At 39.2% G+C, this 144,179-nt stretch overlaps 2 protein-coding genes across 2 annotated transcripts; one reads left to right on the top strand and one right to left on the bottom strand.

Annotated features, from left to right (window-relative positions):
- Nucleotides 1-31,301: 31,301 nt before the first annotated feature.
- TRRAP (transformation/transcription domain associated protein) lies at nucleotides 31,302-114,136 on the bottom strand. Its single transcript, XM_088529448.1, has 70 exons — nucleotides 114,037-114,136; nucleotides 113,659-113,708; nucleotides 111,262-111,372; nucleotides 110,600-110,704; nucleotides 109,667-109,750; nucleotides 108,961-109,017; nucleotides 108,158-108,283; nucleotides 107,797-107,874; nucleotides 107,459-107,547; nucleotides 106,704-106,800; nucleotides 106,199-106,337; nucleotides 105,283-105,361; nucleotides 104,303-104,537; nucleotides 102,614-102,944; nucleotides 102,400-102,497; nucleotides 101,637-101,831; nucleotides 101,123-101,314; nucleotides 99,522-99,687; nucleotides 98,244-98,500; nucleotides 97,297-97,497; nucleotides 95,068-95,219; nucleotides 93,698-93,897; nucleotides 92,742-92,959; nucleotides 92,424-92,621; nucleotides 91,924-92,184; nucleotides 90,753-90,914; nucleotides 90,173-90,269; nucleotides 89,630-89,751; nucleotides 88,208-88,378; nucleotides 87,034-87,102; nucleotides 83,341-83,460; nucleotides 82,901-83,020; nucleotides 82,378-82,542; nucleotides 81,862-82,043; nucleotides 81,380-81,578; nucleotides 80,832-80,960; nucleotides 80,035-80,301; nucleotides 79,283-79,489; nucleotides 77,589-77,747; nucleotides 77,372-77,506; nucleotides 77,069-77,179; nucleotides 76,611-76,757; nucleotides 75,428-75,641; nucleotides 74,560-74,685; nucleotides 72,889-73,035; nucleotides 72,102-72,304; nucleotides 71,266-71,387; nucleotides 70,149-70,362; nucleotides 69,607-69,786; nucleotides 69,068-69,214; nucleotides 68,237-68,356; nucleotides 67,649-67,936; nucleotides 66,696-66,833; nucleotides 66,205-66,317; nucleotides 65,421-65,556; nucleotides 59,998-60,189; nucleotides 57,151-57,346; nucleotides 56,621-56,886; nucleotides 55,804-55,904; nucleotides 52,622-52,823; nucleotides 51,619-51,783; nucleotides 49,024-49,114; nucleotides 47,164-47,363; nucleotides 46,179-46,440; nucleotides 39,541-39,766; nucleotides 38,759-38,976; nucleotides 37,921-38,105; nucleotides 35,857-36,060; nucleotides 34,570-34,764; nucleotides 31,302-32,556 (listed from the first exon to the last, which is right to left on the bottom strand). Exons 1-70 carry the CDS (start codon nucleotides 114,134-114,136, stop codon nucleotides 32,272-32,274), a joined length of 11,517 nt encoding a protein of 3,838 aa, XP_088385574.1. The 3' UTR covers nucleotides 31,302-32,271.
- A 551-nt stretch (nucleotides 114,137-114,687) lies between these two features.
- On the top strand, nucleotides 114,688-122,755 carry TMEM130 (transmembrane protein 130). The gene is made up of 8 exons (XM_088529443.1): nucleotides 114,688-114,776; nucleotides 116,249-116,539; nucleotides 117,857-118,025; nucleotides 118,224-118,393; nucleotides 118,926-119,010; nucleotides 121,135-121,337; nucleotides 121,669-121,781; nucleotides 122,536-122,755. Exons 1-8 carry the CDS (start codon nucleotides 114,710-114,712, stop codon nucleotides 122,710-122,712), a joined length of 1,275 nt encoding a protein of 424 aa, XP_088385569.1. The 5' UTR covers nucleotides 114,688-114,709; the 3' UTR covers nucleotides 122,713-122,755.
- Nucleotides 122,756-144,179: the final 21,424 nt, after the last annotated feature.

Genomic DNA, 144,179 nt, shown 5'->3' with positions numbered 1-144,179 from the left:
ACTGAGTTTTCAAGACTTTATAATGAAGGCAAAATTTTTCTTGCTCAGGTTAAAAAAAGAAAGGAGGGAGGCAAGGAGAGAAAGGGAGGAAGAAAACGACGAAAAGAAGAAATTAGCTTTTCAAATTTGATACAAAACTACCCAAGGACTATTTATACCAGAGAGTAAAGCTGCAGATAGGAAAGGTAGGCTTGGAGCCATACAGCCTCACAGAAAAACCCTTATTCACCTTGCAGACTTCAGATAGCACAGATAAAAATTCAACCTCGGCAATATATAAGAGCTTGCCTTTGCCACTAAAAAAACTTTATTGACCAATTTTGGTCAGTGTACATATATAAGGAAAACTTGCAAAATTGGCTATCTTATATTGTATATAAACCTACTTCCATTTGCTCAAAATCAAGAAGAAAAACAAGCAGAGACAGGCAGCAATTTACAGAAAAGACAGACAGGAATATGCCAGCACTGCCTTGTCCCAGTTCTAGCCCTCCTGACTTAGGCCTAAGCCACACACCTAGGCAGTGCAGAACAGGTCTAGCATTTGAGATTTATGAAGGTCTAAGAGGAACGTGAAACAAAAGGAAAGCACTGGAAACTCCTCTACAACCTTAAAAGATCCTGCATGAATCTTACAGCAAACCATAAGCCTTCAACTCAAGGAAAAAGCAAACAAGATTATGCTGCTGTGACCTCCACACCCTCACGCCGTACAGGCACATTTGTGAGGCTGAGTCAGTACATTAAACGGTGGCCAGTAGCATCCTTCCTATCCTCTTGAGACTAGGCTGTACTAGAATGGCTTGGCCTCAGAGCACTGCCAGGAACTGAGCTGCTTTGAACAGAGGTCAGTGTGTTTGGGTGATCCAGGAAGGGCCTAACATTTTTGTGTCCACCTCCTTCTTCAAAGCCACATTAAGTTGGTTTTCTGTGCTGTGCTTTGCGCTTTCAGAGTCTAGAAAACTGTGCACTCCATATGAACTCTCACAACTTCAAACCATCACCAATGCCATCTGAAGGCACAAAGCACCATGCCTGCTCACACAAGCAGACCCTCGCTTCCAAACTCTCACTTTCCCAGCTTGCCTTAAGGGACTAGCAGGGAGATGCTCGTGAGAAGAGGCTAAGGTCCAAGCCTTAGATCATGCACAGCCCCAGCCGAGACAGCTTTTAATTTCTCAAGTGTTACAAAGGTAAAAAGAAACATCGCTTTCATGCAGACAAGAAGCAGAAGGTTATAAACTGCTCTGTTACACAACTACAATCAACACACATCAGATGTGTGAAGCAGAGTGGCACTTCTCAAAACAATTAGCCCAATGGTGATCGCAAATATTGCAATTGCCAGGAACAGGAACAATAGTGAGTCAGAGCTTCTGCTGCTGTGCGCTGGCAGCTGGTACTCCCAGTGCAAACTGACAGGCACAGCAATATGCTCTCACACTCAGTTGTGTGCAGCACTCACCCCTACCTATTCTAAGGTTTTTACCTACTCGGGGCCATGTGCTTGCTGGCTTCTCAGATCCACACACCACCAAGCTAAATCTGCTGACAGACAGAAGCATACACAAGGCATGGGATGCTACCTGGACCTCGCACAGAGCAAGGCAGAATCCCCCCTGAGGGAATTAGAAGAGCATAAGGACAGTTTACAAACGGAAAACAACATCCACAGGAAAAACGCTATGAATGTTCATGGTGCCAGTGCTAACCACATGCTCCACTAGGAATTAAGCTTTAAAAATCAGCTCGTTTTACCCATCTCCCAGGTCTCTGCCTGCTAAGAAGGAGATCTGCTGTGAGAAGAGAAAGAAATGATCCTCTCCAGTCTTGCATGAGCACCTATGGGACAAGCAGCAAGGCTGAGACTCAAGTCAGCACATCTTTAGTCTGTTATTCCACCACACTTGGAAAGTCCCTCTTGACGCAATGTTCCTTTCCAGCTCTCTAAATTGATGGATTGCTCTATACCAAGGCCAGATTTTTGAAAGCAGTCCACAAGAAGTATCCATAACTTGGGCCAGATACCAAAATCAACTGTTGATTTCTGTATCTAACCCAAGACTTTGCAGCCCATCACTGGGTTTTATTACCAGCTATGTCTTTAGCATTCAGTTTCAGTTGAATCAACAATGCTACCTCCCAGACAAATTCCTCTTCTTCCTCTTACCTCCTCCATGTGAAAAGTTACCGAAAGGAGCTTTGAACACCAAGACTTCACACTAAGTCCTGAATCTGAATCTGCAAGTGAACCCAGAAATATTTGGACCCAGATACTTTGCTGTGTGTTATGGAAGTGGTCATCCAGAAACAGATGATGTTACAAAGAGAGTGCCAGCCCATTTACTACTTTTCTTTCTTTCTGGCTCAACATGAGACACCGTATTTCTAAAAGCATAGTTCAAGACCAGATGGGCATTGAGTGCAAACCACTGATTTCAAAGAAGCCAGCATGATCAGAGTTGGATACAACATGTTTTACACCCTTTGAACACCTAGCCCACAAGAGAGTGTTCAGCACTGAATATCTGATTCACTAAGGCACTATCCCCAATCTGAGAGAGAAAAACAACACCAATCTTGTGAGAAGATTTTGTTTCTTTATCCTCTGTTTAGGAGCTTTCCACAAAGGGAAAAGCTTTGGATTCTGAGACAGTACAGGGCTAATGACTGTTTCTGCCTTGCATTATTCAATAGGAAGTACACAATTAGATTCTTATGTTCAATTCAGTGTTCGCATTAGCATCAGGTTATCATAAAATATAATTATGTGAAGCTGTAAATGCTCATCTTTTATTTGCTGAAAACCAAGGGCATCACTATCATTTCAGAAGAGTGGGCAGAGCTCTAACTCTGAAGACACAGAGTCAAACTGCTAAAGAAAGTTTCCAAGGTATGTTCCCCTTTAGGAGAAGCAAAACAAACAAACAAACAAAAAAAAACACTTCTAACACCAGATATAAGAGAATTGCTAAAGGCCACCACAGAGCAGTGAGAGTACCTGTGCCACACATGTCAGATAATGCAGTAGGTCTTTTCAGGCCCTCAGTCCCAGGGAACAGGCCCTAAGCAGTCATCTAGTGCCAGATCGCCCAGCTCCACTCGATCATCCTTGTCCGGCCACACCACACTTCCGTAACTCAGGTTGTCTGCCTGTGAAATGGGTAGCACAGATCGTGTCTGAAAATACTGCGAGCCCGACTTGCACAGGTCTGGGGTTTTATGGCTTTGCCAAGGCTACCTCCCTGGCCTCGTGTATCACTCCGAGAGCATCTCCTTTGGTGCATATGATCTTCCCTGATAATAAAGCAGCATCTACCACCCCCTTGTGGTCCTCTGAAATGAGCATCCCCACAGCACAGGTTATCAGGACAATCTTTTGGACTCTTTCTAGCCTTACTCGCTGCCAAAGGCCACCTAATCATATCAGCCATAAAGTGATGAGGCTCTGAAGAACTGCCCTTGCAAGAGCACAGCTCTCTTTAGCCCACTATCTTACTGCCGTGTTACCATGTCGTCCTGCTGATGCTCCCTGTACTATAAAAAGGCAGGAAAAGCCATACCACACCACCAGGCAAGTGGCCTTTAACATAGCACAGTCCTGTGCTAATGGCTTCCTATAGGTCTAGTTCATTTCAAGAAATTGGCATGTGACATTTTTATTAGAAATCTCTCATCCCAGGACAAAGAAAGAAGACTGGAGACTAAAAGAGCGGAACTTCAGTGAACAATCTCCTCCATGGGGAAATCACACCTGACATGCAACAAGGGGTCCTACTGATTTTCTGAGCACACTCAGGCACTGACCATAGAACCAGTGATGTGAACAGGCTGAATTGCTCATTATTCTAGCTCTCAGATCAGAACACCCTGCAAAGCCTGCAGGAAGCTGTTGATTGCTATGAAACCATTGGGACTTTTGTCAAATTGCAGCAAAGCTTTCAGTTTATTGAGTGCAAAAACAAGACAGGGCAGAGAAGGGATAAAGGGGAAGACTGGAGACATGTGATGCCCTTCAACTCCATTGCTAGGAAACAGCTCTATCCAGAAATCTTTAAAGGGACCACTACAGGGCTGAGAAAACTCATTTTCCAAAGGTGCCTTGGTCCAAGTGACCTTTCTCCCCAGACCTCCTTCATAAATTATTCCGTTTGTCTAGCTGTTGAAAAGCAACACAGGTCTCTCCTTCCTCTGCTAATGGTGGTGTTCACGTTCTCTTAGAGAATGCAATCACACCGACCGAAAAAGGAACAACGCAGGGGAAGGCTGCAGGGCACAGGAAGGCTTCCATCAGTATTCTGGTGTTGGCCTCACTGAATTAAAACTGAAGGGCAACTCCCCCAACCACCAGCACCAACTAGTCTTTTTAAAGGAAGCCCCACAAAAGCAGACAGATAATATAGAAGTGTATTTTTGTTTCTGCACTGCCTGGAGCAACATGTTTAATAAAATATAGGGCCTTTTTGAAGGATTGTAAAGAATCCTGTCACTTGTTTTTTACCTTCCTTTTCAGAAGGCTCTGTAGCCTGTATCTCACCCTGCTCTGCTGGCACTTCACTTCTCCAGAATATAAGCTTGTTTCAAGGAAGCTTAGATAAGGCTGCATGACTGTAACAGCATTATCCTAAGACACAGACAGTTAGAAATGACCTCTATGCATTCCTGTACTGGAAACTATTTATAAAGAGATCCTGAAATTAAATCCGTCTAAGAAACGCTCAAAAAAAAAAAAAAAAAGCTTAGTAAAAGAAGTCAGCAGTCGAATAATATATTTTATTTTTTCAGTGCAAACAGATAACACACCATCCCATATAAGAACCACACTATACCTGTGCTCTCTCTTTCATTTACAGCACCGGATATTCTTGTAATAGGAAAGCACAGACATTCCTAGAAACACAGTTTTCATCCACATGATGTGCCTCAAAACAAACAAAAAAACACTTCCCCAAATACACCAAAAATAAATCTATGAGGAACCTAAAATATACTATAAATGCATTTCCTTTTGGTTACACAACAGCTATGGCCTCTAAGAATAAACTTGCATTTCTTCTACTGGGTATTAGCGTTTTTTTTGTTGTTTTTTTTGTTGGTTTTTTTTTTTTTTTTTTTTTTTTTTAAATAAGGAAGAACCTGCCTTCATGTCTGAACAAAAGCATTTCCATTTTGCATTGAAAAATGCATTCAGCCTTTAACCAGGATGGAAATTAAGCATAGGAATAATTACTGCTATACACAATTATTTTCACAATTACTACCTTGTAGGTATAGGAACAAACCCACAGTGAATTAAAGCCAAAGCAAAGACTCTCATTCATTTTAGTGGAATCAGAACGAGCTTGCGTGCAACAGCCGGACAGCAAATTCCAAAATGATGGGCAAGAGCAAAACTGCTACTTAGATCTGTCAGCCCTCAGCTTGTCTCTAACACTTGTCTATGGACAGCAAATCGAAACAGCTACTATGTCAAGCTTAAGTCCAGTTTCACAGGAAGTTGCAATCACTGGTTTTCAAAAGTACAAGGAAACATGTCACCAACCACTCTGAGACCAAGTAAAGCTCAGCTCGGGGATGTAACAAACCGTAGGGTAATTCTTGCTACATACAACCAATTTGTCCAACTTCACATCACACGCCAAGAATACCAAAAAAACAAAACTAAGTAGAGACACTGCCCTTTGAGATTTTTTTCTAATGGCTGGGAACATGCCTACCCTCCTCCATGATCCTGAGCTGCAGCTCAATGAGCATGGTTACTGACGGGATAGAGGCGAAGAAGCTCCCCTTCAAAATACATCACTTGCACAGCATGTTCCCACCAATGCTCCACGCTGCAGACTCTTAAGGGTCACAGGTTGTAGCATCTCCTCTGGAAATATCTCCTTCTCCTAATAACAATTGACAGAGCTTCTGAAGGCTGTTTCCCATCACCACTCCAGCCACCAAATTCATGATTACAGCATTTAAGTGCTTTCCACTAGCAACAGCAGAGACCCTAGATGCATCTCCTGCATCTCTTTCTTTGGAGGATAAAACCATTCTGTACAAATTTTGCAGGAATTAAGTCCTAGCAAAACCTAGCGTAAATCCAGCTTCTAATGAAGCAATGGGAGCTTTGCCATCAGTTTGTACTGAAGATCTGCCGCGATCTCACTTGCAGCGCCTGACTCCAAGTACAGTAGGAGTACCCCTGCTTATTTCAGTGGGCACAGCCTGATGTTCCTAACGATTTGCTTCGTATTAATTGTCCTATAGAGGCATGTTTGAGCTCACCTCTGAACAGCATGTGAAAAGTTGTAGAAGCCCTGCTCTTCTAGCATATTTCACCAAGGCTGTTTTAAAAAGCTCCGCGAAAAGGGCATAATAAACATTACATTTAAAATTCACACTCCTCTTCCACTATCAGAAAAACTGAAAGAGAATGAGAATTCTCTAGTATCTTTAGTTAAGATAAATAAGACTATTTTTTAATCAATATAATTAAAGTATATTCAATTGACTTTATTTGTTGGGACATGTTCCAGGAGTTTTTTTTTTTTTTTTTTAAATTGTTCAATAGTTTTCATAAGTAACAGTATTGTTTTCTTACTTAGCTCCTTATAAGCTGGAGTCTTCCTGTGCATAAGGAGAAAAGATGCTCTGAAAACACTACAGCCAATTTCCATCCTTTACTCACAATGTTGGTTTCTGAATAAAAATTGTAAAAAAGAAGAGATGACAGTTTGGCAAAGGCTTATTGACCACCTGTAACATCTCCTATAGACCATATTAAGAGGAAGAAACTCTGACAGTATTTAAATTTTATTTTAATCAATTATATGATTAAATATGCAAAGCAGACATTTTCATCAATTCGGTAATGAATGGCAAAGTGGATGATAAGAGAGTATAGACACTAGCCTATTTTTCTATTACTACAGCTCTCCTTTTTGGAGCAGATAGGACAGACCAACTGATTAAACTCCCTTTAATTTCCTCTTCTTTTAATGTCAATTAAACTTCTATAACATGAAGGGAACATAGGGAAAGGCACAAAGCAACAATGCAATACTAATTACCTAGCATGGGAACAAGATGATAATGATTAACCATGAAATTTTTTATCTAGAATAAAAGGATTTTGAATGAAGCAGTATTCTCATTGGTCTCTGTGTGTGGCTTGCTGACACAGACTGAAGAAGTCTTGCCCCAGCCAACTGGGGTGCAGAGATACTGTCCTAGCACTGTTGGGTTTTTGTTTTTTCACAGAATAGAATCACTATTTTCTGGTTGCTTGTGCATTTGATCTGCATAATCACCCCACAGTTATGCAGAGCTCCACGCTCTGAGCAGCTAACAGCAACATTTAATCCAAGGTCAGTGATTTCCTTTAATTATTGCAATCTTATTTATTTATTTTCCATCAGCTGCACATTCTGCATGGTTCCCCGCTCTTCCTTGCTGGAACATGTCCTTTATTTTGACTGCATCCTCTATCCTGCAGAAAACAGTATCAGTAGATATACCTCCTCAATTTCTCAAAAGCAAAATCTAAAAAAATCTCTGACAACCCTCAGCAAATACCCTTCAGCAAATACCCCACACTGTCCGAAAGACACACAAGAGAAGAAAATGGGCACAGATGGGAGGAAACCTCAGCTGACTGCATCTTTCAGGGTCATATCCCTGCCTAGTCTACCAGCTTTGCTCATACAGAGGCCTTAGGCAGTTACCCCAAAGGGCTGAGAGCCGCTCTGCCGGCTGCCACAGAAGTTACCAAAGCGAAGAGGAGCCCTCTAAGGTTTCCCCCTCATTCTTTTCTCTAAAACAGCCCTTAACAGAGAACAGCACTTAACTGGCTATTTTAGGAGCTCTGCTTCTCTTAAACTCATTATAGAGATCTCCCTTCAGAGAGTGCTTCTCCCCTGGCAGTCAGGAGCCTTCCTGCAGCTGATGAATAACATCTCAGGAGACCTCCCCATTGCCACGGTACTGTCCCCCCTTCGGTGCTTGCAGGGCTTCTGCCTGAGAAGCGAGAGCAGATGGGAGCTAGAGGGAGGTAAACGCATCTCCCAGCTCTATTACCTCCCATGCGGGTTCCCATTTGGAGACTCTGACACAGCCAGAAATGGGTGCTGTGGGAGGCAGCTTCTCCCTCATAATCTACGCAGAAATTGTCAGCGTTTCCATGGAGGGACACCACACTGGGACAGGCAGAAAGAGAGAGTTTTCACTCTTGGAGTTTATTCAACCCAGGATATACTTATTATTTCCTCAACAGGAAACCCCTTCCAGTTATCATTATAATAATGCATGTCTCCATGGATACATAGTCTTCTTTATAATAATTCACCATGAAAACGCAAGAAAAACAGCCAGTAGTGAAAGCATTGAGCTCTCTTATTTTTGTTTCAATTTCAGTAAAGAGGAATTCACCTCATGTTTTAGGAGTCATTAGGAGCCTAAAGAGTGCAGCAGCTTTCAAGAATTGTCTGCTTAGATCCGAGTTGCAGTGACGTTCCTGGTGAGACTAAGCGAAGGCAGCCTTGCAGAAGGAGGAGCAAGGCCCTTCGCGATTCAAGTACACAGCAAGCACAGAAAGGAACAAACCAAACGGGACCAACTTGCACTCCTGGCTCTGGGGGCAATGCACTCGGCCTGGACAAGTCTTCCCACATTTCTCTACCTGGCAGGGATCCTAGTGCTGGTAGCAAATGCTGTTTTGCTAGGCTCCCTGCAAGGGCAGCATGGCAGTCAGAGACAATAAACCTGCTGGGGAAGCATAAACAATACTCCAGGAGAACTCATGTTTCCAGATGGAGAACTGAAGTTCTCCAACTGCAGCTCTTCTAACCACATTCCACAGCACAGGCAGTAGGAACCCTGAGAAAAACTGAAGGAGTAGGGTTATAATTGTATACTTTATGCAAGACAGCACATTCACATACCCTTTTACACTGGCACAAGCCAGGACATCCACCAGAAGATGCAGTCCTACCCTCCCCTCAGGTTCCAGTTGTTCATTCCCAGTTCCACTCCCTCATCTGTGCTGACAAGTATCTGTGTGGCCATGTGGGGAAGTGGATCAGGGAACTTATCTGTATTAAAACAATACGGGCTTGCCGAAGGGGGCAATTCTGGCATGGGAAACAGCAGCCAGGGGCACAAGGAGGGTTGAACTGCTTCTCTTGGCAGTAATATCTGCTTATGCTGGCTCAAAGTGCATGTGAAACTACACTTAATATCATTTAGACAATTAATGGCACTGTTACAGAAATGTCAGCTCTTGGGCAAAACCCTCTGTCCTGACTGCTCTCCCACAGAGTTAGAGTGACACAGTTACTCACTGAAAGCTATTTTGAAACACAGGTTCTTGAATGGTGCAAGTTCTTGCTGACTTATTTCAGGTGCAGGAAATAATGGCAAGGAGGAAAGCACTTCATAGTTGAGATAATTCTTATATTAGTGGCAGTATAAGGCTCTTAGCTGAGAGAGAGAGAGAGAGAGAGAGATGAGCTCGATTCCTGCATGTTCATGGAGAGCTGGGTGCAACAGATGCAGTTGGGTGGGCTGCAAAGTTCCCCCTGTGACACAAAAGACTGAATTAATGGGGTGGTTACAGCCTCTTTGCCCAGCCTGTTTGCAAATTCATGTGAACTAGCAACACACTTCAGCAGTGGTAGAGCAGAGGTCTGTGCAAATGAAAGATCAGCTTGCAACAAAAGCCTGAGCAGAGTTAATGAGGGCTTTGATCCTACAATTGGATCCATGCAAAAACGCGCTCTCCAAGCCCAGAAGTCTGTTTTGCACAAAAGCAACTGAACTTTCACCACAGGCAACAACTACAAGAGCTTGGGCTCCATCCAAATGGCCATCAGAAACCTCGGTGGCTATGCATCACAGAAAGCGTGGTTCTCCTCTTAATTGATACTCTGGGGTTATTTTCTCTGGGTGGACAGACCAGAGAGGAATCAAAATGCTGAGTCACTGTCAGGAAGGGAATTTGCACTTCTTGAACAGAGCCTGCACAGAACTAGATCAAGGAGAATCATTCTATCTGTGAGCATGAGTATTAGCCTAAAAGGAAAAAAAAAAAAAAAAAAAAAGCCTCACAGACTATATGTCAGTCAAACATAAGGCATCATGCTGAAATGGATGGGGGCTAATGCATAGCGGAGAGGAAAATGACTTAAGTGGCATGTATAAATTTCATGAGCATCAACAGTATGTTGTCCATAAATGACTGTCTCATCTCCTCCCATCTTAGCAGGATTTACTTCAACACTACTTTTGACCTGTCTACAGGGCATTCTGAATGACCTAAAGCAGCTTCAGTTATAACAGAAATTTCACAGAAATAAGAATAGACTCAAGTGTGCCGCAATCAATGGAAATGCTTCCAAGAATTTGCAAGGGCTTTGAGTCGGGCTCATATTTCATAGAATAGAGACCTTCACTTTCCCAAAGATCCCCAAATAGGAGTTCTAAGTTAAAAAACATTACTCTAGCACAACCAAATACTCTGCAGTCCCCTTTGTAATATATCTTTATAGATTACCACACAGAAGGAAATTGAAGCCTTCTAGCCCTTCCTCACAAGGAACACAAAATGAGCCCAACTCATGTTTCCATGAGAGGATGTTCCATAGTCAGCACCATGGTTACAATTTTGGGCTGCATCTTTTGCATTTCATAATTACACAGAAAATCTACTCCCGCTGGAATTAAATGGCCCATTATCAAGCACTCCAAAAGACTACAGAGCAGAATGTCTTATTAGTATGCAGACATGTCCAAGGCCTTTAACAAAAAGATTACCCCCATAAACTGAATTATAGACACCTGAAACACACACAGGAAATGCTTTAGCCATCAACATCCCTGTACTTATTTAAGAACACCAGTTCCTTTGTAACAAGTTCAGAAACAAGTTCAAAGCCTCTCTGCTCACTGACCCGATTTTTTCCTCATTAATACAATCAGCATAATATTCTACATGTAAGAACTATGTAGGAAGGGGAGAAATTGATCCCAGTATGAGTGCAACACTTGGGCCTCAGTCCTGCGTGTTGAGAAAGCAAGTCCACAGCTTATGGGAGAGAAGCTGAGTACAATTGCATTCGTCACCTTACTATTCAAAAACTATTGCAATGTTTTCTGGTACATTTTTTATGTATGTATATGTAAAACAGGTAGAATGTTTCCTTTGACAAAAGTGCAAAGAAAGCTATTGAAAACTCTTCTATCTGCAGAATGTCTTTCCATAGCTTCAGTGCCAACTCTAACACTGGATTTTATGAATGTCTTCTTACCTTCCCCTTGTTATTTGCATTACAGAACAAATTGGCTGGACTATGAAAATATTATTTTGATAGCATTAACTGATATTGAAATACCAGTCCGATACTACATACTGGGTGAGAAGAACAGGACAGCTCTGGGCTGACACATTATCTTCCAGTGCTTTTGTATCACTTAGAAGAGCACTCAGTAGCCACTAATTGAAATGTATTTAAAAAGAAATCCAAATCATTGATTACATTATTTGTAGCCTTTTCTCTAAAATGTCCTCATTCTCTACTTGGCTTAGAGCATAAACAATGCAGGGCAGGACTCCATACAGAACGCATCCATAATACTTAAGTCATTAGACGCAATAATCACCAAGACACAATAATCATCTTGTGCAATGTTAAACTGCACGAGACTGCTAAATTTGAATTAAAAAGGGCCACTTACAAGATACAAGTTTTGGCAAGTGTTTTCTTACTGCCTGGGCTGATGGCATCTGGAGACCTCTTTAGTTTGTACATACTACTTGTTCTTTTTTGAAAGAAAAAAAAAAAAAGCAGCCTCCAGTATTTTTAGGAGCAGATAACCTTTGTGCATCAGACCAAGACACCTTGGTGTCTTCTAGAATCCAAAAGCATGATGGAGAACAACATCTATAGAGAAACAGCAGGCAGGTGGAGAGCTAGGGAACTGTAGCCTTCCTGAACTTTAGCGACGTGCTGTGACGCACGTCTCTTGCTAGTTACCTGCTGCTCTGGGTGGATCCCTATTCCTCCAGGAATGGCACCCTGGTGCACTGGAGGCTTTTTTAATGCTAGAAGAACTTTGCTGGTGCAGCACCATGGCATGCAAGCTATCCTGACGACACCCTGCAGCAGATGAGACTTGCCAACTTTGCAGCCACACGAGCAGCAGACAGGTGGCTTGTCCATACATGTTCTCATCTCCTCTCACAACAATTCCCCCAGTGCAGACTAAGGGTCATGTTCAACATTCATTCACATCAGTGAAACTCCATTGATTTTGGGCAAGCAGAAAAAATTCTCCATCTAACAACTTTACACCCAAGATCAAGGTAACTATAAATAGGCTTCCTGGGTATCTGATTAATGGTAGGCACAATCTGATCTTAATTAAGAATCAATCTGTTAACTCTACATATTGAGAGGCTTACCTCCTCCTTTTGGTTTGACATGTGCACCATATGGTACATTTTCCAACTGGGAAACCACTCTATAAACCGATAGCAATTCTCCCAGGTGAAATATTGTGTTTACAACTCTATGACATAACATAGTTAAATTACTTACAATCAAACCCTGAATATTGAAAAAGCCTTCCATCTATTTTCAGGTATGCACAGCCCATTTTACCAATTTCATTTTATCTTTTTGCAACTATAAAAATACCGGCAAGCATTTAAATCTGTTAACCCATTTACCAGCGGTCATGGACAGATAGAATAGCAAGTTTCCGAATTCTCTTCCTTTCCAAATGCTAAATACGGGTAATTTGAAAGTCATTGTATTACAATGTTCTCATTTCTGGTTAGATGGAAACAAAAGGCTGACAAAATTTCCCCATTGTTTTTCTTTATGATACAGAGCACCATACTCACACTGTCACATTTCAGGCACCCAAATTGAGCTGCCCTGTACCTGAACAGGAGACGGACTGCCTCTACGATAAGACAGCCTCAAACATCCAACTTTTATCACTTATAACTATCCACTGGTATTCTGTACTAAATTTACTTGGCTATAGTAAGATTGATATCTGCTTTTCTTCTGTCCCAACACATTCTATTGCTATTTAATGACTGAACTTATTTGAAGCAACAAATGCTATTCATAGAGATGGAAAATGTTGAAGAAGTTTTCTAGTAATCTAAAATGGCAATGCCACCCCAAATGTAAATCTGGCACTGCCTGCTGACTTTTGCTGCTCAGTGTTTGAAATTCAAAATGCTAATACAATTTCTGAACTTAGAACTTCACAAAAATCACAAAAAATTCTCTTGCCCCCATCCATTAGAGTACGTGTGTCACATATGTATGTGTGTGAATATACAGAGAGACACATGAAAGAATGCACTTGTTAACAGTTTCACATGTGAACCCTACACACTCAGATTAAAAAATGGAAACATTCTCCTCAGAGTAACATACAAATATATCCTATCTCAGCCAGGGAAGACAATAAAACATAATTCAAGCTAATGATTTCTTGTCAAGTGTACAATAGTTTTGGATATTTACGCAAGTATTACTACCCAGTGTGAGGAAGGGCAAGGGGATCTCTCCCCAAAACATCCACTCACTCTTTCACCTACACTGAAGTGTTTGACCTGAGGTAGACTTAAACTGTGTAGGAGGGATTAGAAGTGGTGCTCCTGACTACTATATGGTTATTTAGGATTCTTAAGGACCTTCTGTCTGAGGTGCCAGGGAGAAATAAAAAGTACACACCGTTTAGCAAGGAGGCAGAGGGACTGCAGCCAGCATTTGCCAGATGAAGTGTGTTACTCTGCATTACCAACGGGCTTTGTGTTCAAATGATAAACTGTGCTCAGTGACATTTGCTATCATGGTCTTATACACTAAACCGAGCTCTGAAGAAATCAGCTCTGATGTAGCATTTGGAAGAAGGATAACTTGCACAGACAGGACACAAATGAGAGCTGAAAAGCTTTTATCTGTAAATACCAGGCTATACCTGCAAAACTGCAAAAAAAGTTAACCAAGTGCAGCATGAACTCTTCCACTGGCTGTTTCAAGAGAGGGCACACCAGCAGGTTGTAGCCATAAGCCACGGTGTTATCGGGATGCACGTAAGCGAGCATTGAGAGGAAAAAAAAAAAAAAAAACTTTGTCTTTTACACAAGCTTCCTACACAACCTGAGATTTGTTTCATCACACGTTTTTACAACCATCTTTCAGTGATATTCCTTAATTACACAATGCAGTAATTAAATACCCTCAAAATCAGTTAAAATTCTGTGAAGCAAATAGACTGTTTACAGCACACGGGGAGAAGGGAATCAGTTCAGCTCACGAAGTAAAAAACACACATTTCCAAGAGCTCTACCACTGTCAGGCTGCAGCACGGCAAGGATTTCAAGTTAAATCATTGCATAATATGATGGTAATGAGTTTCTCAGCAATCATTATGTTTCTGTCACAAGGTAATAAAATGGAGTATTTGTCTCTGTTCTTGGTTCGCACAGAGAATATGCAGATATGCCAGTCCTCATTATATCTTGATAGAAACAAAATCCATTAGCACAGGTGCTGTATGTTTTAATGAGAAAGACATGTAGCAACTAATCCAGGTCAATTATAATGAAATGGTTACACTTTAGTGAAACTGATAAAAATCTAATTATGTCCATATCAACGGACTGTTTCTTAGATGCATAGTGTTGATCTGCTCACTGCAGAAGCATATAATGGGTTTTCACCTAAATGAGGTAAGGTAGGTATCCGCTAGGTATAGAAAGATGCTTGTATGGTAAATGCTGCTCTTCTAGTGTGTATCCATATGTAATGAAAGACTATTCCTTCGGAGAAAAAAAAATACAAGAAATGCTTACAAGAACATGACATATCTTATTCTGTTTACACTATAAAATGAAAAAAGCTTGCAGATCTATAATGTCCTTGATACTTAAGAATTTAACTACAGTGTTCAGCACCAGATCAGGAAAAAAAAAAAACAGGAAAAAAATCAGGAAAAATCAGGAAAAAAACTAGAGCTTCCCAGACATCAATGTATTCTGTCTTTTAAATCATACTACAAATAATTCAGCAAGTGACCAAGTTTGGCCCATTGTCTCAAATTGCTTACCCAGCAATCTGCTTACGCAGAGCTTTTCCATATCAAGCATATTTGGGACTGAGTGAAAGATGGTCAGCTATTAAAAACAAATAAGGGGAAACGTGCTCCTCCAAGCAGCCTAGATGTAAGTAACCAATTTTCCAAACTGGTGTGAAATTAACAGTGTAAACTAATACTCAACCTGTAGTCAGGAATCCCAAGTTCAAACTTCAGAGAAAAACTTCAGCCTGTCCTCAGTAAATGCTGCTCTCATTAGCATGACATTTGCCTGACTATTTTCATAGCTTTGCCTTTGCAGGCCCTGCAATCACCTGAAGGCTGCCATGTTTAAGACTAGAAGGGTGATAGGATAAATGTCTCTAGGCTGAGCAGAAGTCTGCTTGATGTTGGCCTCCACAAGCAGTGAACAGAATACACGTTAAGAATTATTAATTAAGAAGCGATGCAGTGCAGAGGGGAGAAGAGGGCATAGCTGCCTAATTTCTTTTCTGATTTACATCTTGAGAGGAAATATAGGCTCTGCAATGAGAGTGCCCCAAATAAACTCCAGATGACATCTCTGACAGGCCCAAACTTCCAGTGACTGCAGTGGATGCTCTGAATCGGCACGAAGAGAGAGAACCTGGTAGAGCTCTAAGCTTGAAATATGTTCACATGTGGCTGCCCCATTTGATCCTAATCCACTGAAAGCAAAATAATTGCTTCCATGTTTAAAGTCGCACCTGTGCATAAGTACTTTTTCCCATATCACAGCCATAAAGCATTAGATAAAAATAGTTGCAGATCTTCATATCATTACAGTTGTCTGTACTAGATGATTCAGAGAATTACTTTCCTCCCATTAGCCATTTATGTACTTCCTTTACTTGCTTTAACCCTTATTCACTGCTTCTTTGCCTAAAGATAAGATGCTATAAATTTGTATTTTCAGCTCTTTTACCTGTTATGCTTCAGAGGGTTACGATGTCAAAAATATTTACTATTTCCATTTAGCCTGCAAACCTTGCCTGGTGCTGCCTGGCATCAGATTTATATTTGCCGTTTATATAGCATTTAAATACATCCAATTTCTTTCAGTGGCATAACTAGCAGTTTACTAAGAGGACCATCTGGTTTCTCCAGACTACGCACTATTTCCCTAAAGGACAGTGACAGGGAAAAGAACTGCAATCAAGTTCACATATTTATTTGGAAATGGGTTATTTAAAATTCAAATTCACATTAAATAATAATAATTGTTGAAGTAACTTTTGCATAAGGGTATTTGCTAAACAGGGATTTACTAGGTCATTTTTCAAAGTGTCTGTGAACAATAGTTTCAGGGAAGCATGTTTATTTGCTCACATATGGGAACTCCCACTTTCTCACACTGAAGTCTTAAGAGCATGCTTTTGGAAAACTTCCCTTCAACTCAGAAGATCTGTCTCCTTTTCACTCAGCAGGTTCATCTAGAGCTTAGTACAGGACCACCTCAAAACTCCCTGGAGTAGCCCTAAGCAGACTGCAGCCAAGCAGAATGCTGGGCCACAAATGCCATGTTCAGAATAGGAAGCAGGCTGGGCACATTGGATTTAGCCCTTCCATTATTACTTAGCATGTTCCTGCTGGTAAGCCAGTTTATTCAATCAGCACATCTTCCTGTACACACTCTAATTCATGGTCAAGGAGACACAACATTAGTGGAGAAGATATGGAAGTTTTAAGTGCCTTCATTTCACACTCTCCTGACACATTCCCAACAATTAGCACCTTCTCAGCTGCCGGAGCGGTTGCGGTGCATCAGGTGTAAGAACTGCAGAGAAGGTCAGCAGCCCTAGGAGGAACTCTACCCTGAACCTTCCCACATGAGACAGTAAAACACCATGAAAGGCAAAGCAGCATAACCACAGAGATGTGCCCGACATCACAGAGTGATTCAACAGTAGAGCCAGGTTTTGAACAGATCATCTGTTTGCAACTCTATGTTCTGGCACTCCTCAGACTATGAACAGTTCCAAACACATCTCTCATTGCAACCAACTATTTAACGAAGGACATACCACATCTCTGCCCCAAATTCTTCTTGTTTGCAAGTGTTAATTTAGGGGACATACTGCAGAAGGCACATGAGCATTAAGTTCCAGCTGTGCTGAACTTGGATATGTTGTAAACTGAATGTCCAACAAACATCCATCGTACGTCTACAGAAAAGTATGAAAAGCTTAACATACTTGAAACAAACTCCTCTCTCTCCTCTGAGATACCACCGATGTTCCTTTACTCAATAGTAGTCATGATCATAGCAAACCTTTTCCTAGTTTTCAGCCTCTTAAACCTGGGACATCGAGGGTAATTCTAACGTTTTGCATCAGCTGAAGAGGTAGCCAAATTCTTGACACTTCTAAATATGCAAAAGTGTCTAAGTAAAACTTTATGGCGTCTATAGCAAAGAGAGCCATAGATAAGACTTACCAAAGTGAAGCTAAGTGCTTCACTTTGCTGCTTATATATTTTCCTGAATTAACAAGAGATAATCCATGGCTAGTCTACTGCCTATTACATTGGTTTTCACTTTAAAATCAGATCTGGGACTTTGTGTGTCACTAGCTGAGATTATATTAAGTTATTCCATAATATCTTGCAGCTTTTGTAGAACTGGTCTGTACTGGAAACCTTAGCTTAACAATGATCAATAAATCAATTATAGATTTCAGCACTCAGTAAATAGTTCTACGGATTTATTCAATAACTTATTTTCTCCAGTATATTCAACTTCTATATGAATTATGAAAGGCTCTTGTCTTCCTTATTATTATTAATTTTAAAAAAGCTTCTTTAGAAGTTATCAAGAATCCATACAAATTTATTCACCAGTGTAATTGCCTGGAAACTTTTCAGCCTTTCTAGCGTGACATTTCTCACCTTGAAAGGGACATTTGCATCGCCAGTTGAAAACAATTTTAAAACTCAAGGCTGAGAACACCTAGGATTGCCATTACTCATCTTTACTAGACACTGACAGTTTTAAAACTCCTGAGTACTGAGATAGCTATGTAATTTCCTAAGGGAGTCAACTGTTGCGCGACACCATTGTTTTCATGTGATAGCACTTTCAAATCATTAGTCCACAGAATACCATACATATCTGTAAACAGGTATGATTTATAGCCTATAGAATGGAAAAATCAAACTTGAAAATATCACATTTTAGGAAAAAAAGAAAAAAAGTTCTAAAAAGGTCCCTCTAGATTTCTGAAAAAAAATTCATCATTTTCCTATGTATATCCATTCTGATTAAGTTCTCCTTCGCTTATAAACCTTCAGACCTACTCCCAGATTTTTCAAAGGCCCAATCCTGACCAGTACCTAGAGGAGGACAGTTCTGTCAGAGAAATTCTGGACAGTGTTACAATTGACAGGTTACAATAAGTATCAGATTAGCAAATATGCCCACTCTCTCATTTCATATTCATGTACCACACAGAAATAACTGCATACATTGTAAAAACATTACTAACTTAACAATATTTATTCAGTCTACTTAACAGCTTGTTTATGCACTCAGTACGTGTTAGGATCTCTTAGTTTACAGGTAGCTTTTCAGCCTGTCAATCTGTCCTTGCTAAATGCATCTAAGTCAGAAAATACTACATCTACAGCGAATTCATACTCCCAAAATAACTCCTTTACTATCTTTAATTTTAACATCACAGTGATTCTGTTCCTCTGTCACTGCAGTAGATTTAAGAAAATATGCTACATTTCACTGGAAAACCCCGAGGCAATGCAGCCCCAAAGCATCATGCTGCCCCATGACACATCATGATTGCTTGAGGTTGCTTAAATCATCACAGCTACAAATGTAAGCTATCATTAGAACCAGGGAAAGTGGGGAACTTTTCTATTTGCTTGATGTTTTGGAAAGTAAGACTATAGAGAAGAAATGTTTCTAAAATCAAAAACGCCCTAACTACACTCCACAAAATATTGCAATCAGATTGGCTTCTGCTTGAACTTTTCAAAAATTTCATTTAGATTATTAGTATTTTTAAACTTGAAAAATGAAAAAGTATTTTTGACTGGGGGGAAAAAAATGTCAATTTCATTAAAAAAATGGTTGTTGCTTAAAAATTTCTTAAGTTCTAAATGTTGATAACTGACTTCTTAGAAGAACACAGAGCTGTAATGATGTCATAGCTGGAATCTCATTATCTGCAGACAAGTGCTGAACTAGTAGGATCCTCACCTTAAAAATTACCAAGTAGACATCCAAGGACCCCTTCTAATGAGCAGAACTTCAGGCAATACATTATCCCATGTTAATAACTGGTAGAGTGCTTTTCATACTCAAGAGATCAGAGATAAGAACTTCAGCCATGGTATCTTCTGCTAAAAACATTGCCCAAAGATTCTATCTAAAGGACAGAAAAAGACTATATTTATAAAATTTATTCTATCAAACTGCATCAGTTCTTTTTTCCTGTTCACCCTGCATAAAGCAGCAGAAAAAAAAGGTATGTCCCTCTGTTGCTATAATCAAAGTAACTGTATTTTCCATCAAAATGTTTATTTACTACATAGATTAAAGGATTGAATCCTTTGGTGCTCAGGATAGGACTGCTTTATCCAACATACTGTGCTTCTGCTAGAATTCAGCTGCCCTTAATCTGCATATCATTGACACACTACATAGATAAGCTCATTTTCCCATTATGGCTTGTTTGTTTGTTTTGTGATGTACACAGAAGTAACAAAATTAAGATCCTCGGGGTTCTGTTTTTTTTTGTTTTTTTTCTCCCTTCCAAGGTTAATTCCTCAGCCTGCTTTATTAACATGCCATGTATCTTATGCTCAGGAATTCTTTGTTTCTTGCCAGGAGGATAATGGAAAGACTTTCACTCTTGAATGTATAAATTGCAGGATACTTAAAGAACATCATAAAAAAGGCAGGAGCAAGGGCTATGTGTGGTTCCAGCTACAAGAAAAATGAAATATAAAGCGGTTACCATTCTGAACAGCAGCTTGTGGTTAAATCAACTTCCTGTATGCTCTTCTTCTGCACTTCCAAGGCATCCAGTGACACTCGTAATGCCTAGAACGACACCTCCTCCCTAGGCTGCATTTACACAGTACTGGGAAGTGGTCCCTTTGCTAGAAATAGCATGTTAATGCACCACCCATCTCCAAGCAGTGACCCAGCTTAGCTCTGAGCCAAACTTAGCACTGTGGCCAACCTGGCCTTGCCCTTTGCCTTAGCTGATAGCCCTGCCCTTCAGCAGGCTTAACTAGTTGGGGCAGATCACCTAACTGACCATACGACATTGCTTCTGGGGCTGGGTAGTTCAGCCATCTCGTACGGTATTCTGGGTAAAACAGACATGCTTTATTTCATAGTCACCTAAGACAGTCCATATAGGTATGAATGACAGTTATAAAGAAACCCAGGGAGAAATAAGTCAACAGAAAGCTGCTGCTGAAAACGCAAAAAACTGCAGATAAACCCAAAATATGTCTTTACATAGGCCAGTAGCTATAGGCTAAGATATATTGCTACTAACCTCCTGCAAAATACTCCCTTTTCTGCTATGCCTGTTGACACACTAAATCTCTGAGCACCCACAGTTAAACATCTGTTCTGTTTTCCTTATTTGACCTCAGAGCAGAACAAGTTCTAGAATTACACCTAAAAAGACAAGAAGGAATAGAGACCCATCCACAAGCAAGTTCTGATTCTTCACTGACTACAAAATAAATTCTTTCAAGCTGTCCAGGAATCGAATTCTGAATGGAACTTGATCAAATTCAGTCTACACTGGGAGCCAGGGGACAAGGTACAGAGGGACTAATATCAAGATCAGCGAGACCAGTATGACAATTTCTCAGACAATTTCTAATGATACTTGTGCCAAACGGCCAGTTATTCCTATGCATCGGAACTCAGTGCAAGGACTTATTCTTTCTGCAGCCCATCCTTTATTATACATAAAGGACTGAAAATAAAATGGTAGCCAGACACATTGTATTCTCTGTTAGTGCAAATACGACTCCTTTGTTGAACAGAGTTTGTGTATAAGCAACATGGGCTTTAGAACAAATTCTTTAATATAAAAAAGCTCAATTGCCATTCAGAAAGTTACAAATAATTCTGATATTCCTGTATGTAATTTATTAGTTCAGATCTTTCTTGTGCTCTGTCTTCAAGTAACAGACCTAAAAAAAAATGCTAAGTAGATCTAAGGGTATCAGCTCCCAATTATCACTATGTTTGCTACCCCTAAATACACATCTGAGTATCTGTGTCCATGACAAACCCCATCTACAACCTGGACAATCTGTCCACAGATAACAGAAGTTTACTATGTGCCTCTTCCTCTTCCATAAACAGTGCCACAGTTCACGATACAGAAGTCTGAAATAAATAAAGCTTGACTTCTCTTAACAGAAAAGGACATATCCACATTTTTCCTTTTCCTACTCAGTTTCTACTTCTCTGCAGCTCTTGCTTCAGGAAATATTGACTTAGTATAAGCATATATGGCAAGTTAATTTATTATTCTTGACTAATGATCATGAATGGAGAAAGTAAACTCAAACGCCCCTATTTGTTTTAATCATTTTTTTATATATTTTATAAGGCATGCGTTGGTGTGTTGGTTGGTGTGTTGCTGTTGTCATTTAAAATTATGTGCTTATAGCTTTATTTTGTAACTTCAAGCTTCTGTTTTTTTGTGATTAAATCCACAAAATGGAATAATAATTATGTAATTTATGTTCACACACTTCCTCCCACTGGCATGCAGCTTCTTGACTGAAATTGTATTTGATTCATGAACAGCTACCTATTAAAGATGGCGGGGACAGATACTGCAAATCCCCAGGAGCAATCATGAAATAATATTTCAGCTACACCACTGATGTCAGGTCCATTTGCACATTTTTATCACTGATTCATGTTCTGTAATCTACTCCTTTAACTGTCAGCATTTATCCCTGCTATTTTTGAATAATATTTAAAGCACGTATAGAGGTGAATCACAGCACTCTAAATATACAGTTCCTACCCCTGATTCAGGCAAAACAGGTATATAATTGTTATCCAAATATACAGATACAGAGAGAAAAAATTTGTGATAAAGGCAATTAACTTTTGTTAAATCCAAGGAAAACCGTGCTACTTCACAAGCACTAAAATAACATGTATAAATTAAACAGTAAAAATAATATTCTGTTAAAGATACAAAGTGCAATGTTTTTCTTCTATATCTGTGCCTAGTTCCTGGCTGATGAAACTAAGTGAAAAGTAGTATATTATTCACATAACAAGGATGCCTAATGACTTGATCTTGACTTGACCTTCTTATTGTGTCAAGCATTGTTCAAGCTTTTTCCTTCATGGCAAAGGGGCACTGAAAAAAAAAAAGCAGTTGAGGAAGTGTGCAGGAACTAACTTCACTAAGATAATAAAGCATATCATCGACATAGTGAGAAATAGAAGCCAAATCCAGGAATTTTACAGCATATGTCCTAGCTCTTGGATGCCGGAATTTCTCCTCAGATGCAATTACTGTAAACTACACACCATTCAAGTGCATTCCTCTAAGGGTGACTTGCAATTGAAGAATAATATCTTATACAAGTCTTAACCTACACCCAATTCTGCATGAATAAAATGGAGACTTGAAAGCCAAGATCTGACAAATCTACTTCATTCTTCAACAAATTCATGACCTTCTTTGTTTAAACGACATTTGAAAGTGAAACAGCAGCAAATTGAAGGTAGTATTTCTCACTGCAGAGGAAACATACCAATTCTGTGTCTAATTGGAATCTACAATGAAGGGTTATGTCATCAAATCATGTGTATTGTTTTTACCTAAAAGACTGGAATCTGTGTTTCTCTTATTTTATATAGGGCAGGTCTGAAAATTGGTTTGAAGCTCCTTCTCCAACATTGCTTCACCATGTAGTGATAAATACAAAGAGCTACACAAACACACTCATCTGAATCAACCATCCAGCCTTATTCAGTAACACTCGGAGAACCTACAAATGGATTTTTTGAATAAAGCCTTCCCTCAAGAACTGGGTTCTCTTTTGTTTTTGACACTAAATGGATTTCCTTAAACCCCAACAAAAGGGCAAGTAGTACATCAGTCTATGAATGTGCTTCCACTAAGAAATACATCACTAGGGGTAAGAGTACCGTTATCAAAGCTGAGATCATGTTCTGGGTGGATTTTCAGGAGCATGACACGGTGAGCTGAGCCGCATGTAAACAGCAATTCAGCAAATCACTGTTTTAAAGACCTCATTCAGGTCACAGAAAAGAACTATGATGAATCACATAGCACATATAACCTCTAAGAAATAGGTCTGACTGAAGGCTAAACAGGAGCTACTGAGTCTTCCCTGGATGAATAATAGCTTGCTCTACGAGCTCAACAGAGAATTCGTATCCAGATTGAACCATCCCACAGCCTCTAAAGTAACGTATCTGCCACAGATAATGAAATAAGCACTTTTGCATAGTTTTCAACAGTTACCTCATCCACAACCTACCTGCTTGATAAAATAGGCAAAGCAGAAGCGAGTGAGGCATCATTTTACCCAAATTAAATTTTAGCTTCTTTCAAAGCAGTGAAAGGCTCAAGAGAACAGTTGAGGAATCATTTCTTAATCCAGAATCACCAGGATGGTCCGAAAGGGGATCCCCAGGATTGGACAGGCCCCTGTGGCTCTGTTTAATGAGCCTTCAGAGCACAAAAGATTACAGTTCATACTTTGACAGGCCTATTAAGATGTTTAGCTGGAAAAACTGAACAGTCAGAGCTGCGGAAGACTAGACCAGTTTGAATAGTAATTCTTGTGTTATGCTTTCATTCACAGATTAAGAATTAAATTATTGCCCCACTGCAGTCAATTAAGTACCTCTCATGAGCAGTACATGCTTCAAAGATCAACTAAAACTACTTCTTCCCTGTAGGGGGGAAGATACCCGTTGTCAAATTAGCTCCTCTAAAAGCACCACAGTTCAGGTAACTGCTGTGCAATTCTGAAGCAGGACAGTGAGATCTGTGCTCAGGTAAAACTCAGTGCCAAGGGTACTTAGAGTTAGCCAGCTTGAATTCAGAGTGCTTCTGCAAGAGGCAGATTTCCTTTAAAGGGGAAACATGACTTAAGTTCAAGTGAAGAAAGTGAGATGAAACTATTTGCACAGAACAAGTAAATCCTTTACCAAGGTATCATTCCTACATTTCTCTTTCATCTAGGCATACTCTTCTGCAGAGAACACCGTCAGTTACAAACTACCATCTGCAGCATCTGCAACTGTGAACTGCTTTCTAGCAGTCAGAACTCCATGCACCCACCTACCATTTCCACCAAGAGTTTAGATGGAATACTAAAAAAATTTAGTCTCCTCAGAAATATCCAAAAGGCAAGAGGATTTTATCTCGTAGCTACACATCTGGAAAGCAGATGCAGCCTGCAAAGCAACTTCATCTGTCCCACTTTGTTTTTAACAATATCTTTCCTACCTAGCCATGCACATGCATATATTTAGGCTCTGCTGACTGTTGCCGAGTACGCCTACGAAAAGAGAGAGAAACAGCAAGGGGCTGCGAGAAATCACACAATACCTCATACAGTACCACTAAAGAGTCTCAAAACTCATTTAAATACAGCAAAATTAAGGTTGCGCCATCCAGGCTGTAGTAGCTGAATCGAAAAGTATTTTAACCAGAAGAAAAGCCTTTTACCTATGGACTAGAATGTAAACATAATTAAAGAACACAGAGGATGTAAACTGTCTGATCATTTTTCTTCACTTACTTTGTGTCTGGAGACTGAGGAGCTACACAAGGAATCCAGAAGTTCAAACCGTCCTCTGAGGAACCTAACAGAGATGAAGAGGGGTTTCCCCACACTACAAGCTAAAAAAAATAAAAAATAAAATAAAAAATTTTTCACTGCATGGAAAGCTTAAAAAAAAAAAAAAAACAGCTTTAAGTTAATGCATGCATTAACTTACAGCCTTACAGTATCCTAATCTTTCTTTTTGCAATGATTTGCAAAGAGGAATGGGGACAGCTATTACACAATGAAACAAGATTTCAATGACACCACCAGACCTCAATTAAAAGTTCCATGCCATTTGTATTGCTTCCAGTGATGGTTAAGCAATGCTGACCCATTCTAAATTGGTTTATGAATTGCTACTGATGAAAATTGCTGAACAAGCAGAATAGATTCTTTAATGCCAATTTTTACAAACAGCTGGAAGGAGTAGAGGGAGACAATAATTAATGCATTAGTATCAAGAGAAACAAAGAGCACAAAAAGGTCCCTGTCCCTCCTCAGATAACAGACTGAAAAAACTTCTTTAATATAGCTGGCAAAGTAATGGCTCATGGAGGCTAGACCGAGGACAAGCAGTAGTTGATTGATTAAGGCACAATTCTGACAGCAGTGCAGAGGTTGGTTAAATATCCTTTTCTTAAAAAAAAAATATATATATATATATATATATATATAGCTAAGCAGCAGTCAGCAACGGAGACCTAGTCATTACAGTCTAGCGCACACCAAATTTTAAAAGCCAAATTTTAAAAGCAGTATCAAAAAACAGTGTATGCCTGTACCATATTTAGGAACACAAAGAGCCAGGTGGATTGGAAAAGGGCTTTTACTGGCACTTCGATACAGCAGTTGACTTCCCTGGACAGTTAAAAGCATTCCTGCGAGAAACCCAAGCATCGTCGATTAAACAGAACGTTATGTATTTGCACAAAGTGCTAAAGACATTGCCATTGTTGAACATGACAAGAATAAACAGCTTCTGCCCAAAGGACCTCATAAATCCAGAGCTACGCTGCTGGAATGCAGCACGGGCAAAAAACTCTATCTTGGCCAGTGCTTCTCACAGGGAGATGCAGCCACAGCAGAACATCACGAACCCACTGAGGCTTCATCTGACAGCAGGGTTAGCACCTCGTTTCTTACAGGAAGCATGATGCAAACCTTCAGCACCGTACATGGTTAGGACAAGCTATATCGCTTAAAAAAAAAAATAAAAATAAAAATAAAAAACGAAGTTTCCAAGAGCATTTTAACTACATGCAGTGCTTCAATAGAGTCAGAAGAAAAAAAAATTACCTCATGGAAAAAGCAGAATTGTCTTTCCTGAGCCTCTATGACAGCATCTTCAAAGCAGTGGCTCTACAGCATCCAGTCATCACAAGGTACAGTACCATGGCTAAAGACATTTGCCAGCGTGCTTGCTGTTGCAGGTAAAATAGTCTCAACTCAGGAAATTTCATTTAATTTATAGCCAACTTTTAAATACCAATTTGTGCGAGACGAGACGAGACGAGACAAGCCAGGGCTAACATGGCAGGAGTTCCTCACAGCCGCTCCTGGCCTCTTACCCTTTTCCTCCCTGACTCTCTAACCACCCTCCTGGCTATCCCACAAGCTGCACCTCGTTTTTAACTATGGACAACAGCCAACCCGGCTGTCCTGCCGTTACAGACCGGCTGGAACCAGTTGCAGCCGGTTCAGGGCAGTTCTCAGGAGCCTCCCAGCTGCAGCCCGTCAAGCTGAATGCACTTAGCTGTGCATGGCATAAAGTAAACGAAATAACTGTTAAACAGGCAGTATAAGAACCAGGAGGCAAGTTTAAACCAGAGAACACAGTGTGGTTAATGCAACAGTAGCATTTCCTCTGAAACCACCTTGAAATTTTCAGGAAAAAGCAATATTAGTTTACAGCGAATGAAAAAGCACAGTCAAGATAAAAATTTCTACTCCAGCAGGTCAACGGATTTCAAGATTTCACCACGCCACCCTGACTCCTCCTTTGAAAGGAACTGCACTAAGACACCTATCGCTGTGTTAGCGCTCCTTGGCAGTGTCACTGCACGTGTCCACACAGGACAGCAGCACATTGGGGGAATAACAACAAATCACACGTAATACACCGCTTTTTACACATGCTCTCGTGAACCTTTTGAACGCACAGTGCGCCCACACAGAGCTGATTAAAAGCTTCTCTGAATTCTCTGTGTGAATAGGGTTCTCCACCGCAAAAGAACATTTAATGCATCATGTTTGGCACAGATCAGAGCCCTGAAAGCAACTTAATTCCACTGCCACCCCAAAGCAGAGCTTTCCCTGTCTGCTGCTTTGAGTCATCTTCTCCCAGTACTAACTCACCTGTCCATCTGACAGCTCATGGACTGCCCAGTTACAGGAGAGTGAAGCAACATGCTGGTTTTGCAGGGTGAGCTCAAGCACCCAACCAGTGGTAAATAATTTTGGTCTCAACTATAGCTTACGTAAGCAAATTGATACTAATAATCTACTTGAGGGATGACAATAGCTAAATTGCAATGTTATTGCCTAATAAACAGAGCCAAGCACAGTTAAAAAAAATATGGAAGCTGGAAAAAATACAATAAAATTCAACAAACCTGACGGGGGTTGTGGACTGCGTAAATTCCCCAGGTCACATATTTGTTTGTGGTGTTTCATGACAAAAGGTCTGTTTAGTTCCTAGTATTTCCACCACGCGAGTGACCTGCTGTGAATCCCACCTCAGCAGCACACAGGTAATTCCGCCCTGCCCGAGTGCCTGGTGTGCTCCAGGGCTGGGGGCTGATAGCTCCCCTGGAGCTGTGCATCAGGAGGGCTGCAATCCTGTGAGCACAGGGGCAAGGATCTCCCACCTGCAATTCACAAAAATGAGCAGGTAACTGAGCTCTGTCTTTGGCAGGCTTGAATTTACACCCAGCAGTCTAGAGAGCAGCAGCAAAACAAACCAATTATTTGTATCTACCACAAAACTCCTTTTTTTAAGCACATACATGAGGCATTATTTGTTCAAAGTGTTAAGTACAGATTCACATATCTACCAACAGCTTTAGCTTCAGAACACTCCTGGGGGTGGCAAAGAAGAATTCATAATATCCTTAGCAATTCATGTATCTGACAACACTTGGACAGCCCATTTGCAAGAAAATAAAGCTTATATTCACTTCCATCCATTACAAATTGTTTAATATGAAAATGACTAAGTTACATTTGCATTCTTAGTGGCAAGTGTTTCCTCAGTGGTTGAAGCAAGATTTCTCACATATAGTACAGATGGCTCTGGTAATGAAACTCCCTGAATCCTTCCCTTGTCAGAATCTAATTAAAATTGCTTGGACTTTGCTATACTCCAAACTATTTGACCTAGCTTTTCTTCCACTAAGTGACTGCATGAAGCGGAGATTTTCTGGTACTGTTATTTTTGTTCTGTTTCTGTTAGGTGGCAGTTCAACAGAATACACACACACACACAGGCTAGCTAAAATGGGCTGTTTCAATTATGTTTTTTTTAAAAAGTCAAGACCTTGGGTTTGGAAAACATACATATCTCCTTATGTGTATCATACACACTTGAAATATGGTTGGCACAATTCCAGTGTGAAAACTTGTCATCAGTTACTGTCATGAAGACCAAAGCATACCTTGTCCAGCAATCTATAGGGGGGAAAAAAGAACACAGGACGAATTTAAAGACCACGTCATGCCCATGCACACAGTTTAAGAGACTATTTTATTTCTCATCTCTCTGAATTTTCAAATTTTTGATTTTTAAGAGTAGCAATTCTTTTCCAATGTAGATTTTTTTTAGAATGTGTAATCAGAGAAAAGAAACCTGGAAGGGAATATTTAGAGTGAGTTGACAATGGATTTCACTTCTAAGTATCTACTCAGCAAGATCTATGTTGCATATATAACTGAGATAAAGAGTCGAAAGGAATCCCTATTGAGGATCATGAAAAACTAAATGCAGATGTAACTTGTTCTTAAACATAGTCAGAAACTCCATTTACTCTGCAATGTCGAACAGGTTACCTGCTAGTAGACAATGGCTGATCATAGAAGATATGTCAGGTTTTCTCTAGATTCTGAAGAAAATTTATGTATAACTAAAAGCATTCATTATTTTTCTCTTTACCTAGTCCTATTCCCTTGCACCTCATGTTTTCTTTTAAAAATATAACGGGAGTAAACGGTCACACAAGGGAACAAATTTTGTTGCCCATATCATTTCTAGTCTCGCTTTTCCATCATGAAAAGCTGTCCAATTATCTGATGACTTCCTTTCAGGGCATGTTGTCTTCTTTTTTAGACATATCTAAGACATGCAAATGATTAAGAAAAATACTTCAACTCCTCTGATGTAGCATATGCTGTATTTCACAGCTACAATCATTACAATCCTGAGTAAGAAGCCAACAATTCCCTTCAAAACATAAAAGCACTAAGCTTAGTCGTGAATGACTGCATATAGATTATGTTGTGACACAGGCAGGAAGCCTTGTGTTTTATAAGAAGAAAGGTCAGATTCTTCTCACCAACATGATTTTGATGAGGAAGCAAGTCTTTGACAAAAAGGATATGTGTTTTCCAAATTCCTATACAGCCCTTATCGCTGTAGTGTTTGAGCTTGCACTTGTAAACAATGACATACAGGATGACTGAATCTATTGCTGCTGCCTCAGATACATAAGGATACATAGACCAAGTTGAGGAAGCAGCTTTCTTCAGCAAACAAGCCAACAGAATCATAATCTAGAATAAAAAGCATCTGATAAAACAGAATAGACTTTGTCCCAGCCAAAATCCATTCCATCTCCCCAGCTGGGACCTCAGTATATCTTTTTATCCACATGAGAACTAAGTTAAGAAAGACTCAAAGCTCTTCATATAAACATTTGCATCTCAAGTCCACAAACTGACCAGCCTGCTACCCATGGCTCAAGGTGAGTAAGCTGGCTACCGCTATTTTTAAACCTTCAAGAGCTGGATGCTGCTGGATCTTGTCTGCTGCTGCCTCTTCTGAATCTAGGAAACAAGCGAATAAAGAGCAGCAAAAGCCACAACTCACCCAGGAAGAGCCCCCTCACCCTTGCTAACGTCCTCGATGCTGCTAGCAGCCAGTTGCGACTCTGCTGGGAAAAGCTCTGGTCCATCTCTCACCTAGGAAAGAATTGAAAATACATTTGAATGAGAAATATCCCCAAGTGAAATAATTTTAGAGAAAATGTAGCACCTTACTACTGTTGCTGTTTAAGCCAGTGAACAATTATTTCCACTTATCTTTGGACTCCAAAACTTCAAGGAATAAATTAATACAGTTCTGCATACAATAAGCTAAATTTGTTGCCCTTCCTTAATATTGTGTTGCATTTTATGGAGAAAATGGAATATTCATGTATTTTTCAGAGTTTTTGCTATAAAAATAAGACTTTTTTTCCATAAATCCATTATTAAGGCTTTACTTGTCATTTTTGAGAGCTAAGGGTAAAGCCTTCCTTTTCATTTACAAGTCAGTAATATTTGAATTTCCATTTTCAAAAAGGCATTTTTCCTGCTATATTATAGTTATATCCTGAGGCAATGTGGCCTCATTTTCAATACTTTGTATACTTGTTACTATTCAAAAATAGTAAACTCATAAATAGTAAAAGCAGTAAATTCATAAATTAACCTGGCGAAAAACTATACATGTTCCTGAGTAGTTGATGCATATTGCAATATTTATGCATAAATAACATATAGCATATTATTTCCTAAGTATCAAAGGTTTCATTCCCAGTACAGCAAACTACTGTATACTACCTGTAATGCATATGTGTGTATATATATATAAATTCTATAGAGAGAGCGGTACAGTTTTATAAGATGAACAGAGAAATGCATGGCCTACACCATGCTGACCCTGAAGTCTGTATCACTTGGTTGGTTCCTCTAATGGCTGCAAAGGTGGAAGGAACGCATCTTCCTGGGATTCTGGTGGTAGGACACCCATGGAAAGTGCTCGTCACTTTGCTTTTAGCCACAACTCAACTACATTCACGCGTTCTGCGAGCCTTGATCTGCACGTCGTGCAGATTTGGAGACAGAGGGTTGACAGGTTAATTGACTGGCTAGCAAGAAAGATGTGCATTGTGTATGACAAGAATTCTTTCACCATAGATCCTATTTGTAACTCATCGTAGAAGCAAAAAGTTAGAGAGAAAATAGGCATGTCTCAATACAGTCATCACCTTCTAGTATTCTAGTATTTTCTTTATCGAAGAGTACAGCTGCTTGTGGATCTTCATTATTTTATTGCGATAGTATTACATAACGTTTTTCTAAATAAAATGGATACCACAGAGTTTTATAAAATATTTATTTTGAAAAAATCACTCTGTACAAATTTAACATTCTCAACACTGAAGTTTTATAAAAATGCTAACACAACAAAAAGACTCAAGTGAAACAATAAACTGATCTTTCCTTAAATTACAAAGATACAGATTCTTTCTGAAGAAGCTATTGAAATAACAGAAGTCTAAACATAAAAAAATTCAGAGATAACTTTATAAGCTTTTTGCTTTTATATCTGTTACTGTCAAATACATGTATCAATGGATGACTTTTCCTTTGTTTTTATAAACTCCCCACAACACTGTCCACAACTAAACCAAATACCCTAAATGGCTTACACTTTCACTGTACATAGTTTGTGCTCCAAGAAAAGCTAGCACAATTTGATCATCATTTTCTCAGTGCCTAACAAACAGTTACCTCTATACATTTGGTACAAAATTCTCTGTACAAGCCAACTTTGCTCATGTAAATTTCTGAGTAAGGAAGAGTATTTATTTGTGCCTTCAATTTGATATAAGGAAGGGACAGTGATTAAGTAAAATTTCACTCAGTAAAATTCAGTAACTGGGAATACTGCCTTTTTTAAATATAATTATCATAATCGTATAAAAACTTTATATACTGTAGATTATTAGGAATGGCGAATCCTAACTGTAGCAGTTAGTTTTATAGTTCCCATCATAAAATAAGATTTTTCTGTACATTATTTAATTCTCCTCCCTTCGTTTTAAGCTATTTGTGAAGCTGTTGTTGCATATTAAACAACCTTTTCTGAAACATGAGATAACCCCTCATGAGATTAATTTTTAAAAGTAGAACTGTTATATTCCTGTAAACACGATTAAAATGAAGAGTGACAAAATATAGTGTGACAGGTAAGCCATGGTTTGAAAAGATTTCTTCACATTTTCTCAACACAATACATGGCTCACAGCACAAACAGCAGCAAAAGAAGCCATTGAACATTTCAAGTTACAGCCAGGGGTGCCAGGCAGGATCCATACGACAGAGATTATCCAAGCTATTTGCAGCTGCCACAAGAGTATTGACTTTGCTTTCTCCTCCTTCAAACTGAGCAAGATTATGAAGTCGAGTCATGATAGCAGTAACAGCTTTCTGAACTAGTGAAACCAGCTGCTGGCTGTCCATATTTTCGGGTTGCCCAGCTGCTGAGAGTGGAGAGGAAGTATCCTCTTGTGTTTTTTTGTGCCAAGCAATTATTTCATCCCGCAGCACAGTTTTTAGGATGCCATCAACCTATATGAAAAAAATCAGACAATTATGTTTAATGCAAAGAACCATCAGGAATTATATATTTAACTAAACTGTAATCAGCAGCATTCTGACACTTTGGATCCTGCTTTGCAATCTCAGCCTTTTCAAGATAACTGTAGCTTCCAACTGTGGTATTTCCTTTCAAGGTTTGCCTATTCGTAAGTTCTCATTATGAAAACACAACACAATATCCCCCTACAGAAATGAAAAATCACATGAACTAAAAAGTATATTAAGATCATCATACACAAATACAATCATATATATATATATACACACACACACATATACACATGCAATTTTTAAATTATTCTCTTAAAATATAGGGCTCTCCCTCCCGCCTCTGTCTTCCCCGAGTGCACATGTACCCACACAAACACACAGTCACTGTGCAAAGATTTAAAGCACTTTACAAAGTTGGTTTTTACACGGTGATTATGCTCTCAGGGAATACTGTTTTCTGCTGAAGAGAGAAAGTAAGTTGGCTACGAAGTACCATACACCCATATATGCATATGGGCACGTTGTTCTATTATAGCAATTTGATCAATGATTTGTACATTGCTAGTTTGCAGTCATCGTGTTCAGTGAGCTCCTCCAATGACTTCTATGAAACTCCATACCCTTCCCCACCTAAATGACTGCAGCATATTTTAACGTAATGTAAACAGCAGAAATCTAACAAAAGTCAGTTTTTGGGGGAAGAGGAACAAGAGATGGCACAGTTAATTCTAGGACATTTTAGATAATGGATGTTCAAAAAGATATTTTTAAAGATTTCAGGCTGAAAGAAATCCCAAGGCTAGCTTTATCACTGGATAAACAAAAACTATGTCCACAAGATATAGTTTCTTATTTTTTCTCATCACTAAGTTGAGCTATTGACATTAATCTATCAACTCAAGACACAAAAGTCTTGAACATTTAGAATAAGCTTTTATGTGTCTAGTCTGAGTTAGATCACTGTTTTCCCATAAGGAAACATTTTATAGCATACCTAAAGATTAGGCAAATAGATGCATATGCAATTAAATATATTTTATAGGCATCTTAAAAAAAAAAAAAAAAAAAAAAAAAAAAAAAAGGCGGGGGGGAGGAAAAAGTTCAGTGCAAGTCCAGAAGCCAGAATAGTCTAAAGCAATAATGACTGCATGTCTGAACAGAGCACTGGGCACTCTTAATTCCAAAAAGAATAAATGGGACACCTGTGCTCTGATCTGCAACAAATCAATGTGGCAAATCTAATCGGCTATACATAATTCAGATCTTGAAATTACATGCTATATCTGAAAGCTTGTTTGCATGTATAGACAAGGCTTTGAAAGGTAAGCTGCTGAATTATGAAAAATATCAAACACATCTTTCTGTATTATGGATAAAGAAAAAATCACTTCAGGTATTTCTCCAGTTTTAAAAAAATAACTAGCTCACACTATAGCTACAATATGTTCTGCCCAATGTCTTTCTGGTGCAAATTGTCGCCTAACTGCAAGATGCCTCATTTCTGGAAAGCATTAGAATTTAAAAAGAAGTTAGACAATTTCTTTAGAAAACTACACCCTGCTAAGAGCTGGAATCCATCAAAGTAACAATATATCTTTAGCATTCTGCTCTTAACAAAGGGCCAGGACACATTTCTACTCACAGTGTATTATAAAGATTCTAAATGATCTTGCATTTGTCATTTTAGCATTTACTGCTGCCAGAATTTGTAATGATTTATAAGGCTCAAGCATTGAAACAATCAGCCTGAATTAACATGCTTGGACTAAAAATGAAATTAAGAATAGAATTATACCTATTTGCCTCCTATTCTTTCCCATAAAGAGGCAAATTACAAAGATTACCGCTGGCCTTTTTAATGGCCCTGGGGTAAGATTTAGAAACTTAAATATGGATTGTTCAGCTTCTAGCTTAACCAATAAGATGCTGTTTAGTTTTATGAACTGCTGAATACAATGTGCATGCAAACAACCTTTCAAAAATTATACAGACCTTGAAGTTCGGCTGTGCAAAGCAGCGAGCTACTGCAATCATTGATGCAGTCAGTGGACCAGATACCCCAATGGTGGTAAGAAATTCAGAAATGTTTGGTGTGAGCCGGAATGGAACTGGACGATTGGCATCCAAGTCACCAGTAGCATCATTAATGTCAAAACGGAAGTAAGCTACATTTAGCTTGCCAGTATCCTGGATTTAAAAGCAGGATGTACAAAAGAAGGAGCAGATTTTCATTAATGAAACCAAAAAAGAATGTATTTTTTGTTTACTGTTAAATAGCTAAAGCACAAATAGTTACAAGTGATTCTTTAAGAATTAATGCGGTCTATTATTTCTACTTTGCTTATATTGTCTTCAAAAATAAACAAATATAATAGCTACTCTAGAAAGGTGATTTGGTTTGCTAATTTACTGAAATAGCTTTCTACTCTTTTCCTTAAACAGTCTTTAAGAAAAAAAGAGCAAAATTAAATGCATGTAGAAGGGCAGGTATGTACTTCTCTCAAACCTTACTAAATGTAGGCCAGCATAATATCAAGCTTAAGGAAAAGATGATTTTGTAGTAATGGTCTCTAAGGAGTCATGAAAAATCACAAATTTTCATTCTGTATGCATCCCAACAAAGCACTGCATCGCTCGCTCTGCGTACGCAGCCAAAAGCGTGGCTGGAGAGCGGGATTAAAAAACCTTAATTGCTATACACAGTATAGCCCTGCCTGCACTAACATGGCAGCAAGACTTTAATATATACAATCCTTTATTAAGACAGCAAGTCTCATTTTAGATGTTCATTTACAACAGGGGAAAGAAAAAAAAAGCACACTACTAATCAGAGTCATAGCTTGACAGGATGTCAATACTCAGGACAAGGAAAAAGGGTAGCTGCAAATGAAAATTCCCCTTTTACAACATGAAACATGAAAATATTTTTTAAATGAAAATGTTTGACATTCAGATATATCCAAAGTAAAGTATTTGAAGAAAGGCTAATGAGAACTTTTTTCAGTTATTTACATGAACAATTTCACTTTCTAAAAATGACTTTACATACAAAGTTCTAAATTCTCATATTTTGATCAGAGAAGTTAGAGTTGACATCCACTGATGGCAGTTTAAATTACTATCTACACCATGTACAATCATATAATTAACTGAAAAAACTACTGCAATGCATTGTTAATTATATATGTCAAATTACTGCATATTTTGACTCATTTCAGAAGTCCAAATTTCCATTTGTTCAAAGAAGACAGCATGCATCTAGAACAAAATAAAACATACCTGGGCAATCTGCAACATTTCAGGGTTGAGTCTATTTAAATGAAAGATGAATTCTGCAAAGCCAATCAAGGCTAACTGAATAGTAAACATCTTTCTAAATGTCCAGTAATCTGTGGCATTTGGGAATGTATGCAAAGCCCACTCCTTAAGCATACTGCGTGGCACCATGTTACTCTGTACTTCCTTAAGTATATCTCGAAGAACCTACATCAGAAAAAAATATTTTAAAATAATCTTTTTAATAACACACTGATCAGCAATACACAACCACGCCAAAATCCAACTAGCAAACATTCTCTCTCGACCACTGTATCCTATTTTAGTCAAACATCATGATTCTGGATGTGGGCGTGTTCAATCCAACACTGTTTTCTGACCTATTTGCCCATATACACCCAAATAAGGATTCTTTGCATAGCTACAGAGTATTCGAAAAATTAGCTCAAGAGACTATTTTAATAAAATCGAGTAAGCCCTTTTCATAAGGGAATAAGAAATCTGCGAAAAAGCTTGACACAAAACCTGAGACTGAAAAGTTATATAACGACTGAATTATCAATAGCTTCAATGAAAGGTGGACATGCATTTCACGGCAATAAATTAAAATCCTTTATTTTAGTTCTTAAAAATCTATGCACGTTACTCATAAAACCTATTTCCATCAACCTCAACGTAGGTCACAACATCAATATCCTGAACTTTGTATATGAGCAACCCAATTCACATTTTTCCACTTTAAAGTACATAATGTCTCCTCACTAAAAAAATCTCCTTTACTTATTGCAGGATGTAAATATCATTCTTAAATCCAATGTTAAAAAGGTTGTTTGGGCACCAATTTAACTCCTACCTTTTTCAAAGAGCTTTGTATTAAGTTCTTCCTTAAGATGAAATCAAAAAAATTGCTCAGATTAACGGGTTAGTGAGAAGAAGGCAACATGGCAACTTTTGAAGTTAAACATGGGGCCTACACAGACAAGAACCTGAGAATGTACACGTTTGCTGTGGTTTCTTTGCATACGGGCTAGTTTATCAGAAGAAAGTAGAGGATATTTATTGTACAGGAGATAGGGAAACAGTCTGGGTAAAATAATTCATTGAATGTATTATTACAGCAAGATTACAAGATTACCTCAAAAAAAAAAAAAATAAAAGGAAAAAAGAAACACACACACAAAAACTGAGAGATACCTTAATCTTTCTCTGCAAAGTAATACTGTGCCATAGTTTTTCCCTGGGTTTAAACATCTGCTATCTATCCATAATATTTAATTACTGTAGCTTATACTAGCCTAATTAATTAGAAAAAGGAAGTAAGTTAGGTTCTGTTCTATTGTACCAGAAAGAATGATCATCACACTGACTTCAATTAAATGTCTGTTAAAGACAGTTTCATAACCTGAAGGAAAATTCTCAAAATAGAAACAGAAGTTACGTAATACTTCGTCTGATTTTGTAACAGTGAAAGTCTGAAAAGATCATTTCTGTAAATGATGCCTATGATATACATATACTGTGTATCTCTAATAGCTGTATTTTAAATAGGACTAGTATTTTGTATGAGAATTTGCCTTAACCTTAAGAAAAAAAAGCAAATTGATCAGAATTAGATACTTCATGAAGGTTACAGTGAGAAGGAGCTTTGCACTTTCCCAGGAGTATCATTTATTAGCATGAGATCAGTGGACTCTTTCTACTTGAGTGGGGTCAAATTATTGCACTGCCACTTTTCAGAGCTCCATTAGAGGAACATGGGAAGCCTCCCTTACGTACAGTAGAAATGCTGTTTCCAATGCTATCAACCCAGTATTTTCACAAACTATATAAACTAACTATACGGAAGGACCCAAAAGCTATCAAACCCTTGTCCTTTTTTTGATTGCAGATACAAATAAAAACCTACACCTTTCTGAGGTTTTCCAAGATTATCTAAAATATTCATGAAATAAAAAAGTTCCCCAATATGTTTGTCTTACGGAGGATGCAGAAGGTGGAGGGATAATAAATATAATAAGAGTTTTTAAGAAAAAAGGTTGAATAAAATTCATTATATATTTCTAATACCTGATGACTAGCTTGAGTTCCCCGTGCTTGGACCGTTGCCAGCCTGTCATAGTAACGAGAAATAGGGTTGTCATGCTCAATGCCCTTCTTGGCACAGCGTTGCTTATAGATCTCCACCAGGGAAAGAGAAGAGGGATTGTCTTCCACCAAACGCATCTGTGGAGAAACTGCTACAACACGAGGGACTAAGGGGAGTTGGAGAAGGGGAAAGGAGGACCAGGGTAGGGGTGGAGAAAGCAGAACAAAATAGTTAATCCATAAACCAAACACTAAGTGAAGAATCAGCATGCAAGTATCAGCCCTTAAAACACTCCTGTGATAATCAACTGAGGTGTGTTCAGTGAAGATTGTTGTTACTATATTCATAACAAATGCACAATCTCAGTTAAAAAGAAAATGAGAGCGAATTTTTAGTTTAACTAAATTGAAACATCTTAACCATCTCTGCAAAAAAATGAATATTCATTATTCCACAGAGGTTTCTAGCACGTGGTTACATAACACTGGTGGTGTTTCTAGTATTTCACTAGAAATGACTCTGAAGAATGAAAGTACTGAGGTTAGGACATGTAAAGTGATCCACAAAAACTGCAGGGAAATTTGATCCTATTTGAGGGGTAGATGATTAAATGACATTATTTAGAGTGCAGTCAGAGAAGCCTAGACATCTAGACATCCCCTAGACGTGTGAATTTACACTTCTGAATGAAAAAATTCAGTGTCAGTGGTAGCTCTCAAGCAAACATAGCAATTATAATATTTGAGTATAACACTGATTAATGAATACAACATATATAATATAATGTATAAAATAGTATGAAACCTCTCTTTGTAGTACCTGTAAAAAACAAGTGTCTTTTTGTAGTTTCCTTCCTTTTCTCTAAGCAGGGGTTCAGAAGGCGAAGGAGTTGTAATACCCGCTCCTCTCTCCGGGACTCTGTCAGGCAAGCGTCGTTCATTACCAGATACGGGTAAATCTTGCCATTATGGCCTCGGATATAGAGTCTTCTGGCTGCAGTGTTGTGCTTCTGAACTATCTCTACTCTGGGCATAAACCTATCAGGAGGAAAGAGGGATTAAAGCACCTAAGCCAATCCCCTGCGACATTAAATTAGCATGCAAAAAATATATATAAAAAAAAACAAAAACAAAAAAACCCCACAAATATATAAGGCAGTGTAAATGAATTACAATGTACAGCTCTACTATCCAAATAATTCAAGATTTCTATTTTGCAGTCAAAAAGATTTTCTTCTATGTGTTCTCTTTTTGAGAGCATAGTTCTTGATCAAAATTAATCATTAGATCAGATCTCGATCCCTATTCCAAAGAATAGTCTTTCTACTGGCTATATTAAAGGAAATACTCTCAATTTAAAACATAAAATAAATCCAACTATCACCTTCACGTAAGAAATAGCAGAGTCGCCTAGTGAGACAATGTAAAATTATCAAAAGAGCACTGTACCAAAATCTGCCAAGGAAATATAAGTTTAGATGTGCAATTTAAATACAATGAAATATTTAGTATATCTACTTTTGCAAAGAGCAGATGCAGGAAGCCTCAATTTTCTTCTCCATTTTCAGAATTACAGCCATCCTTTCCCCAGTCATAGCTTACCTTGCTATCTTGATGTAATAATGTGTTGGCTTTGGCATAAGGAATTCTCCAGGTATCTCTACTTCTGCAGTTTGAGCTGAAAAATTACTTAGAAAACGACACTTTTCCTCTATGAGGAAGAATTTTGGAAGCTGTTTAGTTTTTGCCTCCAGAATTTTGATCCATTTCTTCAGTTTAGAGATAAGATTGTGAAGTTTCATAGAACCTGGTACACTGAAGTCAAAGTCTAAAAGAGAAAAAAAATATATATATATATGAGGATATATATATATATCCTCAGCTTGTTAAATTCCATGTGGAATATTTAACTACCAGCTGTTTGAAGTCAGCATTTTAAAAGAGGTTCTTTCAGCCACTTGCCCTTAAGCAAAATACTTTCAGAAGCCTCACATACAGCACACATATCTATTATGTATTAAACATTTTTAAAAGTATCACACTGGTCTTGAACATTGTAAAGTGAAAAGCTGGCTATTACAATCATCAGCTTAGCAAAAAAATAAAACCCAAACTACCAAGCAAGTCCATTACAGAAACACATCTATCAAAGAATCCTGGACACAGGGAAAAGGTGGCTGGCTCAAGGAAACACAGAAGAGATGTAAGAATTATAAAGAACCAGGGCTTAATTGGTATAGGGTCATACATCAGCAGTAATGCTAGGACTGTAGATGCTGAAGAAGAAATCTTATAACACAAAAGTGCAAACAACAGATACACGAAGAGTTGTACTAGCTGTAAGTCAGATTGTTAGAAATTTCAATCTTATTATTAAAAAAAAAAAAAGTAGCATCCTCAAATTATATACAACTTAAACCTATTCGAACATACCACCTCTTTCTACGCACAGTCCTCAGATACCCTGTTAACTGGTAACTCATGGAATTTTCAGAGTTTCTACTCTACAGTCACATCAACATTGACAAAATGTACTGGGAAAATTCTGAATAGTATTATTGTATTTAACTGCCAGATACTGCAAACAGACAGACAGCATAGAAAGAATGCAGTAATAAACCAATGGATTAGATTAGATCAGATCATTTAGTGAAAGAGAAAAGTAAGCTTATTTTACAGTCTAGAACTATATTTTTGCCCGTTTCATTAAAAGTGATTTATTTATTTAAATCCAGTGGAGGGTTTTTACTTCTAAGAGATGAAAGAACCTCAACAGAGGATATAACGTGCAATCTGTGAGCAACTCCAGGACAAGCAGTAAAATTGCTGTTACTATTCTTCTTCTATTCGGAGCTGCAAGAATATTCTCTTTCTTCTTTCCCTGCTCAGATAACAATTGTCTGCCACCGCAGGGAGAACAGATATGACAGCCTGAGCAAAAATGACAACATTATGCAAACAGACTGCTCTTTCCTTGGCGACATAACAGCATTCCAGCGTGGCACTCTACCCCAGCACGTACGCCAGCGAGGTAAGAACTTTCTCAAGGTCGGTCTTCTATGCAGTTAAATCTGTAAAAATAATCCTTGGAACATCCACCATTTTCTGGGCAAACATCAATGCAATCTTCTCAACACTGCTCTCATTATAGTTTCAGAACACAGCAAATAAATAGATTAAATTTTCCACAGATCTTTCCCAAATGAGAAAGAATGAATAAGCCACATACACAAATGAGAAAACTACGGTTCAGCACTTCAATATCACAACAGCTAGAGATGAAATACAATCTGCAAAGATATAAAACAGTGTCTACAGGAACCTCATTAGTTACGGCATTCAAAATTGCACAAGGTAACTAACAGATTTGATTTCTTAAAATACATTTCTACAAAAGAGCCTAAACTGATGCGATTTTAAGTTCAACATGTTACAAGAAAAGCAAGGCAGAGAACACCAAGTCAGTACTTCCAAGTTTTACAGTTAAAGCAGAACAATCATTATCTTCATTATGTTTCAATACAATAGAAAATTAACTCTAAGAGGAACTTGAACCTTATGACAGAAGCTACTGTTCTGTATGTCACATACATACAGTACTTTTCTAAGCTGACGAAAGTAAAAATAAAACAATCCTGAGTGCTACTCAGAGGTGAAATGATTTCAGCCACACAAATATTCTATGACACTTACCTGCAAATGTGGTAGCAATTAACCAAGTATATGCACAGAGTAATTACTGGATATAAAAGAAATTTTCAGCTACAATTAAAACCACACAAAACTGATCATCCACAAGACTCACTTCTGCAAACACTTTTAACAATAAGAGTGTTTCTTTTAGCAATAAGAGTTCATACACCTCTTTGTTCATCCTCACTGTCTCTTAGATTTCTCCACTTTGCACATTTATGATGCTATTACTAAATAATATAGTGCAACATAGGATTCCTTTCATTTTGCTCTTCTGTAACTTAAAGTCTGAGAACACAGTCTATTTGGAGCAGAGCAGTACTCATATGTTCAAGGCTTTCAGCGAAAATCTTAAATCTATCAACCAAGAACTGATCAAAAAAGCCAATACATACAAAAATATTTCCACTTTTATATGGAAAAATATTTCATGAAAAACTCTTCCTTATTATGGATGTTATAAATAATTATCACTCAGCAGTGTTTTCATCTCTCTTTGCACAGGCAGTGCACCTACTGCAATATCACTGTAAAACATTTATTATAATCTCAAGCCTACCCTCTAGTGAACAGTGGGAGTAAATCACTTAATGAAAGTGCCAAAATTATTGAATCATTTATCTCCTGACTCCCTGAAATGTGTAAAAGTACTCCCAAATTGCAAGTAGTTTTTGTGCTAATATGTGAATTACCCAAGTAGTAAGAGTATGCATTAATATTATGTATTTCTTCAAAAAATGCTACTCAGTTCATCCTTGGAATACCTCCAGTTTGTTGGCATACCTGTTTTAGGATTTTTGTTGTTTTGTTTCCTAGTGGCAGATGGGAATAACAGAGTTCAATTAGTCTTTTTGTTCCTGTCACACAGAGTCCATGTGAGGAAAAACAAAAAAAATCAGCTATGAGAAAAGAAAATGCAATACCAGACATTCCCTGCTGTACTAAGATAGCCTGCTTTGCTAGCAGAAAACTAATGGCTTTGTTTCAAACAAATTCAGTTTTATAGTGCTTCCTACTGGAGAAGACCTTCACAAGATAATACATGTTAGTTAGAAAGCACTAAACAAACATGAAAAATAACTCAATGAGAGTTAAGAAAGCAGTTTGGAGAAATACAAGACTTCTGGTTTATCACTCAACTCCAGAAACCCAAGACTACAAAGACCAGACCAAGGTCAATCATCATGACAGTAATTCCAGCCCCTTGATCTGGATTTTCAGGATGACATCCTGTTATCTAATAATTACAGCAGAAGTACAGAAAGACCCATCCAAGTAATGCTGTGCTTTTTGCTTACGGGAAGAAAAGTTCCTTTGAGAAGCTGGAAATGAACAGCAGCTCTTTTTTGTGCCCTCTCCCCTCACTTCAGGGAAAGACAAAGACCTCAAGAAGATACTTAACTTCTTTCTGATTACAAAGCTGCTGTTCACAGAAGAGAAGCCATTGTACTGAGTGCCAAATTTTCAAGAGACCTACCTTGCCCTTTCAGAAGGATATTGTAGAAGGCTTCACCAGAATTCAATTTGGCAGAGAGAAGGTTAGAAAGAAGCACTGATTCAAACTCTAAACCCTATCATCTGCCCAAAAAAAAGAACATTTGGGGATGTTTTTATCCTCTTTTCACTGCTGAGTGAGTTCTCTAAAAGGGAGCATTTCTCAGTATTTGCCTGTTCTTTGATGTCAAAGGTGTAGCAGAAAAGGAGAGAAGGAACAAAGAACGAGGTACCAGAAGTTCCAGAAAAGAAGTCTTTTCAAAGTAAAATTTGTTTTTGAAATACATAATGTTAGTTTGGAAATAGATGACCGCACAAAGCTCTGGTGGTTCAGTGTGCTGCAGACAAAGAACTTAGCAACTAAGTACTGGTGTGCCAGTCCCTAATGGATCCCCGCTTCCCCACCTGTAATTTGCAGGAACCAAGATGCATCTCAGGTGTTGGTGGGAGAGGTTATGAAACTAAACAGAGCTGAAAGTGTCTATAAAACTTTGCTGTCACAACATTAATCTGGAAATATCTAAAGAAAACATTTTACTCAAACAGCTCTTAGCTTGGATGCTCTTGCAACACAAGGCAGCCACTGCAATTATATCTCTATCGTGTCGATGCAGCTGATAGCGAGATCAGAGCACCAGCAACTTTTCTAGTGTGAGAAAAGGGCAAAAGCAACATGATTTAAAAGTTGTTTCAGAGGATGTTAACACAGTCTTTATGTTCAGTGAGTTAATTGCAGTTCTTAGTTATGTACATTTTACTGTTATAAAATCAAAAACTTACGCTTTTTTCTGCATAATGAGTTATAAAACTGCATAATCAGCTTAATTTCATCTTTTCCCCTGCATCTCATTTATGAATTAAACACTGAGTTTAATAGATTAAAATAAAAATCTAATCTACTATTAAGTAAAATAATGATTTTAATCTGGTAGCCATTCATGTTTTGTTATAATTGAAAAATAAAATGAAAAATCTTCAGCAAAAGAAGCAGAGAATAATTATGTATTTTTATATTGAAATTTACTAGGAAATGCTTCACAGTCACCTTGCATTTTTTCTTTGTTATTTTCTATGCCAATTCATGCAATTTTTTTTTATAAATGCTGTGATAAGTTACAAAACCTGAAAACTTTAAATGCCATTTATAAAGGCATGGAGCAAAGTACACAGCAGCGTGTAGAAATTGATTTTTTTTTCACTAAAAAATATAATTGGGCTGTAATTAAGTTTTTAAAAGTGGTTCTCCAGAAATGTTTTGAAACCTTATTCTATATTTTGCAGACTTGAGCCTAGTGTTTGAGTTTCCCTTTACAACTCATGGAACCCCAGATCTCCCTAACACTCGTCTCTTGTAGGAAAAAAACAGAGAGGAACCATGAAAGACCAAAATAACTGAAAGCCAACCCCAAACCATGCACGTTAGCAACATTTATCGCAATGAAAAAGTGCCTAGACTGTTAATGCATTGTACAGAGTTACAAATCATTACTATAGATGAAAAACAAGGGCAGATGTGTGCCATTTCCCCATCATCTTCAGTCACGGGCACACAAAATGTTTCAACTACCACCTCCTTCCCTAGTAGTAACCTTCATCCATTAAATTTAATCATATGCTCCAGGACTTTCATTATCCACTGTCATGCAACTGTTGTGCCTCAAAAGGACATCATGCAAAACAGAATGTGCACAAGATATCTAGGTCATATATATGAGTTGCTTTCACAAGATTCCCATCAGTTCACTTTTTTCCACAACATTATCAGGAAAATGCTTGAAGAGGGGAAACAAATAAAATAAACAAAAAAACGACCACACACACCCACCCACACTGAAACTCTACTTGCCAAACTGCGAATTCTCAGTAGCTCTGCTGACCTCAAATATTTAAGGCTGCCTTAACTTAGAATTCTAAAGAGAGTAATTTGTCAAAGCAAGTTTCACTTTTGCAGAGGAATCGCCTTGATGTGGAAAGGGGATGTTTTTCCACCAGCTGTGAAAGTTGAGATGAGGGAGTTGAACACTTGCAGGATCATCCAAGTGACACTCCCAGGAGGGTAAGGAGAAAGGTGGATTCAAAAGATGATGAAAACGCAGGTCTTCACTGAAATTCTATGTTTCCAATTACGAACAAATAATTAGTTTGAATTCTTCCATTTAGGAAGATATAACTATTCCTTTTTATCTAATTTTATAGTCCTATTGAAGGAAAAACTGTAGATAGGACTACAGAACCCCACCGTCCTGGCAATCCACTGAATGCCAATATATGTCAGCTTCTATTATACATAGCTGATATGGTCTTAACACTTTTCAGCAAGACACCAAAAAACACATGGTATTGTAGAATGATTTTTCTTATATTAAATCAAGACCAGATATTCATAAAATATATAACTCCACTAATAAACAGAGCTGAATGAAGCAAACAAGCTACTTCCCTGAAGTGGCTCTTTAATCAGCTATAATAAAAGTTATTGATTCAATTTACCACCTAACAATTATCTCAATTTGTATAATGAGATCTTTATAATCTAGCTATCCAAAACACTAAAGTAATCTTACTCATCAGAAGTAGCCTATGTTAAAAGGCTTCATACAATACCGTTAGTTTGGAGTTCTGGGGTGAAAATTTCATTAAAGTCCTGTCATCTACCATATAGTAGAGACCATTATTTTGTTCATCTCTGGCAGGTAATTCTATGCAAAATGTAGGAATATTATAATGACCTACTCTAATTTTTCTTTAAACACATACATAATTTGATCATAGCTACAGTAATGAATATACAGCAATATACTAGTGAAGTTTAAACTCATGTAATGGTTACTCCATAGAGAAATTAACAGACAAAATATTCCAGGTTTTGTGAAATGGCAGAAAACTGCTCTTTTCTATACCCTCTCTCAAGGGGAAAAAAAATAGGAAGTAGTTTAAAAAAAAAAAAAAAAAAAAAGGATGCTTTCACAGATAAACTTTGAGGGTAGGAGAAAGGGGAAGACCTCTGGAGATTAAAAGAAAAAAAAAAATAAGAATATGTTCTAAAAATTTACCTGTTGTAAATTGTCCTTTTAATTTCTGAAACACAGGGTCTTGAGCTGTCGCCTGTGCTCTCCTGGCTAGTGATTCTGAGGCTGCACTCGAAAACATCGTGGACACGTTAGACACATTCTCAAGACCTACTCCAAAAGTGCTCACTAACTTCTTGACAAAATTCAGCGTATGAGGAGTGATTTTGGCATCCGAAACTGCTCCGCTTTTCTCAAAGGCAACTGAATAGCACTTCGCCAAGCCCTGCTGCAGTTGTCTAAGAACCTAAGAATTAAAAATACATACACATATATAAAAATAGATATCATTATATATAGCAAAGATATTCTCTCAGAAATATTTACTTAAAGTTGTATAATTATATGGGACCAAAGGGTCACACAGAATGACAGCACTGATTCTTATCAGCACCGCAAATTACCAAACTGAACAGAAAAAATACTGTATCATGAGGTGAGTCTTGCTCTTTTAACAGCAGCTAGGTTTTAGAGTTTGTGTTTTGTGATAGATTAGAAACCGTTGTGGTACAAGGAAACCTTCTTCAAACAGGTCCTATTAAATGTGTGCTAGGTGGACAAAACAGAACAGCCTACAACTATGAGAAACAAACAATAAAAATGGAGTAGGAGGTCCATCTACTCTTTGATATTGCTCAAACTTTGGACAATAATCACCACCTGTCAGACCACCAGATCAAGAGGAAAAACAGTATCCCCAAAACTTATCATAAGAATAAAAATTTCGGGTTAATACAAGCAATGGCTGAGGCATTTATCACACTAACAATGTGGGGAAGTGTCTTTGGGAAGAAACAATTAAACTCCTTGAAACTCCACCAAGAACTGTCAGTTACAGAAATACATCAGTTTACTGAACAAAACAAATATATATATATTTTAGTATTTAAACATAATTCTAGATAAATATGTCACAGCTAACTTTTCCTTACAAATTATATAAATATGAAGTCACATTGAAGCCAAATACCTCTTCGTGCCAATTTTCTCTGAACCAGACCATCTGATCTACAATGCCTTCCAGAGAAGACAGGAGCGTTGGATGCAGCTCCCGCTGCATGTGCATAATTCGGCTGCACCGCCACATTGGGGCCGTGGCTCGGATCGGCCCAGGGTCGGAGGCGGAATGGGACTGATTTCCCACAGAACTTGGCTGTTGTTGCCCAGAATCTGGAAAGCACAACAAAAAAATCAAAACAAAAGTAAAGAATAAAATAAATTTGATAAGTGTGATATATGAATGTATAAGATAAAATAAGTTGTTCCAAAATTTGTTTTATATTTACTCTATGTTGATGTTAGTGTAAATGTTAATCATATATTATCTAATGAGTCACAGAAAAATTAGATTTTATTGAAAGAAAACTCTACTCCAAATGGTGTTCAGTGGTACAGACTTCCTGAAGTTAGAGCAAAATAAGCACTCTTCAAAAACAAGAGGTATAGCTTTAGCTTTTTACACTATTGAACTGAGCTCTTGAAGTAATTGACATCTTTTCATATAGGATTCAATTACTTAAATTATACTCATTCTGACACTCCTTCCTTCTTTTGGTTAAGTTCTCACAAATAACTGAGGGAATAAACATGCTGATGCCAACAACATGCAAATTATCTTAAAGTGTATCTCACAACTATATCACACAGTGGTTACACACTGAGTTTTGGTTGACTGGATTATCACTCACTACTTCAAACAACATCAGATTTTAGAGACCTCATCTAGCCCTCCAATATATCAACAGTTTGTGGCACAATCAAGAGAAAAAAACTTTTGCTAGATGTCATGGTATCCGGCAGTCTGAAGAATTTAGCAAAGTACAGCTCTGTCGCTGGTTATTGAAGGAACCAAAAGAAAACGTTATTAATGAAAATATCTTCTATTAGTCTTACACGGGAGCACCTCTTCCTCTGCCAAATGAGCACTCAACAAAAATGAGGCATTCTTTAAGTAGTGCCATTTACATTTTTATGCAGAAATTTAATGGACTGCTTCACAAGTGAAACGGGCAATTAACTAAACAATGCACTTCCTAACAATGAACAGAAAGGAAAGTTCCTCCAGTTTCTTTCCTGAGATTTCTAAGAAATTATATGGGACAAAAGAACAGGAAGATTTGTAGAATTGCATCATATAGAGAATTGAAATAGGATCTTATCTCGAAAAAGTGGTGTGCAAATTCCTGAGTGTTCTCCTCACTTCCCATACACTTGCTCGGAACAGAAATTGCTTCCATTTTGTGTTAACTTCGATGCTCATTTTACTTGAGAGTTAGTCATAAGAAATAATTTTGCAAATCTTGAAGCATGGATTATTCACAAGAAGCAGTTTATCTCACTTGAGCTACATGAACTGGTCTTTGGTTAAATTATTTTAGATATTTGATTCATTCAAAAGGAAAGAGAATGCCACATGGTTCACATTTCTGATCAAAATTAGACAGGAACAGGTTAGAAAACAATGACTCTCTTCTGTCTATGAATTATTATAATCTATGAATTTTCTACCTCCACAGCTAGAATAAGCAACAAATGTGTTATTCTCCATAATTAGGATGACACAAGACTAAAGTAGATGGAACTCTTTTTGCTCAATATTTTTATTCAAAAAATTTCAAGACAGGTCAAGCCCTCTGTAGACTTAACCTCACAGAAACAATCAGAACCCAAACAAAGTTGATGAAGACTTTTTTCTCTACAAAACATATCAGCATATCAACTTAATCACACCTATTTTCCCAAGAAAATCAGGTAAAACACACAGGAGTGACTAAGCTGCAAAACGTGAACTCCAAAAAAGCCCGAACAATTTTCTTGTTATCAAGCTCACCGCTTTTGTAGCGCTCTCGTTGTTCTATCTTCAAGGTCAAATAAAGGGTCCTGATAGGGAAGTAGACAGCCTGGGGATATACTCTTCCCACCTATTTGAAGATATACATACATTTGCTATTTTCTCATGTTAATGTAAATAAACTATAGATCAGGTAGAGATTCTCCTTTTAAAATGAATGTGCATCAGTAATAATTATTTTCTTGTTTTAAGTAACATCTTATGGAAAACTAGGACATTAAAGACCATTTCAGTAACAGAAACCTAAAAAGGATTAAATGGTGACTCTCTACACACGCTGTTAAGGCACACCTAATTAGGGCTTTCATATCATATTGCCTAATAAATCTGAAAGCAACATAATGCTACAGAACCCATGCCAGCTCAAAGATCTTACTCACACACATAATAGAACAAAAACAGATATAATGACACCATCTCATCTTTAAATTAGACCACAATTCCCAGGGCCCAATACTACATGATAAGAAGGCCCATTAGAGAGCAACTATACTCCACCTAATTGCTGCACTTAATGTAAGGGGATACCAATTTAACAACAACAGAAAAGCTTCAAAAAAAAAAAAAAAAAGCTAAATCCTCTGCATCCTCTTTAAAATCTATAAATCTCTCTATCTGTTAAAGGAAAGACACAATGTAGTTAAGTACTGCTGATGGTAAGAACACATCTCAAGACACAACGAGACTTCTCTAGCCACAATTTTATTAAATTACGTATTGTTGTGGCATCCAAATGCATAAGGTAAGTGGCAATGGCAATTCACTGTTCAGTAACATGATACTGATGCCAGTAACATAACATACGTTTGGCTCACGCTGGCAGTCACATAAATAGAATTGTAAAATCATAGAATCATAGAATCACAGAATGCTCAAGGTTAGAAGGGACCTCTAGAGATCATTTAGTCCAACCCCCTGCACATGCAGGGTCACCTAGAGCACGTGGCTCCAAGCGGGTTTTGAAGGCCAGGTTCTACTACCTCTGCAAACTTCTGGTTTCAAAGCAGTAAAACACTTTCACATCAGTAAAACACAAAGCCTGTTTTTTTAATTGCACATTCCTTCTATGATCCCAAAGATTAAAGGTAAGATTATCAAAATGGGATGTTTATGAGTCTGAACTTTACCCACAGTAGGGCTTCTGGATAGGTGATAACTTCTGAAAATTTTACACAGAAGAGCTAAATAAAAACAGACATCTCTACAACTCACTGGAATAGGTTTTATCTGTCTGCCATCAGGAAGCACATGAGCACACTGGTGTTGCAAGACAATACCAAGCTATATCATATCTGATGTCTTGCTTTAGTTACTTTGCTTTCTCAAGCTGCTTGGGTGCATGACCTCTTCAAAATTTCACTTTGATTTTACAGAGAGAAGGGAAAATAGAAAAAAATATGCATATGCCTACATACACACACATCACATATGCATTACATGCACAAGCACATGGGACGTATTCTGTCTCTGTGAGAATACACATTCTCTTCTCACAGATCTGAAACTAAGGATGGTAAGGAAGTATGAAGGGAGCTGGACATCTCAAAAATCCAGGGTAGAGGAAAGGAAAGAAAAATACTAGGTAAGAAACTCAGAGCAACAGTTTTCCTTGGCAAGTTTTCAGGGAACTGTGAAGTGCGTGTTAATAGGAGAGCTTCATATGTTCACCTGCACGTTAATAGGGCTTCACAATAGATTTGGACTAACCTGAGTCAATGGACATATCGAAATGCTGCCAGAGTTTGGGTGTGCTAACACAGAGCTTAAGCTCATCAGTGAACAGGTAACATCTAAAAATAGCGTGTTGAATCCTGTTCACACTAAGCAACAACAAAACTATCTTGAAAAAATATGAAAAGTGTCACAGATTTTCCAGTAGTTCAGGTAAATCCCAAATAGCAACTTTATACTGAAATACAGGTACACTGTCTGTTTTACTAACTTTGCTTCAGAACAGGCAGAATACGACAGTAAAATCTTAAAACCCAAAGCAAGATTAATCAAAGCTCATCTGTCAGTCTGCAGGTACAAATTCAGGAAGGCAGATTCTTCAGCTAACTCCCTAAACTTTATCCTTATTCTTCTAATCACTTGATGGATTACACTCAGCATGAAAATATACGGAGTCTCTGCAAAGCTTCCTGATGGTGACAGCCAGAGCAGTCTTTTTTTTTAAAAAAAATCACATATAATAAAAAACAAAGCACTAATAAAAGCTTCTTCATTTAGACACTAAATTCTTTATCCCTACTCCTACATTACAACCATTTAACTATACATTTCCGAATGTACGTGCACCATAATGTTCACAACATATCATAAATAAATTTCAGCGGGAAAGCTATAATGTTTCTTGCACATATGGCATACAGTTGCACTGGATTTAATCTCACTAAGTAACACTCACTCTGGAAATAACAATATTCTACTTGCAGAGAGAAATGAACGCTCCCCAGCTCACTCCAGAGAAGGTACAAATAGTATCACTGTTAAAGCTTAGCATTCCCTTAATTTGCTTTTAGAAATATTTACATCTCAACTTGAAAGGAAAGAACTATGTTCTTTTGTACCTACCTGACTAATGAGGTTGAGCAGAAGTTTGCCCTCGGAGCCAACCAGGCACGTCAACAGCTGGGGAATCCAGGCCAGCCACTGGATCGGCGGGACACCGATGCAGTACTTGTCCACTGCATCTGCTAGGGTGTTCTTATCATCGTCAAAGCTCAGGAGCCACAGAACCTAAAAGGTAGTTTCAAGAGGACATCTCAGGGCTTAAACAATTTCAGAATGTGTCATTTGGATTATGCAGGAAAAAGTGACACTTTATTAACACGATACTGTCTTATCTGGAATACTTGCAAGTGCCAAAGCTTATGTAAAACTTGGGGATTGGACAGCACAGCATTAATAGTCAACAGGAGGACACAAATGTAGTAGTAACTAATGTACTAAAACCAAAAAAGAGTACAGAAAATTTCAGAAAAATAAGCATTCATTTTGTCAGAAGACTGCTTGACAAAATCAAGATTAAATTAAGCTGATACTGCAACTGTAGCAATCCATGGTTACTATCACTGAGGGAGAAAGAGCAGCTCTAAGTTGACCCCAAGTAAGGAGCTGGAAAAGGTGCCTATACAGAGCTGAAATGCAAAAGTAGAACAAGAAATTGATGTCAATTCTATTCTTGTGCCTGCCAAATATTTGACTAATTTAAAAATGATGATAAACAGATACTAATCCACAATAATTTTCAAAGCACCACATAATTGCATAATACAGTGGAAATGCTGAAATAATTAATTTCTCCCTTTCTCTTGCAGATAAAAAGGACCCACTTAAAAAAAAAAATCAAACAAGAAGATATCCTGATGAAGTAGGAAAAATCATGGGTTATGTAATGATCCTTTACAGTCCTTACAGTAAACTTGGAGTCTAAATCAAACCTGTCAGTCAGTAACTGAACCTCCACTAATGGGCATATCAACACGTACCCAGCCTCTTCTGAAGGGGTGGAGCTCCAGGTTGTTTTTTGTTTGTTTGTTTGTTTTGTTTTGTTTTTGTAATGTCGAGATCTTACCTTTGCTAAGTATTTTCTTGATTTGCTCTCATTCTGATGACGACATGCATGCAGGTAGCAAGTAATAGCAGATACACCCAGGTGGAGCTGACGCTCTTTCACAAAGATATTCTCCAAGTAATCTCCCCACATGGCCCAGGCTTTCACTAGCACATCATGCATCTGCACAGCTGCAGAAAAAGCTTTGTTTGCTTCTTCAGACCTGCATTGTGACAACAGTGAATATTCATTTGGATCAATACAAAGTTATTGCATTACCTAAGAGGCAGAAGAAATCTAATAGGGTAACTCAACCACTTTTTTAATACTGAATGACACCTTTCCACTAAGTTCTCTACCAAGCTGTTATGATTGCTTACTTTAACATTCAGAACCTATGAAACAAAATGTTTCATAATGGGAACAATTACATAAACATTTAAAATATCCAGATACTCTCTAACATACTAAAAAACTTCCATTGCTTAGAAACAAAAAACTATTTTTATCAAGTGCTCAGCTACTACCAATATACAAGGTACCCCAGCTTAGTAATGAGTCCTATCCTGCCACTTATCCTCTTATTCCTTGATCCCATGAGCATGTGGAATACTCCACACTAATGATATCCCACATGAATAGTCACTACACGAAAGAGTACAGATGGGATCAAGAGTATAAAAGAAACACTGCCTTTCCCTCTCTTTTACCCGAGAAATTCTTTAATAGCAGCTATATTACAGCTTACATCTGTTATCTGTACTCTTATAACTGACTCAACCTGAGCCTGTTTCCATTAAGTAGCTCAATGAGAAGTAACTACACTTGGGAAAAAAGGCAAATTTGGGAAGATGTCCTATTAGCTATTCTTCAGCAGAGTACACTTTACTTAACTGTTTACCCACACCAGCAATGAAAAAAATTACAATCAAAATTATCTAGAAAAAGTCAGATTCTAATTCCACAACTAAAATGTTTACTTTTCAACAGCAAAAACTGAAGGAATATGAAGGCTAGTCATACAGCTCTTGGATTCCGAAAAATGTGTTTTAGTGTATTAACCTGATAATTCTAAAGTTTTCTCTAGGTTTCCTCAAAAGCTCCTAGTTTAAAGTTTAGCATGATTCATCCCAAGGTAAATACAACCCTTGAATCCATGTAATCCTGTAGAATATGCATTAACATTTCAGGCACAAAAATAAGGATGAGGAAACTCATATATACATTTTTGAACTGAAGGAGCTTTTAAAGCATTCTGCAATCCTTTAATACAGAAGTGCTCCACTTTTCTCTAACAGATTAAGCATTTAGATAAACAGCACCTAAGTAAAGTACAGTTTGTTTGTGTCATTCTTAAAAATATAAAAATATTATTCACTTGGAGAATCATAGTGTGCAAGAATGAACAAAATAAAATGACTAACCTATGGGGTTAAAATGATAAAAAGGAAAATAACTTAATCTGTCAAAGTGCAGGTTAGTTTCTATGTTACACAAGGCTGTTTTCTTCACATGGCTTCCTGCACTATCCTTTGAGGTCCAGAAGCAGACTGCCCTGGGAGCAGCCTGATAAATGACTTGGTATCACTGCTTCCCTTTTACAACAACAGGATTTTCCACTAGATTTTCTTTTCTCCCTCTCTACTATCTATCATTCCTGACACCCGAGATGGCTTTTTTAATATGGTTTCTATCCCCTTGCTCAGAGAAGGGGCAGCTCAGGGACTTGCAACACCACAGGTGACCTTTAACTCAGAATTTTTGCTAGTGTCAGGGCAGCAGGAATCCCAGTCCCAAGGGCTGCACTTCAACCCCCGGCCATTCTTCCTAACTGTATGCGACTGCAGTGTTAACCTATGTCTGTGCTGATTTTTGGCAAGATTCGCAAACTGTAAATAAATCAGAACTGTGTTTTAAATAAAGCCCATTACTCACCCTTTTCTGAAGAAATGCACAATTATAGCTACTTGCTTTTTTTTTGCCTGCACTAAAATAAATAAATAAAAGGCAGGGAGGAGGAGAGAGAAAACTATCTTCTCTTTACACCTCAACTACAACTAAGCTCATCTGCTGCCATTAAAAAAAGCTCATTGCACTTTTCATCAAAGTAATTACATTCTGCCTATTTAAAATTCTCTCTTATATCCACAGAAAAAGATATTCATCATTTCCTGGCTTAAATTGCTATCTGGAGCTGACGTGTACAGCTTAAAAGCTGATGGATTTGATTCAGTGTCTGCTCTGTGCGTGGTAAAGGCATGATTCCACCTATATGTAGCATGTAGTAATACTGCTATTAAAAATCATGCATACTAAAAGCCACTGAAATCTGAAGTGATTTTAAGGTATCACCAGGCAAAATGTGACTGCTGAGATATTACTGGATTAAAGAGAGATCCTCCTCAAAGTAGTAATATATTTGACAGCATAAAGCAAGGATATTAGAAAGGTAATTTTCTGAAAGCAATGTTTGCACTTAGGTGTTTTTAATTGCTGTAATGCAAGATGTCTCCAACACATACCACATTAATCTTTCCAATTCAATTATCTGAAATGAGTTTGTGTCACATTTTCATATTGGATGATACAGCAGCTTTGTCTAAGCACTCTGAATTACGCCACAACATCTACTTATGTCTTGAATAGCTTACGAGAGCAACATATACAATGATACAGAAACAAAAAAGCAGTAGGCTAGTTTTTTTTAGATAGCTCTAAGCTTACAGACTGAACAGCATTTTTTATTTAGTTTTATATATGATGTTTACATTGAAAAGACAGTTTAAGCTCTTCCTTTTGTCAACTACACTAAAAATTACTTGAATTTTCATGAGTTTGACTAACAAAGTAGTCATGGCACAAGGGGAAAAAGGCATATTGAGCTATTAAGCTTCAGGTAGATCCTTTCTCCCTTCACCCTATTCCCTCCTCCCAAAACTGATTTTTTTTTTTTTTTTTTTTTTAAGATTGCGTTTTAAAATGTTTGCCTTAGCTAGTCTTCCTATAATACTTAGAAGTATTATTAGTCTTTACATCTTTAAACTGCACAGCAACCAAAAATCGCCTATACTTTAACAGCTGTGCCAAATTTTAGTCTGCATAAACATATGGAACAACTTTCTTGCTTTAACTATTGTGTTTAAGTTACTCAGCTGCATTTTTCTTAAATGTGTGCTAATGCCTCTTCCAACCAACACACTTACTTGTTAATCTGTGCCAAGAACATTCCCTTCAATGCATAGAACTCAGCAGTCATCTCCTTGGTGAAGTACTTCAGATTCGTTGATTCAATAACTTCAAGACCCTGTTAAAAAAGTCTTAATGAAAAAAAGTCTTCTAAAACAGAAGTTTCTATCAAAATGAAGTGCCATAAAAAATAGCCAAAATACCCTCTCAGCATTTAAGCAGAATGATGATTTTCTACAGTTTTCAACTTTTTTTTTTCTATTTCATTATCCTTTAAAAAAAACATGGACTGAAGCCAACTTTAATATCACATTAGCCTATGCAAAACTACTAGACATTACAGCCAAAGCTTACTTGATGATGGATTATCGTATTTCCACCTTATAGTTGGCTGACCTTATGCCAGGGCCTTTTTTTTTTTTTTTTTTGGCCTAGTCATATTTATCTTTTCCTATACATTTAACTTGCTCTGTTTCACTTCACTACTCATCACTCAGACAATGCAAGACACTCAAAAACGTCCACTTAGTCTTGTGATAGCGTTGGTTATCTTGCAAACCTTATTTTTGAAGTCTGTTACATTTATCTCTTAAAAGATTTTTAAAAATCTTTCACTTTTACTCTTCTTTGCCTATTTTTTAAAATAATCACAGTATTCAGTTCAGAAAGGACAGTGACTCTTTAATAGTGTTACTTAAGACTTTATTCATTTACTCACAACATGATCGACCAAATTCAGACCCTGAATATGGGTCACCTATTCAAATCACTGCAAATCACTGGGAATTCACCCAGCCCCTTGCTCGGTTACAACAATTTCAGGGACTAACGTACCTGCATACATTCATTTTTGCCCATGACTCCTGCCAGCTGAAGGTAACATTTGACTTGCTGGCGAATTTTCTGGAAGCAATCCACGATGGGCACAGTCGGGATGGTGTGAATGCGGCTCAGTATATCCAGGGCTACGTTGACCAGCCCCTGCTTTCGCGCTATCTTCCCGTACTGGATAATTGCTGATGCAGAGGCGTGAACCCCCAGCATGGCGTTATTGGAGCTGGGATCGTGCTGAGAACTATTCTCATAGGCAGTTACAATGGCTACAGGCAAAACAAGAAATATTTGTCATTAGAAATGAAACTGCGCACGCAGCAAAATCTGACTTAAGAAAAAAATACATGTGACGATGATTTAAGAAAATCGAATGGATAGATGGAAATTCAACAAAAACGATCAGTTGTTTTTGTTGAAAAATCCACAAAATTCCTGTACGTTTAAACAAAAAAAACACAAAGAAATTATTTCAAACAATGTGTTGTCTGGAAAATTACATGATGAATGCATGCTGGACCAGGCAGTTTTACCCTGGTAATGATGTTGTCTCCACATGAAAATGCTGCTCCAATGGGATAAGTCATCTGACACAATAGGTAACCTGTTCCTCCAGGTTTTTACGACAGTCTTCATATCATGGAGGCTGTTGTTCCTCCCTAGATTAGTTGGCTGTAATCCTGCATTTATTTGGGCTGCTTCCTGAAGTTCAATTATTTGTTGTGCTGCCTAGAAAACATTAAGCAATATAAATCATCATAAAGGACAGTCCAATCCACTGGCTGATTTCATTGCTAGATAAATATCTCAACTAATGATTTCACTTTTAATTCACCATTAACCATTTTAATCATCAAACAAGAACAGAAGGAAAAAAAAAAAAACCACAACACCCTGCATGAGATTGATTCATCACTTTAGTCATTGACTGAACTATACAATTCAGCCACTGAATCAACTGCATAGGATTTTTATCTATGCTGACCAGTTGTAAAAACATAAAAGTAAAGAAGTTAAATAAAAATTAATACAGAAGTAAAATATCGAGGCCATAAAGCACCTTCCCGTTCAAAGGCCACTGTAACTTCACGCATCTTCTCCAGAGAAGCAGAGAAAGTATCAAGCTGTAAGTCCATGTACATCCCTTTCTGAGCAAACTTAACACACTAACTTTATGCAGTTATAAGCAGACCTTCCTGATCTGCAGTTAGTCTTCTACCCATAATACCATAGGTTTGGCTGAAAGGTTTAATGAATGTCTTTCCTTGGAAGAGTGACGACAAAAGTTTCCTCTATTTGGAGCTGCACATGCTTTCATAAATTATTCCACAAATAGCCATGTCTCATAAGAATCATTTCCCCCCATACTCCCAGATAAATTTTTTTTTGAATTTGCATAACCTTCAACCCTCATCCTTTTCTCCCACATGTAAATAAAACCATCGAGAACCCCATGCACTTTGCGGGATATCACAATGCCACAGCCACAGAGAAGATCTCAAAGAATAGCATTGAATTGGTACTGGCTAAAATTATAAACATTTTGGTTAGTATTAAATCCTAGCCCACAGTCTGAATCTACTATATCAAAACCAACCATAGAAAAGCACAGGTGGGGACATACGCAATCCACTTCAGCAGCATGCTGAGGCAGAAATACCAATTTTCAATGTTCCTTTGATTAAAACAAAACTTTTAGTAGCCTAAATTCCTGGTCGTCCTCTACAAGACCCGAAGCACACTGAAATGTTCCTTGATGCCTTCCTGTAGCTATTGCCTCAAGCCATTCTGCAGCGGCCTTAGATTTGAGAACTTGCTTGGGCCAAGAATGGCTTTTCAGAGACATCCAATATTCCCAAGTTGCTGAAAGGAGCAAACAGGAGATGGCCGCGGTCTCCAGCTTCCTAACAGCAGCAGACATTTTGCTAAACTTCGACAACCTGAAAAGGCCCACGAATTTGCGGGGAATTTAATTACATGCAGTACAATAAAGCCAATGTAGTATTCTCCGAGCTACCTCTCAGTAGATAACAGCTGTATTCACCGTTAATCAATCCAATAAGATAAGTTATTAAAAAAAAAAATCCACTCCAAATTTACGGAGTCAAATCTCTTGAAACAAAATAAATTAAGGGAAAGTAATATTTTCCTACAATCACCTCAGTATCAGCTCTCGCAATAGCTTAAACTTCATCCTACACTCATTCATCACATAAATTTAATTTTCTCACAGGTATTTAATCACATGCTATCTGATATTAAAAAAAAAAAAAAAAGTAATTACTGCAGTGCAAATTCACTGCTGCATTTGTACCTCTGTCATTCACTGCCTATTTTATCATTGCTTCAAGGCAGATATATACATACAAGATTATTTTTTAAAATTGCCTTAATTGATATTTGAAAGCTTTTAAACACTTTATACAGCATGGCTAATCCTTTCACGCTGCAGATACTGCCAGTCTGCAGGGAGGAAAAAACTTAAAGTACTGATGAAAACTTAGCAGGAAGGAATTAACTCTGACACGAGACCGGCAGCTCGCAGGACGACCCAGCTCCATCTCACCGAGTTGATCTGAGCCCTTTCCTTGGCCGCGCTCCGTCCCCTCTCTCCCTCGCTCCGGCTGACGCTGCCGCCTCTTTGGAGGCCAGGGAAAGGCGCGGGATGCGGCACAAACCCTCACTACAGGCCCAGCCGTTCCGCGGAGCCATTCCGTGGATGCAGGTACCCATAGATCACACCGTGCACAATGCACAGGAAAACCTGTGACCTCGTACGGAAACCCTAGCTTGACTGGAGCGTGGAAAAAGCAGGATGTTCCACATAGCTGCATGAGGTTTCCAGACATTGATCCACCTAGCAAGACATCCTTGTTATGCAGTCCCAGGTTAGATATTCCTGAGTTTCCCCTTGGAGATGAACGGCTCGCAGCAGTGATGAGCTGGGCTCAGCCACATGCATCACAGCCAGCAAAGCTGGGGAAGAGGCAGCCCTCAAATGAAGACAAACCAGCAGCACATGTAGTCGAGGTCACCTACTGCGTGACAAGCTGAACCCAAGCCCCCTGTCACCCAAATCCCCACACCAGCCACACCACGCAGTGACGACCATGGGCACTTGGATGCCTCCAACAGGCTTCTGGAAGCACCTGGAGGCCAAGTCCCAGTTTCCAAACAAGAGTTTAGGCACCCAGCTCTGGTCAAGTACACACAGTGACCCTCAAAATTCCTGCCTTACCACTGCAAAATGCAATTTTTCCCAAGAAAATATCATTAGGAGAAACCAACAATATTGTAGAGTAAAACATACTTCATACTCATAAATTATTAAAAATCCTGAAACTGGAAAATAATCAATAATACCCAGCTTTTCTCCTTACCTGCAGGAGGGGAGTATGAACGTGCGACACGACGTGCGGAAGCCGTCGCCACTCCCGAATGGCCAGGCTGCTCGCCATCTCCACCAGGCGCTCAATGAAGTTCAGCTGCTGCTCCTCGGGATGGCAGATCGCTAAATATCCTCGGTACATGTTCACTTTCCAAGCCATCTCCTTCGGACAACTCAGCTCCACCTGGTAATCAAATGGAAAAGCTTCTAGCAAAGACTATTTATGCTTAAATTGCTTCAGTGCAGAAAATTTTGTAATTTAAAAAATAAAAATCACTCCTAAATAAATATTCAGCTCTGTATCTAAAAATATCAGGTTAAAATATTGAAATCTCTGACATTAGAGGAATTTCTGCTCTCTAGAAGTTTTTGGTTAGGATGGGCTAGCAAACAAATGGCAAATTCAGCATAAGAGTAAATGTGCCTGCACACAAAATGCTGGCAGGATATTTTCATACTGACAACTGTAGTGAAGTCCAGAGACAGCTGAACAAGCTCTCCTGCAAGGGGAGCATGAAGCTCACTGTAAACCAATTCACTCTATGCAGAGAAAAAAAGATGCTCCTCAGCAGATGAAGCATCACTACCTTGTGAAACGCTTCAGCACCCTGCGAACAGGGAATGTCAAATTCCTGCTCACAAGAATCTCCTCCGCACATGCAAACACCTTGTGCCAACATGACACCTCTTACCTGCCTGCTCCAGGATATTACAGAATTAATTGAGCTGTTAATTTTAAAATGATCTAAAACTATCCCAATTCAGGTCAAAATAATTTCTGGAAGACAGGTGCTCAATTAGGTGAAAGTCCTAAAAATGAATTTTAAAAAATAATTTAAACCCATTTTCTGAAAGAGAGCATTGCACAACACACTTGAACTGTGTAACCATATATATGCAATGTTGTAGAGTAAAAAAAAAAGTTAATAAATAAGATTTTTCAAAACAAGTTCATCCATTTAAATTACGCCCACTTAATCACCCCCTAGTTGATAGCGCAGGCTTGAAATCCCAAAGTCTTTGACCTCTTTTTCCCCTTCATAACAACCTCTTTTTGTCTTTATATGCAACACAGAAATCCTTCTGCATTGCCTTCTTCTTGATACACTGTATCTTAACCACTTCAAGCGTGTTTTTTGGATTTGTTTTGTGTTTTTTTTTTGTTTTTTTTTTTTTGCTTATCCTCAACTGACTTTTACATCTGCGCCAATGAGGAGAAACTGCCAGGTAGCAACCCTACACTTACACAGTGAAAATAATCTCTTTATTACATTATCTACTGGCTCATTAAACACAATGGCAATGTGAGCAAATGGAAATGAGTCTTGGGTCCTATCAAAGGCCACTTGGTATTTTAAAGGCTTAACTTTAACAGGTAGCTTATTAAAAATGCTTCACAAGGATTGAAGAGACTGATATATAGTTGCCATCTTTTCTGACCTCTCCTGTGGATAAAGCATAAACACTTTTAATATAAGCTTTTGAAAGGCAGGTTTTAAAAAAAACAGCATGAAAGAATATCAATAAAATTGGAGTAGCAGGTATAGCAGCATACAAGCAATTACTCTTTCCCATCCTACTATTTATGCAAACATGTGTCCTGACACTTAAACATGTGAGTAGAGCCACAGAAGTTCCATTCACGGCTTCAATATCTTCTCTCCTCAGTCCATTAGTAAATGTCTCATTACTGAAAATCTCATTTACTATAACTGCAGCTAAACTGTATCAGCACTTACTCCTGGTTGTCACTTCTACTCTACTTGCAAGCCACCAAAAACAGAACCTGTCAGACATGATAAACTTCATTCTGTTATAACTCTAGGCTTAAAATACAGCATACAAAGTACTTCTTATTTTGAGCTTTAAAAATGTTATTAGTCAATTATAACTAGTCAATAAAGATGCATGCTTAAGTAGTGAACACAATGGTGTTTGTTAAAATGCCATTAATTAAAACCTACGTATCACACGTTAGATAATTTCTGTAGCCCATACAGCTTACCACTTAAAAGATTTGCTTGCAATGACTGATATATAAAAAAGTCCATCTTTAGAGACAACTACTTCATTTGAATCATTAGTACTACAAACATGGAAAAATTCAATTGCAAATGTTGCAATGGTTGGACACCCTTAATTTAAGCTCTATCAAAAGACAATTCTGCCTTTAATCAATTGAACTACTTTCACTATTTTCATAGTGAAGTCCTTAAAGTGAAACATATCGATTGCACCTAGGTATTTTGCTTTCTGACAAAAGAAAATGTTCCAGAAGAATAAACACACCACATAAAAACATAATATGCAGCCTGATCTTGAAGAAATTGAGAGAGACATACAATTCAGCATATTTATCATGCAAGAATAAGTTGTCACACTGAAACACAGTGTTAGGGTAGTTTGTATGCAGGAACTTAATCCTGCAAGATACAGGAATTAAAGGATGCTCAGCATTTTTTATAATCATGTTTAGGTTTTGCAAATATTATGAAACCAGTCAGTCAGCTCTTAACCAGATATGTAATATTTTTCACTGAGGGACACTTGTTAACAACTCGATTCAAAACAGTAATGATAAAACAATAAAACCCAATTGCATGAGGGACTAATTCTTCTGGATAAATCCCTGCAACATATAAACAAACAGGCTCTGCTCAGAGCTTTATCAGGGAAATCATAAAGATGCAACTCATTCCCTTCTCAACTCTAGCCCCTTTAGCAGAATAATTCCAGCAATGCCAGAGCAAAGGAGCACTGCCCAAGCACTGCAAGGAGACCAGCAAGTTCATTTTCACTTGGTATTTAACACAATATTCTCACCTTTAAGGTGCCAGTTCTACATTTTCATTTTTACATTGACTAATAACAGATTAGAAATAAGGAAAAAAAAAAAACCTCAATTTACTATAGGAGGATATCTTTTCCTAAAGTAATATTAAAAAAAAAAAATCCACCACCCAATAAGAGTGATTTCACATGTCACTTACAAAATGAAGGAAAGAAACAACAGAAAGAGGAGGGGAAGAAAAAAAAAAAAAAAAAAACTATTCATTCTAGAATTTCTAGAAGAAGTTACCTAAATATGGCCAGTCTTTTGTGTACTACAAAACTCTTCAAAATTTGCTGAGGTAAAAGTGTTCACATATGTATTTTTCATTGTTTTTCTTTCCTCAAACTGAGTTTTCAGAGGAAACTCTCAGAAGAGTAACTTTAAGGATGTTTTTCTATCCATTTAAACTTTATTCATAAAACAAACAAACAGACCACAAAACCTTTCATGAGTACTGATGCCCCCTGCAACATTTCATTCAATGCCTCTTTCCTCTCTGCTAGTTTTACAAAATTCTTATCTTTCGGAGGAAACCACTTTATCCAACTTCTTGCTTCAGTCTTGTTGCTCAGTTACCCCTGCCACCCTTTATCCATTTGTTTTCCTCCAACCTCCTTCATCCTCACCTCATTTTCTCTCAGGTCTCAATTACATCTCCACACTCCAGTCTTAAACACACTTGCTCTAACCCTTGGTACTTCCAAGTTACTTAAAAATTATGCATAATGGATACACTATAAAATCAAATGAGCCTCATTTGGAATGGAACTAAAGTAGACCCAAAATGAGAATAAAATCAGAAATCCAGCAGTTACTTTACAGTAATAAAGCACTGAGTACTTAAACAGAAAGCCAAAGAAGATGGTTACAAGAAGTAATCCCTGGATGTAGTGTTCAGGGCATATCACAGAAGAATGTCAACTAAAACAGCGGCAAACCTTCCATTACACATCTGCTAGGCAGAGCTGTAAATTAGAAAAAGAAAAATGGCTTGGGCTATATATGTAATCCCAATACATTTTCCCCTCATATAAGAACATCCTTGAATTTGTCACTGTCTTCATTCAAATAATATCCACTGGCATGATCTGCAATGTAAACAAGCCTCTCCAACCAAACAGTGCTGAAACTCCAGAGATTTCATGTACTGCTTTCTCAGGGTTGGGGGTTGCTCTTTCAATTGCCTGGCAACATTTTGCCAGTCCTAAAGTCTGCACAAAAGCCATGCATTCAGAGCAGACTGTTTCCATTCAGGTAACCCTTGAACGTAAAGCTTCATTTAAAATATGACTGTGTTAAGTTTTAAACCAGTTTCAATTTTTTGTCTAATACCTGGATTTTTTTTTTCATCTGACACCTGAAAGCTGCCCTCAAGTTCTACAAATGATAAGTAGCTCAACAGGGTTGAGAAAGAAGGGGAAAAAATAAATCAAATCACACAACCCTACAGCATTTCACCAATGCCCTTGCCATAAAGCCACAGACTTAGAACTCCGTGACTGAGAAAGGCAAAACATTGCAGAGAGCAGCTGTTATCTGCCTTTTCAAAAGCTGGAAAACATTTTAGCTGATCATGATGCCGACTGTACCACAGAGAATAACAAAACCTAGCGCATGCATGTTCAGAAAGATATATTGGCACCCTTGCATCTCTGAAAATGAATTTGAGAGATGTTCAGGAAGGTACAACATGCTAACAAGAGTCAGGCAAGAGCCATCCATGAATAACCTGAAATCTCTTAGCAAAGAAGCCTGAAACACAGGTTTACCAGAGGGTTAACGTTGTGCAGATACAAAAAGGCAATTAACATAAGCCAAATTTAACTGACAATTCCCTGATTTTCACATTTTTATACATTTGTCCTATTCCTCCCCCAAGGAGGGTGGAGACAAACAGAATAAATTGTGTTTAAGCATTTTAACTTTGAACAGTAAAGGCTGGGACCACTTTGACTTTGCCTTCCAGGTGCTGAAACAAACACGAATACTCCAAGGGCATTGGGCTTTCCTGTTTTTGACCTGGGAGCAGAGTTACACTGTCCACAGGGACTGTAACAGGCATATCATCTTACTGCATTTCATAAAAAGAACTTCAGTTCTGGCAAAGGCTTAAAATACAAAAAAAAATCTTCTCCATCCTCCTCTAAACTGCATACCTGTAAGTTTAGAGTGCCTAATATCATATATCTGTAAGGATCCATCATCTGTTCCTCCGGGTATCACTGCTGGCACGCACTCTGGGACAAGCATTTGTTGCTTTATAATAACTCAATTCCATTCACCAAATCTTTTACCTGTCCTAACTCTGAAACTATCTACTTAAGAAATGTATATTCCTTACATAGCACAGCTTTGAAAAGGGGCGCAAAAGCAAACCAAGTTTGTCTGTTGAAATAACATGCTTTGGTTGCCAAAACACCCAGCTGCATGCTAGGACATCAAAGAAAATTTCCAAAGAGCAGTTTACTGTTTCTATGAAATGAACAGCAATGCTGACTTGCTAGAAATATAACCAGTAAAATCCACAAGGAAATTAAATATTAGCACAGCGCATTTTCAGAGTGGTAAAACCCCTCACTCACCTGCACCAGAGCTTCCTTCATAGCAGTCCAGTTAGATACTCTCCACGCACATTCCAGTACTAAGTAGGGATTTATATGTCCTTTTGATTGGCCGTACTCTGTCAAAGGTTCCCACTGGTTCAGTTCTTTTGAGCAACTAACAACCACCAAAAAAAAAAGTGTCATGTTGGTTACAAAATATATATATACACACACACATATATAAAAATATATAAACAGAAGTAACTACCAATGATTTGTATCAGGATAATATAGGCATCTGAGTTTGTATGTGAAGTGTTCTGCAGACACTGCAAAAATTTTATCCAGAAAGGAGGATTTAAAAAAAAAAAAAAAAAAAAAATCTATTACCAGCTCTAATCATAGAATCGTTAAGGTTGGAAGGGACCTTTGGAGATCATCTAGTCCAACCCCCCTGCACATGCAGGGTCACCTACAGCATAATACAGAAATCTAAAAAAAAGAAGAGCTGCATTTGGTGGCTCCTGGAGCATCCATTACAAATAGGAAAAAAAAATTCTAACCCAGTGTGTATTGACCAGTTTTGACTGAAAATTATATTTTCACCATGCTTCAGTTTCCGAGGATCGGCTAAAGGGAGTGGCAATAGAGCTTTTCTTTTTAATTCCCTCAAGTTTCCCCTTTATATTGTATCAAGTTTCCCCTTTATATTGTATGTCCTAAACTAGGTTTATTCCAGTAACTCTTATTATAAACCAGCAGGGTATTTTTCTTCTACTGCAATGTATCAAGTCTCGCTCTGCAACAGCTTTTAAGGCCTTACCGAATCCAATGGTCTTCCCAGAGCTGATACTCAGGAAAGATGGAAGGGGAAGCATTGTTCCGTTCATGTTCTTTTTTAGCCTTCTCCATTGCTTTTTCATAACTTTCTTGTGCCTAAAAAATATTAAAATAGTGTTATTTTTTCATCTTTTACATATAATGTGAACTCAACATTCTATTCTTCAGAAAAAAAAAGTGATTATAATTGTAAGTTAAAAAGAAATTCTGTTAAGAGACATTACCTGGCAGCTTTACAAATGTGGTAAAGAACTGAGAGACTCCCGAAACACAGTAGTGGTGCTCAAAAATCTTTCTTTATCTAGCTTTTACACAGCCTTAAACTATTATTTCCGTCAGAAGAGAAACCGTGATGTTTTCTACTTTACAAGACTGAAGTCAGTTACCAATATGTAGTACCAGGTCATTATTGTCCTGAATATTCAACTTGGTAGTAGAACTACTATTAGATGGTCTCTAATATGAAGCCAGTACCTGTTCAAAGAAGCCATGCTGTTCATAGGCAATAGCTGTCGCTGTCTCCGGGAATTTGCAGCGTTTCTGCCACAGTCCAGCCCACATGTCCTCCTCTTGTAACAAGGAGTAGAGCTCAGCAAGGGAATCCAGTATTTCCTAGAACAGAAACCACACATATTCCTCTGCAGTCAAAACGTCACTGAAATGCACAGTGGAGAGCAAAAACACATCTTCTGCACTGAGGCAAGTTCAGAAACACAGGAAAATAAACATGCATTCTATAAGCTCATTTAGAAGTTTCATCACTGAACTACACTAAAAAAAGAAATCAATTTTTTTTGTGTTGATTCTGGCTTGTCCTCCCTATTATATCAGATTAAATTATAGAACATTGAATTACTTAAAAACACAACTCAAATTCCAACGCAGAAAGAATCTGCAATGTTTGACTTCCTCAGCTGATCACAAAAATACACCAGGGTTGATCATAACTATCTCCTAGGCTACTAAACAGAACAGCACCTGCTGAACTCAGTTTTGCTTAGCCAACAATTCTTCAAGATCATATACCAACAAATCAGATTTGTTAGGAAAAGCATACTCCCTTTGAGACAAATGGAGACCACACAGACTTCCATTTGTGGTTTAAAATTAGAAGCAGAAGTGACTTGATTTGGTTTTACAGTGCTGTAGAGAACTCGTGTCGCAAACGGATTGAAAAGAAAGAAATATATGAAAGTATTAGTGACAGGTGAAGGAAAGATATGAGAAGTAGGTAAGATAGAAAGCAATGTTTTAAGTGTCTGTGTTCACAAACTTGCAAGGACAGGAACTTCTTCAGTGAATTCAAAACAGGCTCAACTTTAACTAAACAGCCCAACAAAAACAGTTGAGGAAGCAGTACTATTGTACTACACTGTACTACATTACTACTGTATTTTTCTCTCCTCATTTCACATACAGCATCATACCTGCTGAGGAGGAGTTATGCTTTCCTGCTCATAAAACTCTGTTGTCTGTTTAGGCTTGATTTGTAGGCTCAGTCCTTTTTCGAACGCTTGATGTTCGAGCATCAGTGTCGAACGGAACCAGAGATTGTGAGTTTTGCCCAAGTACTTCAGGACACAGGGTCTGATGGGAATGGGAGGAACACACTGAGACATCGCTTCCACAAAGCAGTTCAGGGCACTCGGCTGGCAGTCCCGCTGCACTTGATGACTGCCACTGCACAGGAAAGGACTGATTTCACCTGCTAGAGCCTGGAAGAGAAGCACAAAGATAGTAATCTGTTCACTCAGATTCTTCTATTACTGACTTTGGATTCAGAAATCTTGCTAATGCAATATATGTCACAGCACAATCATTTGATAAGGGTAATTCTCTTAATAAATTGAAGGGCACTACTTTCAAAAGATGCATGCATGGACATGTACAGCATTCAATGATCACAAAAGAGGGCAAACTTCTCAACGAGAACAAATTCATTGTCACATAGCTACAATTTACAAAAAAAACAATCATTAACAAAGATAAATTTACTATGAGAGAGAGATTCTCACATGTTGCTGTCTGTCAGACAAGATTTTCCATAATCGTGAAAAAAGCTGGATCCAAGTCTTCTCTGCTAACGGTGTAGAAATATGACATAATTGAACAAAGGCACTCAGCAATGCTCCAGTCTGGAAACAGAGAGAGAGATGCATATAAATGGGAACAGAATAATGTATACTATGGAAGAAGAGTTCATCAACTACACGGCTGTTTAAGCAGTAATGTTGACATCTTTTCCAACTAGCATGTCAAAAATACATTTCTTCTAGCAGTGAAAACTACTGTGAAATGAATTTAAATCTACTTCCATGTTGATCAAGATTGATTTACTATTCTATTAAAAAAGAAAGAGAGAAAGAGAGAGAGGGTATAGAGGCTCATGACCACTTGATAATAAGACTGAACAATCAAGATAATTTGATAGAGTTGTTATTTTTAAAATTATTTTCAAAAAAGCTTTCAGCTACATTATCTTCGTAGAGATTATATAAACACAAAATGCTGATATGTTATTGATTCTGTGCCCTGTCTTTGTCATCACTGTTTTCTTAACGTTTCTGTAAAGTTAAAATGCACTTAGATGCAATAGAAAATGTTTGTCAAAACTTATTGACCAAACAATAATGTCATCAATTCTTAAGCTCCATTGTCAACAAACACTGCAGAAAGTTTGGCAGGATATATTTCCCAATAAGCAATGGAGAGGTGGAAGACGAAAATGTAGGAGAGCTCCAGTGAAAAGAAAATTAAAAAAAAAAAAAAAAGGCAAAAACCAAAAGTGTCATTTTGAAGATTCACTGTTAAAATGAATTTCCAGGAAACCAACAATCTGCACCAACCTTCACTTCTCGAAGGGAATCGAGAAATTTGTCGTGTCGGTTGGTCAGCATGTGCAGCTGGTTGCCAATATCCTTCTCGGAGAGCTCCTTAGTTTTCGGGGTGCTTGTCTGGTCTCCTGGAGCCAGCTCAATGTCAATTTCAACATCCTAAAAAAACAGCAAACAGCCTCAAATACGCAGGTATTTTTCTTTCTTTTTTTTTTTTCTTTTTTATTTCCTTAGAAATAAATAATTTTAAAAAATTAAATGTATTTACTTCGGGTCTCACTATTTCTTTCTGATATTTCTTCAGGTTTAGAAATGGAATTTCTAGATCTCTACAGTGAATGCAAACAAATTCTGAGAGTCCAAACACATGGCTCAAATGTCACATTATTAACAGTGATACAAACTATTTTAATAAACTAACAAAAAGGATGCTGAACCTATGCACATCATCTTCAGGACATATCCTCCAAATTTATTTGATAAGAAAACAGGAAAGTTATTTTAATCTAAAAGCTTTCTTATTCTATTTTCTACTATTTTCTAGAAGTTACCTCTTCTTTGGATTCACTGTTCTCCCTTTCTCGAGGCTCCTGCTTGACATGGGTGACCATAGCAAACGCTGCTCTATCGTGACTGTCAGCAAGGTTGATAACGTTGGTGATAGAAGGCAGCATAGCACCCTGACAACTCGTCCCAATGGTGGTATTTCTCTCACACACTGCCAACAGGAGCTAGATATTAAAAAACAAAACAAGAAGAGTTCTTAAACATATGGGTTTTGTATTTTTGTAGTTATTGAGAAAAAAGAAAAAAAAGGGGTCACAATTTAAGTTTAGTAACGGAATTAAAAATATCATACTAACATGTGTAAAATAATCATTTTCCAAGCATCCGCTTCTCATGGTTTAGCTTTGTATTTATTTTTAAATGCCGTGGGAAGTGTCTGAGACAGCAGAGTATTTTTAGTTATGATACAGAAAATATACACTCCAAAATACACACTGCATAACACTTGCACACAGCCAAGAAGAATAGGGAATAAATCCCATTTCTAGAATTATAACTGCATTTCTGATAAGAGTAATTTACCTACCTCGATGCACTGTTTGATCCAAAAGTGATTTCCCATCGCTTCCCAGTTTTGAGAACAGGTCACATAAAGTAGGCGCTCATAAACTCGACGTTTCATAGAATTGTCAAAGACCTCAAAAAATTTGGCTCGTATGAGTGGCTGAGCACAACGCAGGCCCGAAAGAAACGCAGGCTCAAGTTTTGCAGTAAGTTCACTACCAGAAAGATTTTCATCCCTAAAGTAAAGAGAGAAATAATGACAAAGATATTAGACTTTATCTAGTTTATACAACTTACTTAAATTTATGTAGTTCAAACAACACTGAAATCAAGGGAGGTGATATTTTGATGGAGCTCTAATACACCCAGGTCCATCATTTTGAGAGAAACACCGAATAAAATATTACTGCTTGGTAGAAAATTGCCTTAGAGCTATCACAAATTTGTTAAATTAGGACAAAATTTCATCGCAATGTGAAAGGAAAAAAAAATAATAATAATCAATTTCAGCCACAACTGCATCCCTGTTTGAAATGTCAGGGTAACCTTCACTGATAAAAACCGCCGAGCGCCGTGTCCACTCCAGCACTCCAGGACCTTGCATAGTTAAGTAGGAAAGAGAACGGCAGCAGTAGCTGAAAATAATGTGGATCATTAGCACAAAAGAAAACACCTGATGCTTTTGATAAAGGAAGTATTTTCATTATATTACTATGTTACAAAATCTGCCTGCTGAGCTAGCAAAGTAACTCTCAAGTTATATTGTACAACTAACTTTCAAGAAAAAAAATCTTTTTTTCAACTCTTTGGATGAAAGGAGAGAGAGATTTTAGCTACCATCGCTGTATTTATAATATGATCAACTATTAAGATGCCCTGGTAGCATGGGAGAGTGGGACATTAGAGCAGAGGGATATTTACAAAGAACCAGAATGATAACCCTTTTTAAGGGATGCTTATTTTCACATAGTATCTTCAGATATAGGAAGTAAATACTGTGATTTCATGAAATTCTCGGATTGAGGGGAAAAAAATATTTAATTCAGAACTTAAAAAGATGGATGGGACATTATAAAGGTCATATATAGTACAAATTATGAAGCAATAAACTGCAATAAATGATTAATTGCTATAATTACCTATAGACATAGTTAACAAGGTCTAAGAACTGGGCATTTAATTCAAGGTCTTCTGGAAAACGCTTTTCAATGTAAGTCATCATTTTCACTAGTAAAATAGACTTCTCTCGTAAAGTAGGTGTCTGTGTTAAAAGAAGACATGATTAATTTTGTCAATTCATCTTAAAGCACACAGAAAACTGGTACATTCAAAGTATGTCTCAGCCATCCCTTATATCACTTTTTCACTCCTGAAGTATTGAAAAATAGCTTGGTGGAAGGTCACAGTCTTAAGAAGAAAAATAACTCAAGCATTTATACTTCTAATATACAGCTCCAGAAATTTAAAACAATGACTAATAACAAGTTTACATTGCTTAATGATTACAAAAAAATCTAATTAAAAAAATACCTCCTTTTATATAGCAATAGACTGTAAAGTACTCAACTATCATACAAAATACTGTAAATTAAGGGGCTGCACAATGTTACAGGAATGAAATGATTTCAACTAGCATTTAAACTAGTCAATCTCCATGTAAAGGAAATCTCTACGCAAGTTAACATATACTGTTAAATATAACTGTTATTTTAAAGCAAGTACCAGGCAAAACAGATGAAGCCAACATCATCAGATAAAACAAATACTATCAACCTATAAATTGCTAAACATTTTCAACTCCAGTTAGTTTCATAGGGGGACGCAGAATATTCAAAACCATTCAAATGGCATCTAAAAGTTATACACTAGATCTTTGCAAACCTCATTATCAAAAGCTGACAAAATATAACACTAGCATGGCTTGTATTTATTTAGTATTTGAATGCAATTATTTTAATTTATCCTCTCTATTTACCTGATTAGCTGCCATTGGGGAATTGTTTTTCACCCACTCCTCCACTATTTTTACTACTGCGCGAAGAATTTTGGCATCAGTAGATTTCTCAATGAGAGACGTTAGAATGGCTTGTATAAAATTTTTCCTCATTTCCATGCTCATCACAGCTAGGCGAGTTTTCACAAGATCCAAGCTCAGCATTACGAGTTCACTTGTACCTGCTACAGGTAGTAACAAATAAACAAACAAAAGGCTTTACAAACACCTATAAGAGAATAATTTTCAAGACAGACCAGTGAAATTTTAAGAGCAGCAGTAGGAAATAACTGACTTTTCAGTAACTCATGACCTAATTTACTCAATGAAAGATTTTTACTGACAAAAAAGAGTCTATTTTTTGGGGGTCCAAAAAGTTAATTTCACAAGCAATTTCTCTTTTATTATCACATAGAAAGGAGTAAAAAAGTGAAGGCATATGACAAAATCTTTAAAAAAAGTCAACCTTCTTCCCTCTGCACTACATTCCTGTATATGCTGTAGCTCAGCAAGTATTCACTAACTATCTCTTAAAATGCTTGGGTTAATACTCAAATTAATATATTAAGCAGGTATTAGGAACTAAAAGAGCATTTTTATCCTTCAACACTTTAGAATAATTCTCACTAATACTGAACTAATTTTCAATATTTAGTAATGTCCACAGACCTCTACAAAAATCATTTTAATCCCTTTGGAAAGGAGGGGATTTAACACACAATTACAAGACTTTTAATCATTACCATCATTATGCTGTGTAATGTAATACCTGTATTTGCTTCAGCTGTTCCTGCTGTAGCCTGGGGATTTAAGTGTTCCCTGACCATCTTCTGCAGGGACCGCATAAAAACAGAAATCAATCTGTCAATGTAGCTGGGGTTGTTACTGCACGCAGACTTGAGAATCATTAAAGTACCTGCAGATAAAAACAATATTTAACATAGCAAAACTTTTATTGAGCAGAATAAGACAAAGGATTTCCATGTAGATGTTCTTGTTCTGTGAGAGAACACAGGAAAATTCTAGCCATACAGAGGATTTTGTCCTGCCATGAAAACAGCACAAGACTACCCAAGTTAAAGACTTGAAATCTGGACAGATTTGAAGAAAAGCCTAAAAAGATAATATTGCATAGTGTTTTTCCTTATACATTAGTGAAAATGTTTTGAAATTCTGCATATAAATGTATGATTTGAAGAGGATAGAGGCAAAAAACAGATATGGATTGAGAGCAGATACTTCTCCAAAGACATTAAGAAAAGAACAAATATATTTGAACAGGCAAAATTAAACTATTCTGTATAGATGTTTTAGTGGGAAAAATGAACTTTTACACGAATAGGCCTGTTTTTAGTACAAATAGTGGAAAAATAAAAACATTGCACAATATTGGTTTTCTAATCTAGAAACTTTCTAGAGAGATTCGTAAAACAGTTACTGCAGACTGAAAAATAGCAACACTGTGGAAACAGCCAGCTCACACGTGTGCAAAGCCTACAAGACCCAAGTTCAAATTACAGAGCTGCTACCAATGTCTTTCCAGTAAGAACTTATTCACCATTGTGCAAGCCAGTTTTACCAGTACCTCTCTGAAACAGTTGCCCTTTAGAAGTACATTCTGTCAAAATATATCCTCTAAAAACCCTACAACTATCCCTTCCTTACTGCAACAAGAGCCTACAGAAATATTTATAGAATTATGCTTCTCTCATTGAATGATTGCTTTCAAGGTTTTGATTTCTTTTCCTGCTCACACTAGCATTAAAGTTAGCATACTTAAACACAAAATTAATAGGATTTGCCCAATCTAAAAGAAACAGCACAGTCTTGCCTTTAAGTGAACTCTGGAGTAAAGGCAAGAAGTATCCTTCTTGGTTAGTTTGCTGAACAGCACATCCTGACACCTGACAAATAGGTAATTCCCAAAGTGAAATTGCAGCTACCTGCACAGATCACAGGATGGAACAATGAAGGACATTTGCCATTTAAATCAGCAAGCTTTCCAGAATTCTGCAATTTCAGGTCTGCTTTACCAACACAACCAGTTCTGGGCCAAATTTCTGTTATTCCAATCCATCTCTGCCATTGTCATGTGCAGCTCGAGTTCCCTACCAGTTAAACAGGCATACTTTAAGAAAAATATTTTAGCTTTTCAGAACGATACATGCTAAAAAATCAGATTTGCTCTTCCAGTACAAAAATGTAGTATTCCTATGATTCCTCATTTAGTGAGAATTCAAAAATCTATAAATGAATGAATAAATCAGCTGACAAATGACGGTTTAAAAACAACTGAAAAAGAAAGCTCACATCTCAAGCTGGGATCCAACCACATCCCACAGCTTCTTCTGCATGGTTACTGGATTTCAGCTTCCTTATAGCAAATAATGCTAATGGCCGCAATCATACTAATAAACTACTAGAGACATGGGAAACTTACCAAAGAGCTGGGAAGGGTTAGCATTAGTGGCTTTTTCATAATTAGTAAGTCCTTCATAAATAACCTTTCCGACTGCAGCATAAAGGCACTCGAGCTCTTCATACTTTGAAGCAACACTTGAGGTACCTGCAGAGTTGACGGTTATATTTATTTTTGGAAATACTAGCCAAAGAACAGACAAGAAAATTCCACTGTGTGCATCCAGTCACCCATACTATCAGCAGTACTTGATAATAAATCAGTGGTTCCTGGTAATAAATCATAAAAGGGTAGCACAAAGAGATCTCTCTACTCAGTGTATCTTACATATTAGGGTACCGCTACCTCTGTATAACTCGTTTTGGCAAGAATTCTTAGATCACTGAGGTTTCTCTTAAAAAAAAAAAAAAAAAAAAAAAGGTGTGTATGTGTGTATACATATATATAAAAATTAGCTTAAATCACAACATGGTTGAACATAACTGTAAGCTGCTCATCCAGTCATTTTTTTTTTTCTTTCTAACATCCAATCCCCCTCCCATCTTTTAGCAAAACAGCATGGCTTAACAACTAAAAAATCTGTATTTCTGAAGCAGAAGAATTATAATTGCAAAATACATTAAATTTATAGCTTGCATTTCTGGAACCAAAGTTATGACAGCTATGGGTTATTATGGGTTTTTATGTGGATAATGATGTATTCCAAATGATTACTCATTTCAGCTTTTCTTTTCTTGAACAGAGGTTGAAAGTGCAAGCTAAAATGGATCATTAAATGCAAAAATCATAAAACAGAATATTAGCACATTCCACATTTTCTTCATTCCACCCTTAATCACTTAAGGTATGCAACAGTAAAGGATAAAACGAGGAAGAAAATACCACGTACTTGGTTCTGTAGGAAAAATACCCATTAAGCGAGAAAGCAAACTATGTACTGCTCTTAAAACCTTGGTGTTTCCACAAGTCATGCAAGCTGCTACACCTCGTTGCAGGGGTTTGAAGCTGCTGAGTATTGCAGGGGGCTGCAGGATGGTTAACAGAAAACTCAGCACCTCTAAGCCAGTGCAAATGTTGGCAAAGTTGGCCTGGTTGGGCTGTTCCTAAAGAGAACAAACAGTAAGACAGTGAGTTGGCAGGAAAAAAAAAAAAAGAAAACAAGTATTTAACAGATCAGTAAGTGCACATGAAATCTGTTGAAAAAGTGTAAAACACGTTTGAGGTCTCTATATTGGGGATGTTTACATTTATCCTTTTAGATAAGTCATACAATATAAAACAGTAAAGTGCATGGTTCTACAAAGTCTTCAATCATACAATACCATATTATAACACCAAAAAGCATACAGATAATTCAGCACGTGTGCTATACAGCTAAAACAAAATAGGTTGTATCATCAAGTGTGGGAAACCAGCCTTTGGATGATCTTCAAGATTACCCTAATATAACTACAAAACTAGCAACCAATAAAATAACTAACTTATGTTTGCAGAAAGTTTAAAATACCTTCAAAAAAACAGCAGGCCATCTGAACAAACAAACTTATTTCAAAGGAACTGAAATAATACTGGAAAGCTAATCCACGTGCTCCTAACTCCACTTTAATATCCATAGGTACTGCAGCGATACAAATTACAGAATTGGTGCAATTCACACACTTCACACATTCTATGTGTTTCACTATTTAGCAGAAAAGATTAAGACTGTAAAAATTTATACCCAGATTAAAATTTTGACCATTTGGTTTTATCCCCTGGAAGTCCAAGCCACGTTAGGGCACCAACAAGAGGCCTGTAGACCCCCAGGCAGTTCCAGTTTTTTTTCCAAAAAATTGCAGTGAATTAAATTAGTATTTATAAGACTTGACATTTTATTTCAAATTCAGAACTATGCTATGCTGTAAATTAAAAGATAAAGTCAAAGGTCACACAGTAGAAACAAAAACGAATGTTTACTAGACACATTAGTCCAGAAATTTTAGCTTGAAAAACACCTCCAACACTTTATTTCACAAATAATATATGTGCTAAAGAACCCCCCCGATGCCCTACAAGACTAAGAAGTTACCTACCACAGTCATTAGCAGCTTATCAAACCACTGCAGTTTGAGTTCTGATTTTGGCCACATGTCTGGTCGTAAAGCTGTTTTCAAGAGGTTGACACAACGTCGAGACAACAACTCCCCAGGAGATCCAGCCGTGTTTGAATTGTCATTTACCTAGCAATTAGAGTAACAAAATGACATCTTTTTGTAACCAGCACATTAATTTTTATGCATTCCAGGCAAGTGTTATTTCTGAAATGGATGAGTTTAACGAATTTTATCGCTATAGCCTTACAGTATTTTACTGCATAAAAAGGTGACAATCAACAGTAAACATCAAAACTTGGACCTAACCTGTTAGTTAAATACTTGAAATGACCCAGAGATATACAAAAAAGTTTAATCTGAGACATCATTACAACAACTGTGGACATTCTCAAATGGTTCATCTTTCCTCTACTTGCACATCAGAACAAGAACACTACCTGGCAGGCAATCCGAATCAGGAAGTTGACCACTGTATCCGTGTGCTGCTTGTCGATGGGCTTGGAAAGCAGAGCATCAGCTCCTGGCAGTGACTGGCTACGTCCAAATACCTGCACAAATACAAGACACAAAATGCGTAACCAACATTGCAAGAAGGGCAACAAGCAGAAAACATCTGAAGTATTTTCTAGGCAAATGTGAATTCAGGGAGTTACAAGCTATGGAAAAACAAGCAAACTAATTGCTTAGTCAATGCAGGTTATAACTTTAGAATCTCTAAACAAAACCTGAGCTTCTCTTACAGCACTTATTGCTCCAGTAGCTGTCCTGAATCGTTTCACTTCTTGGCCAGAATCAACAGACAATCCTCTTTTAACAGCTGACGAGGTAGAACTTCCTCCTTCTCCACTGGCGCTTGGATCCATATCTGAATCTGGCTGAAATATTGTAACTGTTTATGTTAAAAAGAGTTTAACAGCGTAAGAGTCCATTCTTAACCAGTTTATTTAGAGTTCCTACCTGCTGGTCTTTAATTCTTTGCAATTCCCATTTAATAACTACTTCGGCAAGATCCACAGCTAATTTTCTTTGCTCAATGGTAACACTGGGAGTGAAGCCCAGTCTCTGCATGGCACTAACCATATGCTGAACCAAGTGATGTCTCACTGGATAATAAACCTGAAAAGGAGGTTTCACAAGTGTTAGTCAAACGCCAGTAACATTCTCTGGAGGGGAAAAAAAAAAAAGTATTGAAATAAAGAAATAAAGTTAAAACAAAGTAATAAAACAGTCTTTAAACCTAAAGTGTGCTTAATCTGTTCCACATACCCTGTTTGCAAGTAGGAAAAACAGGGAGTGGTTTGAAAATAAAATTTCGGCTACAATTTTCAGTAGTAACTACTGGTTTCATGTACCCAAATGAGGATTTTCTGCAGAATGTGATTTTTCCAAGGATCCAATCCTTTTAGAGCGCTACAACTCATTTGAAAACACTTAGATACTTTTTCAATATTTTTTCCTAAAAGGTGACTTTAAATTATGTTAATATTTTTATTTTTTAAAAAGTCAAGTGTAAAATATTTGGTATCCATTTTGCTAATGCTTTTAATTTGTATTCTCAAAAAAGTTCCTGTTTTGAAATCTTTCAGTATTCTCCAATCTATTTAATGTTTCCCAACATATATGAGCTGGAGATAATAAATGTCATAGTTAACCCCACAGAATGCACGAGGCCAAACAAACAACTCAGGAACTACTGGAAGATATCACTAGAGGCTAAGGACAAACAATTTCAGTAACTTAATTTTAAAGAAACTTCACAGCTCTGTTAATGAGCAGTGTTAATGAGCATACACTGAATTAATCTTGCAGTTTCATTTGTCCCCCTTGAGTTCCAAGTTAAGTGAGTATAAAACTAAACAAGCAGAAAAGTAGTGGCATGGCAAAGTCACAGCTGTGACTACAGGAGAAAGGAACAGGACACGCTCAGGGAAGTTATGTTGCAGCACGACAGAACTCTACTCAAGACCTCTGGCAATCAGAACAACAATAAAGCTCATTCTTCCACTACTTGAGGAAAAACCCTGTGTCTAAGTTTAAATAAGTACAACAAGTTTTTTCTTAAACTATATTAAGCATTCCAATTTTCAAGAAACAACATATATATTATTTGCTTTACCCAGTACCAGTCCAAAGAATCATACTCATCAACTCCTCTATATTGGAACAAGCCACTCCTGCTTCAGTCCTTAACTTCAAGCTGTTCCACTAGCACCCAGGCAGCTCCTAATCTCACAACAGTGTTCCACACGCAGGCTCATTTTTAGGCTTATCTGCAGCAGTGCCAGCTTGATCTTTCACTTAAATTGAATTGACATTTCAAAAACACGTGCTCTTCAGGGAGCTTGTTTAGCAGTTCACAAAGCCATATCAAGGCAGGTTGTGCAAATACCAAAGTGATACAAGAGATATTTGAGCAAAAAAGAGAACCAACAAACAATGCAATCAAAACTGAGAAAAAAAATACTTCAGAATCTGTCATATAACATTAATTGTAAGAGACTTTTTCAATTTTAATCAAACACATTTGAAGAGAGCTGATGCCTTTTGAAACTAAGTCATATAATCAGGATGGCATTATTTTTTAATTAAACTGAAGTTCACCTCCTTAATATTTATGATACAGTGACTACCAGAATAAATGGTACAAGTACCTTGAAATGTTGTACTATCAAGTGCAAAATGTGTACTAATTGTGGAACTGTGTGACCCTCTTCTACAATGATTTTTCGTGTCCAGTGAGTCAGCATCTGATGTCCATCCTCCATTCGGGCAGGCACAGCTGGAGTCAGAATAGCCATTGCTTGCCTGACGATGGCACGAGCCTCCATGGCATGAGCTTTTAGAAGACTGTGAAAAACCTAAAAGGGAAAGCTTCTGATCAACCTTATGTATTTTCATAAATATATAGTATTTATAAAAGAAGAAAATACACCATATGTCTTCTAAGCAACATGGACTTTTTTTCTAGAGTATGATAGCTTGGTATATACACAGTGATATTTTGTTGAACATACTGCTTCTATCTCCTTTACCTCCCTTTTCATTTTTTCTTCTCCATGGACTAAACTGAAGTTTTCCTTTGGTCTCCACTCCCTGTCTCAGGTGAAATATCGGTCTCCAATGAACAAACATTGCCATCTCCATTAATTCAACAAGTACCACTTTCCATTGTCCCCTTCCTCTCTCTCTACTCACGTGGTTCCAAATGTCGTTCTACATTCTCCTACCCCCAAAAAATATGTATTAGTTTTAGGCTTGGTGCTTCTGCACTTGCTTGCTGAGAACAAGCTTGCTTACTACTTGCATACTAGGCATCCAAAACTACTCTACATCTCCTACTTGGCATTATAAAGTAAATTACTAACATTCTTTAGGTGCACGAATACAAGTATACAGACAATACCTGCAGCACTATCTTCTTATGTATGGCAAATTTTGCAATGATGTGTGCTAGGAGCAAATGGCCACTGTATTTGCAGGCTGGGTCCACACACGCCTTTGACAGGAGGCAGGGCCACGCGAAAGTCATGAGGCGGCGCAGTTTGCTGTTGCGGTTCTTGTTGTTGTCGTGGATGTGATGTGGGGCATGCTCAACCAGGAGCGTGGCAAACTGCAGGAGATATATCCTGAGGGAATCCAGCATGTCTGCCTGCTTCTCTGGATCAAGGACCTAGTTGCAAGGATGATGACAGGGGAAAAGAGAAAAAAACAAAAATCATGACATATAAGAACAGTCATTTTTGTTTTTTTTTCCCCTTCTGATTCTTTGTTTAATTTGGGGCTTTGCTTCATTGTTTGTTAGTTTGAAGAAGATACTTAAAATCACTTTTAAAAGTCATGTCAAGATCCATCAGATCACCTCCTGAGGTGAGAAAATTTTAATAGTCAACACACCTAGGAACTTCCAAAGATCCAACCTATAAAAAGAACCCATCTGGAACAACATCCATTTTATAATTGCTGACCGGCTTAAGGAAACTCAAGTTAAGTTACAAAAGTATATCATAAGTAAATTAAGTGTCCTACTGAAGACTGATGGATCTCAAAAGTTCCAAGTTTTATGATATGATTTCATATTACTGATCATAATACATTGAAATTGCAAAAATTACTCAAATCAGGACTGAAAAGCCAAATGAAGGAATGACTTTCAATTGCAGCTTGATTTTCAAGTGCTTTAATACAAGCAAAGATTGTTACCTTCGTTATAAAAACACTAGTGATGCTTTCTGGATTATCTCCTTCTGGGTTTGGGGGTCCCAAAAGCTGTTCACCTTCTCCCTTTTCAAAACTGTGCAAGAAAGCAGGATTGAGGACATGCTGCAGCACCTGCAGAACAGAAATACAAGGCAGCTATACCAGACTACTTTATTCTCTAAATGACAGTCAGTATTCAATTTATTTTGCGTGCAAATCTGCATGTTAAAGATGTTCATTTGATTCTCAAAAGAAGCTACAAGGAAAACCTTAAGGAACAGATGTACATGGATTTTTTTCTTCCTCCTCTTTCCTTCTTCCAAGGGCAAAGATTCTTAGAAAGTGTAAACTAAAAGAGTCAATGTTGAAAGCAAGATGAATTGCTGTCTCTGTTTATTATTGCTCTTCCTCAGGTATGATATTTTCACTTAAATGGCTCTGCCAATTACCAAACTCGTTGACATTTAAGTAAGCGAGTTTCGTTACCCTAGTTCCCAAGAAGAAAATTATACCTAAATACCAGACTACTTTGACTTAATTGCTTCAGTTACCTTGGCTTTGAGCTCATCTCCAAAGTTTGGGTCATTGAAGTCCACAAACCGGAAGAACAAAGCCCGTTTTTGAGATATGCTGTAGTTTTTGGGAATCTCTTCTTCCATGTATTCCTTCAGAAAAGTCATATTGCAGAGAAAACGACCCGTAAAAGCTCGAAGCAACTGGAAAAGCAACTCTATATCGCCATAATTCCTTCTGTAAAAACACATAAAAAGCTTCTGTGAAAAATCATCTACCAACCTACTATATGCTTATAAGTCAATGAAGAAGCAAAATTCAACAACCCAGAGCCACCAGGAGGCAGGTTTTAAGAGTCAATGGCAATATTATGGAAAACCTTAGTTAAACCTTATCTTCAATAATTGCAGTCTCCTTTTAGTATATTTACATGTCTTCACAATACTTTCAAAATAACTTTTTTTAAAAAAAAAAAAAAAAAAAGGTGCATGAGCTATAGAAAACAAACGGTTCTACATACTTGCAGTAATTCAATAAACAATATGCCAACAGCTTAGGTTCTTTCCAGTTTGTTGCAGCCATATTCTCCTTACGATGCCTCTCCTGAAAAGCTTCGCTCACCCATACACGTTTCAATTGATTCACCAAGGAATGCTGATTTGCCAGCCAACATTCATCATTCTTAACAATAATACTTATGATCTGTCAAAAGCAAAACAAGACAAATGCACTGTCAACATGCAACAGTTGTGTCAGTAGCAACAATGATTATAAAAAAGCATCTGTTTCAAGGCGATTTAGGGTTTTAAAATCATCCAAAGAAAAGTAAAATATAACTAGCTTAGAATGATTTTAAAGAGAGCTTTTTTAAAGGAAATTTCCCTTGCTGTGAGTTTACTTGTTGAACCTTAGCTGATTTTTTTAAAAGTATTTTTAAATGAGCTATAATTAAAAGAACACCTGAAGGCATATAAAAATCTTAAAGAAATTATAATATAACTATCCAGCTCAAAGACAAAAAAGAAAAAATGAATACCTTGATAGCCTGAAACTGAAGATCAAGACGCATGGTAGTAGTGCTTGGAGAACCAGGTCTAACAGCTGCTTGGGTACCAACAGGTAACAGTAGAGTGATAAATCTGTTTGGATTAGCTGCCAGTACATCTCGTAAAGGTTTGGCATCTTTATGTTTTAAGAAACTCTGAGGAAAGGGAAAAGATAATTTTAATAACAACATTTAAAAGCAAGTCATACCACAGGCTTATTTCATCTTGTAGTTTTATAATATTTATATATGCAGTTGTAGTGCATAGATTATATTTATTTTTATATAAAAATAGGCTAACTTTAGTGATAAAACTTCATAATTTGTAAAGGCATAAAATCTGTTAAGAAAAAAGAAAAAAAAGACCATGGAACAGGCACCCTACATTCAAAATAAGACTATGATTAGGGACTATAAGATAATATGGGAGGAAAAACTAAAAGCAGATAGATGAAAGCTAAGTCAAAACTTCTAATTCATCAGATCTGTGAAGATTTTTACTTCTTCAACTTACCATAAACATTCTGCTCCACTGTGGATCATTTAAAGTGGCTTCCATCATGAACAGTTCAACAGTCTGGGATGGATGACGTGTCAGAAATTTTATCAGTGGTTCTCTGAATGGACTGCCAGCCTGAAAAAAATAACAACGCTTAAATGAAAAATGCAGAGCATGGAGTGGTTTTATTTGTCTATTAATTTACTAGCATTCAGAAAAGCATTTAATTTGGCATTTACACAGATACTAAATGTTTAGAACTTCCATTCTGAGTTTATTGAGAAATTTAATAATTGCTTTTAGAAGCCTAATAAGGTGTTAATTCCAAGTAAGAGGTTTGGAGAGTGCTGTACTTTACTTAAAAAAAAAAAAAAAAAAAAAAAAAACTTGTACCAGTATGTCAAAAATTCAAAATATACTTTCTTAAAAAAAAAAAAAAAAAAATCCGATTTTACCTCGATCAACATTGCTCGCTCTGTTTTCATCACAACTTCCAGCAAAGGTTTAACCAAAGTCTGTGGAGCGGCTGGGATCAGATGAAATAAATTTATGATTGCTGAGCAAATCTTCATTTCCTAAAGGCAAAAACATGAGCAATTTAACATTGCCAGACAAACATGAACAATGGTATCACCTCTCCTAGCACTTTTATCCTTCTCTATATTGGCATAGCCAGCAACCAAGAGCAAGGAGTTAAGATCTACTTACCCTGATGCACAGAATAGACTTCTCTTGTGGAATTTGTTCCCCCCCACCCAACACAACAGCTCCAGTAAAGTCATCTTTAATTTTATTTCCTGTGCCAGGAGAGTGGTGTTTTGCAGAGGTGGCCTCTGCAGCCTGCTGAGGGTGCCAAGGGGTGTCCTGGGGTGCTCCTATCACCCCACAGTGAGGGCTGGTTGGTGCTCAGGCAGCTCCAAGCTCCCTTTCTAGGCCACGAGCAGAGCTCACAGGGAGCCCAGCTCTCCTCTAGAGAGGCTGCAACAGCAATCGACTCTACAGGAAAGTCACCTCTGTTCCTCCCCCAGATATTAAAATTAATTCCTCCAAAAAAAATTTTTTTCTCCTTTCATTGTGTAATTTTAAACGTGAACTGTATTTCAGTTAACCAGACTGTGGCTTTTCTTTAGTACAAAAAGGAAAACAAATAAATAAATAAACCACCAAGCTACAATGCCCTCCTCAACATCTCTCTCGAGCCCATTTCTAAAACACAGGATACAATGGGGTATTTTCAAAGGGATTAAGCTTCTTCTGCTGAGTTTAGACAGTTATGTGTTGAGCCTCACTCCTTCAAGGCCACCTGCCCAGAGGGACCCAAAGATTATTCTGTCAGACTGAAGCGCAGGACAGAGAACAACACACACAAAAATCCATCAAGACATAAGTACTTTAAAAATAAACAAACAAACAAATCCTGCTCTTCCCAGCACAAACACGCTTAACATCCTCAACGGCAAGGTTACCAAGCACCTCTGTCACAGACGCACGTGGGACAACGCACAGCACGCGGAGGCACAACGCACTCTGCCCAGAACACCACGAGAGGACTAACGAGTCACAGGAAGAGAACCAAAACACAACAACGACGAGCTGCCTGGTGCCTCCACTGTGAGGAGTTTCTCACCTCTACCCCTTCCACGGCAGGCTGAACCAAAGCAGAAGTCTCAGCATGAAAAGAGAAACCCCACAAAAACATGAAATAAATGAACACATCAGCATACGCCGTTCTGCGGACTGCAGCCAGACCCGACTTCAGGAGGGTGGGATGTTCAGCTTGGGCTGAGCACAGGGGCACACAACCACCTCCCACTTTTAAGATTACTCTCCTAAGAACGAGGACACAAGACACAACGAGGACACATTGCTTATGCACAGCTTCCCAAGTATATATACAGAGAGATATTAGAGATTATTAAAGCAAGGGAACAATACTTATTATCTTCAAAGACAATGCTGTCCAATATTGATTCTGGAATCGGTATTTGAACTACCAAGCTACAGAAGCCCTTATAAATCTAGTGGAGACTTTCTGCTGGGACACCGCTGCTCATTACAGTGAGTGTTTGTGGCACACATCTGCTTAAAGCTTATTTTTCTACGACTGACTTGAGTCAATCAATCACTTAAGATGTTTTGACACCAATGGGGATCAAGAGCAAATTATTATGCATCAGTTTTAATGCAGACGTCTGAAGTATTTACTTTGTGTAAAACTGTCATTTTTTTGCATTAGAAAGCTCATTCTCCAGACGTTTGAAGCAGCGTGCTCCAGAAAGAGGCCCTGATGACCATCCAGTCTGTGCAGGATGCCAGAGCTGCACACCAACACTACCACCAAAGCAAGAGAGTTCAAAATTGGCACCTTCAAAATGCGCAGCTGAAAAAGAGATGGAAATTGCTTAGGTCAAAAATCCTACAGTAACACTACTCTCTATCAGTTTACCTAGCAAATATGAGGGTTTCCTGGTCACTTCCATCGTGCACTGAGTTTACCAGCTCCTAGGTCAAGCCACTCAGTTTGAATGATGCCATCCACTCGAGGAGCCCTCCCCAGCACAGCTCATATGGGAACACACAAGATTTTGAGGATCTTCACGTGGTTGAGAAGAACCAGAATAAGTGAAAGGTCAGCTGCAGCTAACTCTAACCAGCAGCCTCACCACCCTGGCCTTCCCCATGGTTAGAAGATGTGATCGCAATTACAGCACATTGCCAGTACGGACACAGACATAACTGTCTGTGCCCTCCTTCAGTTTCTTATAGCTTTTATTCTTAAGAAAACTTTAAAGAAACAACAGGAAAAAAGAAGTAATATTTCAGTCAGCTTTGTAGTCTCACAAAGTCTCCTTCTCTGTTTGAAAGTCTTTCTACAGACTTCTGTCCTCCCTTAAGATTTGTCAGTAGATTTTTTCTCATGTTTCTGATGTGTACCTCCCACCAATATAGACTTTAAACCGACAATAAGAGACTCAACACAGAACTACACAGAAAACATTAACTATGACAGAAGACATTAAAAGCAAAAGAATTACAATCAAATGTGATTCAAGCCTATGGTTCAAGGACAACTAAAACACTGCTAGAGTGGTGCCCCACTGTGGTTTGGAAAACGACTGCTATATAAAGATGTGTACAATAACTGCAATTTTCATGTTTGAGAAAACACAAATCCCAGAAGAATATGAAGGCCTTAGAACTATACTGACTCAAATAAAAATTAGTGTTCAACTCAAAAATGCACAGAGAGTAACCATTTCCAAGTTAAAATAAAAGAAACAAATTCTACTTCATTAGAGAATATTTAGGTCAAATACAAAGCAATGACTAAATTTAGATGTAAAAGCTCTTTGCAACGGCGGGAAAGAGTAATGAAAAGTCATTAAACAATTTATGTTTTGAGGGAAATAAAAAGCCAATCTAATTTCATTCTAATTTGAAAAACAAAGAAATTAATAAAACTCCCCTCCAATTTGTTCCTACTTCATGCAATAATGAATCTGAACACTTAATATAAATTATTAATGACATCCTAATAGCATTACAGAACTTCTGGCAACCCACATGAACGGCACTGAAGCAGGAATTCCCTTAAGCGCCGTATCACTGCGGAACACACACTGCTCTCGTCAGGCGACGCAGTTTCCCCTTTACCAAAACATTGATCAGGCTCCCATGCTTTGACAGGGGGAGAGCAGGGGAAGATTTTGATGTAATCTCAACTAATAAATACCAAATTATCTTTCAAAGATCAGATTTAAAATGAACTGGAGTAAATGCTGTTATTTTCTATAATTTTCAAAATAACACGGTATGAACAAACTTATTAAGGAAAAAAAGAAATTATGTTGCTGCAGTCGTCATCCATTCCAAAGAACAGATCTCTAAGCCGAAAGCTGCAAAGTTGATAAGCTTTTCCTGCACAAACCTGTGTAGGGCAGGCTCTTAACTAAATGTACCTAGAATGTAAGAAATCTCCTTTACTAAGATCTGTTACAAATACTCAATAAATAATTTCATTTACATGTAATAAAACATTAGCACGTAATGAATTAGGGTAACATTTATAATCGAGTTCTGCATTTCCTAAACGTTTATGCAGTTGATTTCTGTGTTGTGTTCCCCCATAAAAGCATTCATTAACTTACATTTCCATCACTCCGCTGTCCTCCTTTGTGTGTAATAACTACCACTTCCATCCATTTACGCAGGTGTTGCTATTAAAATAAATAAATAGCATTATTCTTCCACTGTTCTATTTTAGCAAGTGACAGCAAATATTTCAAGAAAAGAAAAAGCACAAGCAGTAATTATTGTTTGAGGAATCAAGGAGAAATGGAGTTATTTTTGTTCCTCGGCATGAGAAAGTTAATTTAGTATTTGAAACAATATGGTTCCTAATGGGAATTTTCCAAACTGAAGAAGCAACAATGTCACCTAAGAAAGTTGTCATTAATCTATTAGAAGACCACAACTTTTATTTGGATGTGAAAACTATTTGCATCATTTCAGTCTCAGGACATTATCATACAGGAGTGATACAACATGGCACTGTAACAGGAGGCTGCAAGGGATTGTTGCTAAAAAGTATATCTATCTATCTATATATATATAAACTGGAAAGCATCACACAGAAAGAGCAAGGGCTGAAGTTGCCACTAATTTGATTTTTATACAAACAAGCAACTATGATATTTAATGATTTAAGAAGCCCTCATCTCCTGAACTACCACCCTCACTTGCAACATAAGCTGACTTTTACAGTTTGCTAAGGGTTATTTCCCTATACAAGAAAGGAAGGGATATGAGACTACATACACAGATCAAAAGGCATAGAAAAATTGAAGCTTAATATGCTATAGTGAGAGGTTCATACTTGTTTAACGTTTTGCATGATAGATATACAATTTTTAAATATGAAAATGAATAAATGGACGGTGATTTTTGCCCAATTGAAAACAATAAAGACAATTTTGTTAACCAAAAGAGAAAAAAGACCAAAACAGACTTAGCTTATTAGAAAAATAAAATATGTTTTTAAGGGTTTCCTTAGTATACAATCCTGCTGACACCTTGTTAAATGAGGTTGGTCCAAGCAGACCCTAGCATAATTAGGTATGACTTAATTTGAAGCACCTCCTAATTTCTTGCTTTTGTAGGTCTTTAGAAATTACCTCAAATTTTAACCCTATAAGTATTTAAAGATATTTTATTCTACTAATTAGGAAACCAAAAGCTTATTTTAATATATACATTAAATAATTACTTTTAAATAGTGCAAATATTAGGTAGAAGACAACTCTTACACATGAAGAGGCTTACCATCATCTGATCACAGAATTTATCATTGAAAGAGTTTGGAAAAAGCCGAGTGACAGATGTCAGGCGATTCACGACATTCAGCGTCAGGCTTCGGTAGTCTCCCAGCATCATAAGCAATGGTCTCATGTGTGTATGAATTTGATCTACTTCTATAGTAGCTCCTTCCAAGAACTGCAAGAGAGTAAAAATTAAAATGGCAGGAAGGGGAAAAACTTTGGCTATTTGTGTGCAAACACATTACTTAAAACTATTTCTTCTAGCTTATTTATTTTGCACTTTCACAATGCAGCAGTTTAAATGCCTTTACTACTGGAATTACAAGATGGATTCAAGAACTACTAGGGTATTTCCTCATGCATAGTAGGATAATCTGTAAAATAATTAAGTGGAACTTAATTACAGAAAAGGTTTTTTAAAACTGCCATAATTATAAATAAAATATAAAACTATGGACCTAGAAACTGCTTTATTAAGATTTGTCTGTGAAGCTGGCTGAAGACAACATGGCAAATCCATCCTGCAACCATCCTAAGTAACACAAAAGGTCTGGCTTGTCATCTGGCTGCAAGCACCTGGACAGGGTATTTGCTGTCATCAAACACTGCACGGGCACAGATTTTTCACAGGAGAAGGTGGTGGAAACAATCAAGAATTCTTACACGACAGGCATAGGTCAGAGCAGCCCTTAGCTGCTCTCTTGGATCGCTCCCAGCTCGTACTGTCAGCAAACCACGGCAGAGAGCACCTTCCCTTCCCTCTCATGGCCAGGGAAACAAAGAGGAGATATCTGACTTCTAACCACCCGTTATACTCACATTCCCTGGGATACATCACCCCAGCCATCCCTCCTCACAAAAAGGTGTTAGTATTTTTAATTTCATTTTGCAAAAGGACATCCTTTTAGTATTTTTAATCCATAGTACGGACAGCTTAGACCCAAAACAGAGGAGCTGCAGCCCTGGGCCCTAAGGCATCAGTTCTGCTTTAAGGCAGAGCCTCTCTGCTGCACTGCTGCCACCCCCAAAACCAGCCACAGCATCTCCACATCACAGTTCTTTTTAAAACAGAAACACAAGAAAAGGTTTTAAAATAAAAGCACGCACATTTTTGAGACTGCTTGGAAACCCTGTCACTTTTAATGAGAAAAACATATTTAACTATTAAAAAATGAGAGAGAGAGCACCAGGGCACTTGGACAAGAGCTTACAATGTTAATTTCAAACAGAAGAAAATTATTATAGCTAAATAAAAACCCCTCAAAAAGCACAACTGACAGAAACTTAATTACAGTGCTGCCACTAATGAGACTTAGCAGAGCAGCCATCAATCCCTATAGAGACATTTCCCAAGAAGCTTTGGTAACAAGGAAGCAAAACAGAAGACACAGCAGCCTCAGTGCAGCACTGCTTTAAACACACTAACCTTTCTCATGCATGCCTCTCCTGCCTCCTGCAGCTCGTTATTTGTGGAGTTGAGGGCCTTGAAGAGTGCAGCAATGATTTTCTCTCTCGACTGAGGCAAGTAATTGCAAGCAGCTAGGGCATCTGCAAAAATCAACGTAAATTTTTTCACTTTGTTAACTCATTTTCAAAAGAGAGGGGAAAAAAAGATCTCTATTCTACATTTATTCCCTTCAAACTTAGATTTATTTCATCTTAAATTACTGACAGCTAAAGTTCAGCATGCCTTGCCAAAAGCAATAGACACTATAAAATAACAACAAAAAAAAAGAATGGAAATTCTATTAATAGTGTTTTAAAGTTGTCATTATGCTATATTATGTAAGTACTTTAAAAACTTTTTGGGCTAACTTCAGGAAACATAAGGGACACTTTCCCATTAAACTGTGACCTCTACAGAAGAGTGAGCAGCTTTCATGTTCAAATTTTCAGCAGTTCTGGGGCAGAAGACTACTCACTGCTCACAAGAACACTTCTCTATATCAAATTTTGTTTAGAAACTTACTTAAGGCTGCAATCCGAAGTGGTACGAGCGATGGCAGACTTTTGTAACATGGGAGCTTCATTAAGGCAGCATCTTCAGCCTCACATAAATTCAACAACTGTGGGTGGGCAGAGGAGAAAGAACAAAAACAATGAACATTTAACCCTAGCATTACGAATTATGTTTGAAGCAGTCTCATCAGCTACTTTTTCAGTCTGGTTTCCCCAACAGAGCTGCTTCATTTACCCAGCTAACTGATCCCTAAATTTGACTGAGGGGCAAATACCTTACTAGAAATAAAAGTACAAGATTCCAACTTATACTGTGCATAAATAACGCCTAAATAAGAAAGCTGTAACTATGACACTACCTCATCAAGGTTCATTTTAAATGTTTCACAGGCATTAGAACATTCTGCTCAGCCCAGAAGTATTCGGTTGCAGGTAAAGGCTGACAGTTTTATCCTTTCATGTTTCAAAAGGTAAGTTCTTATGTTGCAGCACAAGTTCAAACTCACAGAAAAACGTGTATTTTTAACATTGATAACAGAAGCACTACCCGAGTATCTGCATTCAAATGGGAGACTAAAAAAGGAACGTACCTCTGTGTAGAAAACTTTGTGTTCCACAACATTCAGATCCATGGTGAAGAGTCGAGGTTGCAATGTTGTGCAAAATGTATTCCCCTCCATCAGCCCAATCTGGGCATTTGCAGGTTGATGCCTCAGTAAGTGCTTTTTAGGAGGAACCATGTCTTGAAGGACCTACATAGTATAATTTCAATTACTGAATTAGCAGCCTATTCAAATGACCCCATAGATCCAGCACCAGAGACATCAGCAGCTACAACCCTCTGTATTTATCCGTTTGCTACTCTGCCAATCAATTTATCTGTTCAGAAATCACTAAACAAGTATTTCTCTGAACTAATTTAATGCACCGTTAGCTAGCGAACAAGCTCAACATCTGTAATTACTACAGGTTTTCTGCGAACAGATATATGATATTTAATAAACTTAAGATAATAGTATAAGCAACATTCATAAAAATAACATTAATAAAGAAAATCGTAGACTTCAGCTTCACAAACACTGAAGTCAAAAAACAAGCACATTCCATGCTCCTAAAATATCAGGAAAATGAAAACATTCATGCAAGATTTTTCCATTACAACAATTTTTCACTCTCCTCCATAAGCACCTTTATAAAAAAGGGATCTTAACTAGAGGCCATCTCGGTAAATGCACAAATGCACAAATTACAATAACAACATCTACAGTTTTATATGCTGTGGTGGCCCAAGGGCTTATGTATTTTCACTGGAGTTTCAAGAGAATGAATGCTATATTAGTTTTCAGGAGTAGGCAGCAAAATCTGATTAGGAAATACTGATAGGGAGAAGCACAGCAGGGTCTCTTAGTTTGAGACACAAAATTATGGTGCAAAATACATTAGCTACTTGGTCTAGCCTATGTCTGATTGGTGGGAGGATGTGTAGTCTGTAATTTCAGAAAGTAAGTCAATTTGAACAGAAGACATTACCAATTTTATAAATAAATAAACTCACACACAATTTGTACAAATCTCTACAGTATTTTAGCTACAGTGTATTTAGAACAGTGAAACCTAGCATCTCTCTGTGATTTGTTATCAAAGCACTAAGAACTTACTTCACTAATATGGGAAAATGCAGTCAGAAAAGCATTTTGCAAAAAAGCACAACTGGTAAACAACCTTAAACTCACTTGTACTCTCAGTAATATTTCTCCTCACCTCTTTATGTGGCTCCATAATCACAGTGACACTTTTTCCAGTGACCTGTGCAAGCACCTGCAGCGAATGCATGGCCTGTTTCCTCACAGTAGAGTTTGGAGATGTCACTTCTCGAACCAGGTCGTGGGTCACATGATGGAAAGACTTCTCTTGTGCTGCTAAGATTTCTTCTGTTTTTTCTTCATCTTTTAAGGGAGTTGCACATCGAATCAAAAGCTGTTCTAATGTTGTCTTTGCCATAGCAACTGCTCCATTGGAAACCTAAGATAACATGGATTTTTTATTTTTAAATACAGAACACTAAGATCACAAATCTACATATTATTCAAATACACACACATGAAAAAAAATCCTTATCTTGGGTCTTGGTTTAAGATAAAATGACTAAACTTCACTCACAAGTTTTCTGGATTTCATCAGAATTAGTCAGAGTTCAACTGATCTGAATTTAAGAATTATAGTTCCTCCCCACCAGTCAATATAACCCACTAATTAAATACCTCTCCAGTTAGATCCATCATAACAAAGAGAAGTGCCTTCAGGAAAGTCTGCTGGTTCTGGAGGACCCAAATCAGGGGCAGCCGTTCCATGAGGAATTTAATGGACACCACACCTCCTAGTTTAGCATACCAAGCCTGCTCATAGCAGCAAGCACATAAGCGCTCCACGATGTACGAGAACAAAGGTAGCTGACAAGCCTGGAAACAAAGAAGTGTATCAGCACTTTAGTTTTTTTCCAACTCATTGACAGCCTCCAAAAGTTCAGAAGCAGAATTAAGAGGCTGAAACAAGCTGAACAAAAAAAAAGGCTCTATTACCCTTTCCTTTGAACCCAAGATAATGCTTGCGACATCGAATATCACCGCAAGAGCCACCTCTCCTATTTTGCAGAGTTCCTTCTCCTCATAGGCCATGCAGATCGCGATGGCATCAATAAGCACCAAGGGATCCATGCCTTTCGACCCATTTTCTTCACTATGAAACATGGCTGTGCTAGGCTGGCTTCCAACCTGATAGCACTGCAGCAAGAAAGGACCTGTAATTTATATAGGGGGAAGAAGGAAAAAAAGACAAAACAATGGGTATTTCAGTATGAATAGTCTTTCAATTAGGTTTTACAACTCCTCTGATGAGCTGATGGCAAAACCAGTAAGCACTCTCCCTATTTGCATATAAATGGATTGTAAGGCATTTTTCAGTCTTGGAAGAAAAACGATTTCATCTACTTGAATATATTTTTTTCTTTCTCATTCAGTGACTATGCACTGCAAAGGTCTGCTAAGGAGATTTAATTAAACTAAGAATTTTATGAAAGTCAAGTTACATTAAAGCAACAGTGAGGAAGCAAATGGTTATAGCATATCTTTTCTCAAATTACTTGTCATGCAGTCCAGCTCCAAGCAATTTATTTCACAGACAAAAAACACCACTGTGCTCTGTAATGTTTACTTAGGTCCTCTGATGGTCCTTCAGAAGTGTAAATGGAAACGACCAATTAAAAGACACACATAAAAAATAAATCTATCAAATTATACAAATAGTCTGAAAGTAGAGACTGTTCCAAACATTATTTCATCTGCTTTTGGTATTTTGGAACTATCATGAGTTGGTGTTCAAAGTGGCCTTCAAAATTCTCTGCTTAAAAGAAGTGATTCAGCCATACAACAACAGACATATCTGCCACCGCAGCATCGTGACTTTCTTAAGACAAATGACTACTACAGCAAAGATGAACCTTCTCCACCCTGCCTGTGAAGGCCCCCGCGCTGCTCACCGCACTGCTGCGCTACGGCCACCATGGTGTAGTGGCGGATGAGGCTGGCCACGAAAGGCAGCGCGCTCGGCCGTAGGTCCTTGATGACCGCCGACATGAAGGCCCCCGTCAGCGCCTGCTCAAACGTCTTACGAGCTGGAGTGTCTTGGGCTTTGTACCGGTGGGAAATAATTACACTGGGTATGGACTTCTCAGTGAAGCTGAAAAACAAAATTAAATTCATTATAAGCCTAAACCGCAGTACTGGCAGCTCAACCATGAACATCATCAAGGACTTAATTTACAGCTTGCTCTCCCTAGCTCCTTCTCCTTCCACTTTTCCCCTCATTTTGATAGAGCTGGACCAGTTCACTTAGTCTATATTAAATTTGGCAACCACTGGTCACAAACATGACAGATAGCTTAATTTCATCACAAATATTTAAAGCCAGTAGTTCAGCAGAAGCCACATATAATACAAATAATAGGTATATGGTCATCACACTACCTCAATTACAGAATGTCATTTTCAGTATTTGGACATTTTTCCCTATTTTAAATTACATTTTAGAGTTTAAAATGACATTTTATTTTAATTTTCCAAGGCTGAAACATTATTTGTCAAATCACTGCCCAACAAAACATAATCATTCCAGAACTATGTTTATGTCAAGTCTAGGAGGCCAAATTTTAAAAGATACTGTGCTCTTCTACCACTAACAAGGGTACTAAGTTACCCTTATTACACTGCAAGGCTCAAGAAGTCAGCATACACTTAGTGGGTAAAGATGTCAAAAGTTATGTAAAAGCAATAAACACACTGTGCATCAGTGGTAAAGTTTTAAGATATCTATAAAAAATATTTTAAAAAATACCCTAAAAAAAAGCATCAACTCTTATATTAACAGATCACACTAGAACCATAGGCAACATGCTTGACTATGCTCCAGTTTGGTCATCAGACAAAAGCAAAAATTTCATGTCTCTCACTTGGGTAAAAGATATGTTGTTACAACAACATAAAGAATATGCCTGTTTTGCTTTTCAAAGGTGGCTGAGTACCATAACACGCCAACTATTTAAACGTAATTATAGTTTAAAATTTGGTCTCTTCATGTATAACAGATTATACGCTGGAGTATAAGTAGAAAACAACAATTAAGGTATGAAAAATTAAAACACATAATTTGCCTTAAATAATATGCCGAGAAAATCCCCAAAATTTCTTGCAATAACAGGAAAGTCCAGCATTAATTTAATTAACTGGAAGAAGCTAAAATGCTAGGTAAAAATTGCATATATTGGCCAGACTAACCACTGCTCCTAAATTAGGCTACTCAAAAGACACTATAAATTTTACATACACATTTATGTTTAAAGAATTGTCATACTTGGGATGTGCTAGAAGTTGGTATAAGGCATGTTTATTATCATCCAGGCTCATCATAGCTACTAAGAAGCATTTAATTACTTCCCAAGCCTGCCTTCGATAATATGGTTCAGTGTTAGCACTCTTCAAACAGTCCAGAGCAGTCTCAATTGCCTACAATGAAAAAAAAAAAGAGAGATAAAAATATGTTCCGTTACTGTTTGTTATTATCATTATTTTAATAAGGTCATCAATCAGGTGAACAATATATCTTTAACTCATTTTAAAGACCCTTAAACAATATTTAATTTGGACTGTTCAAATTAAAAATACAGAGAATGCCTGACGTGTGGACCTAGAACTTTTAATGCATTTGCTGTGCTTTAATAGAAGTGAAAACTTTTATGGAAGGACATTTATTTTCATAGCCAGAAAGCATTCAGTGTCATGAATGATGTATTACTTCTTTCTCTCTCTCTGTGAAAGTTTTCTTCCATGTTCTTTCCAGCACTAATCGCTGTTCACAATTCATACATACTGTAAATATAAAAAATGCACTTATACATGCATGCATGGGTAACTTGTTCAAAAAACGCTCTACCTTACAAGATCGTTTTTTCACATTTTCAACACAAATCAAGAGTTACATCGAACATATTAAATGTCATTAAACAACTTCTAAAAGTCAATTGCTTAATGGAAAGAAGCGTTCTCGCAAAGAAAGAGAAGAGCTTTAATATACTTCAGGATCATTCCAGTCAATCATTCCAGTAGGACTTGAGATTAATGAAAGAGGAATACCTTCTTCTCTGAAAATTTTCACTTTCACACATACGTAGCACATACAAAGTTATCCTCTATTCTTACCCCAGAAGAATGGGGCAATTGATAATCAAATGACACACACACATCAAAGAAAAACCCACATATAAATTAATTTTGGGTGCACGAAATAAACAATTTCAATTGTAAAATGAAACCTAACCATCCATGCTTAAACAGCAAACACAAGATTGGGTAGAAAGAGTGACCTTTCAAGGCCTCTGTTACAGAGAAGTGGGCATTTATCTTTTCTGAAAGGGGAACCATCTATCCACTTACAGACTTAACCAGCTGCCCTCCCATCATCTTTTGAATAACTTCATTAACATTTCAATGAAAAGAGCAATGACTTTTCCCTAGATGATCACTAAAGCACTAAAAAGGAAAGATTAATTTCTCATTTTCAATTTTCTCCCCTTTGTTTTCCTTTCTAAATTGACATTTCTCTTTTACAAATATAAAGTGTACAGCAAACAATATTGTTTCTTGGTCAGCACTTGAGAAGCTGAAAAATTCTTTCATGTCATTAAACAAACATGTTAGACACATAAATATTTCAGAAAACTTGATTCACATTAAACCTAGTAGGAGAGAAAAATGTTAGCAATTACAATATTTATACACATTCAACTCGCATCAGTTTCGGTATACAGGGGGAAAGCTATCAGCATTTCAAGAAACGTTTTTCCAAGCTATTTTTAATCCTGTTGGCTGAATAGAGACAAAGACTAACAGCTGCCTGCAAAGAAAATTATTTACCATACTCAGATCACACTTACTCATGGAAGTGTAATAAAAAAGATAAGTATTAAAACTCTACAGGTCAAATTAATTCAGAATCCAACTTGATACTCAGATCAAGACATAAAAACAGATTAGGTTGCTGCAATTACTGCCAACTAAACACTTGTGATACACTGAGACTGTTGTATGAAAGCCACTACAAGTATGAAGTGCTTTTACAAGTATTAAAAATATTAAGAACACCCAGCCTAAAGATAACAAACAAAGCCAAACTAGTGGAGCGACTGGAATAATAGCTGGAGAACTTCTCTGATCAAAGAACAGATTTCTGGAACACTTCAAAGACAACAGGAAAGTTTTAAAGTAGGTTGTAGAGCAAATTCCTGCTCCTAACTTAAACAACACAGAAGTTAGGAAAGTGAAAAATACTCCCTGCAATAGAGAACATTTACTTCTGCCACCCAGGCTTCCTACCCTATGGCAATACAAACAGAGCATCACATGCATCCCCTGCAAAAAACATGACTTGATTTTTCCATAAACTGTATTTCAAGAGAGAACAGTTTGGTGAGCTTCAGCTAATTACACAGAACAGAAGCAAACAAGGAGCCCATTAGGTCAACTTATCTTATATGGAGACTCTTAACAAACTTACATAGCAGAAGTAGAAAAATTAAGCCCTTACCTTTTCCATTGGGAGCTGAATAGATGCTTTACAGTCTGAAAACTCTATTGTAATGCTGGGTCCTTGAATTTCGGTGACTACATATTGCAGTTTCTGCGATTCCTTTAACATTTTCCTGTTACTTCCACCAAATTTACCAAGTACACGATAAGCCACGTGAGAAATGCTGTCTGCAGGGTTGCGCAACGTCCGCCACAAAGCCTAAAGGTATTTTAAATGTGAGATGGTCAGAGTTGTCTCATTTCTAAACTCTTATAGTTATTACTGAAAAAAAAAAAAAAAAAAATCAAAGGAAACACTTATTCTTCTATTTGGGTATATGACCCAGCATACCTTCCAGAAAATACATTCCTGCCAGGAATAAAAGCAGTCTCTTTTCCCACCAGTTCAAATGATTTGTAATAAGATTGTTCTAAGCACAGTTAAGAAGTAAATTCACTTCAAAAAGCTACTTTCTATATAGAAAAAAAAAACAAGGTAAATGTTAAATGTAAAGAGCAAAGTACATGTAAACACTGTCAGAAGGAATATTGTATTTATCAAGTGTTGCTCAGAATTTCACCTAAGTGATCTTCAGTGTATATACAATAGCGTACCTAGCTCCCAGTCATGATACGCGGAAAGTAATTAGTTGTCCCTCCTTTGTTTTCAGCCAGTTACCAAAATTTAATTATTTTTTGTATCAGCTCATCTTAAGTATAGCCTACTGCTACTGAATTTCAAAGTCTTCACTTTCCAAGTGAATGAAGAAAAGATTAATTCAATTTTTAATTTTTTGGAGTTTCAATTTACTAGCAGGACTCCACTAGCTTTCTGCATACAAATTAGACAGCAATGGTTCTTACAACAGATTTATCACATTTTCACATGTCAAGTTTCACATTAAGCTCTAATAATATTTAGAGAATCATGACCTCTAGTGGTCTAGGAGGAAGCAACATATTTACCTGCATAAGCTCAGCTCGAACTGGCTGAATATGATCATAGAGGAAGTCTGGTTGCAGGTTATCCACGCATAATTCCAGAGTTCTTAAGCCTTGGCTGACCAAGGTCTGGGATCCATTGAGAGCTGACACCAACGGATCCATCAACATGGGCAGATAGGGGAGCAACGAGCTCAGACGAACCGGCACAGTGAGACACAGCTCCACAAACAGATCTTTCATGTGTTGCTTATGCAGGCCACTTTGCAACATGTTAAGTCCTGAAAATCATTGATAAATTAGGCATTTGAAGGAAGAAGAGACACACTAATTTTTAAGAGGTATATACTAAATCCAGAATAGCACCAGATTTAAAAATTCTGTAAAACTCGTATCTCTGTTAATACCACAACTAAAATTTGTAACTAATATACATTAAGTCTTTTTATATTTTCAAATTGTGCATCTAAGCATTTTATGTGGTGATTTCATGCATGTGTATGTATTTATGAAAAGAATATGGATATATTCAAATTTAATAGCAGACACAATAAAGCAGCACTTCAGTTCAGTGCATAAAACGTGGAAACACACAGTTCGAACCAAACCTCAACCTTGTACCAAAAAAGCAAATATACACAGAAAAAGTTTGAACTCAGCTGAACTCCTGCAAAAAATAATCATACATTCTCCATCTCATATAGACTAAATATAATCCCTAACTTACTTTCCTCACCAGCAATATTCCATATATTCCATAAACCTAGCTAGCAGCTCTACACGGACATGCAATTTATATATAATATTTGCTAACTATTAGTTAGCAAATTTGCCAGTTAAAAATTATGCCTAGAGCTGAAGATGGGCACCACTGGATTTCACTTTGCTGCATTTTTTTTTATTATCTTCTCCTTACATTTAAATAGTTCCGCACATTTGCTTGTTCATCCTCAGCATCTCTGCAAGATTGTCCCTGACAACATATATGCTCATTTAATTAAACAGATTTTGTTATTTCTTTTTTTTTTTTTTTTTTTTTTTTTGGAACTGATGCTATTTGCATCTGTGTTCACCAGGCAGGGGACACATGCCCTCAGTTGCAGGAAGGAAAAAAAAAGACATTGGCAAGAAGGACACAGCAGAAACTGTGAAGCAGTCAAAACTATGGAACCTGACAGTAAATGAAAACAAATCACATTCATATTATTTAATGAACTGCTAAACTTTATGTATATGGCATAATTTTATTACTATTTTTATTTAAATAACATAAAGGTGGGGTCAAAGAAGGCGTTATTCTACCTTGCAATAAGTTTGGTAACAGTGGCAAGAATTCTTGATACAAAAGGTCATGACTGCCTCCTCCAATAGACCTGAACAGCGCTCTGAGCAGCAGGAAATAGTTATAGGGCTCTTTGGCAGTCTGTGCAAGTTCCATAGAACTGTTCACAATCTTGTGTAAATGTGGCTATAAAACAAAAAAAAAAAAAGCACAGCTTTACAATTAACACATCAGTATTACCATCATTGTCCAAGAGCTCAGTACAAGACAAGTTTTCATATCAAAATGTGCAAGTACATTCGACCTTATTCAAATCACTCTAAGCTGACACCATGCTAATTTAACACTGCTGTCAAGGAATAGTTAAAAAGTAAATATTTATCTAAAGAGTACTAATAGCTTAGAGCATTCGTAATTAATTAAACACAGCTTTCATCTTAGACAAATGAGTCAGTTCACTATGCCAAGCAGTCACTGTGTTAAAGAAGAAAACAAAAAACTGCAAGTTTGACATAGTAAAAAGCATTTGGTCCAAAATGCCTAAGGATGGGAAGCAGAAACACCAGAAGTAAATGAAAAGAGAAGACACTTCACAACATTCATTCTAGAGCTGACATTACAATTCAATTCAAATATTTAGCACTCAAAAATTTAAAGCCCACTTCTACAAGTGAAATAAGAATTATGGAACTAAAAGTTTTAAGATTCAGTCAGTGGCCTTTTAGAGGAGCAGGAATTAACACTTTGCAGGAATCATTAAAAATAGCTGATAAATACAAGGATACTCCTAGATAAGGTACAAACGGTAAGACAATTCTGGATTTTATTAACATCCGAGAGCTGTGTGTTGCTATAAAAATGCTGCAAGTGGCCTTCATCATTCGACTAAATTGTCTACCCAAGGCCCACATCATCAATCCTGTTGAAACAAAAACTTAACAGAGGCATGAAATCACTAAGGTAGTAAATCACTCTTCACATTGGATCTCCAGTCTATAAAATACATATGACCTTGAATTGATGATAAAAGGAGAAGAATTTATCCATTATTTTACATTACTTTTTTTTTTTTTTTTGAAAGATCAAAGGGGGAAAATTAGTAGTCCGAATTTTGTTCCACCTAGAAACAAGTACTGATCTAACCCTGCTATAATGAATATTTACACACAGACACCATCAACATGCAGTTACCCGTATTAGATATTTAGGTAGGGTGAAGAGAAATGGAGAAAAATGATGAGACAAGCATCAGCATTGCATTAATATCTTAAGTTTTTTCTATATATAATCAGCTGTCACTTTTATGGAGAAGGAAAAAAAAAAAAAAAGGCAACGTCTTTCTTCAAGCCCAGATCAGAGTATTTCGGAACTCACTGAACAATGAATGAGATGGTTTCCTGACAACGTAAAAAATAGATCCTTTGAATAAATACACAGTGTTGTACAAACTTATTTCCTGTAAGAAAGACAATGTATTTGGTATAATGGAATATATCATTAGTAGCAGTTCAAACATGGAAAGATTACCACATATCAAAATAAGTTTTCTCAGACTCCTGAAAAATACCTTAAAAGACAGATATAAAAATAAAAATACATTTTAAAAAAAGATGATCTTTACCTTCAGCATTTGTTCATTTTCAGCTGCAAATAGTGAAACTGAGCCAAAGACCAACTTGAACAGCTTGAGATACAGATTGGAGAGTTCCACATTAGAGCCCATTTCTGGCAGCCGATCTAGAAGGTATTCCACCAAAATCGTGGCAAAGAGGGCAGAGGTTGTAGGGTTTGCCAAGAAGGAATTGGCAACAATCTACAAAAAGAAACCGCAAGGGCATTACTCTTGCTGCAACAAAAGGAACAAAGGGACAAAGGCACTAGCCACTTAAAACAAAAATCAATTTCTTTCTCCATTCCCGCTGCTAGATAACTGATTCACTGATTCTGGTTATCTTCACTGGGTTTGGAAAAAAAAAAAAAAAAACTCAAGGTATTTTTTTAAATGGTTACAGATCTGCAGCTAGTTGTAACGTTATTATTTACAAGCCCTCTTTACTCTGGCATACTTTAAGCCATATCTTACTTTCCACAGACTGATTATTATAAATTGAGGGGAGGGGGGAAAATCATAATACCTGAAGAGCATAGTTTTTTGAGATCCTCTCCACCATATACGGAACAGTAGTTTGAAAGATTTCTTTAAATGTTAAAGGGTTCATCATAGTAAATACACCAGCAAAATGTTCCAGAACTTCCTTTTCCTCCTTCATTCTGACTGTCTGACAATTTGCTACTCGAACATACGTTTGTCCATTTCCTGCTATTTGGACCTACAGCAATTTATAAAATGCACATAGTTGTTATATAACTTAAGTAACTTCACAAAACTGTATTATTCTTATAGTATCTTATAAAAAAAATGATATTGTGCAGGTTTCAGATGCAAGTCCTGCACAGTTAGAAGTGTCAACAAAAGGCATTAAAATAGAGTATATTCAGTGCAGACTTTAAACCCAAGAAATCAGGCATTAGAAAAGACAACAAAAGGAGATATCATAGAGTATTTGTAAACTCAAATCCAAATTTTGTACATTCACATTTCACAACAACTTTGTAACTAAAGAAGATAAACATATGCCAAGTGAATGCTCCAGTTAATTACCAAGCTAAAAAATTCCATGAGGAAATTATTTAAGCCACTATAAAAGAGGTAAAGATGGAATTTTAAGGCCTGACTTGCCTAAATAAACACAAACAATAGACACAAACAGCTGTTAAGAAAACATTTCCTGCAATTTCTCAAATACTTTAAACTGATAAAGTTTCACATTAGATGTGAAATCATTAGATGAAATCGGTGTTGTAGCTGACAAAGTGTTATGTGGTCAAGTTACATACCTGATAAATATCCAAGGCTTGCATTGCATATTTTACTAGTTTTATATAGATTTGAGTCTCTTTAGGTTGCAACTGCTTATTAGGAATGAACTGTGCTTCTGAAAGAAGACAAAGAACAAGACAGTAGTTACTGAAAATATAATTTGCTCTTATGCTATAATTTTAATAGCAGACTTACAAAAGAGCAGCATAATTAAACATAAGGCAGTTTTACCACCAGGAGCTTTGCACGATGTGATGCCCCACGTGATGGTCTTGACACCACAGACCAGAGTCTTCACGAGGCTTCGACAATCTGTGACCTGGAACGTCTGTTTATCTTCCTTTTCCTTCTCCCCTTGTTTCTCAAATACGGGTACTGGCGCGGGGGCCAGAGGAGTAGCTGGGGCAGGAGATGGAACCGGCACCGGCGCCGCTGCGTTTGCTGCTGCCGGGACTCCAGGTAAGGCCGCTTCGGCGGCCCCGAGTTCAGACTGCAACTTGCATTTTTTAAAAATGACAGAAAGCTGGTAGCGTGCAATAGTGTGGAATTTCAGAACAAAAACCTGAAATAAAAACAGAAAAGGCAAACAGAAGAGCAAAGAAAAAGGGGAAGGGAGGAAGAAAAATAAATTGCTTCTTTCAAAAATGACTCTAAATTTAAAAACACTAACACTTCAAGCCAATATATTTAGATCAATAAAATTGCAGTTAAGTATATCCAGAACCATTCCAATAACAAACACTTTTTTTCCCCCAATATCAAACCAACCAGACTCTTTATTTTAAACACATTCCAAAATAAAAATATTTGTTGAAAAGTAGCCAGCTAAGAACAAATCTCTCTATGATTACCTTTGATTTAACATGAAACGAACTGCCTGCTATTTGAAATCATTAAGAGAAACATTTCAGGCTATAAATATTTACTATTAGTTATAAAAGGCTAAAACTTGTCATTTAAGGAGATGCATAAAGCTAGAATTTAAACTCATAACATATGAACTGGATCAGATTTAGAAATTAATAATCAATTCTGCAGAACGGTGGTGCTCAACATTTCTCACTTGGTTAATACTAAACAAGACTCATGTCGTACACAATCTTAGTTTAAAATTATTTGATCAAGCCAAGTAGATCTAGATTTGAAAATCTGGGTGGTACAGAAGTTTTTCCCCCACTTAAGAGTTCTGTATGTACCTCTCTTCCCAGATGCATCTCCTTTGAATTCACATATCATTACAAATTTTTGTTTAATAAGCCAAAAAAAGTTGACTAAACACTTTTGCTATATAATGTTCCAGATGTAAAAAACAAACAGGAGTAGATAAAAAGAAAAAGTTTATTTTCAAGATCACCCCTATCTTCAAGCTATTAGAAACCAACTACAGGGTAAGAAAACTGGAATACAGGATCCACTACAATTGGCACTGCACACAGGCAAAAAGCTTTTAGTGGGCACATCTGGTTTTTATAAACAGTAAAAGACCCCCCATATAAAGAGGGTCCTCTAATTTTCAAAAGCACGGATAGGTGACATCTTACAGATTGCACTATCTATGCCAAGAACCTACAAAATGATAAGAAGATAGCAGGTTTCATTCTTTTTTACTCCAGAGGAGACTACATCAGTAGATTGCAACCATAATTAATGCTACCCCTAGAAGCACAGACATTCAGTTGCTCACTTCAGAGACAATCACTGTGTGAATAGGCCAAGGAGGCAAAGTATCTCCACTGTCCTCAAAATATCATTCCAGAGCATTTTAGAAATTCCTTCTCCGAAGTACTAAAACGAACCACAATAAGCAGACCATTTCCATATATTCCCATTTATAAATAAAGTAGAAGGCAAAATGTGCTTGCCAACACAATATAAAAGAAGAGAATATTTAACTTATCAACTGTTTTAACGAATCCATACCTCCAGCATTCTCATAAGAATATCTCTACCATTTCCATTTTCCTGTTCACTTTTAGACCGAATACAGTCTACCAAATTCAGCAGCAGTTTGCAAGACATGGTCTGGATACTGCTAGGCAAGGACTCATCATCAATGTTCTTGGCAAATAACTGGACAGCAAGGGAGAGATCGTTGAGAGGCAAATGCTGACGGACATGGTGCACCAGGTCTGCCAGTGTGCTGTATGCAAGTGGTCTGCCAGTAAAAGCAAGAAATGAAGAAAGTACATTGAGGACAAGCAGAATCATTGTTAATTGCACTTAACCAATTACTGACTGGAGATACTTTCAAAATACCAAATGTAGATTTTTCTGTTTCATATGCAAAATGCGGACAGAGTTCACTACTTTTTCAATTATAAAGAGAATTATAATCTGCATAACTGTACCAAAAATACATTAATCACACCAACAAAACTACTCTTTTTTCTCTGATTTTCTTTCCCCCCTGTTGAACATCCCCATGTGTTTTCATCCACACATATTCAGGAGCAAATCAGCATTCTTAAGGTGCTGGTAAGCTCTTTCAATAGGAAAATGGATAAACTTTAGAATTATTTTATTTTGAATACCAGTTTTAAGCATCTAGTAGAGGGAACAATTCCCTATCTAGTAATTATCTTTAAATAAGGAACATCTGCTAGGTAGAAAAGAAGAAATGATTCCCCCAATTCATGTTTTTAAACTGTTAGCAAAAAAACCTAAAACCTAACAGGTTATCAAAGTCAAATCCAGCAAATCACTACTCTGCCTAATTTTTCAATAACTGCTATTGATGAAATTATTTAAATCTGATTCAACTTTTACAGTGGACACAGGACTTAGGAGTTTGGCAATTTCATGAAATATTGGGAACATGACAGTGAACCGATACAGACATTACTGTAAAGAGTAACAGACTTTAGACTCAGCATAGATAACGCATTTTTGTTTCCTCATACCTCAGGGTCTCTCGGGCAGTGTATCCAGAGCCAATCAGTATAGATTCATCAAAGAGCTTGTCCATGCAGGGAATAAATTCTGTAATTAAAAGGGAAAAAAGAAAAAAGGAAGAAAGCTATACATAGTGGTTGGCAAGAGGTTTGTTGAAACAGCTCAAGTTAAAAAGTTATTATGCAGAGGCTGACAACTGTAGAGCAAATAAAGCTAATTTCCTTACACCATGAAGGAAAAAAAAATGTTTTTCGTGTGCTCCATGTCAAGAACTAGTAAACTTATGTTTTCTCTTTTTTTGGCAAGCTAGTAAAACCTGTTAGACATCAAACCTTCAATAAGAGGAGGGTAATGACCACACTGTAAAGATGAAAAGACAGAAGTTTGCATTTTCCAAAGTACGCTCATCACATAATTTGCAATTTTGCCAAAACAGAACATATCAATGAAATCTAAGTTAAATCAGGCAGACCAAAAATAGCCTTCCTCTGCTAGAAGCAAGTTTTAGGAGCTAAGTCGAACATATAATACCAATTTTCACAGAGCTATTTCCACTCAGGTTATCAGATTAACATTTTTAAGTACCCAGACAACTGCAGGCACAATTACAAAGCAACACAAATAGTGTATCTTTGCCTAGTAATTACTTAGAATGACTGAGATCCGGAAAACTGGAAAAACTGTTTTTTCAAATCATTCTCTTATTCCATAAGACAGGACAAGATTCCCAGTCTGGGACAAAAGCAAGCAGTCAAGGAAGGCAGAGTTCTAATCACTTTTCCCTCAAAACAAACAGAGAACATATGTAATCCCAAAATAATCACAAGCATATCTAGACAGAACAAATAGCATGTGTTGTACCTCTTACACACAAAGTTGGAAGCTTTTCATCTTACAAATATATTTTAAAGGGGTGATACATACGGCTCCGCAGGTCCGTGGTCAGGATGTGCTTTGCTGCGATGAGCAGCTCTTTGCGGAGGTGTGCGGTTTCGGCGGGACAGTTGGACAGGAGCTGCAACATTCCTTTCACCATCTGCTGAGAATATTTAGCCACTAACTCCTATAAAAGAAAAGTTACGAGAACTCAATTAGTGTGGCATGCTACCTTAAATCTCTTTTGTATATTTGTAAAATAACATTAAAGTTTACTAAACTCTCTTTTAAAAAGTCTAGCTGTAAAAATACTGTAGTTATCCCGTAAATACTTCAGGTAAGAACAAACAGAGAAGTAAAGGGCTTATTTACTTTGAGTTCATATCAGAGCACTCTTGAATCCACAACCATGCACAGCTCTGTCTCCAGATTTGTACATGAATTCTCTTTTTCTCCAGCCCCCAACCCACCTCAGTCACTTTGCTAGCCCACCACATAGTAACTGGAGATCTGTTGCACAAAGAATAACAAAATAATGAAAACTGCAACCTACCTGGTAAATTCTTATGATGTATGCCAAGAAGGACAACGTTTTAATTTGAGCAGCAATAAAATCAGCATACAGTTCCTTGTTATAAAGTTTATGTTGCCTGAAATTAAATTGAAAGTGGTTACTATATTTTCCCTCCTCTTTAATATTTGCATTCAGAAAGCTCATGTAAGTATGAATTCAAATCTCAATTCGGTAGAGCTTCTTTGAAAGGAATAAACTCATCTGGCAGGTCTTACTCCTGCCACCCTTCTCAGTACCACCGCTGCTTGCTAGAAACATCCCACTTGGAAAAGGGGAAAGCAGAGTCCAGCTCTGCAATACCATAATGCTTCTCCTAAACTAGAACTTGGAAGTGAAAAAACGTATCAGTTGTGGCCCAATAAAACCAAACAGATCATATCCTCGCTAACGTGTGTTCCATCACATACTCTCTGCAGTAACACGGATTCCTGTCAGAAACTCAATTAAAAATAACAAAAGCCATCACCAAGTAGTAACTTTGGATCAGCTGGACAAGAAAGAATTTTCTTCGTGACACACAGCAGAAATACTCAAATTTGCTATCACTTAAATTACCAAATGTTAATGAAGGACATTTTTATGTTGAACAATCATTGCTACATTTGAGATTAAAAAGCAACAGCATTAGAAGACAAAACACTGAATGCAAGACAGAACTATTCGGGAAAATCTTGAATAAGACATCAAGGTAGTTTATTCCAAATATTGTAAAAATAGTCTTAAAATCCTGTTACCTTGCTTGAGCAGAAACTTGTATTATAATAGTGTTCATAATCAAGGGCACAAATTCAGCTACTACATTGTGAATGTTCAGTTTGTAGAGCTTAAAGAAAAAAAAAAAGTATTAAAGAAATTTACAACTCACACTATCAGTGAAACTTACTTGAAAGCTTATCAGAAAAGAAAAAAAATACATCTCATTGAATTATTTTTAGACCATATTATATTTCAAAAAAAAAAAAAAACACCACAAAGTTATATTCATTTTTACCGACATCCCAGGCCAGAAGATACAAACATTTCAGTAATAAAATGCATTTACATGTAAAATACTTTAATGTACTACACTGACCTGATACATAAGAACAACAATAATAGGTAGCTCAGCCAAGACCTTTAGGGATAAAGATCCTCTGGGAATTATAGAATGCTGAAAAGAGAGAACACACGTTTTATAAATATTCTAATAATTAACTCAAAAAGCATGTAAAAATATTTTAATAATGCTATTCACAGGAGCACAAAAACATCTGGTATTACATTAAGTAAATATTCCATATTTAAGTTCCATAGCAAAAACCCGAAAAGTCTGAATCAGCTTCTACAAATAAATCTTGATAAGCAAAGCAAGATTATTGTATTTAACTGCCTTCGTAATTTGTGATTGTTTGATACAGACAAGCTTGTTCTTGAAGAGCAGCTACAACACTCACTGTTCTTGTTTCGCTATCTTCTCGCTCAGGGTTTACTTTCACCACAATTGTTGTAATCATGCCAACCATTTCAGGAGTAGGAACAGTGTTTTCTGGAATCATCTGAGGATTCTCAAAATAACGATTCTACAAGCAAATGAAAAGCAGAAGAAAGCATATAATAATGCTACTAATAGTCTCAAGGTCATTTAGCTCAGTGGAATTCCTAAATACTCTTTTTGTCTGATATCTTACTGCAGATATTTGACTTCTCTGCATCTCATGTTTAGAGGACTGTGACTGCATATATCCTGCAATCTTTCACTCCCACTCAGCAAGCAGCAGAAAGCATCTCCGAACAACAGGATTCTTTTGCTAAAGCAAAACACCCAAGCAGATACTCTGTAATAATGAGGAAGAAAAGCAGGAAACAGCCTCTACATAATCCCGCATGTTGAAGAACTCTATTTACTGGAAAATAAGTCATGTAACCCTTCCTTCAAGGGAAAGGAAAAAAAAACGGCTGCACTGATAGCACTACTGCCAAGAAGCTAATGTTTTACTATTAAAATATACCTTAGTCTGTCGATATTAGTGATGATATAAACATTATTACAGCTGCAAACAGAAGATTTCCTAACTCAGAGTCTGAATTTCTCTATTTTTTGAAGTGGGCATTTAACCATTTTCCTTCTAATTGTATTTACACCATACCATGTATCTTATGTAAAAGTAATTATGCTAGCATCTTTTTTTAAAAAAATAAAAAATAAAAATGAGTTTTCTGATCATACCAAGGGCACCTAAGGAATTAAGAAGCTCACCACTACTTTAGGAAGTTCTTTGTAAATCTGTTTCACAAAATCCAAAAAATGATGAATCTGGAAAACAAAAAACATCAATTTACCATAAAGAAGAAGAAAAAAGACAAAATTTTAGTATCTCTGTATTAACATTTAACTTGAAGGAAATTTTAAAATCATCCCTAGAATATAACTTCCATGATGGTCAATAGGAATTCAAAAATATTTTCCTTCTGTTCTGCTAACACCATCTTCAACTGCACTTAGAAAGACTTCAGCTTAACTATCATCTCAATATTGTTCCAATATAATACAATTAAATATACATACATATCGATGAAAGAAAGAGAGGGAAAAAAAACAAAGCAAAAACAAAATCACGGACTTTCAAATATTCTTTTGCACGATACAGCAGCAAAAGAGTAGTAAGAGTAACCATAACAATCCTAACTTTTCCTTTTCCAGGTTTTTTACCTTTTCAAACTAAAAAAGGACCAATTCTCGTCCCTTGAGAAATTTTGTTCTTTTTGCAGATACCAATTCTAATCATATTACCCACAGACACTTTAAGCAAACCTAACCAGGCTTTAACAGCTTAGTCCCAGAGGTGCTAGCACTGCACAGTCCTCCTTAGATAAGAGGTACTTTCAGATTTTTTTAATATCTGATCATCACAACACATCAGTCAATATAAGTTCTATGCCACATAATAAAATAAATGACTTACTTCCTGAGTGATTGCTGGTCGGAACTGTTTGTGCAATTCAATAATTATTCTTAAGCAAATCAGTACATTTTCTTCATTCTCTGTCTGAAAGGAGAATTTAAAAAAAAAAAAAAAAGTAGTGAGTCTATTGTATTTTGACCACTCCAAAAGCAATTTAAAACCCTTTAAAGACACACTTACCTCAGCAAATTACCAGTGCTCTATTAAAACAAACGTACGCAAGAAAGACGTCTTTCACTTTACGTCATTTTACCTTGCAAGGTAAAATGACGTAAAGTGAAAGATGTCTTTCTTGGTTCTTGGCTAAAATTAAATTCACCCCGAGTGGGACAATTCTAAAAGCTTAAATTGCTCATCAGACCTGCTTGCAATATCTTACAGACATACGTTAATGGAACTACTTAAACACAGCAAGTGCAAGTCTCACACCTTGTGGAGATGCCTCCACCAGGATCAGATTTTCTGTGAGCTTCAAATGGCAATACTTGGAATTGCACATAAGACGCATAATATAACCTTTTAAAGTAAGGTATCTGCACCCACATAATATAGGATAGAAAGGTACGCATGAATGAATTCTTGTCCAGAATGCAATATATACTATGCATCTCTTAAATCAAAGTTTCTAAAGGGCAAAAAACCTACAAAAATCCTGTAGACAGAAAGATGCTATCTTAAGGACATTGTTTAGTAGGCATGGAGGTGATGGTTTTACGGCTGGACTTGATGATCTTTAAGGTCTTCTCCAACCATAATGATTCTATGACTCATACTAGTGAATAATAAATAGAATGCCCTTCCTCTCCTGCTTCAGAAGCACAGATAACAAAGCTAGTACCCCTAGCTGGTTTTGAAGACAAAGAAAGAAAATATTTCTGAAAAACTGTAACAGCTTTGAGGGAAATAAAAAGAAAGAAAAAAACTCTACAATACCTCCAGAAATCTAAACATCACAGACAGAATGTTTTTGGTATGAAGACGAAGATGTTCATTTGTTGGTATTCTGTGAATTATTTCAAGCACTAACTTTCGGAGTTGCTGCAAACAAAGGAGAAAATATGAAAACTGCTAGAATTTAAAAAAAAAAAAAAAACACATAAAATACAAGAATTATCAATAACATTTTTTCAGTTCATGTGCTTAAAAAGATAAGAGTCATTTACTTTGCTCAAACACACGTTTACATGCAAACATAATGCTTCTTAGTACAGGAACATAGAAAATAATGCATACTTAATGAACCTACAGCTGAAAAGTTATCACATTACGAGAACTCAATTTTCAGTATTTAATAACACAGATTCAACTTTTGCCTTTCATTTCCCAAAGTCAGTATTTCACAACAACCTCTGGCTTTACAGTGAAACAGCCAATGCCGCCCTATCTTTTTTCCTCATTTTTATTAGAAGCTCAAATTTACAAGTTTATAAATAATTTTAAAACAGGTCTTTTTCAATTTTACTCTAAATAGCAAATCTATTTTTAACTATAAAGTGTATACCAAAATCAGTTCACTAGGCTAATCAAGACCTTCACCAAATGAGCAGCTTATTACACACACTGCAAAAATGTAGCAGGTGCTTTGTGCAGCTTACCTGAGCTGGCTTTTCCTGCAGGAACTGGACTTCTCCATCCTGCAAAAATGTGAGAAATCTAGGGATGATGTGTTCCAGGAAGGTAGAATACTGTGGCGATGATGTCACATTCTAATAGTAAAAACAAATAAATCAGTCAATCAGGGAGATGAATGTAATACATGTTGCACAAATTACCTCAAGCCATGTTCAGAACTAGTATTAAAAGCAGTCAGTTGCTTTTTAACAGATTTAGTGATTAAGCAGCTGCTGACATATTACAGAATTAGCGAGTGTCTGAAACAAAAGTGAATGGCAGTTATCTCTTTACTCCAACACGTTGCAATATTTTTTTCTGTTTTAACGCTCACACAGGAAAGAAAAAAGAATTGAATAACAAACAGCTATTTCCAATGAAAAATGAAAGAAGGTATGTTCTTAGGTAATAAAGACTTGAAATACACACTCACAGCTTATTGCAGTAAAATACTTCAAAAGATTCAAGACTGTCAAGCATTAATACCCAGAAACTATAATAAAAGTGCTATCCCCTCTGCTGGTCTCAGAACACCCTTACACAGCTAGTGCAGGAACCAGCAGTGCGAGGTGGACAACATTATGGGAAGAGCTTCAGGCCTAAACCTCCTTACTCAACAATTTGTATCCAGTTCCGCTCCTATCTAGGTAAGCAGCAAGATCAGTTATGCAGTCAAGAGACTTCAAATTTTGTAACTTCCAAAAAAACAGCTAAGTAAAAAATATTTCTTTCCTTAAAGTTAAAAAAAAAAAAAGACACCTAAAGTTTGTAGCAATTAGAAGTTGAGGTAGGTGACAGAAAAGAGTTAAAACAAAAACTATGGAAACAGAAAATGAAAGGAATCCATCTACCAGCTAGCAGAACAAACTGCAACAATAACTTCCATAGCCTACCCAAAAAAAAAAAAAAAAAAAAAGGAAAAAAGGCAAAGAAAAAAAAAAACAAACATGGCTTCTCTTGCTTCTTTGCAGTTTCATATAAACAAAACTGTATGTGAGCATAAGTCAATTCATCTTCCTTATACATAAGACCACATTACAGAAACAAGCAAGCATCGAGAGAGGAAAACTGCTCTATCTTGAACATTACCAAAACAAACACTGAAAAAGTTCTTCTCCACCAATGACAAGAGCAAAGAGAATCAGCTCAGCTTCCAGATTTCAGCTAGATCGGTAGACTAAGTGGTTGCAACCATTCCTTTACTCAGATATCAGATCAGGCTGGCCTGCCATCATTGAAACAAACACATACTGAAACTCCAAAGGATGTTTCAGACAGTCACTGCTGGTAACACTGCTGGTTACACTGCTCTTCTACCTTCGCCACAGACATTGCTTATTTGCTTTTAAAAGCTAAACGAGAATTCAGCCTTTCAGCTTTCTTTATTGTACTCTAGCTCAGATTGTATTCCTCCAAGTTAACACAAACTAAACCAAAAAATTTACTAGACCGGAAATTCCAGGTCGTTCCTAAACAGGAACAAGCAAAATCGGTGCAACCTTACGCAAACAACACTGGAGCTGCAACAACTTGTTGGATGTAACTTTACACAAAGCCCATGGAAAAACATCTGAAGACTGTAAACATCGCTGAAATGGGTACTTTCATCTCAGACTAATAGAAATCACTGCAAATGAAGCTTATAGGGGCAGAGCACATTACAGCTTTCTCACATCAAGCATGTTTTCAAAGCAGGGTAACTAACTAGATACAGAGAATAACAGTGATTCAGGAATCTTAAACTTGCACTACAAAATAACAAGTTCTCTATAATTTCAAAATAGACACATGGTAGCTCAGTATTCAAGAGATGTATAGTTTCTATTAATGCATTATTGGTTTAACTTGCGCCTCAATTTTCATTGCTATTCATACAAACTTGATGGTCTGTTTTGAAGAAGTCACTGGAGCTGCCTCCACTTCAAATGTCAGATTCTGCATCAGAAAACCCCCCCTTCTCTTCTGCACTACTAAAGTATTCAGAAAAATCACAGGTGGGCATGTCCTCTATTTCATTAGGCTAAGCATATATCTGAATTACATAAAAGAAAGTTCCAAATACATAGGTTTCAACTTGCAGAGCAAAATAGAAAAAAAAAATCTCTAATACATCATATCTATTTAAACATTTACCAAGAAAAGAGTGGAGGATGCAATGCTTCCCTAAGCTTAAAAGATGTAATTCTTTGAAAATGTTGTTAATTTCAAACAAGAGAGAAGCAAAAAGATACATAAACCCTCACCTATCATGGATGACTTACAGCCAAGTAAATCATATGGGGCTAATACTAAGGTTTTGACCACATAACATAAGAGATAAGCTCACATACAAGAACCATAACAAGAACCATCCTTCATAAAGTAATTTTGTTTTGGATTACCTCAAAGTTCTCACTGACTTCTTGCATCATTTTCAACTTGGTTTCATCGGCTGAAACGGAAATTGAAGCAAGAGAAATTAAATGCAAAACTCCATCAAGAAAAAGTCACAGGGCCAATAACCAAAGCAGCACTCAGACCTGATGAGTGGAGCCATCACCAGCCAGGCGCAAGGCATGAGACCCACAAACACCCCTCAGTCACACAGGGCACCCACGCACAGCTCTCCCACTTCGGCTCACGGCATCACTTTGGTTCTTTAAAACACAGGACTCGGACAAACCCCCCTTTCGAACCCAGTGCCTGCACCCTACTCCTCATGACACAAGTGACAGAAAAGCCAAGAGGCGGGTGAGAGCAGCGACAGAAAAGCATCTTACGCGTGTTGACGTCCGTGAGCGCGGCCACAAACTGCAGGTACTTCTTCATGAGCGTGGTCTGGTCCACCACGGTGGGCCCCTGCGCCGACACGAAGGCCATGGCGGGGCGGCGAGGCCCGGCGCGCCGAGCTCAGCGCACCTGCGGGACCGGGGCACGGCGTGAGGCCGCGGCCCCTCCGCCGCCGCGGCCCGCGCTCCGCGCCGCACAAGGAGCGCCCGGGCCGCCTCCCGCGCGCAGGCCCCAGCCTAGGCCCCGCTGCCGGTCGCCCCACACCCGACCCCGGCCCCGGCTCCCTCCTTTGTTGCTCCCGTAGCGGGGCCCGGCGGCGGCGCATGGGCGCAACGGAAGCGCCCGAGCGCAGTTCCGGCCGCCGCCTCCCCGCGCGCGCTCAGAGGGAGGCGGGCGGCAGTTACCGGGCGGGAAGGCGGCGGCTGCGGGGGGCGGCCCCGCTCCGCTGCCCGGCCCCGCGGTACCGAGCCGGGGCGCCCCCGCCGCGCTGGGGCAGGAGCGGGAGCTGGGCCGAGGGCGGGTTCCCTGCGGCGGGGGCGGTTCGGGCGGCCCCGGGCGGGGACAGGGGCGGAGCGGGGCGGGCTGCGCCGCAGGCTCCCAGCGCCCGGCGGCGCGGAGAGAGGAGCAGCAGCGGCCCCCGGGGAGCCCCGGCGCAGCCCGCCCATGGCCGCGCCGCGCCCGCCCTGCCTGGCGCTGCTGCTGCTGCTGCTCCGCGCCGGCTCGGCGGCAGGTAAGGGCGGAGCGGCTCCCGCCTGCGGCCGCGCTGCGGAAAGGGCAAGCGGAGCCCGCGCCTGCCCCGCTGCCATCCCCGCGACAGGCAGCCCGCAGCCGCTGCGGCCCCCCGCGCCCGGCTGCGGCTCCCTGCGAGCCCGGCTCGGCGAGCTCGGGCTGCACAAGTAACGCAGCCGCCGCGGCTCCTCAGCGGCCGTTGGATCTGCCTTGACTTGGCTCCTGGGAGGGCGCGAGGGGCCTCGGGCGGTGTTTGGGGTCCCGCTCTCATGCCTCCTGCCCCGGCTAGGACGGGGTGCTGACCCCCGTGCTGCCTCCTGCCTGGCAGGCGCGTGTGGCCCCGCCAGGTGAGAAGCGCAGCTTGTGCCACCGCACGGTTCTGCGGCCGGGCCCCGGCGAGACGCGGGAGGCCGCACCCGCCCCGGGGGAGGCGAAAACCTGGCTGCTGCCGGCGCTCCCGCGGCTCGCGGCGGCTGTTGCGCTGCTGGGGTAGCGCCCAAGGCATCTAACTCTGCACGGCCCTTTCTTTACCCACACGAGAAGCACAGGAGTGCTTTCCCAGCCCTGAAACCTGGGATATAACCTGTGCAAAAACTGCATTTCAAATCCCTTCTGTTAAACCAGCTCTGCCTGTCAAGAGTAGTTGTAAGAGCTCCAGCAGCTCGTGCGGCTGCAGTAGGGAGGACGCAGAGGAGCGGGCAGAGCAGCAGTGCTGCTCTCCAGGGGTGGCAACGAGCGCCCGTTCGCCCCTCGCTGCTGCAGCCGAGAGCGCCCGTGCTCTGCCCTCCGAACGGGGCTGACACGAGGATGTGGCAGCACTTCGGCTATACCGAGATCTTGGGTTCCTTCCTAAAGAGGGAAGTTAACAGTAGACCACAGATAGGAAGAAGCTGGTATCAAGTTTTTGTACATGGGCAGAAGGTGGGGAAGACTTGGGGGTTAACAGAGCAGGTAAAGAAAACCACCGCATGCAATCCTACCTGGGCCAGCAGGTTCATTTTTGGGCCAAGGCTCTGCCCACAGAGGGATTTCTTAAGGCGAGTTGGTAATTTGTCCTTTTGGCAACTGCAGGGAATTTTTCTGTGTCCTTTATCTTTGATGTCCTCATTACGGCCCTGGCCTTAAAAAAGAAAATAATAATAATAAACAAAAGTGGAACTGTACCAACTGCTTTTATTTTGTTATGTTTATTTTCATGCTTAATGAAATTTTGAGAATGAACCCAAATGCCAAACAGTGAAAATGGGTATAAGATGCCAAAATATTTTTGAACACACTTACAAAGACGTGCCTACATCTGTAGATGAGTCTGAATCTGAGCCTATTTAAGCGAGATCTACCTTTGGCATGATCTACCTTTTCCTTTGCAAAGGCTGTTCCTTTGCCATACAAATTCTCTTCATAAATAGTTTTTACTGTTTTGAGTAAGAATTGAAACACAAAACCAAGAGTTTTTTCTTCTGATTTTTACAGAGGAATATGATCTAGAAATAAGCAATAATGGTCCCATCACAACGGGAGCTCAAGCTACTGTTCGTGCCAGTCTAAGCATGAAGAATGACAGTATCACCTCAAACTTGTATCATTTTAACTGGATTTATGCTCCTCTGATTCTCATTGGGAAATCGGAGCAGCAGTTTCACTCCCAGGTTAATGTGACTGGTGAATTCCCTGGCGCTTTTCCTGTATCTGTCTGGGTGACGCACAGAAACTGCTGGTTGTGTCGGCCTGTTGCTAGAAATGTCACCATTCTGCATGTCACAGGTAAAGTTACCACCTCTTCAGCTTCTTGAATTCTTCACGAATTCAAGGTACACGTGTCTGGGCAACTGATACCTTGGCTACCTCCACATGAGCAAAGGCTGTGCCCTGCAGCTGGGAAGCAAGCATGATGTAGAAAATATACAGCAGAGTTGTTACGCTTTCTTTGGAAGTTTAGAGCTATCATCCTGAAATGACATGTGGAGTCATGACTGTTTCCAAACACTGCTATGCCAAATTACATCTTGATGTATATTTATAGTTATGAATATTCAGCCCTTTTTGATGACCAGTGGAGTGGTGTGCTGAGCCAAGGCTCTGCAGCGGGGATGCACATGAGGCATCCCAAGAGCTTCCCACAACCCCTTCCTGCAAGGACAGGAGCTGCCTTTCTGCAGCCACATCCCAGCTGCTCTCCATGGGTGCTCCAACCCCTCATTTAGCAGCGGCAGATAAGGACATAAGTGATGAAAGAACTAACCATGGGGCATACCTGAAATTTTGGGGAATAGCTGTTGCCATTTTTCTTTGAAAAACACCAAGTTTACTGGATGAGCCTTTATAAAAGTATATATAAGAGCTTCTTGCTCTTAAAAAGTGCTGCCTTCCTGAGTATCTGCTTATTTCTTTTTCTTTTCTTTGCACTGGCTTATGGTTTCCTGTCAGTATCAAGGACAGAAACTTTTTATAGCCATGAAAGGTATGATCCCCACTATGCCGTTCTGCCTTCCCCAAACAAGAGAATGATCTAAAAACTTTCTAATCCATGGATAAAATGATATAATGATGATATATGTCCATCATCTTATTGTAAAGTTCATAGGATACAAGTCGCCAGGAAGACGCTTAGCCTGGGCACAAAGGTAGTTGCCAATAAAAAATAAAAATTACAGTTCTAGCTAGGTCTGCATTTTCTACCTATTCCGCAGCAGTAATTCCAATTCTTTTATTTGTGCATCCTCAAGATAATAGTTAACCAGATGTAATGAACTGTTAACAGGGTAAGAGTCTTACCCCATAAAAATTGTTAATGACCTAAATTAGCCAAAGATTTTTCCCCTTCGTTCCATTAGTGTGTTGTTATAGTGGTATATAGATTATATATACCTGAGTAATATTACCTTGAGCAAACAGTTTAATCTCTGTACCTCACTAACACATATAATGACACTGAGCAACAGATATATAATGCACATAACTGCTTGCACTAGGGCCCAGAAAAAAATAAGCAGTAGATTTTAAATAATGCTTTGATATTCACATAGCATGTGCAGAAAGCGATATGCAGCATCATTCTTTCTCTACGTTATCACTCTGCAGAATTCATCACAGGGAACCTCACCATTGCCCAGATAGAAGGCAGCACGCTTATCAAGCAAGGTCTGAGCTCCTCCACAGACACTGTGACCCGCATTTCTTTCTGTCTTCATGACCCAAGTGATTACTTCAAGTCAGCATCATTTGTCTACAACTGGGACTTTGGGGAAGGGTAGGTATGGGTACGCTGTCATCTTTAATGAATATTCAGAATGACTCTGATTCATCATCCTTCACACAGCTGGCTATAGCACCATCTATAAAGAATAAAAATATGAGAGCTTATCCTTATCCTTTAATTTTGCATCAGAAGGGTAAAGTACTTGATAAGAGCTGATTTTGATTATAAACCTTTTTCTGTGGCACACAGGATGTATCAGATAACCAAGGAGCCCTTTGTCTACTACAATCATTCTGCCATGGGGAACCGCACAGTCCACCTGAAAGTGATAGCTGAGTGGGAACAAACTGGAAGCATCATACACGAAAGAGAAACTGTGCAGAAAACTGGCGATTTTACCACTGCTCTGGAGCTGCTAGGTAATCGTAAAATGTTTGCATACTCAAAACAGAATTTGCTCTATACATAGAAATACAATCTAGGATTTTAACTTGGTAATACGACTCAGAAGCTCCTTCACATTTGTGAACTGGTCATTATTTTTCAGTTAAGTGTTACCATTGCAAAATGGACTTTGTACTTTTCCAGACCAGGAAAAATAGGAGGTGGAAAGGAAATAAAAAATCTGTAATAAATTTGATCACATTGATAAGACTTTCCTAATGCTTACTGCATCTGTTTCCAGAGTAAATAAAATATACATAAATATGTAAAGGATTATCAAAATGGTCAATTCTATATTAAAAAGAAACCAGAAACCACTCAGATAACGTACAACTCTGCCAATAGCTTTCTTTTCTCTCAAGAGGAGATGAAATTATTATTTATATCAGTGATACCGCTACAAAATAACAAAGTTCCTAAAAATAAATTCTCACTGAAAAAAAAAAAAGTTCAATTTTTTCAGTTTCAGTTTACACGTTGAGCGTGATACGCTTTTTTTCTTCTCAGATGCTGTTAAAAGTATTAATGTAGTGGGCTCCAGAGAGACTCACGTAATGGAAAACTTGAGTTTATCTCTTCATATCAATGGCAGGTAAGTAGCAAATATAACTGTCTTTTATCAAAAAACATTATATGCTTTGTTTATTTTTTTTCTCCTGTTTCCTTAAAATAGTCACTTGCACCCTGCAGAACTGTTTCTTAGAAAAGGAATTTTCTTGTGAACAAAATACGATTGAATATACCTTGTCTAGAAATACCTCGAACTCCAACAGCTTGAAAGAGGCTACAACTTTACAAAAATGTAATGTACAGAATATTCAAATGTGTGTCTGCTCAGAGAATCCTTACAGATAAAGCAAATATTATTTTTATATCTTCACAAAGGAAAAGTGAAAAGAGAACTAGCTAGAGAAAGACAATGGGGAAGAAAAAGGCATTTTGAAGATCCCTTTCGAATCTCTTTCTTTGATTCCCTATCATTAAATTAAACTATGTTCAGATTCATCCTGAACAGCAGCTGTCGTTGACTGGCACTGATAGGTTTGCAGAATTTTTTTTTGCTAAGTAAAGGTTGCTACAAGATGAATAGGGGAGCGAAGCTCCAAGCAGAAGGGGAAAATTAAAAAAAAAAAAAGTATTCTGGATAAGGAAAAGGCTTGAAAAAAAACAAAGTTGCCTAAAATAGCTCAGTCTGGGAATAAGGAGAAAAAGGAAATATTGTTGTGCTGAGGTTTGCTTTTCCCTAGTCTGTTATTTGGGGGCACTATTCCTGTTTACTTACAGGAACATGGAAGAGTCACAAGCACCTTGATCCTAGCACAAGTTCTCTCAAGTTGCAATACCCAGAACACATGAGATGACAAAAGCATTTTCAAATGTCATTGAATGATTCAGAAAAGCCCTTTTACTCTAAAAATTCTTCATGACTAAGTCATTTGTTCTGCCAAAAAGGGTCTCTTTGCATCCTCCTTTTGGAAGCTGTTTGGCCTAATGCTGGATTTTTAAAAAGAACCTCAAAGCGCAGGGCCGCTGGTAGAGATGGAGGATATGGGGAGCAGCTCCTGACACAGTCATTTGCCAAGACAGAGCTACCCTGAAAGACAAAACAGCACAGTTTGTATTCAAAGTACAGCGATATGAAGGACACCAGAGATGACGAGTAAATAAGAATAGCCAGAAACCACTACAGGCAAACTCTGGATTTATAAGCACTGACTTGGTTTAGATGGGCAATATTAGCCAGATCTAATTGCCAGCAGTGAAGCTGGAACAGATGTGATGGGATTTTGTATTCAAAGATCTTTCAAAGGCTTGAAAGATCTTTTACCAAAAACGAAACTAGAAAATGAGCTAAACACATAGATATGCTGCTCTCTTTAACAGAGAACACCCTGGGCAGATAAGGAACAAAATGCTAAGAGAATGGGACAAAGGCAAGCTCTGCCTGTTGTCAGAATCAAAATCTGTAGTGCAGAAGATGAGCCCAGGCAAAGCCATTTGGAGCAAGGGGCTGAAAATGTAAATAAAAGGCAGCAACTGACCAGTGAGAAGACATAGGCCATAAAGTGGATTGCACTCAGATTGTGTAGCTAACAAAATTCAGTAGCAAATAAAAGGTTTTCTATTAGAGGAGAGGAATCCTGTGATCCTTGCAAGCTATTTACCTTTCTAAGCTATTAGGCCAAATGATTGCACTGAGCTCATCTAGCATTCTTTCCTTTTTTTTTTTTTTTTATCAGAAAAGTGTTGGGTGTACATCAGCAACACAGACACTGACCTCCACGGTGAGAAGAGAGCAAAGGAAAAACAACCTATGTCCTCTTGGAAAAAAAAAAACATAAAAGATTTCCTTTATCTTTGTTAGAGAAGTGCTAAGGGTGTTTTTTTTTCCTCTGCACACAAGGGCCTGCCTATGATCCACATAGGTATTTAACTGTCAGTTGAAAGATTTATTTTATAGAAGCATTATAAAGGTCTTTTTCCACTGTCAGATGTTAGAAAGCAAACGATTGTGCAGTTAATTACTTCTCTATTTGTATCTGAATTAGCTTTCAGATTAGTTTTCAGAATTATCGCCCTATTTTATCTGAGTGCTTCATCTGTTCTTGACTACAATTTTTGCAAGGTTTTCACAAAATTATATACATATATTTTTAAAAATGTATTTTTGTGTATGTGTATAGATTTTTTTTCTTTTCTGTTTTTTTCATTTCAGCCCCCCGCTGGCCCTATGCTGGCTTATAAAGGCCGAGTGCATTCCACTGGAAGGTGAAAAATGCCACCTGGTGGTTATCAGCGGCTCTCACTACAACCTGAGCCACCGGTTCGGCGCCGCCGGGCAGTACTGCCTCAGCGTCAGGGTGCAGAGCGGTGTCACCACGCTGCAGACGTACCGCGAAATCCAAGTGCGGCCAACAGGTGAGGTGCAGCCAGCACGAGGTTCCTCCAGGTCTGGAAACCTGACATCTCAAAAACGTCAGGGGTAGTTACGGAATAACTAGCGTGGAGAGGAGGTTTTGGAAAATTGGTACGAATCCTCAAAATCGTATAAGGAAGGTGAACTGAAAGGAGAGGCTGCCACATGCCTCCTTTAATTGCTCTGAGCTTCTTGTTTCCTGCTGAACACTTAGTCTCAAAAGTGTTCTGAAAAGTCGGGATGTTTCTCCCAAAACACAGTCTCCTCTTCGCTGTTAGCTCCTCTCAGTGCATTGTACCACTCCAGGAGGGTCCCTTTTTTGCTCTTCTCCAGGGATGCAGCCAGCTTTCTTCATCCTGCTCTGCATCGCGCTGCTGTCGGTGGTGCTAGGACTGGTGCTGTACACGACCTTGAGAAGTAACACACAGCAGAAAGATCTCGTGGAGGTACCTGCTACTCTTGCTTGGAGATGGAATAGGTGACTGGATGCCTTTCAGCCCTCCAGGCATGCATGGGAGAGAGATGAGATCTCTCCAACCCACCTATTCCACAGGAAAGCCTGAACAGCACAGGCAAACATTTTAAGTAACATGTCTGTTTCTGCCGATCTGTGTAAGAAAGATGGACCTAATTCCAGTTGTCAGGGCTGTGACGGATAGTATGGGGATATTCCCCAGTATTGCTTGTTTTGAAGTGTGCCTTCCAGGTGATTTACCTCAGAGCTCACGTATATATGCAAGAAAGAAAGGGGAGGCTATGCTCAATAGTAAGAAAGGGCAGGTATTCTCCTTTGTATACATACATATATATATATATATACATATATATATATATATATTCAACTTTACCATAAACATTTTATCTACCCCAACTTCATCCTATCTCCCTGATGTAGTTTTCACTTGCTGTATTATCATATTTATAATAACCATGAGCTCCTAAATTAAAGATCTTGTTCTTGGAAAGCACCAAATACACTTTAAATTATGCCACAGGATGAATAAAATACCTATAAGCAAGACTGCCTGTGAGCTCTGTGTGCAGCTCGTTCACATCAGAAAAGTCTATTTGAAGTCTGTAACTGATTAGGACTGGTTGAGGCCCAGGTTCCCTTTCTGGCCCAAAGTACTTTGCTGGTCTCTCTCTTGAGTTAGACTAGGCCTAGACTTCAAACCATTCTTTTTGATGTTCCTTTTCCAGGTAGCTGACTTCGACTTTTCTCCACTATCTGACAAAAACCTGTCTTCTGCTTCGGAGTCAAGCTGCAGCCAAGGATGTTGCAGGTCATGTTGTCTTGGATCATCTCAAGAAACTGCCAGGGAGAGCCATGAACTACTTCTTTCTTTTTACAAGCCAGTCAAAACGTACACAGTGTGAAGAACACATTTCACTTTGGTTGCACTAACTGCTGAGTTTAACTTTCCCACTTAATGACGAGTTAAACGCTCAGGGCTGCATGAATGGTTTATTTTTACCAATGCAATGAGGTTAACCACTTCACTAGGTTGAGTACGTGAGTGTTTCATTGTGTGATCTAAGAAAAAAGGAACCTGAAACACAGTAGCTTCATATTTTTAAAGTATATGGGTATATTTACAGCTGTAAATGCAGCATTTTATTCTTATGAAAGATTATTTTATGCGCAGATTTGCTAAACTCACTACCTTTGTAATTTGTCTGGTCCTTCTGCTGTTTGTTTCAAAGAAGAAAATGCTCAAGATGAACATACCTCTCCTCCTGATGCTACAGCCATATTATCAGAAATACAAGTCAGCCAAAAGTCTATTGAATGTAGATGTGTTCCAAAAAGTAACCAACTTCTCCAGGTTCAGCAGAGCTTTAGCCTACATGTTTCCAATGAACCAGATTCTCTAACTATGTTGTGTTGTCCTTTTATTTATTTATTTAAGTTAATGGGATGCTGTGAGGCCAAAGCAGCTGATGAGCTGCTGATGGAAACCCAGCTCCTCATGGGAGCTTTTCACAGTAGCTGCTCTTGCTGTGGATGTCTGCACAGCTCTGCTACAGCTCCCCTGCGGTGGAAGCCACACTAACCTCTATAAGTAGCATTTTTTAGGCAATCTGTTTCTGCTTTCTGTTTTCTGTATTACTACCCCTTGGGTCACCAAAGCTTTCTTTTTGTAAACACAACAAACAGTAGCTTAAAGCTGCTCAACAAAACAGGTTTCAGTATGGAAGGCTGTAGAAAGTCCTTGCCCCTTGCAGACTGTTCTCTATCAGCTCCCTGCTCAGCCTTGCCTCCTGCCACACAGCTTTCCACAACACCCTAGAGGCCCCTACACAAGACTGCCCTGGGAGCCATTTCTTTTCTTGAATGTGACACTGACACCTTTCTCACCTCTGACAGAAACCCTGTGGATATTGGGGGCTTGCAGTTTTTCACGTATGACATTTTTTCTCAGATAGGCAGGATGGGAGACAGAAACAACCTTCCAAAGCAGAACATCTTTCAGTTTTGTTTTTCTAAAGCAATGTTGCTTTTGTAAGCGAGCATGTTGACTAGGAGTGGTGTCCTTCGTATTCCTTCTCAGTGCCCTGGTGTCAAACCCTTATCTTCAGTCAGATTCACTCATGTTTACAATGTGCCTCTCCTTAGTCCAGTGAAGAAGCTGTTGTTCTCAGAAGCTGTGGTTTTATTGCTTGTTCCTGAGACACTAGCCATGTGAGCAACTGTTGGGGATATGCAGCTAGCTGCAGGAGCCTCTGTGCTCTGCATATGGTTATATATGGTCCTGGAACACTGGAAATGCCACACTTCCAGTGTGAAAAAACACAATTCTGAGCCGAGCAGCCCTACAAAGACATGCAACTAGGGATTTTGAAGACTGAAATATTGGCCTAAGAAAATCACATTGAGAAAAAACAGCAAAATCCATTTGGAAGAAAGCTGATTCTCATTCTCTTCCTAAAATGCACAAGGCATGGCAAAGGAGACAAATAATTCAAAAGGGTATAAAAAGTAAACAGCAGTAAAGCAGAAGAAAGTATTGTAGAAAGTCAAAGCTATCAAATAGTGGAAGACACTGTTCAAGAGCAGATGGGAAAGAATAGAGGTTAGAAACTGAGACATAACCTTGCAAAAATAGGCACTGGAGGAACTGCACTTCAAAAGCATGTCAAGAAGCAAATTATCTAGGAAAATTTAAACAACCTTAACAAATTGAGGGCTGAGTTTAAGAAATAATCTAACAAATGTCTTCCTGAACCCAGTATAAAACTGCTTCCTGCACAAAGACTGATCTGTGGATTCAATAAATGCCTTTGAAGTTGAAGACAAAAGGTAATTGAGCAGCTCGGCCTACAGCAAGGAGAGTAGTGGAACGTAACGAGGACCAGCAGGAGGATTCATTTTGTTAACCTCAAATTCAGCGGCCTGGAAAAAGGAATGTTCAGCAAAACACTGAAAGTCACCGACTCAAAACGGGAGTTCGGTGAGTGCAAAGCCAAAGAGCAATTAAATACAGATGATAAGCAGGAGTGGAAGCAGATAAGAAGTTTATGCAACTTAGAGTTACTTCAAGAAAACAAGTCTAGGACAAAAATGTCCTGCAAGGACACGGTAAAGAAAAAAAAACCCTGCTGTTATTTTCTAATTTGTCATATAAAAAGTCGTACTGGCAGAAGATGTGGGGACACATTAGCCCTTTACCTAACAGCCCAGCATAAGGGCCAGGGCTGAGATCTGTCTGTCCTCCCAGGCAAGTGGGTTGCACAGCGCAGGCCAGATGGAGTTCACGGGGCCTCCGCAGCATTTTCTGGCTGCCATAGGAATGGAAACTGTCTCAGCTGAAGGAAGGTGAAGAACTTCACATCTAAATGCTCAGCATTATTATGGGATAATCAGCAAACACTTTACCTTGATTTGTGAGAGCCAGTGCCAGTCTCCCTGGAAACGAAAGCGATACCCTGAGCTGTCACTGAACCGTTTGGCAGTTCTGCCCGTCTCGGCTCTGACAGCTCGCTGAGTGCTCCAGACTTGCAGTTTTCAATGGGGGACACACAAGTTCGAGAAGCTTCTTGGGCCTCATCTTTCAGACGTGGGACTGCTTGTCATCAGCACATGTAATTCCTGCAGCAAAAATAAAGCAGAGTGAGTGCAAATATGTCATGCTCTTGGTGCAAACTGTTGCACAGCAGCTAAGAGCAAACCACACTGGCGCACCAGGGGAAGGACCCCTCTGGCCCAACCGAGACAGCATCTCACACATTTACTTGCAGCAGTCCTGGGAGCCAAGGGAGTAACAATATCGCTGCCTGTGGGAGGCAAAACGGAGGCATAGGAAGGTACCGAGCGTGCTTTGGAGTGGCAAGTAAGGCAGATGTAGGTGCCTGCATAAGATCCAGCATTAGAAAGACAAGGGAACAGGCCAGGCACCTGCCTAACCTGGCCCTTCAGGCAGCGGCAGCGCAGTGCGGCGGGTTGCAGTTAGCGAGCTGCGCAGCAGGTGTCTCCCAAGGCACGACAAGATTTGCCCGTCGCGGCGCTGCTGGCACTTTGGGTGACCATTCACACGCGCTCATCGCTGGGACACGCGAGCTTCTTGCACAAGCAGCATCGACAGAAAACACCGACTGCTCCCAGGGCACGTGGGGAGTCTGGGGAGCTTTCTGTCATCTTTTCAGCTATGACTTAGATCTGCAATGAGAGCAGCTGACAGCAGCACGATCTCCATCAACTCAAGAGCACATACCTAGCAGCAAAACAGAGCTTACACCACTGGTCCTTAATGTCACTGCAGTTTCCTATCCATAACCAATTTTTTAATTACATATGGCGCTCTCTAAGCAAGCTGTGTAAAACTGCAGTCAACACTAGTGTATTTTTCTGACAGCTAAAATACAACATGAAGAAGCATAATATCCTACTTCCATAAAGTGCTTGTTGTACTGTTTGGAATTTAACCAGTGAGAAAAACAAAACAAAAGAAGATAAAACAAAATAAAATAAAAACATCCACAAAAGTCAACTAATTAAATAGTCGCCTTACTTTCATTCATGCAACCTTGATAAATTACTGCTACTGCTCTTAACTACATAGTGGAACAGATTATGCTCAATTTAACAAAAATGAGGCCCTGTCCAAGCTGGACAGTCTAATTGTGCACTGCAAAGCCCCGAACGCCTGCAGAGACGCACGGGCGCTTGCCGAGGAGCTGCCGGGGACCGGCAGACGTCAGGAAGAGCCGCGTTTCAGCGGGAGATCACAGCGCTCACGAGCACGCGCGAGGGTCTGTGCGGAGCACCTGGGTCTAGATAACCAACGCTGACGCTGTAACTGGCTCTTGACCCAACATCAGGCTTCTGCCACGTGGCACACTGAATCCAGAGCTCCTTCCTGTGTCCTGGGGACAAACTGCACGCTGGATTCAGATGGGCAGTGCGGCCAGAGGACCAAGCGCCGGGGCAGGAGCAACACAGGCCCCAAGTCACTCCCACTTTTCTAAACAGACCCCTGCAACACCAACAGTGACCCCACAGAGGCTCTGTATTTACAGGGTACGTTATTTTACAGCATTTAATTAGACTATTAAAAATAAAGTATTTCTATTACTAGGTAATTAATATGTTTGCAGAGTTGATCAAGGTTATAAGTGAGATAGAGTGAGAACAGGAGAGCTGTCAGTCCAGCCAGTGTTCGACCCCAGGGAGAGCTCCACGTTGGCGCCATCTCTGCTGAGCAGCAAAGGGGACACTTGGATTTTTGCTACATCTTAGTTTTGACTATGAAATGATTGCCGGTAACTCTGCTTGTCATATTTTGAGTTCTTACCCTTGATTTTCCTCCAAGAGCTGTAGGATAGTATTGCTGCACCCTGTCAAACTGCAGGATTTCACTTATAGGTACATTATTCATGCTCTGTACCGTGAATGCAACATCACAGGTCCTCCACCTCGCACCTTGGCATCCATTCCCCTTCCATATCTACAAGAGTTGCATTCCTAAGTCTCCTTAAGACTCATCCAAGCCACATAGCCTAAGAAAAACAAGGAGGAAGACATTTTCAGAGGCAAGTGAATTTGCAAATATCAATTTATTATGCTTTTATTCCCTTTTCTCTGTTTCGTTCGTTCCTTTCCTTTAGCTTAGCAACAAGGCATAGGGAAAACCCACTTGCATCCAGGAAGACACCCTATAATTAAAGCCAAAGGATTCTATTCCAAAGGAATTACATCCTTTTTCCTAGTAGAGTGTATGAAAAATCAGGCAAGCAGTGCATGCATTTTTTACGACCAGGAGGACCCTCAAGTACTACTAATGAAGTACAGAAAGAAAAGACAGGACTCTCAGTAGGGAAATATCATCCATTAAATGCCTCCCTGGGGATCAAATGACACTTACAATTGAGAGACACTAACTGCCTCCTACATTTCAATTGGTACCAGCAGGACGCCTATTTGTAAAGATCTACACTGCCTGTATTCTGTTAGTGTTAGATGCCAAGCAAATATTTTCTGAGCTTTACGTTAGATAGTCATTTTTTCCTTTTTTCCACAGATGATCAGCCAAATTTTACTTTTTAAAAGCTTGATCCCACTCAAGAATGAGCACAAGAGCAACTCCGTAAGCACACGTAGTCTCATGGAAATCGATGGACCCACTGAATACATTGTTCGATGTTTTCTGATCAGGGCTTTAAATACATTGTCCTTTACGGTAAGACTTCTGCGGTTCCATTTGTAAAAGTGTGCTTGCCTTTCACTAAATAGCTGCCACTAAAGATCAAAAGGCTTTTGAAATACATCCCGTAAAAAGACCTAAGAAAGAGAACTTGGAAATTTGTTGACGTTGCTGAGCTGATTAATCAAAGCCAGCTCTTTGATCCGGTGAGGAAGCCCTCAGTTCCGCAGCGCCGAGCAGGTTAACAGGGTTCCGCTCCCGGGTAGCCTGTCCCGACGCGCAGGCAGCCTCATGCAGCCAGCACCGGAGGCAGAGGGACCTCTGTTCTGCTGGGCTGGCCCTCTTGGAAACTGAACGTCCCCATCGCAGCTACTATCTGCAGATTCCATTTGGTTCCCTGGAGCATACATACCTTTTTCATTGGAGTTCCCTGTATTGTTATATGTAGACACATATACACACATATATACACATAAATATGCAAATACGCATCAATTTGTGCAATATTCACTACCATTCAAATAAAAAATGCACAGTGATTCCCCCCTCTATAGATTTTACATACCACTCCATTAAAAAAAGCTGCAGTCACAAATAGCACAGATTAACCATCAGAGAAAGATTGTAGATCACATGCCAGCAGGTGCCTGAAAAGCCCTGCAGTTTAAAGAGATGCTCTGAGAAGTACCCTGGGTCCTTACAGCACCATAGGGGACCAGCACTGGATCCTGCCCTGCCCTGGAGGGCCTCACCTGGACTAAACGTGGCCCATTCCAAACTTACGCCACCCATATGCAAAGGTGGCTGCAGTTCAGGGACAGATGGACTGAAATCATCCCCCAGGTCCCTAGAACTCACCAGGGAAGCACTGGGAAGTACCTGGATCAACAGCTTCTTCCATTGGCTTGGCTAGGCCTGCACAGCGACCAGTCTGGGCCTCACTGCGCTCACCGAGCAGAGCAGCTTCTCTGTGCAAAGGCATCGCGGTGTTGGCGACTGGGCTATCGGTATCGCACTTGCTGCTAACTGCGAACACAAGCTTGGGGCTGACCTTTCTGTTTTCTTCCTTCCCTCAAGCAGCATCTTTACTATTAGCAATGTCTCCAGGGCACAGAGAACAAGCAGGATCCCCACCAGCAAACCCTGCTAAAGTGTGGCCTTCTGCTCTGCTGCTTACTACAAGAGCACGTTGCAGGTCATCTAACTGCTTCAAGACATACAAAAGCACTTCGGGGAAAAATCCCTGTTACCTGCGGAGTTGAAGGCTCTCCCAAATTTTGACACATACTGGGGCACATTCTTAGCGCTGCATAACAGATGGGGCTTGTTTACTTCCAAAGCTCTTGAGTATCTCAATTTTTAAATACAAATCTGGAAAATTTCCACCTAATTTATGCTTCAAAGTTAGCACGATTTCACAGCAGCTGGATCTGTTTCTCTAACTCATACACTCATCTACATATAGATGCTTATCCCAGCAAGGGATGCAGACCCATGGAATGCAAATGTTTCACCAGCAGGCACCGGGGAGACGATTGCTCTTTCCGTTGAGTTTTTACTTGGGGTTCATAGGCAGCCTCTACCATTAAGGATTTACAGATGCTTCTTTACCTATTCTGCACATATCACATACTTTCCTAGGACCGTTCTAGAAATTTTCTGAAATGGGCTTTCAGATTATAAGCAAGTCCATTTTTTCATATTCCCTCAGCAGCATAACCAAGCACCTTAGTTACCATCTGTCAAATTACTCGCATGGAGCCATGAAAACATTCTAAAATAATCTAATATGCCTTTTATTTGCTAGCAAATGCCACAATTTCAAATGCTTCTAGTTCTAGTTGGAGATGGCTACAAATCAATCCTCAGTCCCAGAGGGCAAACAAGTATTTTCTCTTCCCAGGGATACGCCACGTAAAAGGGCTGGATCCAGGAGCTCTGCACATAAGCGGGCCAGCCTGGGCTCTTTGAACTAATGGAGAAATCCCGACAGCTCAAAGGCAGCAGCGTGTTGCTGCCTGCGTATCACGACTTTAACAGTGGGCTGGTCTGCGTTGACATGCGTTACACTAGACGGGATATTTCATAAGCAAGACGGCCAGAGTAAATGTCCACAGGCTGCAAAGCACTCCCCTGCTTGTTATCCAGACAGCTCCCCCACCCCACGTCTAGGAAAAGAGACTTTCCACTGTTTAAAACCAGTCACGGAGATCCTCCTGCCACCCTAAATCTTTGCCTACCTCCAATTCAGCACTGACTTTTATTTTTGAGGCTTGCAAGCAGCTCTATGTGCCTATGCAGCTCTGTTCTCCAGCAGGAACCTGAAAAGCTGAAATATTGCCGGCGAGCCTGTCCCCGCAGGGCTCGCAGCCCAGGTTTGCAGACTCATGACATTCTAATGGATGACATGAGCTTCTGATAAGTGTCTGAACTTTGGGCTACTCCTCTGAATTGCACTCAGACTCCAGCCCCTAAGGAGTTCACCTATCATTTTTAGAACCTTATTAACTAGAGCTTAAGGGAAACAGCTATAGATTTTATTCAGCGGGGACATTTGGCTGTGTAGAGTGATGCTCTCTGCATTCATTTCCTTTTCTGCAGTGTTTCAGTACTGCACATTATTTAGCCATCAGATGTGAACACAAATAATTGTACAATAAAAACAGTGACTCAACAGGTTATTGCCACAATAACTCCTACAACTCTGCTGTGCACAGAGGGAAGCTTGGGTGCTCACCCCACTTAGGAAGCAGATGCAGGTAATGCCAGGACTCATCACAGGTAGTCACTGTGCTGCATTTATCATGGAGACTGTAAGGGCACATTGCAAACGGAAGGAGGGGAGAGGGAAACGGGAGCTCTGGTTATATCTATCAGCAAATCCTTCATAACCTTTTCCCCAACGTTGCTTCTCTCACTCTAATTTATAATTAAAAAATACACAGTCTACCTGGGGTAGGAGCAGCAGGTAGATGCAGGAGGCATTTCCCTCTTGGCACCTCTTTGCTGCTCCATTTGCTTTTTCAACATGCTTTTCCATCAGACTTGACATCAGATCTAGCCATGGTGGGGCATAATTCCCTAGTCTACCATGTTAATTCTGACTGAGTCGTAAAATTAAACATTAGGAAAAGGAGAAGGCGCATTATGCATTCCGTTAGCTACAGCAGCCATAAGACTCAGCAGTAACCTAACAGCTTTCTGGGAGAGAGCCCTCACCCGGCTCCCTCTTCCATCACTGTATCCAAGTCTTTGCAGTTCACATTGCAAAGCAAGAGAAGAAATAACAAACAGGAGCCAAGGGCCCTGCACACAGAGCAGACCCGTATGGCACAGCGATTCTGTCCATGCAGAGACCTCAGGCGCCACCCAAGCCCCAAGGGAATTACATGACCCTGGGCCTGGGCACCTAAAGGGCACAGGCGCTGCTGAAATCCAGACGTTTTGGCTCATTTGACTTTTCACACTCTCACATTGCCTCACACTGGGGGAAACTGCCCTTTTTTCTTCTGCCCTTTCCCTTTCCCCAGCTCGCGGGGCCCATCCTCCCCTGGCCGGTCTTTGCCGCATGTTCGGAATTGGCGCTGGGAAGCCGCGCTCGGCTTCCACGAGGAGCTGCGGCTCATTAGCTGCGTGGCCTTTTTGGGGGATTATAAAGAGCTCACGTAGAGTGTTGCAGATGCTGGGCCAGAGGCAGGGATTTTTGACTTTTTTTTTTTTTTTTTAATGAAATGATTATTTTCCAGAGGTTTGCTGTGAGTTACAGAATGAACTTTGTGCGAGATGGAGACTGGGTGCTCGCGCCAGCTTGGAAGTGCTCACACAACGCTCATGCCAAGCATGTACTCCCAAATTTGCTTTAGGGAAAGCGTCATGGTTCTCTCCATCACGCCTACAGAGCCCCACAGTCGAATCTTTAATTTCTTCACAATATTCAGTTTCTCCCCAAAGCAGCCCTGTAAGGCAAGAACATTTTACAACCCCCTTTTTTCTTTTTTAAAGAGAAACTTTAAGAGGTGTGTGGATCACAAAGAGATTTAGGTACTTAAATAGAAAGCGGAAGCCCAAATCCATCTGAAATGAACATGCAAGAAGCTCCCCCAGTAGGGCTGAAACACCTTAATACTTGCTAAATTTCTGCCTAAGTGATTAGCTCAAGGTCATTCAGGGTGTTTGCAAAAAAACAGCTCCAAAGTGCAAGTTTGCTCAAAAGCCATGCTGCTCCCTGTGAACCTGAAAGACAGAAATTTTGCAACTTTGCCAGGCTGGGCCAAGCAAGATCCCTGCTGCAGGAGCAGCCCGAGGGGCAGCGGCAGCTCTGCCCGGCCACAACGCATCAATGCCCCATTCTGCAGCCGGGCTGGCTCGGGGGCGGCCCCCAGGTCTCTGCACAGACCCGCATTGTGCGAGGCCGGTGGAGCCCAAAACCCGGGGGACGCAGCCGCAAGGACAGTCCTGCCCGCACCTCCCCTCCGGAGGCACGAGCACCAAGGAGCGGCGCCTACGCAAACACCGCAGAGCCCCTTTGATGTGGCGGGGCCTCAACTGCATCTTTCAGAGCCCCTGAACCTCTTCCATCCACCTAGAAAAACAACCAACTTGAGAATTTTTGCTTTAAATTCAGATGCCGCTACTCTGAGCAGCAGCATGTGCACACAGGAAGCTTTATACCTCTCCTTGAGTGGTGTCAGACTCAAAGTAAATTATTTATGAAAGTGTATCATGTGATATTTTAGTTTGGATTTAAAGGGGCAGGACTGATGTGAAGGATAGCTTAAAAATTATTAAAAATACAGTCAAACCGGAATCTCTTAGTTTTGCTCAGCATCTGCTCCCTGCTAAGATTGAGATGTCATCCACAGTTGCATGGATAGTCCCATTCCCTTGAGTGGTGTCACTCCTCATTTCCACTGCTCTATGGGAAGATAAGAATCAGGATTTGTGCAATAGGATTCCTGGTGCCAGTGTTTTTCCAGTGCAGAGCTGAGTGGGTGGATTGCAAATGCAAATCCTTTTCTCCCCTCAGCATCAGATCCACATGTAGCTTTCTGTTCTCCATACACAAGACTCAATTCATTTCTTACATTATCAACAGTCAGACAGCCCCAGACAATTGTTATTACACAAGATAAAATTACCTGAAATACTGTGCTGCTGCAGAAGGATTAAAATCCCAAATATCGGGTTAGATAATTGACAGTAATTTCCCTATGTTTGCTAAGTATTAATTCAAATCAAATATTTCTAAATTATTGAGGCTCAAAATAAAGTCCATCACCTTAATCACCACCAAGGGATCTAAAAGCATATTAAAGACAGTTTTATGGAAAAGACAGAGCAAAAAAGTCATTGAGATCCAGTCCTCTACCAATCTATTTGCACATATTAGTATTTCTCCTCAGGGGACTTTTTGTAGCCAAAGAGGAGCATCTCAAAGCCCTGCTCCTTTCCAGGAGTAGCTGAGCAAACTCCCACCAGGTGAAGTAGTGGGCCCCACTTTGAGAATCTGTAGAGTAACACAAGAGGGGGAATCCTTTCTCCAGGGGCACCAGCAGACTTCAGAGGTGGACTAATGGATCTGAGATGGTCCCGTAAGCTACATAGCAAGTCTGGCTGAAGTTTCACAAATGACAAAACACCTCGGCAACTTTCTGCCATGTCAGGATCAGACCACTAAAGCCAAGCCACAAGCACGAAACTCACATGCCATGTGATAGGTAGCTGTGCATCAACCCATACACGATTTCAGGAGACAACTCCTGGGAGCAGATTCCAGCTTGCCTCACTCCCCACTGACGTGCTACATCAGTGTTCCAAACCTGGACTTCGATCCTTCAGCCCCATATCCTTGCGGATTTCTCCGTCAAACTTGTGGCCAAGCAGGATGACTGTGCTTGGACTGACAGTAGACTTGCAGCTGCCCTCATTTTTCATGGAACTCTGATGGCTTTGACAACATCTTCCCCTCTTCCCCCATCCTAACTCAAAATTATCGGTAAAATGTAAAGAAAGCAGCAGACTCTATAGCAATATACATCCTGCTGTGCATAGGTTGCTTGACACACACACCAGCAGCAAAGGCAAGTCTGAAGCCTGCAGACACACTTGAAGTGTTTCATGTGGTCCTAAACTCTGGACTTCTAAGACTGAAACACCTGAATCATGGTCCTTGATTTTGCTCTTTATAAAGATACGTCACTTACAATATTAGGACTAGCTTTGGCTTTTAAAAAGACATTTTAGCTTTTAAAACCTCACAATCCATGACATTTCACCTTATTCAGATGCATGGGTTTGGTCTGAGCCTTTCTGACAAAAGAATTTGTACGTCATTATGCAAGTCTCCTAGGAGGAAAGCCAAGAAACTGACACATTCCCTTGGCCATGAGCACCAGCGCTGCAAGGAGCGCCTGATCTTGACTTGAATCTCACTTTTATTGCAGAATAAGCAGGGCAAGCCACACACCCAGCCCAGGCCCTCTGCAGAGCTCCCTTCTAGTGCCAAGCTGTTCCAGTCATGGTTGGAAAAGCCACCTCTGGATTTCTCCAGCTGCACTGCAGGCGATATCAGATTTTTCCCAAGTTCAGAGGATGGGACAAAGCGCAGACTCTGCCTCGGAGCAGACAACTGCACTGGTGATCTTGGGAGGGCCCTCTCAGACCCACCACAACAACTGTCAGCTGCAGCCACCCAGCTTTTGAGCACAGGGACAAAAGAGCCACAGTTCCCCCACGTTTCCATCTCGGCGTCCATCTATTTTGTCAACCGCAAGTGACTCTCTGCTGTCCTTAACGCTGCCCAGCTGAACAGCAGCGCTCCTTCCTGCCCCTGGGAAAGGCTGCAATAAATTTCCACAGCTCACATGAAGCTTCTACTGAGTCAAACCAGCTCTATCAATCAGCCAGTTTGAATTTCCACACTTTGGCATCCTTAAGCACCCACTGTGGTAATTAAACCGAGGCTGCTGTCCTTAGAAGTCCAGGGCATTTTGTGCAGACCTGAGTGGACATTAATGCTTCCCATCGGCCAGGCTGTGCATCCCATCAGGATGAGGACAGCACCTTCGCACCAGCCCATCCCGGCAGCAGGCAGAGCTCTCGGCTCTTCTTTGCCTGCTGCTTACTTGACTACCATAAGGCAAATTCTGGCATTCCACCAAAAATAGGAAGTTTCGACTGTTAAGGTAATATTTTGTAACTAACCAGCATATCTTTTTCCGTGTAGGAGTGTGGTTTGAATTCAGTGAGCACTAATAATATTTTAATTTTAAAAAATCACTAGCATTTAAAAATATTTCTCCTAGATGATGTGCTTATATTTTTCTTCCCAATTTCTTGCTTTATTTCAGGGGATAGTTGTTTATTTTTGCTAATAATGATCCTGGATACAAAGGTTGAGGCACATTTGTTTCTTCTCCTTGCTAAGCTGCACTGCCAGGTGCAGCCCGGTAACTCAGCAAGAAGGTCAGGTGGTTCCATCAGAGCATAAGAGAAAAGGAAAACCAGAGAGAAACTTTTCTGCAACTGTTACCATAGTAATCATTCATTTCACCAAGTCCTGGAACATCATTTCAAGGATTTTTCCAAATGCCCATAGCAAAGACAGCAGGCATCAGCAACCTCCTCCGTTAAGACCTCCAAAACCTGTCATAGACCTTTCTCTTTTCTGTTGAAAGCAGAAGCAAAACAATGTGGACTAGAAATAACATTGCTATCAAGACAGATGGATGGGGAGGCAGACATGGGAAAAGAAAGAAAGAAAAAAAAAACCAAAGACCTCTTCCTCTGTGCCCAGGGCCTCGTGTTCCCACCAGTGACGCTCACTGCCAGCCTGAGCTACGCCAGTGCCAAGGCACCCAGGATCTTGACAGCAAGCCCTGGAGATCAAAGCCAGCTCTTTAAATGTGCCAAGGGCTTCGGCTGCAGGGCAGTGGCTCCTGAAACCAGGCCACGTAACTGGCCCGGGGGGCTCTCAGGGCTGGCGGTTCATGAGGAGGAGCCGGGTGCAGTGTGTGTGCAGGGCGCAGGGCAGGAGGCTGCTGCTGCGCCCCAGCCCCTCTGCGACGCACTCGCCGCGAGCTCCTCCAGGGATGAGGAATTTCAAAGCAGGGCTGTAACCTCTCAGCTTGAAAAATACCATATGTGGAAACCCATTTTCAAATATTGGTTTTGTGCTGTTCCAAGGAGGTGTTTTCCTCTAACTAGCTACCTCATGTGAGTTCCTAGGCAGAGATAAGACCACTTTGGTTACATTCCTCAAATACAAAACACACTTTTCTTTCTTTATGTTCAAACAGCTCCAGCATGATTGATCCAGGACAAGAACTAGAGTACCTAGCAACTGGCATGCTACAAATAATAAATAGAAATTTTCCACAACAACTCCGACCTCAGCAAGAGCTCAAACAGAAATGCTGCCGAATGCAAACCATGCTCCATACCAATATCCTTCTGACCCACGTCAAGGAAGCGCTGGTTTTAAGGTCTCCCCATACCACAAGGGTCGGTATTCTGGAGCTTGCAACATTAGTCATTTTTTCTACATCATTTGAGGCATGGCTTCCAGCAAGCTGCCTCCATGATCCGTATACGAGTGTCCAAATCTCTTTTTGCATCACTTGAGGCTCACTCAGCCCACAGTGCGGGAGCCGAGCGGCACACGGGTGCCGAGATCGCACGCGCCGAGGGGCAGCACTGCCAGCAAACGGCTAATTCAGCCATATGCGCCTCGAGTCACCTGCTGTGCATGAGCAATGCCTGACACCAAGCACAGAATCAGACCTCCTGCTACATGGCAGCCTCTATGGAAGATCTATAATTACACTGATACAACAATAACGAAGAGGAGACGTAAAAAGTAGATTTGAGAACTGCAGAGGCTTAGAGACAGGCTCAGTTATGTGAGTTTTCCTGCTGCGCATTACAAGATTGCTTCCTGTGGCTGTGTCCAAAACAACAGAGCTGAGAACAGTTCAGATCCACATGGACCTGGCTACATCCCAGCTCTGCAGGATGGAAAAAATACCAGGGCTCCAGACACCCTCCTATCCTCTGCCTGGCTACAAACCCAGACTCATGTGAGCTGTGGGAGCTGGCATAAAAAACCTCACATTTCTGTAGGTAATAACCCCCACTTTCTGCAGGACCAGGACCTTGCTGTCAGCTCTGTCCCCAGACTGGGGCTCCTTTGGAAACAAACAGGATAAAAAAGGGCTGAGTGCTTAATGAAACAGCAAAATAGCCAAACTATTGGGTTTGATTTGACTAAGCATTCATTCAACGGATAGTAAAATATTCATTTTGTGCCTGGGCTGGTTTTACATCCTTGTAAGAGAGCATTTATCTAACTTGATAAAAGAGAACCTCCGTTCAAAGCCAGAAACCAGAATGCTTCAGAGAGCACAAAAATGATTCAATTCTTAAGGAGCAGCGAGGGGGCGCAATTGGACTCAAATAAGTTTTCAGTCAGCCCAAAGCTTAATTTTTCTGTCAAGCATAATTATTGTTTAGATCTGAATTTGGGCAAAGATCTCCAAAACGGCAAGCATGAGAAGCAACAGTCAGGCTGGAACAGACTCACATTCTCTGCAGAGCAAAGCAGCTAGAGAACCTAAAACCCGTGGCTACCAATGGCTCACACTAAATTAAGTGCAGATTAATTATTCACAAGCACATTTGTCTCATTGCAACATTAACAGTGTGAGATATCACTGATTCTGTGCTGCTTTAAAGGTATCACATTAGGCAGCAAGAAATAGTATTTGTAAACCTCAAGGAAGCCTGTATACAATATATTCTGTTAGGAATTCTTTCTCCATGTCAGTCACACTGTTTCGGCATAAGGACTAAAAAAGTTTTTACATACTCGTTAATTAGAGTTTAGTTTTATTTGAAAAATGCATCTCTCACAATATGTCAAGTTAATATGCCATAATATTCTGAACATTATTGTTTTTATGCTTATTAGGCATATTCTGCTAGAAGAAAGCATTTTAAATTAGATTAAATCTTATACATGTTTAATGCGGTGTTCTCACAATTCAAAATACTCTATTAAAATAGCAGAGAGAAGAATTGACTCACAGAGTAGGAATGTGAAAAGAATAGATCATGAGTGAAATGAATAATAGATTAACTGAATAATCATATTACTTCCTATATGAAGTGTATAAATCACAATAATCTATTGCTGTCAGCAGAAGAGAGGGCAGGCTTTCTAGTACATAATGACATTCATTATCTAATAAGAAAAATCAAAACTTAAGTCTGATTAGCATCGAGGAAAGACCATTTCATTGCAGCTGGTGGCAGGTATGAAACCCAGAGCACAGGGCATCAGAGCTCTGTTCCAGAGATCCTCTTCCTCATCTGGGAAGTCTTTGCCCATCCATCCTCCTGCAGCCCTCTCTGTGCCCCTCAGGAAGGCTCCAGGATCCGTCTCACCCGCCCTGGGGCAGCACTAGCACATCCAGTAACTCACAGCACCATCGTCCCCTGGTGCAGCTGCCCGACAGCCCCGACCCGCTCAGCGCAGATGCTCTTTACAACCCCAGGCCTGAAGGCAATTCATTAAGGAGCCCATCCAAAGGCTGCTCACAGCAGTGGGAAGATTCCCAGTGTTGTAAAAGGATGATACAAACTGCAAGTCTCCATCTGGCATAATGATGCAACTTTAAATCAGTATATTTATACATGTTATATACCCAGTTGATATCGTTGGCTTTCATAATTGCTACGAGTGCATATATGACCCGTGCCTGCGGCGCCAGGGCAGCGATTACAGTGATCATGAGGTGGGAGCAGCCAGCACTGAGGGCGCAGTAAGGCAGGGCTCTCCTTCCTCCAGCTGGGGTATTCGCTTTGCTACTGCGTGGACACCCGGCTCCAAGGTATTTGCCTGAGTTAGAGCCCTCAGCCAACTTTAATGGCCCTCAGTCAGTGAGGCATCAGCAGAGGATCCTCTCAAATGCCAAAGCAGCAACATGGGGAAACGGGGGCTGGAACCAGAGCTCCTCCGCATGCAGCAAGTGTCCCTGGAGCAACACAGCTCCCCGTGCTCTTCATCCACCCATCCTTGCACCTCCTGACCCTGCCACCACCTTTGTCTTCCTTGGAGAGCACAGGGGACTCAGAGTCCATGGGAAAATGGGGTTCAAATATCAACTGCTGTGAAGAGGCTCGTGCCGATAGACCTGTCGGCTCAGAGCCCTTTGCCACCCCAGCACTCCCAGCAAGAGCAGCACGAAGCTTTCAGGAGAGAAAGATGTTTAAAACAGCAGCTTGTAGATGCAAAAGAGGAGCTGCCACCCAACAGGCTGTCTGCTAATGAAAAACCAACATTTGGTAAAAGGTTCTAAACTTGACCTTGCTGACATCAGATTGAAGGAAGGGAATACAAGCAGAAATAGCTGCTGGCACTGGGAGTCGACTGTCAGCTCAGCGGAGCTTCCGAAGGGCTTGTGAGCAATCTGCTCTGCGCTTGCCCAGCACGCGCTTCGAGGAGGGGAAGAAGCAAGGACAGATATTGCACAAACATCGACCAGAAGACCGCACCAGCAGGCACAGAGAGGGGCAGAATCTGCCTTTCAGGCCATAGCTGTGCTGTAGGGAAAAGAGAGAATAGCGACTGTGGTGTTCAGCCAGACCGTGTCCCACCAGGAGAGCATCCCTTACCGCGCTGGGCCAGGCACCAGAGTCCATTTCTCCGTTAGTAGATGAGTTTGACAGGAGGAGGGCACCCAATCTGGTGCCAGGCGCTGGGTACGGCTCACCAGGCCCCCCGCACCACGTCCAACGTCTGCTGCGTGGACAGCATCTCCATCAATTAAGTCCCGGTGATTCAGAGCAACGATATGGCAAATGACTCAGCGACTAATTGATGAGGAGTACAAGATAATCTTACAGAAACAGTTAATTTGTAGCTTTACAGTTTGCAGCATAGCTCACTGGACAAGCATGCAAGAGCAACAGGACAATGTTTCATCATAATTGCCACAGCAGTGGCTACGGATACAGAGCTAAGGGCATGTCTAGGACATATGGATACAGACACAAGAGGATGTGGCACATCTACACCTGCTCTCTTAGCATCCCACAGCAACAGGTCTCATAGCTCATCACCCAGAGAAGAAGTTTTGGACATACTCTTTCCTTTTTGGACATACAAAATCACTGTTGCAGAATGATATTCTTAGTGTCAGGAGACCCCGCTTACTATAGTCATCTCCTAAATGGGATTATAACTAAATCCTATTTTCCAGAAGTGTGGCTGTAGGAACCTAAGGATCTCAGCAGGGCAAGGTTTGTAGAAGGGGATAATAAATGCTATTATACCAGTAAAAATATTCAGGAAAAAAAAGACAGATTTAGTCTGAGGAGTACAGATACTTCTTCAGGACTGAAATTAAAGTCACGAACTGATAAAGATTACTCAGAGTTCAGCTTAATTATGTGAAATGAAAAAAGGATGACTGCTTCCACAGATCGGGAAAGGGTCTTCGCAAGGACTCTAGACCACAAAGACATAGGACACTATTTTCCAGGTGACAGATGCCAGCAAGACATCTGCTGATCCAGAGCTTGCAGCTTAGCAAGGTTTTGTGCAAAAACTGAAGAAATGTTTAAAATAAATGAGAGTAGAATGGAAAGAACAAGGGTAACTCTACAATATGTAATCTTATACGTGAGACTTCAAAAGTTGCCCCAAGCCTGAAGAACACAAAATGAGTGAAATTGACTGGAAAAAAGTATACGGGAGGAGAATTGGGACTTCTCTAAGAAAATTCATTAGATGGCCAAAAGCCACAATTCCACAATTAAGAAAAAGAACAAGTTTGGCTAAAAGCACATTCTCATTTGGCATAAAGTGAAGGCAGCAATTAGAAAGGAAAAGCCAATATAAAATGACTAAGAAATAGGAAGTCGATAGGAATTACTATAAACTAAAAGTTAGGAAAGATGAAATATTTATAAGGAAAGCTAAAAAGGACAGAAGAAAGCCATCACAGGCCAGGCTGAGGACAAAGAGTTTAGACAGATAAAGAGGAAAACAGACTCAGAAGCATTGCAGCTGTACAACTGGGTAAGTTCTAATAACGATGCAGAAGAGGCAAAATTATTCAAGGCATATTTCTATTCCATATATGAAAAGGTCAATGAAGAAAATTAAATGCCTTCAAATCCTTGAGTAACTAAGGAATATGTTAAAGATCTAGGAATAAACATTTTAAAGTAGTTAAGGAGAGCTTGCACAGAGGAGCTGGAGCCGAGTTAGATGAGATCATTTTAATTTTTAATAAACCTTGATATCCCAGGGAAAGCCCCTTTCCCATCCCATTTTCACAAATTTCACGTAAAGCAAAATTTATAGTTACACATCCAGGAAGAAGTGGTGTTCCTAGGATCTAGACCCGGGTATATAATAAGGGACTACAGTCTAAAAATAAGTGATCCTTAGGTGCATAAACAAGGAAGCAAAGAGGGAGGTAAATGCACTTCCATTTGCAGCACTGGAGAGACTGAAGAAATGCTCTATACCACCCCTTTGGTTCCCCATTTTTAAAAAGAATGCTGCAAAACTGGGGAAGATGGGAAAAAAAAAAAAAACACCACACACCACTGAATTTCTTAGCAGACCAGAGAAAATAAGACAAATTGCTCAAAACAGCGACTAATGGGTACAAGTGTACAGAGACCTGGAGATGATCTCAAGAACTTGCACTGTGTTCAGAGTGGGTTGGGCCAGAAGAGCTGGTCTTCAGCTCTGTGAATCATATAAGGTTGGGAAATGGCTATGTCCAATCAAAAAGGAAACATACTACTCATCTATCACCTTCAAGCTTGCATTGAGTATGCAAAAGCCTTGGAGCAGCCCCAGCTGACTCCACAAGCCCTCATTTTAACAAGTGAGAGAAGATGTTGTCAAGAGCATGACCCAAGTACGACAAAGTCCATCAACATCTTTGCGCTTGACATCAGAAACGTCTCTCAAAACAAACCAGTGCTTGGAAACACCCTGAGCCAAAGACTACCATGTAGTTTGGTCTGTAGAGCAGGAAACCCCAGACCATCTGATGTGTTGCTCTTGCACGTGCCAGCACCATAAACATGGGACAGATGAGCACAGGGACTACACGTGCTCTTCAGAGAGGACATGGTAGAAATCATGTCATGGGTCTCTGTCAAAAGCAGCCTCACAGGCAGCTAGAGGCAGCCAATTTGAGTACTGGAAAACAAATCAAAGCTGATGGGAGGCACAGAATTACCAACTTGCTGCCTTCTGAACAATGCCTGAGCGGCACAGGAAGCAAACGACGCTTGCCAGAGCAGAGCTGCAGGCAGAGCCTTTCTTCATTTCCCAGCGCCGGGGCCTGCACGTAGCCCCCGCGTCCCGCAGCCGCGCTCCCCGCCTCGCGGGTGCCGGGCCATCGTGCTGCTCTGCCCGGCAGCTGCAGCCCTTTGCGGCGGCTGCACTGACTCCAGGACGGCTTCCTGTGAGACACAGGCAATAACAACCCGCCGGAGCTGCATGAGCTTAGCTACGTGTGCCATGGGTTGCAGGAAGGCACAGGATTACGGTCATTCACCCTTCAAATGGGAAAATAACTAGGCATGACTGGGTTGCTCGTGTTAGTTCATGAGCACCTGGTTCAGCAAAGACAACGTGCAGCCTGCTGCCACTGTGATCGAGCCTGGGCAGCACCACAGGGCACAGGGTTGTCTGGATGAAATAATAAAAAAAAGCAAGGAGAAAGCATGCCCTTGATGCATTTAAAACTGCATTTCAAGTTTCATTATTTATAGCCAAACTCCTTCCTATCCTGACAAATCAGCAGGGCATTTCTCACAGCAATTTTTTTTTGCATGAGTTGGCAGCGTTCTGCCTTATTAGCACTGATACAGCTACTCCCTACACAGACATGTCACCACCAAACCTGGACCAAGGATTAAAGACACGGCAGCTTTCAAACGTTCTGCCTTGTAAAATTAAAGTTATCAGAAAATCCAATTACTCTCTAACTAGCCAGCATCTACTGGATATAGTTACATTCCCAAGAGGGGTTAAAACATTTTTAGCAGTTGCCTCAAAACTCCAATGAAATCTTGGTGAAACACTACACTGATTTGCATGGCACTCCCCGGGCTCGCTCCCCTGCCGTGGCTCCGCTTGGCCAGGGCAAGGTTGTGTGAGCTGCACGCATGACCTCGGCCCGCGGCTACCAGCGGGCCCTGCTAACGAGCCCCAGCACAGCCGCCCCGCGCACCAGCTTTGCCGAGCACGAGAGCATTAAAATGCTCCTGGCAACCTCAGGATCCACAAGTGAGTCAGTTGGAGGGTGTTTACACAAAGCTAGTGCTGAACTGGGTCGTTTCTGGTCCCAATGCGTGACATTTTTATTTAATCAGTTTTGCAGCATGCCGAATGTGACATGGATGTGCTGTGGGCTGGATCTGATGCACTTGCAAGTGCCTTCATCTCTCTCCTCCTTCCCCCGGCCCTGCGCAAGGAGATGATGGGATATTTCCCCATCAGAACCCGAGTGGTGCAAGCAGTGCTACGCACAAACCTGGGATGCTGTCAGGGAAACACTCGCCCTCTGGAAAGGAGGCTCCGCACAAGGACATGCGGCGACAGCGCGAGGTCACGCTCTGCGATGAGCCAAAGCCTCATGCTAAGTGAGAGCATGAGAAGCTGTGGTGAACCTCAAAAGCTAGATCCGAGTCTCCTTCAGGAAGAGCCCAAAGTAATTCCCCAGCAGTAATTCCTGCACTACTCCCATCACGCAGCATTTGCAGCCACGGTCCTGCCGTAACCGGGGAGGAGGCCCTGGCAGCGAGGCAGCCCCCAGGCTGCTGGCACGTTGCTTCTGCAACGGTGGGTGCGCTGGCCGGGGCTGACGAGGCCCCTGGGCCGCAGGGCTGGCACCTTCCTCCCCACCTGGGCACAGCTCCACGAGGGCTCTGACCTGCACCTGAGCTGCTGCTAACATGACTGAGCCTGCAAAGCTGCCCTGAGGCTTCACTGCCAGTGTGAAACGGGGCCGGGCGGACGCAGAGCGCTGCGCGTGGCCAAGGCAGCTCAGCCCTGGGAGCCGCGGTGCTGCGGGCTGAGCCGGGGGCCCTGCAGGTAGGAACAAGGGGACACGCAGCTCTCAGACACACGGGACAGGACTGTCCTTCCCTGCTCGCAGCCTGCAGCCCTAT

The sequence above is a fragment of the Tinamus guttatus genome, unplaced genomic scaffold, assembly GCF_059628265.1.
Source record: "Tinamus guttatus ecotype Peru unplaced genomic scaffold, ASM5962826v1 Tinamus_guttatus_pri_ptg000330l, whole genome shotgun sequence".
NCBI classification, from domain to species: domain Eukaryota; kingdom Metazoa; phylum Chordata; class Aves; order Tinamiformes; family Tinamidae; genus Tinamus; species Tinamus guttatus.
The sequence above is the reverse complement of the archived record's forward strand: the minus strand, read 5'-3'. Positions and strand labels throughout refer to the sequence as shown.

Coding starts and splice junctions, on each gene's coding strand:
- TRRAP (XM_088529448.1), bottom strand. CDS start 114,136: ATGGCCTTCGTGTCGGCGCAGGGGCCCACCGTGGTGGACCAGACCACG. Junction 92,960..93,697: donor GGCCGTAGCGCAGCAGTGCG/GTGAGCAGCGCG, acceptor TATAAATTACAG/GTCCTTTCTTGCTGCAGTGC. Junction 83,461..87,033: donor GACAGCGGAGTGATGGAAAT/GTAAGTTAATGA, acceptor TTTTGCCTTTAG/GAAATGAAGATTTGCTCAGC.
- TMEM130 (XM_088529443.1), top strand. CDS start 114,710: ATGGCCGCGCCGCGCCCGCCCTGCCTGGCGCTGCTGCTGCTGCTGCTC. Junction 116,540..117,856: donor CACCATTCTGCATGTCACAG/GTAAAGTTACCA, acceptor ATCACTCTGCAG/AATTCATCACAGGGAACCTC. Junction 118,026..118,223: donor AACTGGGACTTTGGGGAAGG/GTAGGTATGGGT, acceptor TGTGGCACACAG/GATGTATCAGATAACCAAGG.